At 39.4% G+C, this 131322-nt stretch overlaps 1 protein-coding gene across 1 annotated transcript; it reads right to left on the bottom strand.

Moving 5' to 3' along the window:
- Positions 1 to 26452: 26452 nt before the first annotated feature.
- On the bottom strand, positions 26453 to 105546 carry NCLN (nicalin). Its single transcript, XM_053702865.1, has 15 exons — positions 105070 to 105546; positions 104119 to 104309; positions 102104 to 102248; positions 100288 to 100382; positions 98511 to 98591; positions 93944 to 94047; positions 92935 to 93023; positions 92443 to 92582; positions 91736 to 91914; positions 79892 to 79979; positions 69197 to 69235; positions 67636 to 67799; positions 33538 to 33591; positions 27293 to 27371; positions 26453 to 26945 (listed from the first exon to the last, which is right to left on the bottom strand). The coding sequence occupies exons 1-15, from the start codon at positions 105245 to 105247 to the stop codon at positions 26886 to 26888; spliced, it is 1686 nt and encodes a 561-aa protein (XP_053558840.1). The 5' UTR covers positions 105248 to 105546; the 3' UTR covers positions 26453 to 26885.
- Positions 105547 to 131322: the final 25776 nt, after the last annotated feature.

The raw sequence follows: 131322 nt of genomic DNA, 5'->3' as shown, positions 1-131322 counted from the left end.
CATGTAGAAGTTAAATGCAAATAGTACCACAGAATATTCCCTTGTTTCATAAGTAATGATGGTTAGTTTGACAAATTAATGTACAAAGATGAGGTTATTTAGGGCCTACAAAAGTTATATTGGCCACTGTTTTCTATGTATGTTTATACCTTTGTTGATGTTGTCTTACTGCATTTACCTCCTCAGTCATAGGTTGGGGGGGGGGGCTGTGGGTCTGTTGCTGGCTCCACCCCCTCTCTCATTTCATCTCACCTCACTCCATCTCATTTTCTTCCGCTTCATCTTCACCATCTCGTCCCATTTACTCTTGTCCCATTTTACTCTATTCCGCTGCATTCATTCCATTACATCCCATATCACTTTACCCCATTACTTCCTAACTCTCATTTCATCTCACTTCACTCCATCTCATTTCATCCCATTACATCTTATCTTCTTCCGCTTCATCTTCACCGTCTCATCTCATTTACTCTTGCCCCATTTTACTCTACTCCACTGCACTCATTCCATTACATCCCATATCACCTTACCCCATTACTCCCTAACTCACCAAAACAAAACCTCATTTGCGGTTAGGGGACTTTAGAGCCCTCCGCATATATCCGGCGGAGTCGGGTGATCTCTGCCATCTCGGGGTGACAGGGCATTTATATATCCTCTTTTATACAGACTTTCCTCCCTAAAACTCCCATCTTACCTCCTTTGTTTCTTCCCCCTTTTTTTTTTTCTTCTCCCTCTCTTCTCTCGTACTACCGCACCCCCTATATTTACGAGACATGATACTCTGCACTCTGAACACCAGAGGTCTTAACTCACCAACTAAACAGAGTTTATTACTCAAATTTCTGAAATGCTACCGCATTGATATAGCTCTCCTACAGGAGACCCACTGGACGGAAGATATAGCCGCCAGATTTAGATCTCTACATTACCCAATTAACATCTCTTCCACATTTTATAAGAAGGCAAGGGGGGTGACGATACTGATAGGGGAGCAAGTGGCTTATGAACCTATATACACAGAGTGTGATGGGCAGGGAGGTATGTGATCTGCGTGTGTCGCCTAGATTGTGTTTTGTATACGCTGGTGGCTATATACGCACCCAACACTAATCAGGCCAATTTCCTTAAGAGGCTCCTCCGGAAAGTAGATAAGGTGAAGCAGGGCCACATCCTCTTTGCAGGGGACTTCAATATGATTTGGGACCCCAAGAAAGATAGGAGGGGGAATACTAAACAGATCGGAGACAGGAATAGGGACTTCACTTCTCAAAAATTTAGGGATCTGACTGCCCAGAATGATCTCTATGATGTCTGGAGGGCCTTACACCCTGACGCCTGCGACCATACCTTTTACTCAACTCCTTACTCATCTTTCTCCAGGCTAGACTACCTCTTCTGTGATCCTTGGGCTCTGCAGAAGGTCCGAAGTTCTGTCATAATGCCATGCACATTGTCTGACCATGATGCGGTGATGGTTACCTTAGACACAAGAGGTGCCTATGAGGGGCCTAAGAGATGGCGTATGCCTGACCACTTATTTCAAGATGTTGCTATGCATGAATGGTCCAGAGAAACTACGGATTTTTTGAAGATCAATAACAACGGGGAAACATCGGTGCCTATAGTCTGGCTGGCACTGAAAGCTTATATGAGAGGACTCCTCATAAAAAAAGAATCTCAAAATAGAAAACAGAGAACAGAGTCCCTGGCACAGCTATACTGCAAGCTAGGGGTACTCAGGAAGAGGGCTGAGACCAGCGCCTCCTTCCCAGAGGTAGCTAAGTGGCAAGATGTAAAGGCACAAATCCAAAACATGGAATTGGATCAAACACAAAAATATCTTAAATATTTGAAGCAGAAATTTTATCACAGTGGCAACAAGGCTGATCGCTTACTAGCGAATAAACTTCGCCAAAAAAAACATTACTAAATAGAATAACCTATATACAAACAGGGGAGGGGAGATGCTATTTGCCTAGGGCCATAGGTGAAGCCTTTGTTGAGTACTACAGTAGACTGTACCAGATATCCTCAAGAGAAGATATAGCAAGCTTTTCGCATAGTCTCAATCTACCTAAAGGTCCCCAAAGAAGCTGAAGATTCTTTATCAGCCCCTATCGCCATCACTGAAGTGATACAGGCAATAAAGGGATTAAAATTACATAAGGCCCCGGGACCGGATGGCTTTTCCTCTATATTTTACAAAAAACTCTCCGGTGAAATTGGTCCCATCTTAGCATCAGTATTTAACTCAGCTCTCCAGACTGGGTACTTCCCTAGAGAATACCTAGAGGCGGAAATTGTGACCATACCTAAACCAGGTAAGGACCCGAGCAGATGCGAAAGCTATCGGCCCATATCCCTAATAAATGTGGATGTAAACTATATTAGAAAATTCTGGCCAATAGGCTGAGCAAAATACTCCCCTCTCTGGTCCACCTGGACCAGGTGGGGTTTGTTCGGGGCCGTCAGGGCTCGGACAATACGCACCGCCTGCTGAGTATCTTTACTGAATCCAAATCTTTGGGGCTCCCACTTGTTGCCTTGTCATTAGATGCAGAATAAGCTTTAGACAGGGTGCGGTGGGAGTACATGGAGGAGGTTCTGAGTGCCTTTGGGTTTTCAGCTCATCTTGTCAGGGCCATTATGGCACTGTATTCCGGCCCTTCAGCCAGAATTAGATGAAAGGGATTTTGCTCTGACTCTTTTGAGATTAGAAATGGGACCAGACAAGGGTGCCCACTGTCCCCGTTGATCTTCGTACTGTCTATTGAGCCTCTGGCAACCATGATTAGACGAGCAAATGAAGTGCAGGGGCTGCTGATTCATGACACTATGCAGAAGCTCGCTCTGTTTGCCGATGATCTCACTCTGTTCATCACAGAACCTGAGACCTCATTACCGGCGGTTTTTGAATGTCTACGGAAGTTTGGTGAGATGTCATACTATAGGCTCAACTATACAAATTCAGAGACTTTGGCGTTAAATCTTCCCTCGGCACAGCTCTCCTGGTTTAAAGAGATTTACCCATTTGCTTGGTCCACAACGGAGTTGAAACATTTAGGGATTATTCTTTCCCCAGACCCGAAAACGGTAATTCGGGCAAACTATGATCCTCTGCTAAAAGAATTTGAAACTCTTACTGCAAAGTGGGCTAAGTACGAGATATCTTGGATTGGGAGAATCCAATCGGTAAAGATGTCGCTCCTACACAAGGTCACGTACCTCTTTCGATGTATCCCGTTGATAGTCCCGAATTATATCCTCAACCGCTTCCAATCAGTGATAAACAAATTTATCTGGCAGGGTAAGCCTTCGCGGATAGCTATGCACCAGCTACAGAGGCCTATTCTACATGGAGGGTTGGCGGCTCCCAACATCTGTAAGTAGTATAAGGCGGCCATGCTCTCCCATGTGACAGCATGGGGGGTCCCGCCTGAAGAAACCAGATGGGGACAGCTTGAGCAGGCTGTGCTCCCTTCGAGTCTATTGCTTGAAGACCTTATATGGGTCCCCCAACATACAGACGTACTTGTGGGAATTGACAACCCTATTATTAAAGCAGGCATTAAAATTTGGAGGGAGCTTCGAGGCTTGGTTCGAGTTGCTCCACATCCATCTCCTGTGCATTCAGTTAGAGCGTTACTGTCCTGTCTACCGGAGTCACATTCGCAGATGTGGTCTGGTTGGGGTATTAAGCACGTTCGGGACCTATATATGCCGCGGGGCTTGGCGATCCAGGCTCCGGATCTGCCAAACAGACATTCCCAAAAAATTCCACTTTGAATATTTCAGGCTCATCTCTTTGATGGTATCCTGGAAGTTCCAAAAGGGCAAATCTAGAGAATTGACCCAATGGGAAAAGAGGTGGCTCATGGGCAAACCCCTCCGAAAGGCTATGACCATACATTACCAACTCCTATTAGACTCAGAAGGATTTGCGAAAACATTCCGCATCATGGAATGGGAGAGAGATATGAGGAGGGAGCATATGGAATTGGAGTGGCAACAGGGTGTTCCGTACACTAGAGCAGCAATACATTGCGTCACAATGTATGAGCTATATATAAAACTAGTCCTGCGCTGGCATAGAGTACCAGACAGCTTGCATAAGATGTTCCCGCAGACTTCAGATAGATGCTGGAGGGGATGTGGCCTTAGGCGTTCCCATTTTCATATCTGGTGGAGCTGTACAAGGATACAGGAGATATGGAAGCAGGTGGAGACATTGTTAGATCAATTAGGCTTACTACACAGACTGACACCAGACATTGCCCTATTTAATTTAGGATTGGGGAAGCTGGCTCAACCTGAGTGGATGCTGTGTGTTGTTATTCTTCTGGCCACGAAATTAGCAATTGCAAGATGCTGGTTGGGGAAATCACAGGTCTCACTCAATATGATACATAGTATTATTGAATATATCTGCTCTATGGAGGAGTTCTCTGAGATCAATGGGCAAAGTAGGCTTACATGGACAAGTTTGGGCACTCTGGGAGACTGGGAGGAAGTAAAAAGATATTTGAGGTGCACTCACCCTTTGTGATGGGGTACCAGGGAAAGCATAGGAGGGGCCACTTGTACCTGCAGAAGGGAGCCGGCCCTTAGTCCCTCTCCTTGACTCTCCCCCCCCCCTCTTTTTTTTTTTTCTCTTTCTCTTCTTTTCCCTGGGACGCCCTGTCGCCTCGATAAACCTAACCCTTTTCGACATCAAATCAAGTGTATAAATTGACCTGGAGTTGGTCAGCTCATAAAGTTAAATCATCATACCTCACACCAGATGAAGCTTGAGGAGGTGACGAATCCCAGGTGATACTCAAGTAGACTCTTAGTTAAATTCTTTTGGTATATGTCATTTCTTCTAGATTACGGGTTGTTGAACTGAGCATAGACAGAGATAAGCCTGCATATATTAAAATCCAGATTTTGACTATAGGCTTGCGACTTAAAGTTCTGATGCAACTCATGTTTACTGTCTATTGAAAATGTAACTATGTAAACTGAGGTATTACTCATGGCTAAACATTATCCTCCCTGGATTTGACTCATGCGGACTATAACATTCTAAGGGCATGCTTGTTATATGGGATGTTTATAACTCGATGCATGTCATATGGGCATGTTGCCATGATATTCTTAAGTAAATGTATTTTTTTTTGTATGTTATATTACCTCAATAAAAAAATATTTAAATTTTTTTTTTTTTTACCAAATCAAGAAAACATACGCCAGGCAACACTCTACACCACAGCAGAATTACCTAGTTGCCCTACCTGTCCTGCAACCCACAGCAAACTGAGAAAAAAAACAATCCTGTTTACAATCCGGATTTCCAGAGAAGCAAAAACAGCAAGAAGCCTTCTAAACAGCAGAGCTATCTGAAATATGAGCACCTCACTCTTACAGGAAGTGAAAAAAAAAGTGCCAAAAAAAACCTGACATCACAGAATCAGAACCTCCCTAAAAGGGGCGGTTCTACAGCTGACAAACCTTTTTTTATTTTTTTTAAAAAACAACTTTCTTGAAAAACAGGCTTAAAAACAAACAATAAAACCAACCAAAAAAGAAAATTTATGCTTACCTGATAAATTGATTTCTTCTATGGTAAGACGAGTCCACGGATTCATCCTTTACTTGTGGGATATTATCCTCCTGCTAACAGGAAATGGCAAAAAGCACCACAGCAGAGCTGTCTATATAGCTCCTCCCTTAGCTCAACTCCCCCAGTCATTCGACCGAAGGTACAGGAGAAAAAGGAGAAACTACAAGGTGCAGAGGTGACTGAAGTTTAAATAAAAAATATATAATCTGTCTTAAAATGACAGGGCGGGCCGTGGACTCGTCTTACCATAGAAGAAATCAATTTACCAGGTAAGCATAAATTTACTTTTCTTCTATAAAAGGTAAGACGAGTCCACGGATTCATCCTTTACTTGTGGGATACAATACCAAAGCTACAGGACACGGATGAACGGGAGGGACAAGACAGATGGTTAAACAGAAGGCACCACTGCTTGAAGAACTTTTCTCCCAAAAATAGCCTCCGAAGAAGCAAAGGTATCAAATTTATAAAATTTGGAAAAGGTATGAAGCGAAGACCAAGTCCCAGCCTTACAAATCTGTTCAACAGAAGCATCATTTTTAAAAGCCCATGTGGAAGTCACCACTCTAGTAGAGTGAGCTGTAATCCTTTCAGGAGGCTGCTGTCCAGCAGTCTCGTATGCCAAACAGATGATGCTTTTCAGCCAAAAGGCAAGAGAGGTAGCCGTAGCTTTTTGACCTCTACGTTTTCCAGAATAGACAACAAACAAAAGAAGATGTTTGACGGAAATCCTTGGTCGCTTGCAAGTAAAACTTTAAAGCATGAACCACGTCCAAGTTGTGCAATAGACTCACCTTCTTAGAGGAAGGATTAGGACACAGATAAGGAACAACAATTTCCTGATTAATATTCTTATTAGTAACAACCTTAGGAAGGAATCCAGGTTTGGTACGCAAAACCACCTTATCAGCATGGAAAAGAAGCTAAGGCGAGTCACATTGTAATGCAGATAGTTCAGAAACTCTTCGAGCCGAAGAGATAGCAACTAAAAACAGAACTTTCCAAGATAGAAGCTTAATATCTATGGAATGCATAGGTTCAAACGGAACCCCTTGAAGAACTTTAAGAACTAAATTCAAACTCCATGGCGAAGCAACAGGTTTAAACACAGGCTTTAATCTAACTAAAGCCTGACAGAACGATTGAACGTCTGGAACATCTGCCACACGTTTGTGCAGTAGAATTGATAAAGCAGATCTGTCCCTTTAAGGAACTAGCTGTTAACGACTTCTCCAATCCTTCTTGGAGAAAGGACAAAATCCTAGGAATCCTGATCCTACTTCATGAGTAGCCTTTGGATTCACAACAATAAAGATATTTAAGTCATATCTTATGATAAATTGTCCTGGTGACAGGCTTACGAGCCTGAATCAAGGTATCGATGACTGACTCAGAGAACCCCCGCTTGGATAAGATCAAGCATTCAATCTCCAAGCAGTCAGTCGCAGAGAAACTAGATTTGGATGCTGGAACGGACCTTGAATCAGAAGGTCCTGTCTCAGTGGCAGAGTCCATGGTGGAAGAGATGACATGTCCACCAGGTCTGCATACCAAGTCTTGCATGGCCACGCAGGTGCTATCAAAATCACTGAAGCTCTCTCCTGTTTGATTCTGGCAATCAAACGAGGAAGTAGAGGAAATGGTGGAAACACATAAGCCAGGTTGAACGACCAGGGTACTGCTAGAGCATCTATCAGTACTGCTTGAGGATCCCTTGACCTGGACCCGTAACGAGGAAGTTTGGCATTCTGACGAGACGCCATCAGATCCAATTCTGGTGTGCCCCATTGCTGAATCAAATGTGCAAACACCTCCGAATGGAGTTCCCACTCCCCCAGATGAAAAGTCTGACGACTTAGAAAATCCGCTTCCCAGTTCTCCACTCCTGGGATAGATTGCCGATAGATGGCAAGAGTGAGTCTCTGCCCATCAAATTATTTTGGTAACCTCTAACATCGCTAGAGAACTCTTTGTTCCCCCCTGATGATTGATATATGCTACAGTCATGATATTGTCCAACTGGAATCTTATGAATCTGGCCAATGCCAGCTGAGGCCACGCCTCTCGATCTCAGTTCTAGAATATTTATTGGGAGGAGAGCCTCCTCCTGAGTCCACAAACCCTGTGGTTTCAGGGAATTCCAGACTGCACTCCAGCCCAATAGGCTGGCGTCCATCGTCACTATGACCCACGCTGGCCTGTGGACAGATGATCCTGTGACAACCACCAAAGAAGAGGGTCTCTGGTCTCTTGGTCCACATTTATCTGTGGAGATAAATCTGCATAATCCCAATTCCACTGTTTGAGCATGCAAAGTTGTAGTGGTCTGAGATGCAAGCGAGCAAACGGAACTATGTCCATTGCCGCTAACATTAAGCCGATTACCTCCATACACTGAGCCACTGACGGCCAAGGAATGGAATGAAGAGCCCGGCCTATGGATAAAATTTTTGATTTCCTGACCTCCGTCAGAAAATTTTTCATGTCCACCGAATCTATCAGAGTTCCCAGGAATGGAACTCTTGTGAGAGGGATAAGTGAACTCTTTTTTTACTTTCACCTTCCACCCGTGAGATCTTATAAAAGCCAACACGATGTCCGTGTGTGACTTGGCTAGTTGGTAAGTTGACGCCTGGATTAAGATATCGTCCAGATAAGGCGCCACCGCTATGCCCCGCGGCCTTAGAACCGCCAGAAGGGACCCTAGCACTTTTGTGAAAATTCTGGGAGCCGTGGCCAACCCGAAGGGAAGAGCCACAAGCTGGTAATGCTTGTCCAGAAAGGCAAACCTGAGGAACTGGTGATGATCTTTGTGGATAGGAATGTGTAGATACGCATCCTTTAAGTCCCCGGTGGTCATATATTGACCCTCCTGGATCATCGGCAAAATAGTCCGAATGGACGGCGTCTGATATGGCAAACCTTTTCTTAAAAGTAGGAGGGGGAGCGAACGGAATACCTGGTCTATCCCACTCCTTAGTAACAATTTCCGAAATCCTCTTAGGGACCGGAAAAACATCAGTGTAGGCAGGAACCTCTAGGAATCTGTCCATTTTACACAATTTCTCTGGAACTACAATAGGGTCACAATCATCCAGAGTCGCTAAAAACTCCCTGAGCAATAAGCAGAGGTGTTCTAGTTTAAATTTAAAAGCCGTCATATCTGAATCTGTCTGAGGGAACATATTTCCTGAATCAGAAATTTCTCCCTCAGCCAGCAAATCCCTCACTTCAGAACATTGTGAGGGTACATCGGATATGGCTAATAAAGCGTCAGAGGGCTCAGCGTTAGTTCTTACACCAGACCTACTGCGCTTCCCCTGCAACCCAGGCAGCTTAGATAAAACCTCTGTGAGGGTAGTATTCTTAACTGCAGCCATATCTGGCAGGGTGAAAGAATTAGACGCACTAGAAGTACTTGGCGTCGCTTGTGCGGGCGTTAATGGTTGTGACACTTGGGGAGAATTATATGGTAAACCCCGATTCTCTTCTGACTGAGAATCAGCCTGCGACATACTTTTAGTAGCTAAAATATGTTCTTTACAATGTATTGACCTTTCAGTGCATGAGGGACACATTCTAAGTGGAGGTTCCACAATGGCTTCTAAACATATTAAACATGGACTTTCCTCAATGTCAGACAAGTTGAACAGGCTAGTAATGACTACAAACAAGCATGAAAACACTTTATTTAGTGAAAAAAATAACAATCTTAAAAAACGGTACTGAGCCTTTAAAAGAAAAAAAGCATACCACGTTCTGCAAAACAGCCTAAACATGCACCAAATTTTTCAAAATTTTGAATGCAGATACCATATAAATAGTTAAGATTGCCCCACAAGGAATTTTAACATTTAACACCTTAATTTGCAAACCGGATTGAAAATGGGCCCAGATCCGGAAAAAACACCCCCCTACCTGCCCTTAGGGATAGCAAATGTGGGGTAAAAGCTTCGATTTGGCCCAAAACATACACCAGGGCCCTCAGGAGTTAGAGCTTGCTGAGAAAAACCAACTGCGCATCTGAGGCGTGAAAATAGGCCCCGCCCATCTCACACGATGTCTCCACAGCCTCAAAGAACTGCACCAGAGCGGTTATAACTAGCCATGTGGGTTCTGAGACCCAAAAGTTAAGCCATGTGTGCCCTCAATAAAGTTGCCCAAAAAGTTATTGCCACAAAACGTTAAAGCACTCCCAAATCATAAAAACGTTTGCCCACAAACATTTACAACTCAGTGTCAACCATATTTGTAATTGGCCCCATATGCAAGCTAAGTAATGCCCTTCTTTTAATTCTAGGATTACTGCTTACCCTTACCCTCCTGGGTATGTCAGCCCTTCTGAAATACACAGTCTCTCCAGAAATATATGACTGAACATACCTCACTGCTGCATAGCACACTGAAGTTTCCTGTACTCCTCAGCCTCTGTGGAAACAGTAATGGACCTTAGTTACAAATGCTAAGATCATCATCCTCCAGGCAGCAGTCTTCATCCATCTGCTGCCTGAGAGTAAATAGTACACACTGGTACTATTTAAAACAACAAACTCTTGCTTGAAGAAATTAAAAACTAATATTTTATCACCTCTTTCACTTTACCCTTCCTAGTACTTAGAGTAGGCAAAGAGAATGACTGGGGGCGGAGCTAAGGGAGGAGCTATATAGACAGCTCTGCTGTGGTGCTCTTTGCCACTTCCTGTTATCAGGAGGATAATATCCCACAAGTAAAGGATGAATCCGTGGACTCGTCTTACCTTTATAGAAGAAAAAGTACATAATCTGTTACTAAAAATGGATACTCACTGAGCCATCAATAAAATAACTCCTCACACTAACAGTGCCTGCAAAAACTGCCATAAAAACCCGCAGCCTGACAGGAATAATAAAAAACGTCCCTGCAGCGTTTCAGCTGAATAAGTGCCAAATTTTTCCCTGCTACATAGAAAAATAAAACTGGCACTTACCTCAATATTTATCTGTCCGGCAGCAGGACAGCTCACCTAGTTTGAGAGGATGCCATCCCTCACATGGACCTGTGGAAATACAGAAAGACTGAGTAAACTTACTCAGGCTATCTAATTAGGGCAGCAAAATGTTTTGGGAAAATGAAAGTTTCCAATTGCTTAAAAACCACCATTGCCCTACTGACTGACATGAGATAAGACTAAACCCTTTAGAAAGATCAGAGCAAACCTACTCTGCTTTAAAAAAAAAAAAAATCTTGATTGTAGATCAGACACCAAAACTTCACCTCCTCCTTGCACCGCAGGCAAAGAGAATGACTGGAGGTTATGGGTAAGGGAAGTGACATATATAGCAGCTTTGCTGTGGTGCTCTTTGCCTCCTCCTGCTGGCCAGGAGTGATATTCCTACTAGTAATTGATGATTCCGTGGACTCACCATATCTTAGGAAAGAAAAGTGGGGTTGTCAGCAGTTACCAGTATTTCCCATATAAAGGGCTAGTGCAATGACCTGTATCCAAAATACTCACAAGGTCATTGGTGCAGGAGAAAATTAAAATTGAAATAAAATTCAAAAGATTTGCAAGCTAATCCCCCCAAAAAATTAAATTGGATTAGGGACACTCAACATAGCAATATCATATATACCATGTCTAAATACACTGTAAAAAGGGGGAGAGAGAAAGTTAAGAATTTATTGGAACAGACAAAAAGGCAGCTAATTTTTAATATTGAATACAGGCAATTCTATTCCTATCATAGTGCAATATGGACAAAAAAAGAAAATATATTAATAAATTGAGAGCTCTCCAAAATTAAAAAAAAATAATAAATAAATAAATGTCCCAGAATCCTGTTAAAGCACAGTTAACTATGATAGTGACTTTCCAGCACTAACGTTGAGGAATATGTCCCGTTATTAATACCAAGTTGCAGATAAAAAGTAGATGGTCAGTGTGTCAGGGTATAAATCAAACAATAGATGCCCTTTACTATAGCAAATATGCTCAACTGTAGAGCTTCGGGCCATCAAGACTGTAAAGATAATTATCGTAGCAGTCCCACAAATCAGCAAATGCCTTCATGGATATTATATGAATACAGCTTTTGTACACAATTCATCCTCCATAGCTGCGGTCCGGGGGAGTCCAACTGTCGCGGTGTCACACCTCTTAGGTACAACTGTTTGTTGAAAGTTTGCTCTGTGTATTTCAACCTAGTATGTTAGTCTCTCCCACTAGTTCCTATAATGGCAATACAAGTTGAAGTTGTGGAAACGCCTCCTGATACCACCTTCAAATGCTTCCGTAGCAATAATGTCTGCCTGGGCTGCTCCAGCTAACACTTCAGTCAGCTACACGCGTTTCACCCCTAAGGCTTTGGGGCTTCTTCAGGCTCCAAAATAATCACGTCTAAGGATATTCCACATTTCTTTTAAAGCATAACGACAGAAAAAAACTCCTCCCACCTTGAAGCCTTTGAATCATTTTAGTGTCCGGGGTAAAATGGTAACTAATATGTAACAACTGCAATCGTTACTATTACATGGTTAAAAAAAAAACATAATTTATGTAAGAACTTACCTGATAAATTCATTTCTTTCATATTAGCAAGAATCCATGAGCTAGTGACGTATGGGATATACATTCCTACCAGGAGGGGCAAAGTTTCCCAAACCTCAAAATGCCTATAAATACACCCCTCACCACACCCACAAATCAGTTTAACGAATAGCCAAGAAGTGGGGTGATAAGACAAAAGTGCGAAAGCATAAAAAATAAGGAATTGGAATAATTATGCTTTATACAAAAAAATCATAACCACCACAAAAAAAGGGTGGGCCTCATGGACTCTTGCTAATATGAAAGAAATTAATTTATCAGGTAAGTTCTTACATAAATTATGTTTTCTTTCATGTAATTAGCAAGAGTCCATGAGCTAGTGACGTATGGGATAATAAATACCCAAGATGTGGAACTTCCACGCAAGAGTCACTAGAGAGGGAGGGATAAAATAAAGACAGCCAATTCCGCTGAAAAAATAATCCACAACCCAAAATAAAGTTTTAATCTTATAATGAAAAAAACTGAAATTATAAGCAGAAGAATCAAACTGAAACCGCTGCCTGAAGTACTTTTCTACCAAAAACTGCTTCAGAAGAAGAAAACACATCAAAATGGTAGAATTTAGTAAAAGTATGCAAAGAAGACCAAGTGGCTGCTTTACAAATCTGATCAACCGAAGCTTCATTCCTAAACGCCCAGGAAGTAGAAACTGACCTAGTAGAATGAGCTGTAATCCTTTGAGGCAGAGTTTTACCCGACTCTACATAAGCATGATGAATCAAAGATTTTTAACCAAGATGCCAAAGAAATGGCAGAGGCCTTCTGACCTTTCCTGGAACCGGAAAAGATAACAAATAGACTAGAAGTCTTTCGGAAACCTTTAGTAGCTTCAACATAATATTTCAAAGCTCTAACTACATCCAAAGAATGCAACGATCTTTCCTTAGAATTCTTAGGATTAGGACATAATGAAGGAACCACAATTTCTCTACTAATGTTGTTAGAATTCACAACCTTAGGTAAAAATTTAAATGAAGTTCGCAACACCGCCTTATCCTGATGAAAAATCAGAAAAGGAGATTCACAAGAAAGAGCAGATAACTCTGAAACTCTTCTAGCAGAAGAGATTGCCAAAAGGAACAGGACTTTCCAAGAAAGTAATTTAATGTCCAGAGAATGCATAGGTTCAAACGGAGGAGCTTGTAAAACCCCCAGAACCAAATTCAAACTCCAAGGAGGAGAGATTGACTTAATGACAGGTTTGATACGAACCAAAGCCTGAACAAAACAATGAATATCAGGAAGATTAGCAATCTTTCTGTGAAACAACACAGAAAGAGCAGAAATTTGAACTTTCAAAGAACTTGCAGACAAACCTTTATCCAGACCATCCTGAAGAAATTTTAAAATTCTAGGAATTCTAAAAGAATGCCAGGAAAAATGATGAGAAGAGCACCAAGAGATGTAAGTCTTCCAGACTCGATAATATATCTTCCTAGATACAGTTTTACGAGCCTGTAACATAGTATTAATTACGGAGTCAGAGAAACCTCTATGACTGAGAATCAAGCGTTCAATCTCCATACGTTCAAATTTAAGGATTTGAGATCATGATGGAAAAAAGGACCTTGCGATAGAAGGTCTGGTCTTAACGGAAGAGTCCATGGTTGACAAGTAGCCATCTGAACAAGATCCGCATACCAAAACCTGTGAGGCCATGCTGGAGCCACCAGCAGAACAAACGAACGCTCCTTTAGAATCTTGGAAATCACTCTTGGAAGAAGAACTAGAGGCGGAAAGATATAGGCAGCATGATACTTCCAACGAAGAGACAATGCATCCACTGCTTCCGCCTGAGGATCCCTGGATCTGGACAGATACCTGGGAAGCTTCTTGTTTAGATGAGAAGCCATCAGATCTATTTCTGGAAGTCCCCAGAATTGAACAATCTGAAGAAATACTTCTGGGTGAAGAGACCATTCGCCCGGATGTAATGTTTGGCGACTGAGATAATCCGCTTCCCAATTGTCTATACCTGGGATGTGAACCGCAGAAATTAGACAGGAGCTGGATTCCGCCCATACAAGTATTCGAGATACTTCTTTCATAGCCAGAGGACTGTGAGTCCCTCCTTGATGAATGACATATGCCACGGTTGTGACATTGTCTGTTTGAAAACAAATGAACGACTTTCTCTTTAGAAGAGGCCACGACTGAAGAGCTCTGAAAATCGCACAGAGTTCCAAAATGTTGATTGGTAATCTCGCCTCCTGAGATTCCCAAACCCTCTGTGCTGTCAGAGACCCCCATACAGCTCCTCAACCTGTCAGACTTGCATCTGTTGAGATCACAGTCCAGGTTGGAGGAAAAAAAGAAGCCCCCTGAACTAAACGATGGTGGTCTGTCCACCACGTCAGAGAGTGTCGTACATTCGGTTTTAAAGATATTAATTGTGATATCTTTGTATAATCCCTGCACCACTGGTTCAGCATACAGAGCTGAAGAGGTCGCATGTGAAAACGAGCAAAGGGGATCGCGTCCAATGCAGCAGTCATAAGACCTAGAATTTCCATGCATAAGGCAACCGAAGGGAATGATTGAGACTGAAGGTTTCGACAAGCTGAAACCAATTTCAGACGTCTCTTGTCCGTTAACGACAGAGTCATGGACACTGAATCTATCTGGAAACCTAAAAAGGTTACCCTTGTCTGAGGAATCAACTAACTCTTTGGTAAATTGATCCTCCAACCATGTTCTTGAAGAAACGATACAAGTCGATTTGTATGAGATTCTGCTAAATGTGAAGACTGAGCAAGTACCAAGATATCATCCAAATAAGGAAATACCACTATACCCTGTTCTCTGATTACAGATAGTAGGGCACCGAGAACCTTTGAAAAAATCCTTGGAGCTGTTGCTAGGCCTAACGGCAGAGCCACAAACTGGTAATGCTTGTCTAGAAAAGAGAATCTCAGAAACTGAAAGTGATCTGGATGAATCGGAATATGCAGATATGCATCCTGTAAATCTATTGTGGACATATAATGCCCTTGCTGAACAAAAGGCAGAAAAGTCCTTATAGTTACCATCTTGAATGTTGGTATTCTTACATAACGATTCAATATCTTTAAATCCAGTACTGGTCTGAAGGAATTCTCCTTCTTTGGTACAATGAATAGATTTGAGTAGAACCCCAGACCTTGTTCCAGAACTGGAACAGGCACAATTACTCCAGCCAACTCTAGATCTGAAACACATTTCAGAAACGCTTGAGCCTTCACTGGATTTATTGGAACACGAGAAAGAAAAAATCTTCTTGCAGGAGGCCTTATCTTGAAACCTATTCTGTACCCTTGAGAAACAATGTTCTGAATCCAAAGACTGTGAATCGAATTGATCCAAATTTCTTTGAAAAATCGTAATCTGCCCCCTACCAGCTGCGCTGGAATGAGGGCCGCACCTTCATGTGGACTTGGGAGCTGACTTTGGCTTTCTAAAAGGCTTGGATTTATTCCAGACTGGAGATGGTTTCCAAACTGATACCGTTCCTGTTGGGGAAGGATCAGGCTTTTGTTCCTTATTGTGACGAAAGGAACGAAAACGATTAGCAGCCCTATATTTACCTTTGGATTTTTTATCCTGTGGTAAAAAAGTTCCTTTCCCCCCAGTAACAGTTGAAATAATAGAATCCAACTGTGAACCAAACAATTTATTACCTTGGAAAGAAAGGGAAAGCAAAGTTGACTTAGAAGACATATCAGCATTCCAAGTTTTAAGCCATAAAGCTCTTCTAGCTAAAATAGCTAAAGACATATACCTGACATCAACCATAATGATGTCAAAGATGGCATCACAAATAAAGTTATTAGCATGTTGAAGAAGATTAACAATGCTATGAGTATTATGATCTGTTACTTGTTGTGCTAAAGCCTCCAACCAGAAAGTTGAAGCTGCAGCAACATCCGCCAAAGATATAGCAGGCCTAAGAAGATTACCTGAACATAAATAAGCTTTTCTTAGAAAGGATTCAATTTTCCTATCTAAAGGATCCTTAAAGGAAGCACTATCTGCCGTAGGAATAGTAGTACGTTTAGCAAGAGTAGAGTTAGCCCCATCAACCTTAGGGATTTTGTCCCAAAACTCTAATCTGTCAGATGGCACAGGATATAATTTCTTAAACCTTTTAGAAGGAGCAAATGAATTACCCAGATTATTCCATTCCCTGGAAATTACTTCAGAAATAGCATCAGGGACGGGAAAAACCTCCGGAATAACTATAGGAGGTTTAAAAACCGTATTTAAACGTTTAGATTTAGTATCAAGAGGACCAGAATCCTCTATTTCTAATGCAATTATGACTTCTTTAAGTAAAGAACGAATAAATTCCATTTTAAATAAATATGAAGATTTATCAGTGTCAATCTCTGAAACAGAATCCTCTGAACCAGACAAATCATCATCAGAAACAGAATCAGAAAGATGTTGTTCATTTAAAAATTCATCTGGAAAATGAGAAGTTTTAAAAGACCTTTTACATTTACTGGAAGGAGGAATAACAGACATAGCCTTCCTAATAGATTTAGAAACAAAATCTCTTATATTAACAGAAACACCCTGAGTATTAGATGTTGACTGAACAGCAACAGGTAATGGAACATTACTAAAGGAAATATTATCTGCATTAGCAAGTTTATCATGACATTCATCACAAACAACAGCCAGAGGGACAGTTACCACAAGTTTACAGCAAATACACTTAACTTTGGTAGATCCAGCATCAGGCAGCGATTTTCCAGAAGTAGCTTCTGATTCAGGGTCAATCTGAGACATCTTGCAATATGTAATAGAAAAAACAACATATAAAGCAAAATTTATCAAATTCCTTAAATGACAGTTTCAGGAATGGGAAAAAATGCCAATGAACAAGCTTCTAGCAACCAGAAGCAAATAAACAACTAGACTTAAATAATGTGGAGACAATAATGACGTCCATATTTTTTAGCGCCAAAAAAAGACGCCCACATTATTTGGCGCCTAAATGCTTTGGCGCCAAAAATGACGCCACATCCGGTGACGCCGACATTTTTGGCGCGAAAAAACTTCAAAAACATGACGCAACTTCCGGCGACAAGTATGACGCCGGAAATGACAAAGAAAATTTTTGCGCCAAAAAAGTCTGCGCCAAGAATGACGCAATAAAATGAAGCATTTTCAGCCCCCGCGAGCCTAACAGCCCACAGGGAAAAAAGTCAATTTTTAAGGTAAGAAAAAATGTTTTAATTCATATGCATTATCCCAATAATGAAACTAACTGTCTGAAAAAAAAGGAATATTGAACATCCTGAATCAAGGCAAATAAATGTTTAAACACATATATTTAGAACTTTATATAAAAGTGCCCAACCATAGCTTAGAGTGTCACAAAAAATAAGGCTTACTTACCCCAGGACACTCATCTACATGTAGTAGAAAGCCAAACCAGTACTGAAACGAGAATCAGTAGAGGTAATGGTACATAAGAGTATATCGTCGATCTGAAAAGGGAGGTAAGAGATGAATCTCTACGACCGATAACAGAGAACCTATGAAATAGATTCCGTAGAAGGGACCATTGAATTCAAATAGGCAATACTCTCTTCACATCCCTCTGACATTCACTGCACACTGAGAGGAAAACCGGGCTCCAGCCTGCTGCGAAGCGCATATCAACGTAGAATCTAGCACAAACTTACTTCACCACCTCCACGGGAGGCAAAGTTTGTAAAACTGATTTGTGGGTGTGGTGAGGGTTGTATTTATAGGCATTTTGAGGTTTGGGAAACTTTGCCCCTCCTGGTAGGAATGTATATCCCATACGTCACTAGCTCATGGACTCTTGCTAATTACATGAAAGAAAGTTACATATTGTGCATAAATTGAAACAATTCAATACTTATAATTGCAATACTGTAATAACTCCTCTCCGAAACAGTGAAAATACTAGAAACCTTCATGTTATGAATTAAATATCTAATTTTTTTTTTTTTATATATATAGTACAATAATGGAATTCTAATAACATCCATTTAATCGAGGTCTATATTATCTTTTCATTAAATATGGCGGATTAGGTACTAATACTCATGTACAATTAAACATAAGAATAGTAGTGACAATAATAAGAGGGTAGTCGAAATTATGACAAATACCCCTTAAATTCTTTTCTATTTTTGTAGGGACCTTGATATGAACCTCACCCTATCAGTATAATAATAATTAGCTCAGGAAAAAAAAAAAAAAAAAAAAATTATATATATATATATTTACACATGAAATACACTTTGTCTCTTTGCTACATACTCCTTAAGAGCACCCTGGCAGCTGCAGGACGGTAGTGAAAGTGCATATACCCTTTGAACTTCTGCATATAAACATACATTTTATATATATATATATATATATATATATATATATATATATATATATATATATATATACATATACACACACACACACACACACATACATACATAGGTGGCCCTCGGGTTACAACGGTTCAATTTGCATTTCAGAATAACAACCTTTTTTTTCAGTCATGTGACTGCTATTGAAAAGCATTGAGAAGCAGTGCATTGATTAAAATAGCCAGTAGGTGGAGCCGTCTGCTTGTGTTGCAGCAAAGATATGCAAGCCAAGCAAGCTGAAATTAATCAGTTTAACCAGACCTGAGCTGAGCTATCGAGGAGCTTGCAAAGGAACAAGATCTTTCCGTCTATAAATCAGTACAGATTGGAATGCATAGAAAGAACGGTTTGCAGAAAAATGCAAGTAAAGTCTGTGGTGTGTGATTATTTTATTAGGTGTATAATGCCGTTTAGCAAATGTTTTTGTTAATTTAACTTAGTTTAATTATATATTCTGTGTTGTGTGATTATTTTATTAGGTTTATAATGCTGTTTAGCATTTAAGTCTTCATTTCAAAGCTTTAAAAATAATGTATTAGGTGTTACTTATGCCAATTTTGAGAGGGGCCTAGAACCTAACTCCCTCACTTCCCATTGACTTACACTGACCCCTAAATGTGTTACTATTATGTTTAAGGAAAAACTGTCTTGCAACACTAGTAGTGTCTTATAGATAAATACAGATATCCACAGCGCTGAAAAAAGACCTATGGCTCCTTAACAGGATGGGCCCCTAGCTGCCCACGAAGTGTGGAATATGTGGAATAATTGTCTGAAGGAGCGCCAACAAGGCAAGGTCTACTCTTAAGATAGATAATAGATGTGCTTAAAAAAGGTTAAAACAGTGGTATTTTAATAAACAGTTTAGTCTTGAAAAAGGCCCTGCAGTGGGCCGAAACGCGTTGGAAGATATATGGTGAGCTCTATTTCAATTACTTGTGATTTTATTTAAAACAATACTGTGCTATGTCATTTTCTTTCAATTACAGGATTTGAAGATTCGCACTATTTTTCACTTTGTTTTTTCTATCGTTATTTTTATTCTATTTTTGTTTGATCATCACCCAATACATTTGGAAGTTTTTTTTGGTAACACAACATTTGTTTAACACTTTGGATTTCTTCACACCATTTGTTTTTGGATGTATTTTGGAAGTTTTTTTGGATTTTGATTTTATACAGTAACACTTTTTTTTATCTATTTTTTGATACATAATTTTTGGATATTTTTTGGATACTATAGTTTCTCATCCTCTAACACCATTGGAGAACTTTTCACAGGATTATATCACTTGCACTTTGGACACCTAGCCACAGGAGGGCTGTGAACATTATAGTTTATCACATATATTATATTTGGACGTATTTTCTTTAATCATCTTTACTTGTATGTATATTTCTGTATAGTAATATTGCCATTTAGATCGATTCTAAGCACAGACTATCTATTGTACACTGTTTTAGCGCAGATCTTAATTTTGAGATATACATGTTTTTTTATTTTATATAGTTATGGATCCATGCAGTAGATTGTAGTCAAGATGTTTTATATCCCCTATCTCGAATTGTTTTAATTTATGTTATTAAAATACCACTGTTTTAACCTTTTTTAAGCACATCTATTATCTATCTTAAGAGTAGACCTTGCCTTGTTGGCGCTCCTTCAGACAATTATTCCACACTACTAGTGTCGATCATCTTGTTTTTTTATATTTTCTTTTATGTTCTTTAATTCTCTCTTTTAACTCTCTGTAGGTTTTAACTACATAACAGGGACAGCTACAGTAAACTAAGTACACTACTCCTTCACTCAAACAATTTATGTCCCTGAACATACCATTTTTCCCCATATTTATCAATGAATTTATTTCCAATTGTCATATTAGCACATACTGAATATTTTGAACATTTAAAATTCCCATTAATACGTTTATATTGGGATAACCAATTACTACTTTTATTAGGTGAAAAGTGGCTTTTAACTAGTTTGTCTTTCAATTTAGGTGCTTTCCTTGCTGTCATTTGTGGGACTTCACCCACATATTTAGCTATTGAAGAATCCAAAATTAAAACATGCCAATGTCTTAAGAGGATTGTTCTTATTTTTGCCCAACAATCATAAATGCTTATGAACCTAACTAGTTCCTCTCTTTGTATATCCTTACTTTTCTATAACATTTCCTGCCTATTCAAGTATCTTGCTTTGTTATAAGCCTTTTTGAGGCAGTTTTGGGAATATCCTCTTTCCTTAAATCTCCGTTTTAGATCACTGACCTCTGATTTAAAAGGTTCAAGTCTAGTACAATTGTGCCTATGTCTAAGGTATTTACCTTGTGGTATGTTTTGAAGTAAATGAACAGGGTGGTGACTATATGCTCTTAGCAGGATATTTCCTGCTGTTTGTTTCCTATTGGTCGCGGTAACTATAGACTGATCTTCATTTCTGATAATTAAATCCAAAAAACAAAATTTCCGTTTTACTGTATATATAGGCAAATTTTAAGTTATAATGTTAATATTCAAAGAATTCATAAAGTGGATCAATTGTTCTTCTGTACCTTCCCATAGCATCAATGCATCATCTATAAAACATCCATAATCTGTTGGCGCTCTACAAATAACCGATAATAAATAATATATAGTCCTTATATATACCATCGCAGATAGTTTCATTTTCCCAGTAGCCTAGGTACAGGCATACGTACGTTGGAGCACAGCACGTACCCATGGCTGTACCTAGGATTTGCTCATAAATTTTCTGATTGAAAACAAAATAGTTATGTCTCAGCAAAAATTCCAGAAGGGAGATAACAAATTTTGTGTGTTCATTGTATTGGTGGCCTCTTTGTTCTAAAAAATATTTACAAGTTTCAACTCCTCTGTCGTGGAATTGATGAGTATAATCCTTCAACATCAATTGCTACCATCAAAGTGTTTTCATGAACAGAGAGTCCCTCAAGTTTTTTGAGAATATCTAGAGAATCTTTAACAAAGGACAGTAAGATGTCAAGAAAGTGTCTAAGGCAGTAATCAACACATTCAGAGATTTTTTCAGTAAGGGAGCCTATCCCAGATATTATGGGTCTCCCTGGTGGAGGTAATTTACCCTTATGGAGTTTTGGAATAGTATAAAAAGTGGGTATTATTGGAAATTTAACTCTCAGGAATTTGAATTCCCATTTATGAATTATGCCTTGTTGTAGTGCTTCTCCCAAGATTATTTCTAACTGCTCAGCATATAGTTAAGTGGAATCACCTTTTAGGCATTTATAGTGTACTTTGCCTAGGACTTGTTTCATACACTCCTGTCAATTGTCTTTTGTATTTAAAATAACAACATTTCCTCCCTTATCCGAGGGCTTTATGGCGATATTCTTATTTGCCTGTAGTTCTTAAAGTGCTGAGTGTTTATCTGTTAAATTTTTGTTGGGTTGTACATCTACTTCAAGTTATATGCGATGAAAAAGCGCTAGTAATAGTTCCTAAAAAAAGGTTAGTAAGCTAAAGGGGATCTATAAGGGTGGACCAAATTGGGTTAGACAAGTGTTTATTTAAACAAAAAGTTAAGATTAAAAATGACCTTCTATATCAAGATTAAAAAAAATATATAAAATATAATACAGATGCGGACGGAGAATACAGATACGGATGGAGATACAATAGATTGAAAATCTATTCAGGCTAGAACTGTATACCCTATATCTGTGAAATACAATATATATACAGAATGTGGCTATATATCCTATAACGATCCCTTGGGGGAGGGAAGTAACACAGGGTCCTTATAAGACCAAAATGGTTACATATGGTAGCATATATATGTCCTGAAATGAGATCACTGAGTGGAAGTGATGATACAAGTTAAAAGGTGGTTAAAAGTCAAATATAAAGTTAATACCAAAATATCCAAATGAAAAATCCAGGTGGTGGAAGAAAAAATAAGAAAATACAGACTAATTTGCCAATGTCCCAATAGGTGTACACCTAGTAAATTGAAAATTAAACTAAGAAAAGTGAAAAAATAGTAATAAAATAATGTATGAAAAAATATATTTAAGTATCCAATCTTAGTGTTGAAAAAAAAATTCTTTTGGTGATTGTCCTAAAACAGTAGTTATCCAGATTACGATTATCCTCAAAATCCTTATTAGTGTTGATCCTCAAATATGTGATAGTAGATCTTCTAAACACAACATGACGATCTCCTATAAAAAATAAAACAAATAGTGCAATAACGCCATTAATTTCATAGATAAGTAGTATGCTTACCAGTAAAGATGAACCTGAGCCGTTATATCAGTGTATGTCTGTCTACGCGTTTCGGTTCTAAACAGAACCTCTCTCAAGACTCCATGTACATCTACTTCCATTTCCAGGATGTCTTTTTCCAATAATTTTACTAAATTGTGTACAGTAGGTACTGTTGAGAGTGAAGGCATATGGGTTGATTTATTTTTGAGTGCTCTGAATCCTATATGTGATAGACTCTGCTGCTTTTGGGTACTGCTCTCTGATGACAAATCCTCCAGACTATATAAAGCTTGACGATTACATATGCCAAGTATACTATCAATCAATTTAAATTTTCAAATGTTTTCTTTAATCTTAATTTTCTTGCAAATAAATTTAAATCTTTAACCACTGTAAATTGATCACTTTGTTTGTTGGAGCAAATGATAATCCTTTACCAAAAACTTGGATTTGGTAGTCTGAAAGATTTGCATCAGAGAGATTTACCACTTTTTTTAGGTTTTCATTAAGTTTTCTGCTTCTATTTCAATTGATTCCTGAGTAGGTATTTTTTGCTTTCTTGTGTAGTTTGTTTTATGTTTTTTACCCCCCTCCTGTTTCTTTTATCTCCTGTTGTCTCTGGCCTAAATGTATTTATTATTTTGGAGCCGGAAGAAGCCCCAAAGCCTTAGGGGTGAAACACGGGTAGTTGGCTGAAGTGTTTGCTGGAGCAGCCCAGTCAGACGTTATTTCTACAGAAGCATTTGGAGGTGGTGTCAGGAGGCGCTTACACAACTTCAACTTGTATTGCCGTTATAGGAACCAGTGGGAGAGATGAACACACTAGGTTGAAATAAACCAAGCAAACTTTCAACAAACAGGAGGTGTGGCACAGCGACAGTGGGACTCCCCCAGACCGCAAGTATTACAGCTATGGCGGATGAATTGTGCACAAAAGCGGTATTCATATGGTATCCATGAAGGTATTTGCTGATTTGTGGGACTGCTACGATAATTATATTTACAGCCTTGATGGCCCGAAGCTCTACAGTTGAGCATATTTGCTATAGTGAAGGGCATCTATTGTATGATTTATACCCCGACCATCTACTTTTTATCTGCAACTTGGTATTGTTGAAACTTAACAGGACATCATTCTCAAAGTTCCGGGAAGTCACTATCAGTTTCCTGTGCCATTAACAGGATTCTGGGACATTATTATTTATTTATTTGGTTTTTCAATTTTTGAGAGCTCTCAATTTATTAAAGACACTGAACCCAAATTTTTGCTTTTTAGATAGAGCATGAATTTTTAAGCAACTTTCTAATTTACTCCTATTATCAAATGTTCTTTATTCTCTTGGTATCTTTATTTGAAATGCAAGAATGTAAGTTTAGATGCCGGCCCATTTTTGGTGAACAACCTAGGTTGTCCTTGCTGATTGGTGGATAAATTCATCCACTAACCAAAAACTGCTGTCCAGAGTTCTGAAACAAGAAAAAAGCTTAGATGCCTTCTTTTTCATATAAAGATAGCAAGAGAACGAAGAAAAATTGATAATAGGAGTAAATTAGAAAGTTGCATGCTCTATCTGAATCCCGAAAGAAATTTTTTGGGTTCAGTGTCCCTTTAATATACTTTCTTTTTTTTGTCCATAGTGCACTATGATAGGAATAGAATTGCCTGTATTCAATGTTAAAAATTAGCTGCCTTTTTGTCTGTTCCAATACATACTTAACTTTCTCTCTCCCCCTCCTTATTGCAGTGTATTTAGACATGGTATATATGATATTGCTATGTTGAGTGTCCCTAGCCCTGAGGGAATTAATCCAATTAATTTTTGGGGGGATCAGTTAGTGCTGGATAGGATTAGCTTGTAAATCTTTTTCTTTATAATGTATTATCTCTTATTGTGTATATACAGTGGATATAAAAAGTCTACACACCCCTGTTAAAATGGCAGGTTTCTGTGATGTAAAAAAATGAGACAAAGATAAATCGTTTCAGAACTTTTTCCACCTTTAATGTGACCTATAAACTATGAAACTCAATTGAAAAACAAACTGAAATCTTGTAGGTAAAGGGAAGTAAGAATAAAATAATATGGTTGCATAAGTGTGCACACCCTTAAACAAATACTTTGTTGAAGCAGCTTTTGATTTTATTACAGCACTCAGTCTTTTGGGGTATGAGGCTATCAGCATGGCACATCTTGACTTAGCAAGATTTGGCCATTCTTCTTTGAAAAAACACTCCAAATCTGTCAAATTGCGAGGGCATCTCCTGTGCACAGCCCTCTTCAGATCACCCCACAGATTTTCAATTGGATTCAGGTCTGGGCTCTGGCTGTGCCATTCCAAAACTTTAATCTTCTTCTGGTGAAGCCATTCCTTTGTTGATTTGGATGTATGCTTTGGGTCGTTGTCATGCTGGAAGATGAAGTTCCTCTTCATGTTCAGCTTTCTAGCAGAAGCCTGAAGGTTTTGTGCCAATATTGACTGGTATTTGGAACTGGTCATAATTCCCTCTACCTTGAATAAGGCCCCAGTTCCAGCTGAAGAAAAGCAGCCCCAAAGCATGATGCTGCCTTTACCATGTTTCACTGTGGGTATGGTGTTCTTTTGGTGATATGCAGTGTTGTTTCTGCGCCAAACATATCTTTTGGAATTATTGCCAAAAGGTTCAACCTTGGTTTCATCAGACCATAACACTTTTTCTCACATGCTTTTGGGACACTTCAGATGTGTTTTTGCTAAATTTAGCTGGGCTTGGATGTTTTCTTCGTAAGAAAAGGCTTCCGTCTTGCCGTCTACCCCAAACATATGAAGCATACGGAAGATTGTTACCACACAGCCAGTACTTGCCAGATACTCCTGCAGCTCCTTTGGTGTGGGAGGCTACCAAGAGGCATATAGCAACATTAGTTTTCTTCTCGTCTTTTCATCAATTTTGAAGGGACATCCAGTTCTTGGTAATATTGTTGTGCCATATGTTCTCCACTTGATAAAGACTGTCTTCACTGTGTTCCATGATATATCTAATGCCTTGGAAATTCTGTAGTACCCTTCTCCTGACTGATACCTTTTAACAATGAGATCCCTCTGATGCTTTGGAAGCTCTCTGCGGACCATGGCTTTTGTGTAGGATGCGACTAAGGAAATGTCAGGAAAGACCTACTAGAACAGCTGAACTTTATTCGGGGTTAATCAGAGGCACTTTAAATTATGGCAGGTGTGTGATGACTCTTATTTAATATGGTTTTGAATGTGATTGCTTAATTCTAAACACAGCTACATCTCCAGTTATAAGTTTTTTGTTTACTTCCCTCCACCTTAAATATTTCAGTTTGTAGTTCATAGGTCACATTAAAAGGTGGAAAAAGTTCTGAAATGATTTATCTTTGTCTAATTTTTTTACATCACAGAAACCTGACATTTTAACAGGGGTGTGTAGACTTTTTATAGTGTGTGTGTGTGTATATATATATATATATATATATATATATATATATATATATATATATATATTTCTATCTATATATCTTGCACTATATCTCTCTCTCTATATCTATCTATATCTATATATCTCAGCACTTAATTTTGACAAAAACAACAAACCATTCAGAATAAAATAACACCAGAGCTTTAATTTAATTGGTTTTATTTCTTAATCCCTGGTATTAATTAAATAACATTATTTAGGGAGGGGGCAAGTGTGGTTATCAGTGCATGATATAAAACAAAAATATAAAAGGCAAAAGGTAGGAATTCCTGGCATTATAAATACTCAAACCCCATCCTTCCATCCTGAGTACCTGTAGAGAGGGGTTGTCCTCAAAAGGGGAAAGCACCAAAAGCAGCAGCTATGGAACATTAGTACCCCCTGCTCTCCAATGGTTATTAGTAGTAAGATTCTTGATTCTGTTGAGTTCCATGCAAGGAATGGAGGGAAGTAAATCCAGTGATTCAAAGTCCCCTCCTAAAGAAATCTGGTGTGATAAAGAACCCCATTCTGCCTGCAATATGAGGAGATACAAGCCCCCTGTGAAAGAGGTCAGTTCAAAGAGAATGGTGTCCTCACTGTTGTTTGGGTTTCCATGAAACTTTCTGCACAAGTTTGTAAAGGATTCCAAAGTTCTAAAAGAGGATGAGGGGAAAAAAAAAAAAAAAAAAAAGTTAAAAATCATATAAATCTGACCCTTAGGGGCTTGGAATACCTAGTAATACATTATAAAGAGGTACACTGAACGAGTGAGCATGCATCCAGTTTGCTTGTTTGGAGTGATTGACAGGTGGAATTGCCCATCGAAGCTCTTGAGCAATCAAATTCTGCCAAGAGGAGCTGCATCACAAGTGGATATTGTAGGAGTGCAGGCTCTCTGCTTGTTAACTTGTTTTCTCTTTAGTATTGAAAACTAAATGAATAAAAAATATATATCTAAAGTGGCGTTCACTTATTAGGTTTCCTGTATATCGGTACTTACTTGTACGGCAAAGTAGGATAGACCGAGGTAAGCTGCAATACACAGAGCTAAGAGTAGATCAAATATAGCTGGTTTCACTCTGCAATATATAAGAAGATGGAACACTTTTATAATCAGCTACCTATAAAAACATAATTTATGCTTACCTGATAAATTTATTTCTCTTGTAGTGTATCCAGTCCACAGATCATCCATTACTTGTGGGATATTCTCCTTCCCAACAGGAAGTTGCAAGAGGATCACCCACAGCAGAGCTGCTATATAGCTCCTCTCCTCACTGCCATATCCAGTCATTCGACCGAAACAAGCCGAGAAAGGAGAAACCATAGGGTGCAGTGGTGACTGTAGTTTAATTAAAATTTAGACCTGCCTGAAAAGGACAGGGCGGGCCGTGGACTGGATACACTACAAGAGAAATAAATTTATCAGGTAAGCATAAATTATGTTTTCTCTTGTTAAGTGTATCCAGTCCACGGATCATCAATTACTTGTGGGATACCAATACCAAAGCTAAAGTACACGGATGATGGGAGGGACAAGGCAGGAACTTAAACGGAAGGAACCACTGCCTGTAGAACCTCTCTCCCAAAAACAGCCTCTGAAGAAGCAAAAGTATCAAATTTGTAAAATTTGGAAAAAGTATGAAGCGAAGACCAAGTTGCAGCCTTGCAAATCTGTTCAACAGAGGCCTCATTTTTAAAGGCCCAGGTGGAAGCCACAGCTCTAGTAGAATGAGCTTTAATCCTTTCAGGAGGCTGCTGTCCAGCAGTCTCATAGGCTAAACGGATTATACTCCGAAGCCAAAAAGAAAGAGAGGTTGCCGAGGCCTTCTGACCTCTCCTCTGTCCAGAGTAAACAAACAGGTTAGATGTTTGGCGAAAATCTTTAGTAGCCTGTAAGTAAAACTTCAAGGCACTGACTACGTCTAGATTATGCAAAAGACGTTCCTTCTTTGAAGGATTAGGACATAATGATGGAACAACAATTTCTTGATTGCTATTCTTGTTAGAAACCACCTTAGGTAAAAACCCAGGTTTTGTACGCAGAACAACTTTATCTGAATGAAAGATCAGATAAGGAGAATCACAATGTAAGGCAGATAACTCCGAGACTCTTCAAGCCGAGGAAATAGCCATCAGAAAAAGAACTTTCCATGAAAGAAGTTTGATATCAATAGAATGAAGGGGTTCAAATGGAACCCCTTGAAGAACTTTAAGAACCAAGTTTAAGCTCCATGGAGGAGCAACAGGTTTAAACACAGGCTTAATTCTAACTAAAGCCTGACAAAATGCCTGAACGTCTGGAACTTCTGCCAGACGCTTGTGTAAAAGAATAGACATAGCAGAAATCTGTCCCTTTAAAGAACTAGCTGATAATCCTTTGTCCAAACCCTCTTGGAGGAAGGACAATATCCTAGGAATCCTAACCCTACTCCATGAGTAATTCTTGGATTCACACCAATGAAGATATTTACGCCATATCTTGTGGTAAATTTTCCTGGTGACAGGCTTTCGTGCCTGTATTAAGGTATCAATTACTGACTCGGAGAACCCACGCTTTGATAGGATCAAGCGTGCAATCTCCATGCAGTCAGTCTCAGAGAAAGTAGATTCGGATGATTGAAAGGACCTTGTATTAGAAGGTCTTGTCTCAGAGGCAGAGTCCATGGTGGAAAGGATGACATGTCCACTAGGTCTGCATACCAGATCCTGCGTGACCACGCAGGCGCTATCAATATCACCGATGCTCTTTCCTGTTTGATTTTGGCAATCAGACGAGGGAGCAGAGGAAACGGTGGAAACACATAAGCCAGGTTGAAGAACCAAGGCGCTGCTAGAGCATCTATCAGTGCCGCTTCTGGGTCCCTGGACCTGGATCCGTAACAAGGAAGCTTGGCGTTCTGGCGAGATGCCATGAGATCCAATTCTGGTTTGCCCCAACGGAGAACCAATTGAGCAAACACCTCCGGATGGAGTTACCACTCCCCGGGATGAAAAGTCAGACGACTTAGAAAATCCGCCTCCCAGTTCTCTACACCTGGGATATGGATCGCTGACAGGTGGCAAGAGTGAGTCTCTGCCCAGCGAATTATCTTGGAGACTTCTGACATCGCTAGGGAACTCCTGGTTCCCCCTTGATGGTTGATGTAAGCCACAGTCGTGATGTTGTCCGACTGAAATCTGATGAACCTCAGTGTTGCTAGCTGAGGCCAAACCAGAAGAGCATTGAATATTGCTCTTAACTCCAGAATATTTATTGGGAGAAGTTTCTCCTCCTGAGTCCATGAGCCCTGAGCCTTCAGGGAGTTCCAGACTGCACCCCAAACTAGAAGGCTGGCATCTGTTGTTACAATTGTCCAATCTGGTGTGCGAAAGGTCATACCCTTGGACAGATGGGCCCGAGATAACCACCAGAGAAGAGAATCTCTGGTTTCCTGATCCAGATTTAGTAGAGGGGACAAATCTGTGTAATCCCCATTCCACTGACCGAGCATGCATAAATGCAGCGGTCTGAGATGCAAGCGCGCAAATGGCACTATGTCCATCGCCGCTACCATTAAGCCGATTACTTTCATGCACTGAGCCACCATGGGGCGCGGAATTAAGTGAAGAACACGGCAAGCATTTAGAAGTTTTGATAACCTGGACTCCGTCAGGTAAATTTTCATTTCTACAGAATCTATTAGAGTCCCTAGGAAGGAAACCCTTGTGAGAGGAGATAGAGAACTCTTTTCTTCGTTCACTTTCCACCCATGCAACCTCAGGAATGCCAGAACTATCTCTGTATGAGATTTGGCAATTTGAAAGCTTGACGCCTGTATCAGGATGTCGTCCAGGTAAGGAGCCACCGCTATGCCTTGCAGTCTTAGGACCGCCAGAAGTGAGCCCAGAACCTTTGTAAAAATTCTTGGGGCTGTAGCCAACCCGAATGGAAGAGCTACAAATTGGTAATGCCCGTCTAGAAAGGCAAACCTCAGGAACTGATGATTCTTGTGAATCGGAATGTGAAGGTAGGCATCCTTTAAGTCCACTGTGGTCATGTACTGACCCTCTTGGATCATGGGTAAAATGGTTTGAATAGTTTCCATCTTGAATGACGGAACTCTGAGGAATTTGTTTAGGATCTTTAAATCCAAAATTGGTCTGAAGGTTCCCTCTTTTTTGGGAACCACAAACAGATTTGAATAAAACCCCTGTCCTTGTTCCGTCCGCCGAACTGGATGGATCACTACCATTACAAAGATCTTGTACGCAGCTTAGGAATACCTCTTTCTTTATCTGGTTTGCAGATAATCTTGAAAGGTGAAATCTCCCTTGTGGAGGAGAAGCTTTGAAGTCCAGAAGATATCCCTGAGATATGATCTCCAACGCCCAGGGATCATGAACATCTCTTGCCCACGCCTGGGCGAGAGAGAGAGAGAGAGTCTGCCCCCTACTAGATCCGTTGTCTGATAGGGGGCCGCTCCTTCATGCTGTCTTAGAGGCAGCAGCAGGCTTTATGGCCTGCTTGCCCTTGTTCCAGGACTGGTTAGGTTTCCAGGCCTGCTTGGATTGAGCAAAAGTTCCCTCTTGTTTTGAAGCAGAGGAAGTTGATGCTGCACCTGCCTTGAAATTTCGAAAGGCACGAAAATTAGACTGTTTGGCCTTTGATTTGGCCCTGTCCTGAGGAAGGGTATGACCCTTACCTCCAGTAATGTCAGCAATAATTTCTTTCAAACCAGGCCCGAATAAGGTCTGCCCCTTGAAAGGAATGTTGAGTAATTTAGACATTGAAGTCAGATCAGCTGACCAGGATTTCAGCCATAGCGCCCTACGCGCCTGGGTGGCGAATCCGGAATTATTAGCCGTTAGTTTAGTCAAATGAACAATGGCATCAGAAACAAGAGTTAGCTAGCTTAAGAGTTCTAAGCTTGTCAACAATTTCAGTCAATGGAGCTGTATGGATGGCCTCTTCCAGGGCCTCAAACCAGAATGCCGCCACAGCAGTGACAGGCGCAATGCATGCAAGGGGCTGTAAAATAAAACATTGTTGAATAAACATTTTCTTAAGGTAACCCTCTAATTTTTTTATCCATTGGATCTGAAAAAGCACAACTGTCCTCAACCGGGATAGTGGTACGTTTTGCTAAAGTAGAAACTGCTCCCTCCACCTTAGGGACAGTCTGCCATAAGTCCCGTGTAGTGGCATCTATTGGAAACATTTTTCTAAATATAGGAGGTGGGGAAAAGGGCACACCGGGCCTATCCCACTCCTTATTAATTTCTGTAAGCCTTTTAGGTATTGGAAAAACATCAGTACTCACCGGCACTGCATAGTATTTATCCAGCCTACACAATTTCTCTGGCACTGCAATTGTGTCACAGTCATTCAGAGCAGCTAATACCTCCCCAAGCAATACACGGAGGTTCTCAAGCTTAAATTTAAAATTAGAAATCTCTGAATCAGGTCTCCCCGATTCAGAGACGTCACCCACAGACTGAAGCTCTCCGTCCTCAGGTTCTGCATATTGTGACGCAGTATCAGACATGGCTCTTACAGCATCTATGCGCTCTGTATCTCGTCTAACCCCAGAGCTATCGCGCTTGCCTCTCAATTCAGGCAATCTGGATAATACCTCTGACAGGGTATTATTCATGATTGCAGCCATGTCCTGCAAAGTAATCGCTATGGGCGTCCCTGATGTACTTGGCGCCATATTAGCGTGCGTCCCTTGACCGGGAGGCGAAGGGTCCGACACGCGGGGAGAGTTAGTCGGCATAACTTCCCCCTCGACAGACCCCTCTGGTGACAATTCTTTTATAGATAAAGACTGATCTTTACTGTTTAAGGTGAAATCAATACATTTAGTACACATTCTCCTATGGGGCTCCACCATGGCTTTTAAACATAATGAACAAGTATCCTCTGTTTCAGACATGTTTGTACAGACTAGCAATGAGACTAGCAAGCTTGGAAAACACTTTAAAGCAAGTTAACAAGCAATATAAAAAACGTTACTGTGCCTTTAAGAGAAACAAATTTTGACAAAATTTGAAATAACAGTGAAAAAAAGGCAGTTACATACACTGTAAAAATTTTTTTAGTGTAACAAGTCAGCAGAGCATTGCACCCACTTGCAAATGGATGATTAACCCCTTAATAACAAAAACAGAATAATAAATGACAAAAACGTTTTTTAAACAGTCACAACAACTGCCACAGTCTACTGTGATTGTTACCCTCCTCAAACACGACTTTGAAGCCTTTTGAGCCCTTCAGAGATGTCCTGTATCATGCAGAGGGAAGCGGAATGTCTGTCAGTATTTTTATCTGCACAGAAAAGCACTAAAAAAGGCCCCTCCTACTCATATTACAACAGTGGAAAGCTCCAGGAAACTGTTTCTAGGCAAAAATCAAGCCAGCCATGTGGAAAAAAACTAGGCCCCAATAAGTTTTGTCACCAAACATATATAAAAAAGATTAACATGCCAGAAAACGTTTTATATTACACTTTTATAAGAGTATGTATCTCTGTTAATAAGCCTGATACCAGTCGCTATCACTGCATTTAAGGCTTAACTTACATTAATCCGGTATCAGCAGCATTTTTCTAGCAAATTCCATCCCTAGAAATATGTTAACTGCACATACCTTATTGCAGGAAAACCTGCACGCCATTCCCCCTCTGAATTTACCTCACTGCTCAGAATATGTGAGAACGGCAGTGGATCTTAGTTACTTCTGCTAAGATCATAGAAATCACAGGCAGATTCTTCTTCTAATTCTGCCTGAGATGAAACAGTACACTCCGGTACCATTTAAAAATAACAAACATTTGATTGAAGTTAAAAAACTAACTATAATACACCACTCCTCTTACTACGTCCATCTTTGTTGAGAGTTGCAAGAGAATGACTGGGTATGGCAGTGAGGGGAGGAGCTATATAGCAGCTCTGCTGTGGGTGATCCTCTTGCAACTTCCTGTTGGGAAGGAGAATATCCCACAAGTAATGGATGATCCGTGGACTGGATACACTTAACAAGAGAAATATGAATTAAGTGAGCTGTCTGTGCTCTTCACAATCCTTCCTAATAGTAAGGACCCAGTACTGCAATCTATATGCACGGTCAGATAAATATACTTTTAAATTATGAAAAATTGGTGCATGCACATTATATATTGTAGGAGAAATCTGATTTGTTAAGTCTTCTAAATGATTAAACACAAAATTGTACTGAGCAGGTTTCCCCAAATGATAACTCACCTGTATGCATTCATTGTCTGTTTTAATTGGTCATAAAACACAAAATCAGGGTCTCTGGAAAGCAGAAACAGAAGAGAAGGAAGAGATTGAGAAAGAGCCAACATGAAAGGACTATTTTAATAATGAACAAGGCGAATACAGATAGAAACAGAGCTGCTTGACCCCAAAGGCTTATTAGAAACATTACTGCATGGATCCTCTAGTCAATTTATGGTTTCATTGCTATATTTGCTAGGCCTTGAGCATTCCCTTTAAATCAACATTGTCAGGCTTATATTTCTAAGTGTTAAAACTGAATTTCAGAGGTTTCAATTAAGACGGTTTACCTTGTAAGCACAGGGAAGAAAAGTAACATATGAATTGTTTCTTATCTTGGTTTTTATATTCAGATAGTTACAAAAAAAAGTAATTGCATATGTTTCAGTGACTCTTATTGTATTGTCTTTTCATACACAGAGTGACTCTTCTCCAGCTCCCATATTCATTGATTTTTTTGTAGGCTACCGATTTTGAAAAAGGATAGCTGTTGTTAACGAGTTGTGGAATTTGTGAGACTTCATAATTTAAATTTGTTTAGACACCTATAAGCAAGTGCTACCCAGTGTACTGAACCAAAAATAGGCCGGCTCCTAAGCTTTACATTTCTGCTTTTTCAAATAAAGATACCAAGAGAACAAAGAAAAAAATAGGAGGAAATTTGAAAGTTGCTTAAAAAAATGCATTCTCTAACTTCAAGAAAGAAAAAAAATTGGGTTCAGTATCCCTTTAAATTTTGACTTTCATGTCCCTTTAAGATCACATGGAGGATGTAACTTTTTTTTACATTAAAATAACTAATTTTTATACCTATTGATTGCTGCAGTGTGTTGGAACTTAAGAGTAAAAGTGTATTATTATTATTATTATAATAAAGCCTTGGTTAAAGTATAAACAAAGCAATTTAGCACTAAAAACAATATGACATATGGGAATAGTTAAAGGGACAGTTTACTCAAAAATTTTCTCCCCTTTAATTTGTTCCCAATGATCCACTTTAACTGCTGGAGTGTATTAAATTGTTTACAAGTAGCTCCTTTACCCTTATATTGGCATTTGAAATGGTTAATTTAGCATGTGGTATCCCCACCTATTCTGAAAGTTTGTGGCCGCGCGTACCAGCTATAGATAAGCTTTGTAAACACAGCCAGCAAAAGAAATTACACTCCCAGTGTGATAAAGCAGAGATAAGGTAATAACATGTTGATTTTCCATTGTTCTTTCAAAGTATTGGTATTTGTTTTAAGGACAGATATAAGATAAAGAAGCAGGTATATGTGTACAATGTGATACAGTAATGAGATCTGATTATACCTACAAGCTCAACCTATTTTATTAGGCTGTGGCTTCAAAACACAAAATCAGAGCTTTAATATACAGAAATAAACCTTAAAAACTAATTTTCATACATTTTTTTACTCTGCAGTTGGTAAAAAAAAAGCAATTGTAAACACATTAAGGGAAAAACTATTTTACAGTATACTGTCCCTTTAAAGACTAGAGGGATGCCTATTTTCATTATTCATTGGTGAAACAAATGCTGAAAATGTTTCAGATTTAGAGTAAAAGTGCCACACACAAATATCTGTGCAAATACAGATGTGTGTGTTGGACTTTTACTCTAATAAATCTGGTGCTGAAATGAGCTGAATGCTACAGACCATAGCCATTTTTGTTATTGGTTACACTAATGAATGATGAAAACCAAATTTATGCTTTCCTGATAAATTGATTTATTTCATTATGGTAGGAGTCCACATTCATACATTTAAAAAATGAAACTAATTTTAACATTTTGTTTCGAATTTTGAATACTTTCATAACTATCTATAAAATTTAATATTATATTAAAAATTTTCTAATTTGAATATTGCATAATTCAAATTGAATAGATATGTTTGTAACAGTATTTCTAATTCTCTATTAAAAAGTAATTAGAATTATGCAATATTCGAAATAGAAAAATTTGAATCAATATAGGTTTCTATTATGTAGCAATTTACTAAATTCCCAACCACATTAACTATTAAACTTCAATTTTTTGTTAAACCAAATCTTACATTTACAATTTCGAACATGGATATTCAATCTAATTATGAACATTTGAAAATGAAAGTAATATTCGAAAACTGGAAATAACATTCAATTACCAAATGTTAATGGATTTTTGTTCATAACAGACTATCCAAAACAAATGTCCACAGGACCATTAGTCCTATCAAGCAAAATGCACTTTCAACACATTAGCCCATCCCTATCCACAAGCCACTCATGGGAACTAATACCCAAAGCTGTGAAGTAATTTGGGCGGAATCAATTTTTGGAAGGCAGGCACCTAATTTCCAGACACTACAGATTTTATTCCATTTCACTTCAAATCTTAACAAGTAAAATCTAAGCAAGGTTAACCAAATAATCAACAGATATTAAAAACAGAATCTTGTCCTAAAAACATGGATCCATGCGCATGATGAAACCAACATAAGTTAAACTTCTATGCTCAAATTATGAACAGTATGGGAATTAATAATACAGACTTCTATACAAATAAAAAGGTAAAATGTCAGGTTAAAAATGTAAATAATCCGGACCTCTGTGCAAGAGGTTGAAGCAGCTTCAAAAGGTATACAAACAGCTGTGATAGAGGGCTATAACTGATGCTAATAATTCTCCTTGGCTAGATTCAGCAATATGCCACTCCTATTTTGTCCCCAATTTTGTGCTCACTGTGTGATATTTGGAGTGACAATCTAGTGTCCAGATATGTTCCTTGAAGTAAATATATTCCTTGATGTAAATAGTTGTAGAAAAAAAGAATAAAAATGAAAACGATGCAAATAGCAAGTAAATAGAATTTTTTAGGGTAAAGATACAACAAATTATATATCTCATAATTTGAGCATAGAAGTTTAACTTATGTTAGTTTCATTATGTGCATGGATCCATGTTTTTAGGACAAGATTCTGTTTTTAATATCTGTTGATTATTTGGTTAACCTTGCTTAGATTTTACTTGTTAAAATTTGAAGTGAAATTGAATAAAATTTGTAACGTTTAAGGACAACCACTCTATACCATCCATACATTTTCCATTTCACAGCTAGGTGTCATTTTTTCCAGAGCATACAGGGCACACTACACGCAGGCGCTAGGTTTCTACATAAAAATATTTTCCAGACACTACTGCCTGAAGGACTTTCCTGCCAAAAGCTGCTTTAGAAGAAGCAAAATCAAAGTGGTAAAATTAGTAAAAGGTATGCAAGGATTACCATGTTGCTGCCTTGCAAGTTTGTTCTATAAAAGTCTCATTTTGAAAGCCCAGGAAGTGGAAACTGAAATAGGCAAATGGGTTGTAATGCATTTGGGGGAGACTTTCCCACCTCCAAGTAGGCCTTAAGAATCAAAAGCTGTAGACAAGAAGCTAAAGTAATGGTCGTGGCCCTTTAGAACATAGAACAAGAAAAGAATAAACAAATTAAAGGATTGACTAAAAATACTTTGTAGCTTTTAAAGAAGAATATTAATGCTCTCACTACACCTAAATTATGTAGGAGCCTTTCTTTAGACTTTTGTGGAATATGACAAAGAGGAAATACAATTATCTGATAGATGTTATCAAAAAAAAAAAAAAGAGACCACTTTAGGAAAAATTTCAAATATAGCCCTTAAAACCACCTTAACCACCTCTGGAAGAAAAAAAATATATAAGGAGGCTCGAAAGAAAGAGCAGAAACTCTTCTTTAAGATATTACTGAATGTCTAAAACTATGCATAGGGAAAAAAAAAAAAAAAAAGACCTGTCAGTCAAACTCTTGGAACCAAATTAGGTTCCAAGAAAGAGAAATTGAATTAAACTTGGGTCTTATTCTGACTAAAGCTCTGAATATCAGGAAGTTAAGCAATTTTCCACAAAAAAAAAAAAAAAAAAAAAAAATCAGAGCTGGAATCTAGCCTTTTAAAGAGCTAGTAGATAATACTTTAAAGCCCTCTTGCAAAACTAGAAGAATTCTAGGAATTCTAAAGGAATGCCAACTAAAACCTTGTTTTTCACACCAGAAACCAAAAAAAAAAAAAAAAAAAAAAGCTTTCCAAGTCTGTCCACTGGCCCGTACCCGTATGTATCTTTACACACTCATCGCAGTATGCAATGCCCGCCCCTTCATTCGCGCGAAGGAAGGGGCTGTCAATCACAGGGTGCAATCTCTATGATTTTCTCTCGCCACCTCAGAGGGGGCGTGGGGTGTAAGAAGCAGCAGTCTAATGACCGCTGCTTCTTACGTTGTGGGAAGCAGGCTCGCATATGCGAACCTGCCCTGCTAGGGCTCCGGAGCAGCTCTCGCTGCTTCGTACATGGAGCCCTAAGCCTTCAAAGTTCAGAGGCTTGAGGTCTTGGAGAGTTAGGCAACCTTGAGAAAGGAAGTTGTGTCTTTGTGGAAGAGATTGCAGAGGACAACTGGATATCTGGACCAAATCTGCGAACCAAGTTTTGCGTGGCCAAGCTGGAGCAATCACAATTACTGATGAGAGCTCAAGTCTGATCAGAACCATCACCCTTTGCAGCAGAAGAGTTGGAGGACAAAAGAATGCAAGACAAAAATGACCAATGAGCTGCTAGAGCATCTGCAAAGTCCACCTGTGGATCCCTGGATCTTAAAAAATGAATGGGAAGTTTGATGTTTAAACGAGAAGTCAAGATGTCTATATCTGGTACACACAGATCTACAATCTGATTGAAAACTTTCAGATGAAGAGATCATTCTCCAGGATGAAGGGATTGGAGATATCTAGGATATGAACTGGAGAAATAGTACAGGTATTATTTTCTGACCAAGTTAAAATTTGAGAAACTTCCTTCATCACTAGGAAACAAAGTTCCCACTTGGTGAGTGATATAGGGCACTGCTGTGACATTACCTGATTGAAAACGCAAATAAGTCTCTTCTTAGAAACTAGCACTGGAGAGCCCAGAAAAGAATCTGGTTTGGGGGGCTGCATCTTTATGCTGACTTAGTAGAGGAATAAAGGCTTTTTGATCGATTGGCCTTGTTCCAATTGGGGTTAGGCTTCCAGGAAGATCTGGAAGAATCCTGTTTCTGTGAAGAGGACCTAGATTGGCGAAAGGAACAAAACAAAGTGAATAGTAGCTCTGTTCTTTCCCTTAGACTTGTCCTGAGGGGAAAAAAAAAGCTCTTTTACCTCTAAGTCACAGCATGGTAACTAGACCAGGCCCAAACAAAATTCTTCCTTGAAAAGGGAAGAGATAAAACGGTCTAGGACTTTGAAACCATGTCAGGTGATTAAGACTTGAGGTATAAATCTCTTCTGGTCAAACCTGATAAGGCCTAGATTCTAATTATGTCAACGATAGCATTACAGATAAAAGCATTTGTCAACCTTAGAAGTGAAACAACTTTAAAAATGTTCATCTAAAGAACCTTCTGAAATCTGAGCAGAAAAATTGCCAAACCAAAAACAGTAGAGGACACTGCAACACACGCTATACAGATAGCTGGTTTAAACATATTAGCTGCTTGTAGAAAAGATCTTCTGTGAAGAGACTCTAGTTTCAATCCCTAGGGTCTTTATCTAAATGCACTAGTATCTCTTTAGAGTATAGTACATCATTTAAAATAGAGATCACACCATCCACCTTAGGAATAGTTTCTCAAATCTCTATACTAGAAGCTGGAAAGGGAAACATCTCTTTCAATGCTAAGGAAGGATTAAAAGGAATTTTTAAGAGAAAGTTACAAACTCCTCTAAAGGTGCACTAGTTTGGTAAGCTCTCTACAAATGGATATTCCCCTAAATATATCTGAATAAGAAATAATAAAAAAAAAATAGAACGTGCGCTTTGTAGATTAAACAAAAAAACAAACAATTAAATATTTAAAAACGTTCTATGCTTATAAAGAAGTAAAAATATATATTAATACCACATTTGAATAACTAGTCATATGTCTTAAGTAGACTTAAAATGTATAATTAAAAGACACAATTTAAAAAAGTAGGCCAAATACAGACAAAAACCACCACAGATACAAAGGAATACATATAGTAAGAGACACAATATAATATGCAAAGAGTAACTCTAACAGTAAAGTAAGTTCGAGATCTAGGGGGAAATAGACAGATAAAATAGAGACCATATTTAGTGAATTATACACTAAATTTAAAAATCATAAATAGATTTGATTTTTAGCCTGGCGGAAACCTTAAAGATACTAAACCCAAATTTTTTCTTTCATGATTCAGATAGAGCATGCAATTTTAAAGCAACTTTCTAATTGACTCCTATTATACATCTTTCTTCATTCTCTGGCTATCTTTATTATTATTTAATTATTATTCTTTATTTATAAACAGATTCTGCAGCGCTTTATTTAAAAAGCAGGAATGTAAAGCTTACGAGCCAGCCCATTTTAGGTTTAGCACCCTGGATAGCGCTGGCTTATTGGTAGATACATTTAGCAAACCAATAAGCAAGCACAACCCAGGTTCTGAACCAAAAACAGGTCGGATCAAAGCTTTACATTCCTGATCATTAAAAAATGGCAAGAGAACAAAGAAAAATGAATAGGAGTAAATTAGAAAGTTGCTTAAAATTGCATGTTCTATCTGAATCATAAAATTAAAAAAAATTGGGTTCAGTGTCCATTTAACTACCACGCTGCCATATAAAAATCTGCCTGCTGAAAAGTGTTTTAAATAAAGCAGCACGATTCAGAATCACAGAGAGGAATTTCTACTGCGTAATAGAACCCGGCATATGCTATGAATCTGGGGAGCGTGCTGACAGAAAAGTGTGTGCAATGAAAGCATTGTATAAAATAAATTAGACAGTGTTAAAATGAAAATACATTCTTTATTAAACACACAAGGAGTGCGCTGACAGAAAGGGGCGTGCAGTGAAAGCGTTGTATAAAATAAATTAGCGGAGAACGTTAAAATGAAAAATACATTCTTTAAAGTACACATAACAATAAAAAACTGAATTAGTGGGTAAAAAAAAACCCCAATAAAAAGGGACCCTATTTGCTTATATAGTTTCCATACATGACATCTAGACAGAGTGAAAAGTCTATTGTGTAAGTGGTAATGTCTGCAACATTAAATGCCCCTTGGCTAGGATAGAACATAACAAATGTACCTGCTAATAGCCTGTGGACTTTGTAAGCGCATATGTGTTCCAACTTACTGGACAACCACCCACTCCACTGTGCATGCCCATTGCAGAAATTACTGCTTACAGGAGATTGCTGTAATGTGCTCAGCACTGGATGGGCTGAGGATCTATGTAAGGGACCTGTCCCCGCGACTCCTGTAGCAGACTGTTACTAACTCCTTCACTGGGAGTAATTGTGTCACTGCCCAATACTCCAATCTCTCCTGGATCTCAGTAGCAGCTTTCTGAAGGGGAAAATGTCCGAGTACCCCTCTCAACAAAGAATCTGGAGCAGCTCAATTCTTCAACTTCCTCCTGTGAGGCTAAGATTAAGACTGGCATAGCAGAGGTGAGAAGGATTAAAGGGACATAAACAGAATTTATATCTTACCTGATAAATTCCTTTCTCCTACGGTGTGTCCGGTCCACGGCTTCATCCTTACTTGTGAGAATATTCTCTTCCCTAACAGGAAATGGCAAAGAGGCACACAGCAAAAGCTGTCCATATAGTCCCTCCTCTGGCTCCGCCCCCCAGTCATTCGACCGACGGTTAGGAGAAAAAAGAAACCATAGGGTGCCGTGGTGACTGTAGCGTTAGAGATAAAAAAAATTATACCTGACAAAAAGCCAGGGCGGGCCGTGGACCGGACACACCGTAGGAGAAAGGAATTTATCAGGTAAGATATAAATTCTGTTTTCTCCTACATTGGTGTGTCCGGTCCACGGCTTCATCCTTACTTGTGGGAACCAATACCAAAGCTTTAGGACACGGATGAAGGAAGGGAACAAGTCAGGTAACCTAAACGGAAGGCACCACGGCTTGCAAAACCACTCTCCCAAAAACAGCCTCCGAAGAAGCAAAAGTATTGAATTTGTAAAATTTGGTAAAAGTGTGCAGTGAAGACCAAGTCGCTGCCTTACAGATCTGATCAACAGAAGCCTCGTTCTTGAAGGCCCATGTGGAAGCCACAGCCCTAGTAGAGTGAGCTGTAATTCGTTCAGGAGGCTGCCGTCCGGCAGTCTCATAAGCCAATCGGATGATGCTTTTCAGCCAAAAGGAAAGAGGTAGCAGTAGCTTTCTGCCCTCTCCTCTTACCAGAATAAACGACAAACAAGGATGATGTCTGTCTGAAATCATTTGTTGCTTCTAAATAGAATTTGAAAGCACGGACCACATCTAGGTTGTGTAACAAACGTTCCTTCTTCGAAACTGGATTCTGACACAGAGAAGGAACAACTATTTCCTGGTTAATATTCCTGTTGGAAACCACTTTTGAAAGAAAACCAGGCTTGGTACGTAAAACTACCTTATCTGTATGGAATACCAGATAGGGTGAAGTACACTGCAAAGCAGACAATTCAGAAACTCTTCTAGCAGAAGAAATAGCAACCAAAAACAGAACTTTCCAAGATAGTAACTTAATATCTATGGAATGTAAAGGTTCAAACGGAACCCCTTGAAGAAGAACTGAAAGAACTAAGTTTAGACTCCATGGAGGAGTCATAGGTCTGTAGACAGGCTTGATTCTGACTAACGCCTGTACAAACACCTGCACATCTGGCAAGGCTGCCAGTCGTTTGTGCAACAAAACAGACAGAGCAGATATCAGTCCCTTTAAAGAACTAGCCGACAAACCCTTATCCAAACCCTCTTGGAGAAAGGAAAGTATTCTAGGAATTTTGATTTTACTCCAGGAAAATCCCTTGGATTCGCACCAACGGATATATTTTAGCCATATCTTATGGTAAATTTTCCTAGTCACCGGTTTCCATGGTGGAACCGCTGACATATTCACCAGGTCTGCATACCAAGTCCTGCATGGCCATGCAGGAGCTATTAGAATCACTGAGGCCTTCTCCTGCTTGATCCTGGCTACAAGCCTGGGAAAGAGAGGGAACGGTGGAAACACATAAGCCAGATTGAACGACCAGGGCGCCACCAATACATCCACTAGTGTCGCCTTTGGATCCCTGGATCTGGACCCGTAGCGAGGAACCTTGGAGTTCTGACGGGACGCCATCAGATCCATATCTGGAGTGCCCCATAGTTGGGTTAACTGGGCAAAGACCTCCGGGTGAAGTTCCCACTCCCCCGGATGGAAAGTCTGACGACTCACATAATCCGCCTCCCAGTTGTCTACTCCTGGGATGTGAATTGCAGATAGATGGCAGGAGTGATCCTCCGCCCATTTGATGATCTTGGATACCTCTCTCATCGCCAAGGAACTCTTTGTTCCCCCCTGATGATTGATGTACGCTACAGTCGTCATGTTGTCCGACTGAAATTTTATAAACCTGGCCTTCGCTAGTTGAGGCCAAGCCAGGAGCGCATTGAATATCGCTCTCGGTTCCAAAATGTTTATCGGGAGAAGAGACTCTTCCCGAGACCATAGATCCTGAGCTTTCAGAGAGTCCCAGACCGCGCCCCAGCCCAAGAGGCTGGCGTCGGTCATGACAATGACCCACTCTGGTCTGCGGAAACTCATTCCCTGAGACAGGTGATCTTGAGTCAACCACCAAAGGAGTGAGTCTCTGGTTACCTGGTCTACTTGAATTTGGGGAGACAAATCTGCATAATCCCCATTCCACTGTTTGAGCATGCACAGCTGCAATGGTCTTAAATGAATTCGAGCAAAAGGAACCACGTCCATTGCTGCAACCATTAGTCCTATAACTTCCATGCACTGAGCTATGGAAGGCTGAGGAATAGAATGAAGAACTCAACAAGCTTTTAGAAGTTTTAACTTTCTGACCTCTGTCAGAAAAATCTTCATTTCCACAGAATCTATTATTGTTCCCAGAAAGGGAACCCTTGTGGACGGGGACAGGGAACTTTTTTCTATGTTCACCTTCCACCCGTGAGATCTTAGAAAGGCTAAAACAATGTCTGTATGAGCCCTTGCTTTGGAAAGGGACAACGCTTGGATTAGAATGTTGTCCAGGTAAGGTGCTACTGCAATGCCCCTCGGCCTTAGAACCGCTAGAAGGGACCCTAGCACCTTTGTGAAAATTCTGGGAGCAGTGGCTAAACCGAATGGAAGAGCCACGAACTGGTAATGTTTGTCCAGAAAGGCGAACCTTAGGAGCTGATGATGATCTTTGTGGATCGGAATATGCAGGTACGCATCCTTTAAGTCCAAGGTAGTCATATATTGACCCTCCTGGATTGTTGGTAAGATCGTTCGAATGGTTTCCATTTTGAATGATGGAACTCTGAGGAATTTTGTTTAGTATTTTTAAATCCAGAATTGGCCTGAAAGTTCCCTCTTTTTTGGGAACTACAAACAGGTTTGAGTAAAACCCCAGACCTTGTTCCGCTGTTGGAACTGGGTGTATCACTCCCATCTTTAATAGGTCTCCTACGCAATGTAAGAATGCCTGTCTCTTTATCTGGTCTGAAGATAAGCGAGACATGTGGAACCTTCCCCTTGGAGGGAGTTCTTTGAACTCTAGAAGATACCCCTGAGAGACAATTTGGATGTTTGAATGGACCTTGCACTAGAAGATCCTGCCTCAAAGGTAGCATCTTTATAAAATTTACACCCCAGTGTCTTAATGCTTTGAAAGTATTGAACAGCAAATATGAAGTTTCTAGACCCTTAAATAAGCAAACCGGAGCTAATTGTTCAATTTAACCGGTTTTAACACACTACAGTCCCTGCCACAGCTTTGCTGCGGCTTTTACCTTCCTTAGGGGTTATTCACCACAGAAATAAGCCTTCCGAAGTCTGTTTCTTAGCCACAGGACCCTCTCACATGAAGCTGCATGCACTGCCTTTGGAAGAAACTGCGCAACTGAGGCGCGAAAATGAGGCCTCCTCCCTCTGCATACCAGAGTGAAGGGGCCTTTCTGACTAGATTAGGCGTCTAAACCAATGCCAGGCATAATTAAAACGTTCCCAAAAGTGTTTCTAAGTTCATAAAAACACTCCAAATGACATAAAAATATGATATAAGCAAATCGATTTAGCCCAATAGTGTCAACCAGTATAGAGCCCAATATATAAGCCTTTAATCTGTTACTCAGTCTAAGAAAATGGCTTACCGGTCCCATGAGGGAAAAACTGACAGTCTTCTAGCATTACTATGTGTTAGAAAAGAGACTGGTCATACCTGAAGCGGATAAGTCTGCAAACTGTTACCCCCAACTGAAGTTCTCTGGTTTCAACAGTCCTGCGTGGTAACAGCAATGGATTCTAGTTACTGGTGCTAAAATCATACTCCTCTTAACAGAACTCTTCATCACTTTCTGTTGTAGAGTAAAAAGTACAAACCGGCACTATTTTAAAATAAACTCTTGATAGAAGAAATAAAACTACAACTAACACCACATACTCTCTACCATCCCAGTGGAGATGCTACTTGTTCAGAGCAGGCAAAGAGAATGACTAGGGGGCGGAGCCAGAGGAGGGACTATATGGACAGCTTTTGCTGTGTGCCTCTTTGCCATTTCCTGTTAGGGAAGAGAATATTCCCACAAGTAAGGATGAAGCCGTGGACCGGACACACCAATGTAGGAGAAACCCAATTTTTTTTTTATTTCGTGATTCAGAAATATAATACCATTTTAAACAACTTTTCAATTTACTTATATTATCAAATTTTCTTTGTTATCCTTTGTTGAAAAGCAGGAATAAGAGCTCAGGAGTGTGCACGTGTCTGCGGCACTATATGGCAGCAGTTTTGCAACGTTATATATTAGCAAGAGCACTAGATGGCAGCACTATTTCCTGTCATGTAGTGCCCCAGGCATGTACACGCTACCTACCTAGGCAACTCTTGAACAAAGATCATCATCAATACAAAGCAAATTTGATAACAGAAGTAAATTAGAAACAATTAAGTTTGTATTCTCTTTCTGAATAATGAACAATTTTTGGTTTCATGTCCCTTTAAAGGACATGGCCAGGAGATGAATCCCACAAGTAAGGGCTCGTGGAGTCTGACCACCTTAAAAGTGCATGAAACCCAAAATTTTTCTCTTTCATGATTCAGATAGAGAATAAAATTTTAAAAAACTTTCTAATTTACTTTCGTTATCTAATCTGTTTCAATCTCTTGGTATCATTTGTTGAAGGAGCAGCAATGCACTACTAGTTTCTAACTGAACAAATGGGTGAGCCAATCAAATTCAATATATATATGCAGTCACCAATCAATAGCTAGAACCTAGGTTCTCTGCTGCTCATGAACTTGCCTAGATAAACCTTTCAGCAAATGATAACAAGATAAGGGAGCAAACTAAATAATAGAAGTAAATGGCAAAGTTGTTTAGAATTGTATTCTCCATCTGAATCATGAAATAATTTTTTTGGGTTTCATGTCCCTTTAATGAAAGAAAATATGCACATCCCAAATGCAGACTACTCAGACACATTCCGAGCAGTTAAAGTAGTTGCTCACTGACCAGTAAACAGTGCAATTAAATTGCCCGAAAGCTCCAGAATAAGCATACTGTTAGATGATTTAGTGATCACTGCCTCAGCAAGAAAATCAAATGCCTGCGTAAATATTATGGGAACTAAAAATAACAGAATTTATATCTTACCTGATAAATTCCTTTCTCCTACGGTGTGTCCGGTCCACGGCTTCATCCTTACTTGTGGGAATATTCTCTTCCCTAACAGGAAATGGCAAAGAGGCACACAGCAAAAGCTGTCCATATAGCCCCTCCTCTGGCTCCGCCCCCCAGTCATTCGACCAACAGTTAGGAGAAAAAGGAGAAACCATAGGGTGCCGTGGTGACTGTAGTGTATTAGAAAAAAAATTTTTTAAGCCCGACAAAAAAGCCAGGGCGGGCCGTGGACCGGACACACCGTAGGAGAAAGGAATTTATCAGGTAAGATATAAATTCTGTTTTCTCCTACATAGGTGTGTCCGGTCCACGGCTTCATCCTTACTTGTGGGAACCAATACCAAAGCTTTAGGACACGGATGAAGGGAGGGAACAAGTCAGGTAACCTAAACGGAAGGCACCACGGCTTGCAAAACCACTCTCCCAAAAACAGCCTCCGAAGAAGCAAAAGTATCAAATTTGTAAAATTTTGTAAAAGTGTGCAGTGAAGACCAAGTTGCTGCCTTACAGATCCGATCAACAGAAGCCTCGTTCTTGAAGGCCCATGTGGAAGCCACAGCCCTAGTAGAGTGAGCTGTAATTCGTTCAGGAGGCTGCCGTCCGGCAGTCTCATAAGCCAATCGGATGATGCTTTTCAGCCAAAAGGAAAGAGGTAGCAGTAGCTTTCTGCCCTCTCCTCTTACCAGAATAAACGACAAACAAGGATGATGTTTGTCTGAAATCCTTTGTTGCTTCTAAATAGAATTTTAAAGCACGGACCACATCTAGGTTGTGTAACAAATGTTCCTTCTTTGAAACTGGATTCGGACAGAGAAGGAACAACTATTTCCTGGTTAATATTCCTGTTGGAAACCACTTTTGGAAGAAAACCAGGCTTGGTACGTAAAACTACCTTATCTGTATGAAACACCAGATAGGGAGAAGTACACTGCAAAGCAGACAATTCAGAAACTCTTCTAGCAGAAGAAATAGCAACCAAAAACAGAACTTTCCAAGATAGTAACTTAATATCTATGGAATGTAAAGGTTCAAACGGAACCCCCTGAAGAACTGAAAGAACTAAGTTTAGACTCCATGGAGGAGTCATAGGTCTATAGACAGGCTTGATACTAACTAACGCCTGTACAAACCCCTGTACATCTGGCACAGCTGCCAGTCATTTGTGCAACAAAACCAACAGAGCAGATATCTGTCCTTTTAAAGAGCTAGCTGAAAAACCTTTATCCAAACCCTCTTGGAGAAAGGAAAGTATTCTCGGAATTTTAATTTTACTCCAAGAAAATCCTTTGGAATCGCACCAATGGATATATTTTTGCCATATCTTATGGTAAATTTTCCTAGTCACCGGTTTTCTGGCTTGAACCAGAGTATCTATAACCGAATCTGAAAACCCACTTAGATAGAATCAAGCGTTCAATTTCCAAGCAGTCAGTTGCAGAGAGACTAGATTTGGATGTCTGAATGGACCTTGTACTAGAAGATCCTGCCTCAAAAGGTAGCTTCCATGGTGTAACCGCTGACATATTCACCAGGTCTGCATACCAAGTCCTGCGTGGCCATGCAGGAGCTATTAGAATCACCGAGGCCTTCTCCTGTTTGATCCTGGCTACTAGCCTGGGAAGGAGAGGAAACTGTGGAAACACATAAGCCAGATTGAACGACCAGGGCGCCACTAATGCATCCACCAGTGCCGCCTTGGGATTTCTGGACCTGGACCCGTAGCGAGGAACCTTGGAGTTCTGACGAGACGCCATCAGATCCATATCCGGAATGCCCCATAGTTGGGTTAACTGGGCAAAGACCTCCGGGTGAAGTTCCCACTCCCCCGGATGGAAAGTCTGACGACTCACATAATCCGCTTCCCAGTTGTCTACTCCTGGGATGTGAATTGCAGATAGATGGCAGAAGTGATCCTCCGCCCATTTAATGATCTTGAGACCTCTCTCATCGCTAAGGAACTCTTTGTTCCCCCCTGATGATTGATGTACGCTACAGTCGTCATGTTGTCCGACTGAAATCTTATGAACCTGGCCTTCGCTAGTTGAGGCCAAGCCAGGAGCGCATTGAATATCGCTCTCAGTTCCAAAATGTTGATCGGGAGAAGAGAGACTCTTCCCGAGACCATAGACCCTGAGCTTTCAGAGAGTCCCAGACCGCGGCCCAGCCCAAGAGGCTGGCGTCGGTCGTAACAATGACCCACTCCGGTCTGCGGAAACTCATTCCCTGGGACAGGTGATCCTGAGTCAACCACCAGAGGAGCGAATCCCTGGTTACCTGGTCTACTTGAATTTGGGGAGACAAGTCTGCATAATCCCCATTCCACTGTTTGAGCATGCACAGTTGCAAAGGTCTTAAATGAATTCGAGCAAAAGGAACCACGTCCATTGCTGCAACCATTAGTCCTATTACTTACATGCACTGAGCTATGGAGGGCTGAGGAATAGAATGAAGAACTCGACAAGCGTTTAGAAGCTTTAACTTTCTGACCTCTGTCAGGAAAATCTTCATTTCCACAGAATCTATTATTGTTCCCAGAAAGGGAACCCTTCTGGACGGGGACAGGGAACTCTTTTCTATGTTCACCTTCCACCCGTGAGACCTGAGAAAGGCCAAAACAATGTCTGTATGAGCCCTTGCTTTGGAAAGAGACGACGCTTGGATTAGAATGTCCTCTAGATAAGGTGCCACAGCAATGCCCCTCGGCCTTAGGACCGCTAGAAGGGACCCTAGCACCTTTGTGAAAATTCTGGGAGCGGTGGCTAAACCGAAAGGAAGAGCCACGAACTGGTAATGTTTGTCCAGAAAGGCGAACCTCAGGAACGGATGAGTTTTGTGGATAGGGACATGCAGATATGCATCCTTTAAGTCCACAGTAGTCAAATATTGACACTCCTGGATTGTTGGCAAAATCGTCCGAATGGTTTCCATTTTGAAAGATGGAACTCTGAGGAACTTGTTTAATATCTTTAAATCCAGAATTGGCCTGAAAGTTCCCTCTTTTTTGGGAACTACAAACAGGTTCGAATAAAAACCCTAGACCATGTTCCGCTGTTGGAACTGGGTTTATCACTCCCATCTTTAATAGGTCTCCTACGCAATGTAAGAATGCCTGTTTCTTTATCTGGTCTGAAGATAAGCGAGACATGTGGAACCTTCCCCTTGGCGGAAGTTCCTTGAACTCTAGAAGATATCCCTGGGAGACTATTTCTAGTGCCCAGGGGTCCGGAACATCTCTTGCCCAAGCCTGAGCAAAGAGAGATAATCTGCCCCCTACTAGATCCGGTCCCGGATCAGGGGCTACTCCTTCATGCTGTCTTAGTAGCAGCAGCAGGCTTCTTGGCCTGTTTATCCTTGTTCCAGCCCTGCACAGGTTTCCATGCAGGATTGGGCTGGGCAGCGTTACCCTCTTGTCTAGAGGCTGCAGAGTTAGAAGCCTGTCCGTTCCTGAAATTGCGAAACGAACGAAAATTAGACTTGTTCTTAGCCTTGAAAGGCCTATCCTGTGGGAGGGTGTGGCCCTTTCCCCCAGTGATGTCTGAAATAATCTCCTTCAATTCCAGCCCAAAAAGGGTCTTACCTTTGAAAGGAATATTAAGTAATTTAGTCTTCGACGACACATCTGCCGACCAGGATTTAAGCCAAAGCGCCCTGCGCGCCACTATAGAAAAACCTGAGTTCTTCGCCGCTAATTTCGTTATTTGAAAAGCGGCATCCAATATAAAGGAATTAGCCAACTTAAGTGCGTGAACTTTGTCCATGACTTCATCATATGAAGTCTCCCTCTGGAGCGAGCTTTCTAATTCTTCGAACCAAAAGGACGCCGCTGAGGTGACAGTAATAATGTACGCAATTGGTTGAAGAAGGAATCCTTGCTGAACAAAAAATCTTTTTAAGCAATCCTTCCAATTTTTTATCCATAGGATCTTTGAAAGCGCAGCTGTCCTCTATAGGAATAGTTGTGCGCTTAGCTAACGTTGAAACTGCCCCCTCTACCTTAGGGACCGTCTGCCAAGCGTCCCTTCTGGGGTCTACAATGGGGAACATTTTCTTAAATATAGGGGGTGGGACAAAAGGTATACCCGGCTTCTCCCACTCCTTATTCACTATGTCCGCTACCCTCTTGGGTATTGGAAAGGCGTCATTGTGCACTGGGATCTCTAAGAATTTGTCCAATTTGCACAACTTCTCTGGGATTACCAAAGAATCACAATCATCAAGAGTAGCTAGTACCTCCTTAAGCAGGGTGCGGAGATGTTCTAGCTTAAATTTAAATGCTACAATATCAGGTTCTGCCTGTTGAGAAACTTTTCCTGAGTCAGAAAATTCTCCCTCAGACAGCCCTTCCCTCACTGCCAATCCTGATTGATGTGAGGGTAAAACAGGTAAGGTATCGTCAGCGTCTACTTGTTCATCTTTTTCTGTATTTAAAACTGAACAATCACGCTTTCTCTGAAATGCTGGCAGGTTGGATAAAAACAGAATTTATGTTTACCTGATAAATTTCTTTCTCCAACGGTGTGTCCGGTCCACGGCGTCATCCTTACTTGTGGGATATTCTCTTCCCCAACAGGAAATGGCAAAGAGCCCAGCAAAGCTGGTCACATGATCCCTCCTAGGCTCCGCCTACCCCAGTCATTCGACCGACGTTAAGGAGGAATATTTGCATAGGAGAAACCATATGGTACCGTGGTGACTGTAGTTAAAGAAAATAAAATATCAGACCTGATTAAAAAAACCAGGGCGGGCCGTGGACCGGACACACCGTTGGAGAAAGAAATTTATCAGGTAAACATAAATTCTGTTTTCTCCAACATAGGTGTGTCCGGTCCACGGCGTCATCCTTACTTGTGGGAACCAATACCAAAGCTTTAGGACACGGATGAAGGGAGGGAGCAAATCAGGTCACCTAAATGGAAGGCACCACGGCTTGCAAAACCTTTCTCCCAAAAATAGCCTCAGAAGAAGCAAAAGTATCAAACTTGTAAAATTTGGTAAAAGTGTGCAGTGAAGACCAAGTCGCTGCCCTACATATCTGATCAACAGAAGCCTCGTTCTTGAAGGCCCGTGTGGAAGCCACAGCCCTAGTGGAATGAGCTGTGATTCTTTCGGGAGGCTGCCGTCCGGCAGTCTCGTAAGCCAATCTGATGATGCTTTTAATCCAAAAAGAGAGAGAGGTAGAAGTTGCTTTTTGACCTCTCCTTTTACCTGAATAAACAACAAACAAGGAAGATGTTTGTCTAAAATCCTTTGTAGCATCTAAATAGAATTTTAGAGCGCGAACAACATCCAAATTGTGCAACAAACGTTCCTTCTTTGAAACTGGTTTTGGACACAGAGAAGGTACGATAATCTCCTGGTTAATGTTTTTGTTAGAAACAACTTTTGGAAGAAAACCAGGTTTAGTACGTAAAACCACCTTATCTGCATGGAACACCAGATAAGGAGGAGAACACTGCAGAGCAGATAATTCTGAGACTCTTCTAGCAGAAGAAATCGCAACTAAAAACAAAACTTTCCAAGATAATAACTTAATATCAACGGAAAGTAAGGGTTCAAATGGAACCCCCTGAAGAACTGAAAGAACTAAATTGAGACTCCAAGGGGGAGTCAAAGGTTTGTAAACAGGCTTGATTCTAACCAGAGCCTGAACAAAGGCTTGAACATCTGGCACAGCTGCCAGCTTTTTGTGAAGTAATACCGACAAGGCAGAAATCTGTCCCTTCAGGGAACTTGCAGATAATCCTTTTTCCAATCCTTCTTGAAGGAAGGATAGAATCCTAGGAATCTTAACCTTGTCCCAAGGGAATCCTTTAGATTCACACCAACAGATATATTTTTTCCAAATTTTGTGGTAAATCTTTCTAGTCACAGGCTTTCTGGCCTGAACAAGAGTATCGATAACAGAATCTGAGAATCCTCGCTTCGATAAAATCAAGCGTTCAATCTCCAAGCAGTCAGCTGGAGTGAAACCAGATTCGGATGTTCGAACGGACCCTGAACAAGAAGGTCTCGTCTCAAAGGTAGCTTCCAAGGTGGAGCCGATGACATATTCACCAGATCTGCATACCAAGTCCTGCGTGGCCACGCAGGAGCTATCAAGATCACCGACGCCCTCTCCTGCTTGATCCTGGCTATCAGCCTGGGGATGAGAGGAAATGGCGGGAACACATAAGCTAGTTTGAAGGTCCAAGGTGCTACTAGTGCATCCACTAGAGCCGCCTTGGGATCCCTGGATCTGGCCCCGTAGCAAGGAACTTTGAAGTTCTGACGAGAGGCCATCAGATCCATGTCTGGAATGCCCCACAGGTGAGTGACTTGGGCAAAGATTTCCGGATGGAGTTCCCACTCCCCCGGATGCAATGTCTGCCGACTCAGAAAATCCGCTTCCCAATTTTCCACTCCTGGGATGTGGATAGCAGACAGGTGGCAGGAGTGAGACTCCGCCCACAGAATAATTTTGGTTACTTCTTCCATCGCTAGGGAACTCCTTGTTCCCCCCTGATGGTTGATGTACGCAACAGTCGTCATGTTGTCTGATTGAAACCGTATGAACCTGGTCCTCGCAAGCTGGGGCCAGGCCTGGAGAGCATTGAATATCGCTCTCAGTTCCAGAATATTTATCGGTAGAAGAGATTCTTCCCGAGACCAAAGACCCTGAGCTTTCAGGGATCCCCAGACCGCGCCCCAGCCTATCAGACTGGCGTCGGTCGTGACAATGACCCACTCTGGTCTGTGGAACATCATCCCTTGAGACAGATTGTCCAGGGACAGCCACCAACGGAGTGAGTCTCTGGTCCTCTGATTTACTTGTATCTTCGGAGACAAGTCTGTATAGTCCCCATTCCACTGACTGAGCATGCACAGTTGTAATGGTCTTAGATGAATGCGCGCAAAAGGAACTATGTCCATCGCCGCCACCATCAACCCGATCACTTCCATGCACTGAGCTATGGAAGGAAGAGGAACGGAATGAAGTATCCGACAAGAGTCCAGAAGCTTTGTTTTTCTGGCCTCTGTTAGAAAGATCCTCATTTCTAAGGAGTCTATAATTGTTCCCAAGAAGGGAACCCTTGTTGACGGGGATAGAGAACTCTTTTCCACGTTCACTTTCCAGCCGTGAGATCTGAGAAAGGCCAGGACAATGTCCGTGTGAGCCTTTGCTTGAGGAAGGGACGACGCTTGAATCAGAATGTCGTCCAGGTAAGGTACTACTGCAATGCCCCTTGGTCTTAGCACCGCTAGAAGGGACCCTAGTACCTTTGTGAAAATCCTTGGAGCAGTGGCTAATCCGAAAGGAAGCGCCACGAACTGGTAATGTTTGTCCAGGAATGCAAACCTTAGGAACCGATGATGTTCCTTGTGGATAGGAATATGTAGATACGCATCCTTTAAATCCACCGTGGTCATGAATTGACCTTCCTGGATGGAAGGAAGGATAGTTCGAATGGTTTCCATCTTGAACGATGGGACCTTGAGAAATTTGTTTAAGATCTTGAGATCTAGGATTGGTCTGAACGTTCCCTCTTTTTTGGGAACTATGAACAGATTGGAGTAGAACCCCATCCCCTGTTCTCTTAATGGAACAGGATGAATCACTCCCATTTTTAACAGGTCTTCTACACAATGTAAGAACGCCTGTCTTTTTATGTGGTCTGAAGACAACTGCGACCTGTGGAACCTCCCCCTTGGGGGAAGTCCCTTGAATTCCAGAAGCTAACCCTGGGAGACTATTTCTAGCGCCCAAGGATCCAGAACATCTCTTGCCCAAGCCTGAGCAAAGAGAGAGAGTCTGCCCCCCACCAGATCCGGTCCCGGATCGGGGGCCAATATTTCATGCTGTCTTGGTAGCAGTGGCAGGTTTCTTGGCCTGCTTTCCCTTGTTCCAGCCTTGCATTGGTCTCCAAGCTGGCTTGGCCTGAGAAGTATTACCCTCTTGCTTAGAGGACGTAGCACCTTGGGCTGGTCCGTTTTTACGAAAGGGACGAAAATTAGGTCTATTTTTTGCCTTGAAAGGCCGATCCTGAGGAAGGGCGTGGCCCTTACCCCCAGTGATATCAGAGATAATCTCTTTCAAGTCAGGACCAAACAACGTTTTCCCCTTGAAAGGAATGTTTAGTAGCTTGTTCTTGGAAGACGCATCAGCCGACCAAGATTTCAACCAAAGCGCTCTGCGCGCCACAATAGCAAACCCAGAGTTCTTAGCCGCTAACTTAGCCAATTGCAAAGAGGCGTCTAGAGTGAAAGAATTAGCCAATTTGAGAGCATTGATTCTGTCCATAATCTCCTCATAAGGAGGAGAGTCACTATCGAGCACCTTAAGCAGTTCATCAAACCAGAAATATGCGGCAGTAGTGACAGGGACAATGCATGAAATGGGTTGTAGAAGGTAACCCTGCTGAACAAACATCTTTTTAAGCAAACCTTCTAATTTTTTATCCATAGGATCTTTGAAAGCACAACTATCCTCTATGGGAATAGTGGTGCGTTTGTTTAAAGTAGAAACCGCTCCCTCGACCTTGGGGACTGACTGCCATAAGTCCTTTCTGGGGTCGACCATAGGAAACAATTTTTTAAATATGGGGGGAGGGACGAAAGGAATACCGGGCCTTTCCCATTCTTTATTAACAATGTCCGCCACCCGCTTGGGTATAGGAAAAGCTTCTGGGAGCCCCGGCACCTCTAGGAACTTGTCCATTTTACATAGTTTTTCTGGGATGACTAAATTTTCACAATCATCCAGAGTGGATAATACCTCCTTAAGCAAAATGCGGAGATGTTCCAATTTAAATTTAAATGTAATCACATCAGATTCAGCCTGTTGAGAAATGTTCCCTAAATCAGTAATTTCTCCCTCAGACAAAACCTCCCTGGCCCCCTCAGATTGGGTTAGGGGCCCTTCAGAGATATTAATATCAGCGTCGTCATGCTCTTCAGTAACTAAAACAGAGCAGCCACGCTTACGCTGACAAGGGTTCATTTTGGCTAAAATGTTTTTGACAGAATTATCCATTACAGCCGTTAATTGTTGCATAGTAAGGAGTATTGGCGCGCTAGATGTACTAGGGGCCTCCTGAGTGGGCAAGACTCGTGTAGACGAAGGAGGGAATGATGCAGTACCATGCTTACTCCCCTCACTTGAGGAATCATCTTGGGCATCATTGTCATTATCACATAAATCACATTTATTTAAATGAATAGGAATTCTGGCTTCCCCACATTCAGAACACAGTCTATCTGGTAGTTCAGACATGTTAAACAGGCATAAACTTGATCAGAAAGTACAAAAAACGTTTTAAAATAAAACCGTTACTGTCACTTTAAATTTTAAACTGAACACACTTTATTACTGCAATTGCGAAAAAACATGAAGGAATTGTTCAAAATTCACCAAATTTTCACCACAGCGTCTTAAAGCTTTGAAAATATTGCACACCAATTTTGGAAGCTTTAACCCTTAAAATAACGGAACCGGAGCCGTTTTAAGCTTTAAACCCCTTTACAGTCCCTGGTATCTGCTTTGCTGAGACCCAACCAAACCCAAAGGGGAATACGATACCAAATGACGCCTTCAGAAGTCTTTTATAAGTATCAGAGCTCCTCTCACATGCGACTGCATGCCATGCCTCTCAAAAACAAGTGCGCAACACCGGCGCGAAAATGAGACTCTGCCTATGCTTTGGGAAAGCCCCTAAAGAATAAGGTGTCTAAAACAGTGCCTGCCGATATTATTATATCAAAATACCCAGATAAAATGATTCCTCAAGGCTAAATATGTGTTAATAATCAATCGATTTAGCCCAGAAAAAGTCTACAGTTTAAATAAGCCCTTGTGAAGCCCTTATTTACAATCGTAATAAACATGGCTTACCGGATCCCATAGGGAAAATGACAGCTTCCAGCATTACATCGTCTTGTTAGAATGTGTCATACCTCAAGCAGTAAGAGACTGCACACTGTTCCCCCAACTGAAGTTAATTGCTCTCAACAGTCCTGTGTGGAACAGCCATGGATTTTAGTTACGGTTGCTAAAATCATTTTCCTCATACAAACAGAATTCTTCATCTCTTTTCTGTTTCTGAGTAAATAGTACGTACCAGCACTATTTGAAAATAACAAACTCTTGATTGAATAATGAAAAACTACAGTTAAACACTAAAAAACTCTAAGCCATCTCCGTGGAGATGTTGCCTGTACAACGGCAAAGAGAATGACTGGGGTAGGCGGAGCCTAGGAGGGATCATGTGACCAGCTTTGCTGGGCTCTTTGCCATTTCCTGTTGGGGAAGAGAATATCCCACAAGTAAGGATGACGCCGTGGACCGGACACACCTATGTTGGAGAAAGATTTGCTATAGAATTATCCACTACTGCTGTTAATTGTTGCATAGTAACAAGCATTGGCGCGCTAGATGTACTAGGTATCGCCTGCGCGGGCAAAACTGGTGTAGACACAGAAGGAGAGGATGAAGAACTATCCCCACTACCTTCATTAGAAGAATCATCTTGGGCAATTTTATTAAATGTGACAGTATTGTCCTTACTTTGTTTGGACGCCATGGCACAATTATCACATACATTTAAAGGGGGGACCACCTTGGCCTCCATACACACAGAATATAAGCGATCTGATGGCACAGACATGTAAGGCAGGCTATTAATGCAATAAAAACGTTTTTAAACAAAACCGTTACTGTCTCTTTAAATAATAAAAATGACACACTTTATTTCTGAATGTTCAAAAAACTATGAAGGCAATATCCGATCTTTATCAAATTTATACCCCAGTGTCTTAATGCTTTGAAAGTATTGCACACCAAATATGAAGTCTCTAGACCCTTAAATGAGCTAATTGTTCAATTTAACTGGTTTTACACACTACAGTCCCAGCCACAGACTTTGCTGCAGCTTTTACCTTCCTTAGGGGTTATTCACCACAGAAATAAGCCTTCCGGAGTCTGTTTCTTAGCCACAGGACCCTCTCACATGAAGCTGCATGCACTGCCTTTGGAATTAACTGCGCAACCGAGGCGCGAAAATGAGGCCTCCTCCCTCTGCATACTAGAGTGAAGGGGCCTTCCTGACTAGATTAGGTGTCTAAACCAATGCCAGGTATAATTATAACATTCCCAAAAGTGAATTAACGTTCATAAAACACTTCAAATGCCATAAAAATGTGATATAAATCAATCGATTTGGCCCACAACAGTGTCTACCAGTATAAAGCCCAAAATGTAAGCCTGTAATCTGTTACTCAGTCTAAGAAAATGGCTTACCGGTCCCCTGAGGGAACAACTGACAGTCTTCTAGCATTATCATGTGTTGTTAGAAAGAGACTGGTCATACCCGGAGCAGATGAGTCTGCAAACTGTTACCCCCAACTGAAGTTCTCTGGTTTCAACAGTCCTGCGTGGTAACAGCAATGGATTCTAGTTACTTGTGCTAAAATCATACTCCTCTTTAACAGAAATCTTCATCACTTTCTGTTGTAGGGTAAATAGTACAAACCGGCACTATTTTAAAATAAACTCTTGATAGAAGAAATAAAAACTACAACTAAACACCACAAACTCTTTACCATCCCCGTGGAGATGCTACTTGTTCAGAGCGGCAAAGAGAATGACTAGGGGGCGGAGCCAGAGGAGGGGCTATATGGACAGCTTTTGCTGTGTGCCTCTTTGCCATTTCCTGTTAGGGAAGAGAATATTCCCACAAGTAAGGATGAAGCCGTGGACCGGACACACCTATGTAGGAGAAATTACTTTTTTTTTTTTTTAACTGGAATATTTAATTGCCTTTTCTGCATAATACATTCTTCCTGTTATGTTTCAGTCAATCAAGGGCAATATCAGTTAACCATAAAACATTATTTAACGGTGGAAGACTAAGGAATTTATCCTGTACAATGGTTCTTTAATCAGATTAACAAAGGGGATAAATTCTGACAAATGATAGCCAAATAATAGCATAAGGAGGCGTGGCATTTCCTCCCCATTGATAGATACCACGTTGTGGGAGGACCTTACAGCGTTCTTCTCAACTTACTGCTTTAGCTTGAATAGGGAGGAGACGTATTGCTTCTCCATTGGCTGTTGCCATGGGGTAAGAATAAAAGGTAATATTTGTTATTGACTTAACTGCATTTAAAAAAAAAAAAAAAAAACAGACAGGAAAACTAGTAATTCTTGATAATTTTACCTTTAAAAAAAATTAAAAATATTAAAATTAAGAGATTTGGATTTCAGAATAAGTTTGGATTTTTCGAAATCCAGATTTGGGGTTTTGTTTCTATATATATTTTTTTGTGTTTTTTAATACTGCCAAGACCTCACATGGGTGTCGCCAATTAGTAACGTATGATTTTCGTGTCTAAGTAGCAGGTTTGTTTTTAGAATGCATATGAATGATGAAACAACTCTTGCAGATGAGAAATGCGTCACTGTGCAACAATGCATTTGACCGAATATATATATATAAGCTTTATTGAATTTTTCATGAGTATTATACAGAAGAAAATCAAGATACATCTTTAATAAATATATTAACATAATGCATTATCACTCCTCCTTTAAGCATGTGAGGATCCAGCCTGCTATTTGAGCACCTTATTTATGGTGCATCAAAACTGAGTGCATATATTTTTCACTACCATTATATTTTCCAAAAAGACTGTACTTGGCCATGTAGCGTCCCCGTTTTTGTTTATTTGTTTTAGATTGTTTGTGGAACAAGAGCCATATTACACCTCAGTGAGCAGCCTGGGCCTAGTTCAGATGTTCTGATATACATTCATTTCATCTATAAAATTTCTGCAAGGTTAGGTTTTTAGACTTGTTCAGGTATTGGTTTTGAATTTCAACACACATATGTATTGTCATTTATTTGGTTGCGTTTGTTATAAGGGCATCCCCATTATACTAGTTTTATTTCTAATGGTATATAACGAAATCACAATATTCTGATACAACCATAAAACTAATCTTAAGTTATTTTTGAAAACCACCAGCAAAAATTTGTCTTTATGTAGAAAAAACAAAAACAAAAAACACATGATTTTAATTGAGTCCTAATGGTTTATGATTTAAATCAAATCCACCTTGCTTTTGGATGGTGACTGCTTGCTGATAAGGTTGTGGTGTCTGGAGTTTCCGGTTCCGGTGGGAGGAGCTAGGGCAGCACGAGGAACGCTGAGTGCTGCTGCGAAGAGCTCGCGTTACACCTACCCCTGCTTCTAGCCCGTTGCTGCAGGCCACCTGCCTGCCTAGGGCCTTTGCGCTAGACTACTGGTGCACAGCTTGGAGACCTGGAACAAGCCGACTGGCTCGGTCGCTGGAGCCCGACACGTAATACCGGTGTCCCTGCTAAATTGCTGCTTGCCTGGAGGTCCGTCGCAAGAACTAGCCCCGGTGGCTATACAGAAAGTTTTCGCTGGACGTAAGCGCATTATGGGAGGCTGACAAGCTGAGCAGTATTTCTTTCTGGAGGAACCAGAAGAGTAAAAGCTTGCACAAACCCCCTGGCTACTGGCGATACAGCACTGGAGGAAGTTTTAAGAAACTACATGGCAAAGACCGAAGTAACAAACAGAGGAAATGCTTGGGGAAACCTGTAGAGCTGAAATAACACGGTTTGCCAATTTCTTGTGTTAGTTGATCTACAGACTGTAAGTAGAGATTTTGGTATTTATAACGGATTGATCGACAAACTGTAAACAGTGATTTTGGTACTTATAATTCAGGTTGTTGTCTGGAAAAAGCCCTCAGAACTCTCAGAGTTATGTTGTAACATAGATCCTTAACTAAAAGGTTACTGCACACAAGTAACCGCTCCCTAAACTAAATCCAAGGGAAGGGGAAAGCAGATATCAAGGGTAAGGAGAAAGAAAAAGGAATAACAAGAGAGGAAAAATCCTATATTGATTCTCATATCATCCCTCGCTGGGACCTTTAGCTTTGTCACCGCTGTATAAGTCAGAGGTTACAGGTTTTCATCTTTTTTCTGGTTGAAATTCTGACACAGCAGGTTATAAAGCCTACACACTCCCAAACCACGCTAGCAAGCTGCGCCTTGGATCATTAATTTTGAGGGGTTTAAAAAGGGGCGAATGTTATATATCCACAAGAAAAGCACCCCAATATAATACCCTACAAGCAAACAAGAGTTGGACTTTTAAGGACATGTCTTATGAATATATCTCTCATAATTGAAAAAATGCCAAATTACTGAAAAGTGCATTCAATGTATCTGAACTATTTCTATAGTAACAGGTATATGGTTAAATAGAGGATATGTGATTTAACTACAAAAATATTGTGAATTGCCTTTCAGTTAAATTTTTCTGTTCAGCCTGATATAATGCAACACTGCTATCTGTTATATCCTCTGATAATACTTTAAGTAATTTAGACCTCATTCTAACTGTCTTAAGAGTTAAAGAAGGAGTTGCTTGATAAACTCTTGCTATCTGTAGATAACGCATGCTGATTACATAGTAGCACTGTTTAGTATCATTGCTTTTGATATACCTCTAACTAAACAGAGGATATGTGATTTTGCCATAAAGACAGAGAATTGTCTTTTTGTTAAATTTCTCTGTTTAGCCTGATATATTGTAACACTGCTATATGTTGTATGAAAGTATCCTCTGGTAATATATTAAGTAAATTAGACTTTATTCTAACTGTTTTAAGAGCTAAAGAAGGAGTTGTTTGATAAATTTTCGCTCTCTGCTGATTATACAGTAGCATTGTTTAGTATCATTGCCTCTGATACACCTTTAATTTGGTTCTATCTGTATCGCCTGGGAATCACCATACAGTATACTGGAAGGCTAACCAGGGTTAAATAAGGCGAAGCAAATGGGTAACAGAGGTGCTAATATAAGATTTAAACATAAGCTACGTACACAACCGCACATACATGCCTGATTTACAGAATGTGTTTATGTTAACTATATAACAGTAGTATCCTTCCAAAAAAGGAGCAGGAGAGGGAGGGGAAGGAGAAGGAGGGGAGAAAGAAAAAAAGAAAAGAAAAAAAAACTCATATACTAGTACATTTAAGTTTGGTCTGTTGGGCGACATGATTGGTTAGGAAGATACACGCTTCACCCTTTTTTTTTCCCTCCCTGTCATTAAGGACACTTGCATGATCACACTTGCACTGGGCAGAGACTAAATAGTATCACCACATTTAATACACTTGTTCACGCTACTACCGGAATTTATGGGGTTATGCCCGCCCCTTTTTGCACTTTCCTTCTTAGATTAAAAGCACATGGATAAATTTATCACGAATTTTAAAGCTAACTCGCCAATCATGCCCCCCAAACAAAAAGACAAAAAACCACGTACATCTGATGTGCATTCAGATACTGTAAATGAGCCAATACTACATAAACTTGATACCCAACCATTAGTCACTCAGATGTCGGATCTGTTTTTGCCACAATTTCAGTTGTTAAAAACCCAAATGACTGACAATGTCAGAATTCAAACAATTTTCTAATCGACTCACAGAAGTTGAAAATAGGGTATCGGCAAATGAGGACATAATACATAAGCAGGATCAAAATATAGATGTAAACACTAAAACCTTGAAAGTGCTGCAAGCAAAAATATATGAGTTAGAAGATCGCTCGAGGCGAAATAACCTTAAAATAATTGGCCTCCCCGACAATGGGGATTATTTAGATTTAATGCATTTTTCAAGTACAACTCTCCCCATGGCTGTCGGTATCTTACACAAAGATATACCAATACCAGTAGAAAGGGCACATAGGCTGGGGCCAATAAGGGATGCTATAAATGACAAGAATTATAACAGACCAGTAATGGTTAAATATCTCAACTACCAGGATAAGATGAATATCTTAAAACTTTATAGAAAGATGGATAATTTATATATTGGCCAAAGTAAAGTTTTAATATTTCAAGACTATTCTAGTGAGACTGCCTCTAAAAGGAAAGATTTAGCTCCATATTGCACTAAGCTGATTAATGCTGGTTTCAAGGCCAGACTTGTCTATCCAGCTAAAGTTATAATAGAGGAACAAGACGGTAAATGTATCCTCAACAATACGCTAGAAGCTAGGGAATTTTGTAAAAATAAGAAAGTTATCGGGTAAGATTTCCAGATAACGATATGTTAAATAAGAAGCATACTCGAGTATTATGTGTTTTTTTACTTTCAAATTGTGTGTTAGCCGACTGAGGATAAAATTGTTGATGTGTTTTGAGATGTCTATACTAGTAATTTGCCTGCAGTTCATGGATTTGAAGGCTGTTTTCTGTCTCTTTCCTTTTTTTTTTTTTTTTTTCTCTCATTCTCATGTTGCCTCTCTCCTTGCTCTATTCGAACTTGGTATATCTTATGAATTGTTAACCCCATCCCTGACATTCTAGTACAATGATAGATAAATTAAAATGTCTTTCTTGGAACGTTGGTGGAGTAACATCCCCTAGTAAAAGGAAAATAATTATCAAACAACTTGCTAGATACAAACCAGATATTGTTTGGTTACAGGAGACGCATTTAAAAAAAGCAGAGATGGAGAAGTTTAAATGTAAATGGATAGGAAAAGTTATTTCTTCAGATTGTGCCAGGAGAAGGAAAGGGGTCGCTTTTCTTATTAACAAAAATTTACAATATAATATTCAGAATATCCAAATTGACACTCATGACAGGTGGTTAATTTTACATATCGAGATAGCTGGGGTTCGATATGTATTGGGTAATATATATATGGGCCTAATAATGTAGACCAGGTTTTTTGGGACGATATCATCAAATTATCACCTAACTTAGATCAGAAAATTATAGTGGCTGGCGATTTCAATCTAACACCTATGTCTTCCCTCGATAGATTCACACCCAAGCAGTACACTCCCCCGCCCCAAAAAACTCGCCTATTTCGCCAGATCTGTAAAAATCTTAAACTTCATGATATTTGGCGTATTCAACACCCTGATACTAAACTATACACCTGCGAATCCAAATCTCATAGATCCTTCTCACGGATTGATTTTTTTTTAATCTCTAGTCCTCTTCTCAAAGTCAGAAGTAAGGCCCAGATAAATGATGTTGTAATTACTGACCATGCTATAATCTCATTTGAAATGGAACTTCGTCCTCTTCTGGCAGAAGAAACTAATAATTTCTATTTTCCAAAACATCTAATAAACAACATCTCGTTTCAACATTGGATACGTCACAAATGGCAAGAATATAGTTCTGATAATTATTTATATTTAGATAAACCAGAAATTTTTTGGGAAGCCGCAAAGGCATTCTTCCGGGGACAGATTAAAGCTTATATGGTCATCGCCAAAAAGAAATATTTTGCACGTGAACTGCAGTTGTCAAACACAGTCATGAATGCTTACAGAAAATACGTAAATACGCCATTAAATTTTTTTTGGGACAAATATAAGTTAGCTAGGCAAGACAGGGATCTCTTTCTAAAATCCAAATTAACCATGGAAGAAATGAGAATGAATGCCCTTTACACGGGACATCATGGTAAATCTGCAAAATATCTTGCCAGACTTGACAAGGTTAGGAAAAAGAATAATACGATTGAGCAGTTAGCAGTGGGTAATAAGAATTATACAACGCTGGCGGATATTAAAAATGTGTTTTTTGATTACTATCAAAAGATTTACGCTGCTAAAATAATTGATCCAGAGGACAGTGTGAGGTTTTGGAATAATGTTTCATGTCCAGTAGTCTCTCCTGATCAGATTGAAGTATTGAATCTTCCCATAACAACTCTGGAAGTTACAAAAGCTTTAGAGGAAGGTAAACTAGGCAAGGCCCCTGGCCCAGACCAACTACCCGCTGAGTTTTATAGATTGCTTAAAGATGAGATTGTGTCTATCCTTACCCTGCTGTTTAATGAGTATTATGCCAAAAAAAAAAGCTATGTCCAGATTCTTCTCAGCGTCAATCATCACTCTGATACTTAAAAAGAATAAAGACCCATCAGACCCTGCTTCATACAGACCGATCTCTCTATTAAATGTAGATTATAAACTGCTCACAACGATTATTGCTAATAGACTTAAAAATGTACTTCGGGAAATTATCCATCCAGATCAGACAGGCTTTATGATGGGTAGATCTCCCACAAAAAATATCCGCAGAACATATATGATTCTTGAACACTTATGGAATAAGTTACATAGAGACAAAGTAACTTGTAAACAGGATTTTGCTATGGTGATGATTGACGCTGAGAAGGCTTTCGATTCTATCATCTGGCAACATCTCCACAATTCTTTGTTTAATTTTGGTTTCTCTGGAAACATAACTCATTTTGTTAAAGCCATCTACAATTTTCCTATTTCCACTATTCTGGTCAATGGTAGTCAAACCCCGTTTCTTAAACTAGAAAAAGGGACACGACAGGGCTGCCCCCTTTCCCCCCTTCTTTTTAATATTGCCATAGAACCTATGGCAATATATCTACGCAAAGAAATCTCAGGTATAAAATTAGGTTCCCAAATCTGTGCTCTCTCACTATATGCTGACGACCTATTACTCTATCTCAAAAACACTAAAAGAAATATCCCTAAAGCGCTTGAAATCCTAGAACAGTTTAGTCTAATCTCAGGCTATAAAGTCAATACTCTTAAATCAGAGATACTATGGGTATATAAACATAAGGAGAGCTTCAAGTAACATAATTTCAGAGAAGTTGAAAGTTTTAGATATTTAGGGATCCAATTGCATAGAGACCCTGAGCTATGGTATAAATTCAACTATACAGCTTTTTTTTCTAATATCACACATAGAATACACCGTTGGACTCTATTTCCACTTTCACTAACTGCCAAGATAATGCTTATTAAATCTATCCTTTTTCCCAGTTATTATATATAATGAATAATTTGCCGCTATTTATTCTTGATAAAGATATTAAGTTCTCTAACCGAGCGTGTGCGGATCTTATCTGGAACAAAGGTAGACATATGCTCTCTATTAGAAAGCTCTCTCAAGCTAAGGAAATTGGAGGCCTTGCATTCCCAGATATTAAGACATACAACATAGCCATATTGGCACGATTTGGAGTAGATTGTTAAATAATCGGCGGAAAGTAACCAAACAGTAAAGTGGAGGAGGAGCTCATAAAGCCTTTCTCCCTTATAGCGGCTTTACACTGCCCGCATAGACGACTCCCTGAAAAAATTAATACATTAGCTAGTATTTTTAATAAAAGTAACCCTCAGTTTACGCCGGGGTTAGGTTCCAGAAGGAATGGTTGTAAATCGAAACCGTTGTAAATTGAAAGCCAGTTTATAATGTCAGTCAATGGGAAATGAGGGAGATAGGTTCCAAGCCCCTCTCAAATTTGTCATAAGTAACACCTAATACATTATTTTTAAATCTGTGAAATGAAGACTTTAAATGCTAGACAGCATTATAAACCTAATAAAATAATCACACAACACAAAATATATAATTAAACTAAGTTTAAATGAACAAAAACATTTGCTAAACAGCATTATAAACCTAATAAAATCATCACACAACACAGACTTCACTTGCATTTTTTCTGCAAACAGTTCTTTCTATGCATTCCAATCTGGACTTAGTTATAGACAGGAATATCTTATTCCTTTGAAATCTGCTCGATAGCTCAGGTCTGGTTAAACTGATTCATTTCATCTTGCTTGGCTTTGCTGCAACACAAGGAGACAGCTCCACCTACTGGCTATTTTAATAAATGCACTGCTTCTCAATGCTTTTCAGCAGTCACATGACTGGGAAAAAAAGGTTGTTATTCTGAAACGGTGAAAATTGAACCGTTGTAAAACAAGGGCCACCTGTACTGTTAAAGCGTGTCAACAAATCTGTTCCCGGTTAAAGATCAACTTTCATGTATCTAGTTTTCTTCCCATTAGAGGTAATCCGGAGTTTCAGCCAGGATTCCAATATACAATATATAATAGTTGGGCTAGTAAGGGCCTAATTTCAATAGCACAATTATTAGATGATGGATTAGGGGTGCGCACCTTCGAGAATATTGCCATACAGTATAATCTTTCGAACAAATCCTTTTATGCATATTTACAGATTCGCCACTTTATACAGGAAAAGCTGCAGATGGGTCCATGGCCAGGGAAATACGAAAGAGTTGGTGATTATATCAACTCTTATAGTCAGGGGAAGCACTCAATCTCGCTATTATACAAAATATTGCTCGCAAAACAAGGCCAGCTAATCATGGAACAATGCTCAGCACACTGGGCTAAACACTTTGATGAAATAGACGATGAAACAATCAGTAAAAGCATAAAATGGGTGAGCGACGCGCTCCTTCCCTTCTCCTGGAAGGAATCTCATCTAAAACTGCATAATAACGCATACATTTCACCCAAAAGACTTGCCCGCTGGTCATTACAACAGCAAGGACATTGTTATAAATGTCAATTCCCTTCAGCAAATCTATTTCACTGTTTCTGGTACTGTCCAAAAATAAATAAGCTATGGCGCAAAGTAAATTACTGGTTAAATAAGAACACACAGGAGCCCTTTTCTTTTGATCTAAAAATTTTTTTTTTATGGTTTCAGATTCAGCATCCCATAACCTTAGTAATACCATTACTCTAATAGTTAGGAATCTAATCCTGAAAAATTGGAAAAATAATAAAAACCCCCCTTTTAGCCTATTCCTTCAAGTGGTTAAAGCACAGATTATGTTTGAGCAATATAATATTTCCAGTACAAGTGAGAAGCAAATACAACGATTTTTTAACAAATGGTTGAAAGTAATAAAAACCTACACGCTTCCCACACAATATATACTTACCAAAGCATTTCAGAGATCTGTATATTTTGAAGGTCTAATTTTACGCAACATATTTCCTGTATCATGGTATTAATAACCCTCTGTAGAGGGTAGGGGGATGGGGAGAGGGGGACGATGGAGTAGAGAGCTTATATAATATATATTTTATTTTTTTTCCTTCTTCCTTCCTTTTTTCTTTTTCTTTCTGCACTTTAAGTTTTATATATGGGAAAAGTACGTCAGCAAGATATTGAGAACGTGTAAACATACAGATGCTTGTTATACTTGTCAAGATATGTATAATCATTTGTATTTATTGTTTATATCTCCCTTAAGCATGTATTTTGTTTTTTATTGCTGACTTGAAAATAAATGATTAAAAAAAAAAAAAAAATCCACCTTGCTTCAGACCTTGAGAAACAGGACAAACATTTTACCAACTATTTGTCAGAATAAAAGGTTTACAAAAACCAAACAGCAAACAAAAAATCCCACAAAACCAACCAAAAAAAAACAAACACTTCTCTTTCACTCACCGCTTGTCGGCTTTTGCATGATACAGTTTAACATCTTTCAGGTATCGGCTCATGTAGTATTCCAGAGTACTGAGTAAACTGCTGTCTTTATCCACAAGTTGGGCTGCTCGGGGCTGACTGGTTAGCCACTGCATGACTGAATCCAACTGCTGCTCTTGCACCTGCTGCAGAGATAGGAAAGCCACAAACTAGAGGACAATCTCACTCTGGCTTAGAGAAACAGCACCTTATGAATACATCCGGACTTGTATAACTGAATGTTGTTTGGGACATTTGTAAAACTGTACTTCATATCTCAACACTTAAATGGACATAGCACAGACAATTAGAGCTACCATATTCTTCAAGATTCTGAACTTCCGGCTATACTTTTTTTTTTATGAGATTAGAGTCCAAACTGCATAAAAAACTTAGATAATATAATAAAACTGGGCGGCCCAAATCCAAGGCTTTAAGTTGCTATGGCAACTAGGAAAATTATGCCTGGAAATGCCCTATGGCCATACTGCCCGCCCTTTAATTAAGAAGTTGGCTGTTACAGATTTAGACAAATTTGGGGTCTATTTTGTGGGAGTTCATGAGATTTTCTATTACAGAATTAGAATAGCACAAATAGTGTTTCAATTACTTGGCTGCCAGTAACATAATGCAGTCAAGCTTTAATCAATATAAAGCCAAAGGACAATAGAGATGTAACCACTGTTTGCCAAGAATACTACATGCAATCACGGTTGCATAAGACACAAGCAGCAGTGACTTAGCCAGATTAAGTAAGGGGTTAAATCAAATACAGGTGGCCCTCTGTTTACAACGGTTCAATTTGCACCGTTTCAGAATAACAACCTTTTTTTCCAGTCTGGAATTAATCAGTTTAACCAGACCTGAGCTATCGAGCAGATTTCAAAGGAACAAGATCTTCCTGTCTATAAATCAGTCCAGATTGGAATGCATAGAAAGAACTGTTTGAAGAAAAAAAGTGAAGTCTGTGTTGTGTGATTTTTTATTTTTTTTTTAGGTTTATAATGCTGTTTAACAAATGTTTTTGTTCATTTAACTTAGTTTAATTATATATTCTGTGTTTCGATTTACAACCATTCCTTCTGGAACCTAGCCCCGGCGTAAACTGAGGGCTACCTGTATACTAATATCAATTACTAAACCTTAGTTAATGCTCACCAGAAAATAGTTCGGCCAGCCCACAAACTATAGGCATGCCAAAGATCCCTAAATACAACAGGCAGCCTGCCAGGAAACATGGACAAAACTAAGATTGGGTGTATACTATAGAGAGTGCTTTTTACATAGGTTAGAGGAGTCTGGTTCCACCCATCATGTTTTTGGGCCCCAAGTCATTTTCTGGTGAGCCCTGTAAATCCTATGTACTTAGATATACATACATGCTGTACATTTCCTCTACATTTAAACTATACAGATCCAACAGCAACATAACATTAGGTTTATACAGAAGCTATCCATCACCCTTTGGCTTCATGTGTAGACTGGCACCAATAAGTCCAGCTACAATAGTGATCATCCCTGACTAATTGAATGTTACACTTACCATTTGCTGTGTGAAGATCTGCATGTCAGAAGGAGCAGCCTGTAAAAGACATAGATCCATAAAAGAAGGTGACATTTAAACACTTAAATTCCTCTTAAAATGAGTAAAAAATAAGCTCTCTGTAGCTTTTCACTTTTCATTTTGCTCTCTTCCTACAATTTATCACTGAAAATAGTTTGTCACTGCTTACTTTACCAAGTAAGGCTGGAGACCTTGCAACATACACAGTAATTGCTTGATCAGCATATCTGCTTTAACTGTCCACAGAGCATATCAAGGGGTGCATCCCTGGACTGCAAAACAAATGTTTTGCTAACAAAATGACAGTTCTAAATGCTTTTAACACATTTGCAAGTAGATCTTTTGCAATGTGGTGCTCTGCGGCTTACATAAAAAGTATAATAATTAATGTATATACTAAAAAATTACTTTCATGTCCCTTTAATTTGAAAAGGGGAAATGTTAATAGTGGGATACATCTTCCTTTACTACCAGAAGGAAGACGAGAGGTCAAAAAACAGATTAAAGAGTGATGGTGAAAATACTTCCAAAGCAAATAAAGATCTGCAATTTTGTGTGTTTTAAAAGGAATTATAATCACATTAAAAAAGGGACAGTTAAATCCAAAATTTGTATTGTTTAAAAAGATAATCCCTTTATTACCCATTCCCCAGTTTTGAACAGCAAACATGGTTATATTCATTTTTAACCTCTGATTACTTTGTATCCAAACCTCTTTTAATGAAAGTTTAATTTTGACTTGACTGTCCCTTAAATCCCCCTGCAAGAAATGTAATTAACCCTTTCGTGACAGTGTAAAAGTGTCTACATCGGAACACCTGTTCCGATGTAGACAAATTGAAACTACGCGATCGTGCATACGATCGCGAGATTTCAATTATTGGATCGCATCTGGGGGGCGTCCCTACAACGCTAGGAACGCCCTCCAGACCGCGATCAAGTCCTTGAAGCGCAGAAGGCTTCAGGACAGCCGTTTGATATGACGTTCTATTCCGTCATAACGGCTTTAAAGCCCAGTGTAAATATGACGGAATAGAACGGCATAACGGCGTTAAAAGGTTAAAAAAAAAAAAAAAAAACGCTTTTCCTATTTAAAACAAACAAAAAATTACAGATGTCTGTTTTCTGCTTATTGCATAGGAGGTCCACACAAAATCCTTTGAAGGGCCCAGAAGGGCTTCCCAAACTAGGGCCCAAGGGCCACATCTATGGAGGAAGCAGTTGACAACTTCCCTGTGCATTGAAACCTCAAACTGTTTCAAATACTGTTCCAAGCATATTTTTTCAACATACATGCTTACAAAAACTGGAAAGCTTTCATTATTTAAAGGGACACTCAAGTCAAAATGAAATTTTAATGATTCAGCTAGAGCATGCAATTTTAAACAACTTTCCAATTTAATTCCATTAACAAAATGTGCACAGTCTTTGTATATTTAACATTGTGTTACCAGCTCCTAATGAACATGTGCAAGAATTCAAAGAATATAGGTATATGCATTTGTGATTGGCTGATGGCTGTCACATGATACAGGGGGAGTGGAAATAGGCATAACTTTGCAATTTAATTTAAGAAAATCTACTACTCATTTGAAGTTCAGACTAAGTGCTACTGCATCGTCTTCTTATCATGCATTTGTTGATTATGCAAATCTACTGTATTGACTGGTCCTTTAAAGGGACAGTCTAGTATAAATTAAACTTTCATTATTCAGTTAGGACTTTTAATTTTAATTGACTTTCCAATTTACTTTTATCGTCAAATTTGCTTTTTTCTCATGGTATTCTTAGTTTAAACTAAACATAGGTAGGATCATATGCTAATTTCTAAGCTATCACATGCTTTTTAAATCTTTTTTCAACACAAAGAGACAGAAAGTACCATATAGATAACACTGATCAGGCACAGTGGGTTATTTAAGATTTAGCACAAAACAATGCTAACTGCAAGACAATAGATAAACAGTCACAGTCATGTGATCAGGGGGCTGGAAGAAGGTTCCTAGATATAAGGTAATCACAGAGGTAAAAAGTGTATTAATATCACAGTGTTGGCTATGCAAAACTAGGGAATGGCTAATAAAGGGATTATCTATCTTTAAAAAAAAATAACAATTCTATGGTAGACTGTCCCTTTAAAAGCAGTTTTTAAAAGGGAGAATAAAATTCTGTAACGCATATTAAAGAGGCACAAATAAACATATTCAAATATTTATAAAAATCATAAATCCCAGCCACTGAGTCTTAGAATCAAGAAGTTTTTTATTCTTCAACAAAAGATATGATCAAAGTGATCTTTCACACTATGCAATTATAACAAACATCGAGGAAACATCTGATATAGGTTCACTCAGATCCACACATACCCCATCCACCAAACACATCCGTGTCTAACCCTCAGCACAAATTATAAAACAAAAAACATCAGAAAATCAAAATAGTATCCAAAGTGAAAACTTCACTACCACTCCCAGGGAGTGAAACTCGACACCACCAACTAAGGACTGTATTAAAGTTAGAACCATTGAGAGTGTCCGCTAGATCCGTAACTCTATAATATTATATGAACCAAGAGTGTCTCGTAATGTTGCGGATACTCCTTAAACAAGAATGTCTCATTTATGTTACGAATATTCCAACTGTAACAATGCGTGATCACTTGAAAAGCATAAGCAAAAATCTTGTTGCCAATATACGAAGGCAGTCACAAGAAACATGACATGTTACAGTATTTGTAATCCATAATGGTTACATTCCACAGTTTACTTTTATCCAAGCTGCGAGTATCTCATACCCTCATGGCAGCTTGTGGCCTTTGATGTGTTGGAAACAGAGAAAGTGCATAAACAGCAGTGTTACCTCCTTCAGCGTATGTGTGCTTTTCTAGGTAATACCGTGAGGCTCTCTATCTTCAGTGTGGTTATTGGGACCCTCCAATATAGAATTCTAGTCTCACCTCACAATTTTCTGTGGCGTCTACTCGTTCCGACGCGCGTTTCGGGACTCCGCCCCTTTGTCAAGGAATTTATAGGTAATGGTGGGGAGGTGCAATTTAAACAAAATCGTATGTATCCCTATTGGCTAATCGCATACACACCTCCACTCTGACATCATGCTATACACATGCATTTTTGTTATCATTGCTTAGTTAGAAGACGAATGTATCTAAGACTCACAAATAGCTATTGATTACAGCCAAATGAACGTAAACAACGTTGAACAATCTCCGCATTGTTAATATCGCAATAGTACTCCAATGCACGACACGTTCTAAGATAAAACTCGCATATCCCACCGAATATATAATCAAAACAACTGCACGGTAAATGCTTAAACAAAATTTTTTATATATACAAACGTTCACAACAATTTTCAATTTCAGCTCTGTAACAGCTATCCTAAATCGTAACTTAATGGATAAGCTTCCTGTCACTAGTATTCTGCACACTGAATGCCAGTCAGAGCTGACTTGTATTTAATATTAAATGTGGTGGCTCAGCATCGGGGATCCCTATACCGGATACCCTAATAAAGAATAAATTAACTTTGAAAAATTAAAGCTAGAACTGAGCTGAAATATATCTTCCACACAGAAAAACGTATCGTATGGGTCTCAAAAGAATTCTTTCTTACCTTGTTAAATATTACTTCTCACAATCATATTTTATTTGACAAATGAGTCACACAGAAGAAACTCCTCCCTATATAGTCAATCATATTTTCAGGATAGATCGTGGATTGCCAGCTACTTCTATACATAGGGAACTGGACATTATGTATAGTATTTGATTGTCACAAGACCATATCGAACCTATCCTACGTCTCGTCATGAATCAGAAACGTGTTCATTGTTAGGTCTTGGCATCCAAGGTCGCAGTTTTTTAATCCATTCCTGCCTCTCTTCCATTATTCATCTCTTAAAGAAGAACACATTCTATTGGTACCTACAGGACTGTGAGAAAGCAATTCACCACTTAGAGACTGAGAGCATTATGGCTCAAATAAAATTTCCCCAGGAAATGTCTCTATTAAGGCCTTTGGGGACCATGGTATCTAATTGTCTGATCCATTGTGCTTCTTTGCGAAATAATATTTTTTGTCTGTCCCCTCCTCTACGTAAGGGGGGGACTCCATCAATGACTTGAAACCGTAACTGACTCTTATTGTGTGCCAATCGAGTAAAATGATGGGCCACAGGTGCATCTTTGTCATCCTTGCCTATGGCTGCTTTATGTTGACGTATCCTATCACGGACAGTCTGCGTGGTCTCTCCTACATATGCCAGGCCACATGGGCACTTAATGACGTATATGACATATTTAGAATTGCAGGAGAACCTACCATTAATTGGAATCCTTTTGCCTGAAAGCAGATGGGTGATATGATCCCCTTGTAACATGGAATGACAAAGAGCACAATTCATGCAGGAAAAGGAGCCTTTCTTAGTGACTGTAATAGGTTTTCTCATGGTACCCCAATCAGCCCGTATAAGTTCATCTTTCAAGTTTTTATTTCTCCTAAAAGAGAATAGTGGAGTCTCATTGAAGATCTTACCCACATGTATATCCTCTCTTAACAAGTGCCAGTGTTGTAATATTATCCTTTTGAAGACTTTACTATGTGACCCAAAATGGCTCACAAAGGGCACCGAAAAATTTTTGGCTTCACGAGTGGTCTTACTCAGTAGGCTAGCCCTATCAATATTCAATACTTTATTCATGTTCTCTTCCAGAATTTGCATTGGATAACCTCTATCTAAGAATTTTTTAGACATTTCATCCAATCTCTGTAGGCAAATTACTGGATCATCCACAATCCTTTTGGTCCGCAGAAGCTGGCCTAATGGAAGGTTTTTAATCAGAGAGGGGGGATGGAAACTTTCATACCGTAAGGTATTATTCCTATCCGTTTCTTTAGAGAATAAATCACTTCTGAGTTTGTGATCTACAAATCGATATCATGGTGTCTAAAAAGCTTACTTCAGACTTGCTTGCTTCTATGGTAAACTTTAAAGATTCATGTGCCGAATTGAGTTTTGATACAAATTGTGTCAGACCATCGTCACTGCCAGTCCAAATAAAGAAGATATCATCTATGTAACGATACCAGCCCAAAATGGACTTCTTGTAACCTTCATCCCTGTAGACCACATCCTCCTCGAACTTCCCTACAAAGAGGTTCGCATAAGTAGGTGCTACATTTGAGCCCATCGCTGTGCCTTGTTTTTGGACATAGAATGTATCCTCAAATAGGAAACATTTTTCATAAAGAATGATCTTAAAGAGGTCTTTAATGAGCCTTCTTTCACTCGGGGAATATAGGTTGTCCTTGTCTAAAAAATAGAATATTCCCTCGATTCCTAACTCATGAGGGATCGAAGTATATAGGCTGGCTATGTCCATTGTTACAAGCTGGCTATTCGCAGGAACTACCAGCGATGATATTTTGCACAAAAAGTCAGTCGTATCCTGTAGATACGAACTTAAATAACCTAATAAAGGTCTCATGAGTTGATCCAAAAATACTGCAATCGGTTGGAACATTGAATCAGTGCCTGCGACAATGGGTCGACCCGGAGGGTCAAGGAGTCTTTTATGTATCTTGGGTAATACATAAAATACCGGTATAATCGGATGTTCTTTAATCAGGAATTTCGCCTGTTTCTTTGTAATAATGTCAGAGGCTAAAGATTCCTCAACTATCTTACTGATTTTGCTTTTTACCCTCAATGTGGGGTCAGCCGTCAATTTAGCATAATTCTCTGTATCTTGTAATTGTCGGAGGACCTCCTCATATTTATTTTTATGCATGATAACAAGGGCACCGCCCTTGTCGGCTGGCTTAAGGATCAAATCCTCATTTTTCTGAATTGGACACCGGAGACACTACATATCAGATCTCAACCCGACAGAATCGGAGGGAACAGAGAGTCTAGTAGTGAATATATCAGGGATTGAGATCAGTGAGGCAATTTTAGGGGTATTACAAAAGGGATTATCTTTTGTCCCAACTACTACCCCAGACTTTTTTGAACTAGAATGTGACCTCCATCGTTTCTTTAGGAATCTCAGATTAAAGAGCTTTTTTGCGAATTAAGAGGAAATAAACAAAGCTGAGTCTACCAGCCCATTTCAATTTCATGTACGAAATATTAAACCTAAGAGCACTTTCAATCCTCCACATACTAATGCTTCAGTTGAAGCATATATTACTTTAATCAAAAAGGATTTTGAAAAATTCAAAAGAAATTTTCGTACAAAAATTAAGTCTAATATTTCTAGACAAGAGAAGTTAGCACTTGAATCAATTCAGAAAAATGAGGATTTGATCCTTAAGCCAGCCGACAAGGGCGGTGCCCTTGTTATCATGCATAAAAATAAATATAAGGAGGAGGTCCTCCGACAATTACAAGATACAGAGAATTATGCTAAATTGACGGCTGACCCCACATTGAGGGTAAAAAGCAAAATCAGTAAGATAGTTGAGGAATCTTTAGCCTCTGACATTATTACAAAGAAACAGGCGAAATTCCTGATTAAAGAACATCCGATTATACCGGTATTTTATGTATTACCCAAGATACATAAAAGACTCCTTGACCCTCCGGGTCGACCCATTGTCGCAGGCACTGATTCAATGTTCCAACCGATTGCAGTATTTTTGGATCAACTCATCAGACCTTTATTAGGTTATTTAAGTTCGTATCTACAGGATACGACTGACTTTTTGTGCAAAATATCATCGCTGGTAGTTCCTGCGAATAGCCAGCTTGTAACAATGGACATAGCCAGCCTATATACTTCGATCCCTCATGAGTTAGGAATCGAGGGAATATTCTATTTTTAGACAAGGACAACCTATATTCCCCGAGTGAAAGAAGGCTCATTAAAGACCTCTTTAAGATCATTCTTTATGAAAAAATTTTCCTATTTGAGGATACATTCTCTGTCCAAAAACAAGGCACAGCGATGGGCTCAAATGTAGCACCTACTTATGCGAACCTCTTTGTAGGGAAGTTCGAGGAGGATGTGGTCTACAGGGATGAAGGTTACAAGAAGTCCATTTTGGGCTGGTATCGTTACATAGATGATATCTTCTTTATTTGGACTGGCAGCGACGATGGTCTGACACAATTTGTATCAAAACTCAATTCGGCACATGAATCTTTAAAGTTTACCATAGAAGCAAGCAAGTCTGAAGTAAGCTTTTTAGACACCATGATATCGATTGTAGATCACAAACTCAGAAGTGATTTATTCTCTAAAGAAACGGATAGGAATAATACCTTACGGTATGAAAGTTTCCATCCCCCCTCTCTGATTAAAAACCTTCCATTAGGCCAGCTTCTGCGGACCAAAAGGATTGTGGATGATCCAGTAATTTGCCTACAGAGATTGGATGAAATGTCTAAAAAATTCTTAGATATAGAGGTTATCCAATGCAAATTCTGGAAGAGAACATGAATAAAGTATTGAATATTGATAGGGCTAGCCTACTGAGTAAGACCACTCGTGAAGCCAAAAAAATTTCGGTGCCCTTTGTGAGCCATTTTGGGTCACATAGTAAAGTCTTCAAAAGGATAATATTACAACACTGGCACTTGTTAAGAGAGGATATACATGTGGGTAAGATCTTCAATGAGACTCCACTATTCTCTTTTAGGAGAAATAAAAACTTGAAAGATGAACTTATACGGGTTGATTGGGGTACCATGAGAAAACCTATTACAGTCACTAAGAAAGGCTCCTTTTCCTGCATGAATTGTGCTCTTTGTCATTCCATGTTACAAGGGGGATCATATCACCCATCCGCTTTCAGGCAAAAGGATTCCAATTAATGGTAGGTTCTCCTGCAATTCTAAATATGTCATATACGTCATTAAGTGCCCATGTGGCCTGGCATATGTAGGAGAGACCACGCAGACTGTCCGTGATAGGATACGTCAACATAAAGCAGCCATAGGCAAGGATGACGAAGATGCACCTGTGGCCCATCATTTTACTTGATTGGCACACAATAAGAGTCAGTTACGGTTTCAAGTCATTGATGGAGTCCCCCCCTTACGTAGAGGAGGGGACAGACAAAAAATATTATTTCGCAAAGAAGCACAATGGATCAGACAATTAGATACCATGGTCCCCAAAGGCCTTAATAGAGACATTTCCTGGGGAAATTTTATTTGAGCCATAATGCTCTCAGTCTCTAAGTGGTGAATTGCTTTCTCACAGTCCTGTAGGTACCAATAGAATGTGTTCTTCTTTAAGAGATGAATAATGGAAGAGAGGCAGGAATGGATTAAAAAACTGCGACCTTGGATGCCAAGACCTAACAATGAACACGTTTCTGATTCATGACGAGATGTAGGATAGGTTCGATATGGTCTTGTGACAATCAAATACTATACATAATGTCCAGTTCCCTATGTATAGAAGTAGCTGGCAATCCACGATCTATCCTGAAAATATGATTGACTATATAGGGAGGAGTTTCTTCTGTGTGACTCATTTGTCAAATAAAATATGATTGTGAGAAGTAATATTTAACAAGGTAAGAAAGAATTCTTTTGAGACCCATACGATACGTTTTTCTGTGTGGAAGATATATTTCAGCTCAGTTCTAGCTTTAATTTTTCAAAGTTAATTTATTCTTTATTAGGGTATCCGGTATAGGGATCCCCGATGCTGAGCCACCACATTTAATATTAAATACAAGTCAGCTCTGACTGGCATTCAGTGTGCAGAATACTAGTGACAGGAAGCTTATCCATTAAGTTACGATTTAGGATAGCTGTTACAGAGCTGAAATTGAAAATTGTTGTGAACGTTTGTATATATAAAAAATTTTGTTTAAGCATTTACCGTGCAGTTGTTTTGATTATATATTCGGTGGGATATGCGAGTTTTATCTTAGAACGTGTCGTGCATTGGAGTACTATTGAGATATTAACAATGCGGAGATTGTTCAACGTTGTTTACGTTCATTTGGCTGTAATCAATAGCTATTTGTGAGTCTTAGATACATTCGTCTTCTAACTAAGCAATGATAACAAAAATGCATGTGTATAGCATGATGTCAGAGTGGAGGTGTGTATGCGATTAGCCAATAGGGATACATACGATTTTGTTTAAATTGCACCTCCCCACCATTACCTATAAATTCCTTGACAAAGGGGCGGAGTCCCGAAACGCGCGTCGGAACGAGTAGACGCCACCGCAGAGACCTGTCTATCCTGCAGTCTGAGCCATAGAAAATTGTGAGGTGAGACTAGAATTCTATATTGGAGGGTCCCAATAACCACACTGAAGATAGAGAGCCTCACGGTATTACCTAGAAAAGCACACATACGCTGAAGGAGGTAACACTGCTGTTTATGCACTTTCTCTGTTTCCAACACATCAAAGGCCACAAGCTGCCATGAGGGTACGAGATACTCGCAGCTTGGATAAAAGTAAACTGTGGAATGTAACCATTATGGATTACAAATACTGTAACATGTCATGTTTCTTGTGACTGCCTTCGTATATTGGCAACAAGATTTTTGCTTATGCTTTTCAAGTGATCACGCATTGTTACAGTTGGAATATTCGTAACATAAATGAGACATTCTTGTTTAAGGAGTATCCGCAACATTACGAGACACTCTTGGTTCATATAATATTATAGAGTTACGGATCTAGCGGACACTCTCAATGGTTCTAACTTTAATACAGTCCTTAGTTGGTGGTGTCGAGTTTCACTCCCTGGGAGTGGTAGTGAAGTTTTCACTTTGGATACTATTTTGATTTTCTGATGTTTTTTGTTTTATAATTTGTGCTGAGGGTTAGACACGGATGTGTTTGGTGGATGGGGTATGTGTGGATCTGAGTGAACCTATATCAGATGTTTCCTCGATGTTTGTTATAATTGCATAGTGTGAAAGATCACTTTGATCATATCTTTTGTTGAAGAATAAAAAACTTCTTGATTCTAAGACTCAGTGGCTGGGATTTATGATTTTTATTATTATTATATAGTCTGTGACCGGACTTTATCCCGTGCCTGAGCATATTTTCTAGAAAGGGTGGTGCGGTCACATTATATCTTATATATTCAAATATTTGTTACAATGAGTAAAGTCAATATAATGCACTTTAAACTGATCTAGAAACAAAGGTTTGTGCACAACTTACATCCCTAAGAACAGATTGTTAAACGGCTAATAAAGGACAACTCTCAAAGATCAAAATTTTTTTCAGGATATGAACATTCGATTTAAGAAAAGGCAATGCATTTTAAAATAAAAAAGCGTCAACATACTTATAACATTTACTGCCAACTGTCACTGTCCTAATGATATAGAAAGTTCTCTGAATTAACATTATTAGTAGTGCATTGTGGCCTTTTCCAGAAAAATAGTTAAAATGTAAAGCTTTAATTAGGTTAACGGTCTATAAGTCGGCAAAATATATTTTTTATATTAACTAGTTTTGTTTGTATTCACTTTATTTAGATAACAGTAAGTCAGTTTTGTATTTTAATTACAGACATTTTGTGGAAATTGGTTTCCTTCAGGTTACAATGTTTAAACTTTCTACATTTTTCGTTTACATTAAACGACAGAATAATCAGTAGAATATTTGGAGCTTGCATTTAATTAAGCTTCAACACTTGCTTTTAAGAGATAAAAAGACCTACCTTCTCAGTCAAGTTATAAATGACACGAGTCAGCGCCTCTGCAAGAATGCGTGTGTTACGGGCCAACACCTGAGTATCCACCTTCCACCTACAGAGTAAATATATTGTTTAAATAAAAACACTTTAATGGAAAGGGAGTATAAATGCTGAAAAAAACATTTTATAACATAACTTCTCATGTTTTAAAGGGACAGTCCACTTGAAAATGTCTATGGTTTAAAAAGAATCCCTTTATTACCCATTCCCCAGTCTTGCATAGCCAATACAGTTATATTAATACACATTTTACCTCTGTGATTAAGTTGTATCCAAGACTTTGCAGTCTGCCCCCTTTTCTCAGTGCTTTTTATAAACTGTGCAAAGCTGGGGAATGGGTAATAAAAAAGGTGTTATCTATCTTTTTAACCCCTTAACGACTGACGACGTGCAGGGTACGTCCTCTAAAAAATGTCAGTTAACGACCAAGGACGTACCCTGCACGTCCTCAGTTTGGAAAGCAGCTGGAAGCGATCCTGCTCGCTTCCAGCTGCTTTCCAGTTATTGCAGTGATGCCTCGACATCGAGGCATCCTGCAATAACACTTTCTGGCCATCCGATGCAGAGAGAGCCACTCTGTGGCCCTCTCTGCACCGGACATCGATGGCCGGTATCGTTGGTGGGTGGGAGCCGGGTGGGCGGCCATCGGTGATCTCTGTAAGGTTGAGGGGGCGGGATCGGAGCTTTCGGGGGCGTGCACGGGGCGGGAGCGGGTGGGAACAGCTACACTACAGAAAAAGTTAGGAGTAAAAGTGTAATAAAAAATTAAATAAACATTTTTTTAAAAAAGCATCTAAGCGATCTGGAAGGGTGGGGGGTTGGTATTGGGGGGGGGAAGCTACACTACAGAAAAGGGAAAAAAAATTTTTAATAAAAAAACATATTTTCACTAAAATGGGTACTGGCAGACAGCTGCCAGTACCCAAGATGGCGCACATTAAGTCAGAGGGGGAGGGTTAGAGAGCTGTTGGGTGGGGGATCAGTGAGGTTGGGGGCTAAGGGGGATCCTACACAGAAGCATATGTAAATATGCTAAAAAAAAAATGCACAAAAAAGCCCAAATTTTCCTTTTATTTTAGTACTGGCAGAGTTTCTGCCAGTACTTAAAATGGCGGGACATTTGTGGGGTAGGGGAGGGAAGAGAGATGTTTGGGAGGGATCAGGGGGTCTGATGTTTCAGGTGGGAGGCTGATCTCTACACTAAAATTAACCCTGCAAGCTCCCTACAAGCTACCTAATTAACCCCTTCACTGCTAGCCATAATACACGTGTGATGCGCAGCGCCATTTAGCAGCATTCTAATTACCAAAAAGCAACGCCAAAGTCATATATGTCTGCTATTTCTAAACAAAGGGGATCCCAGAGAAGCATTTACAACCATTTGTGCCATAATTGCACAAGCTGTTTGTAAATGATTTCAGTGAGAAACCTAAAATTGTGAAAAACGTAACGTTTTTTTTAATTTGATCGCATTTGGCGGTGAAATGGTGGCATGAAATATACCAAAATGGGCCTAGATCAATACTTGGGGTTGTCTACTACACTAAAGCTAAAAATACCCCAAAAAGCTCCTTACATGCTCCCTAATTAACCCCTTCACTGCTGGGCATAATACACGTGTGGTGCGCAGTGGCATTTAGCGGCCTTCTAATTACCAAAAAGCAATGCCCAAAGCCATATATGTCTGCTATTTCTGAACAAAGGGGATCCCAGAGAAGAATTTACAACCATTTATGCCATAATTGCACAAGCAGTTTGTAAATCATTTCAGTGAGAAACTGAAAGTTTGTGAAAAAATTTGTGAAAAAGTGAACGATTTTTTGTATTTGATCGCATTTGGCGGTGAAATGGTGGCATGAAATATACCAAAATGGGCCTAGATCAATACTTTGGGATGTCTTCTAAAAAAATATATATATATGTCAATGGATATTCAGGGATTCCTGAAAGATATCAGTGTCCCAATGTAACTAGCGCTAATTTTGAAAAAAAAAATGGTTTGAAAATAGCAAAGTGCTACTTGTAATTATGGCCCTATAAGTTACAAAAAAAGCAAAGAAGATGTAAACATTGGGTATTTCTAAACTCAGGACAAAATTTAGAAACTATTTAGCATGGGTGTTTTTTGGTGGTTGTAGATATGTAACAGATTTTGGGGTTCAAAGTTAGAAAAAGTGTTTTTTTCCATTTTTCCTCATATTTTATAAAATTTTTTATAGTAAATGATAAGATATGATGAAAATAATGGTATTTTTAGAAAGTCCATTTAATGGCGAGAAAAACGGTATATAATATGTGTGGGTACAGTAAATGAGTAAGAGGAAAATTTCAGCTAAACACAAACACCGCAGAAATGTAAAAATAGCCTTGGTCCCAAACGGACAGAAAATGGAAAAGTGCTCTGGTCACTAAGGGGTTAAACAATAAAAAAAAAAAAAAATATCAAAGTAGACTGTCCCTTTAGAGAGACAAAAAAAAAAAAACATCTTAAAGGGATACTAAACCCATTTTTTTTATTTCATGATTCAGATAGAGCATGAGATTTTAAGCACCTTTCTAATTTACTCCTATTATCAATTTTTCTTTGTTCTCATGCTATCTTGATTTGAAAAAGCAGTACTGTAAGCATTAGAGCCAGACCATTTTTTGTTCAGCACATGGGTAGCACTTGCTGATTTGTGGCTAAATGTAGCAAACCAATCAGCAGCTCTACCAAGGTGCTGAACTAAAAAATGGGCCGGCTCCTAACCTTTTATTACTGCTTTTTCAAATCAAGATAACATTTGAACAAAGAAAAATTGATAATAGGAGTAAAATAGAAAGTTGCTTAAAATTGCATGCTCTATCTGAATCATGAAAGAAAAAATGTGGGGTTAGTATCCCTTTAAGATTTTAATAGAAAATGTTTAATTATGCATAGTAAAAACAAAAAATAAATAAATGTAATATACTTTCATTATTTAGTTTGCCCCCTTCTTTACATAGTTTAACGTTCAAATTTGTGGGTTTTCCGCTTCTAAGAATTGGAAGTGAACACTGCAGACTTAAAATACCAAACCCTAACGAATCTCAGCAGAAGTTATAAAATATTGAACTGCAAATCAATATAGGGTTTCCTAACAAATCTTTTTCATTGCAATAACAAGATAAGGCAAGTTAAGGCACTTTATCATTGTTAAAACCACTTTTGCTTTCTGAAATTTTTTTTTATGTTCTGAAAAGATGTATTATGTCATAGACCCGACTATATCTTTTCTCTATGGCCCAACACTAGAGGTTAAGTCACCATGGCATAAAAAAATTGGAACTAGGCATGGGAGATTTGCATTCCGCATTCGTTTGCAAAATGAAAGCTGAATATGACCGCAGGCAGTGGCATTTGGCTCTTTCGGAGCCAGATATATTAGTGAGAAAGTGCAACACAGATCTGGATTTGCACTTTCACACTGATATATCCCGCTCTGAAAAGAGCCAAATGCTACGGACTAATGCTATATACACAAATGGTCTCCCATGACTAATTGAAACTATACATGAGTACATTGCCTCTAGTCTGTCTTGCTTGGGTGCTATATCAAACTCCATTTGCTGGATACCCACATACACCAGCTATAAGATGTAATGCAAAGTAATCTGTGTGCACCTCTCTCCTTCCTAGTTACGGCCCTGCAGGTATAACAAACAATGTCCATCAATGAAAGCATTGAGACAACTTGGTGACATTGAAACTTATACAGTTCTATCCAAAAATCCAACAACTCAATACACCAGGGAATTATCACATCTTTTGGATGAGGTGGTGGAGGAGGGTCTCATGGATCAGGAAACAGCCAATCATTGTCTGGTTGCTGATCCGGTGACACCCATCTTCCACCACCTCCCTAAAGTTCATAAAAGTTTGTCAAACATAAAGGGGAGACCAATAGTGGCGGGCATTGGGTCCTTATTAGAGCCACTATCCAAGTGGGTAGATGATTTTTTACAGCCAATGGTTCTACTATTGCCCAGCTATATTCAAGATACTTCACATGCGCTGCAACCTTTGGAGTCTGTGGTTTGGAGGGAGGAGTACAGCTGGCTGACAGTTGATGTGTACTCCTCCATCCCCCACACTCATGGTTTAAATGCTATCAGGTTTTTTTCTGAATTTATTCATTGACTTACCTTTGGAGTCCAGAAATTTGATTGTTAGGATTGTGAAATTTTTACTTGAGCATAATTTTTTCATGTTCCAGGGGCGCTACTACCTCCAGAGACGTGGCACTGCAATGGGGGCAAAGTTTGCCCCCACCTATGCCAACCTGTTCATGGGTTGGTGGGAGACTGGGCCACATCTATGGAGGTAGTAACCGCCCCCTCAGTTCACATTGTAAAGTATGCTAGATTCATTGACAACCTGCTGATTGTATTGTTGTCTGACTCACAGGCTGCTAATGATTTTGTTGCCACATTGAACAATAATAAGGTTGGACTTCAGTTTACCCATGAATGGCAGAAAAACACCATCAATTTTCTGGACATCTCTCTCACAGGAGATGCCAAAGGAGGTAAGGTTATCTCTGCTCTCTATCGAAAACCGATCACAATAGCCTTATACACGCTCGCAGTTGCCATACGCAACATGCATTTAAAGGAATTGCAAAAAGTCAATTCCTACGAGCTAAACGAAATTGCACATATGAAGAAACTTTTCATTCAGAAAGCAGAGACCTTAAATCACGAATGTTAAAGAGAGGCTAGTCAAGTTATTGATAAGGCATTTTTTGAAACCAAGGATACAGATAGGGTTACTGCATTAGAAAAACAAGAGATCTCCCAGTAACTCAAAACACAAACTTAAATTCATTACATCATATTCTAACCAATATGAAGTAGTGTGTCGCATTATCAAAAGAAATTTACCAATACTAATGGGGGACAAACACTTAAAGGAAACAATTGAACAAGGATGTATGTTTGTCGCAAAAAGGAATGCAACATTGGGCAATATAGTTGCCCCAAGTATGTTAAGAACTGAAATAAATTCTGGGTCATCATGGATGAGGCACAATTGAACTTTTAAAAGCGGGAGAAAAGCATGTACTTCATGCGATCATATTAATATTTCTTCCACATTTAAGTCCCATGTCACGGGAGAAGAATTTACAACCAGAAGTTGTGTAAATTGCAAAAGTACATTTATTATTTACATAATAGAGTGCACAAACTGCAAAAAACAGTACACAGGTAGGACTACCAGAGAAGTAGGCAAACGCATTAGAGAACATTTGTACTATATCAAATAAACGCACATGCTCGGCCCTGTCCACACATTTTATTGATTTTCACCATCAAGACGTTACGTTCTTTAGGTGGCAGGTCATAGGGCAGGTAAAAACACCACCAAGGGGTGGAGATAAGCTATCAATATTATGTAAACAAGAGACATATTGGATTTTTAAAATTAAGTGCCTCTTGCCGCACGGGTATAACTCAGAGTATGACATTATTAACTATTGGCAGAAATAATAATTGTGGTGGTTTTTTCATCTCCATAGTTTCCTTACTCCTCAATATATTTATTTGATAGTGAACTAGCATTGATGTGTGAGCTAGGTGAGAATATAATTATGCCATTTGGTATTGTTATTAGAAAGAGTGAATACAAAAAAATAATAATCCATATTATAGAGGACATAGACTTACACTTTATCTTAATGAACGTTTTAAGAGTGTTATTAGTAGTCCAACTATATGGTTTATTCTTAGGAATTGACTAGATAGACATATCCCATTGCTCCACTCAGTCTGATACATATTTAAATTACAGCCATCTATATCAATAATTCCCTGAATCTATTAATAAGGACAAAAACTTAAGAATATTAGAGTAAAAAAGCAAATTCATATAATTTGAACAGAAATACTATGTATATGTATTTATTTGATCTATGCTCTTAATCTGGTGCTTAGATGGGCTGGAAATATGAACCATGCTCACACATGGTTGTATACATACATATATTATGTTATATGACATTTATATCTTGTTCCTCATTAAGGTATTGTACCATAAAATTTCCTGCAAAATGTACTAATAATTATAGGTTTAATTTATCATTTCATAATTTTATTTTTTATTTACAACATTGCTTTACTATTGTTCTATTATTTATATTGACTATGTCCCATATATCCACCTTTTTGTAAATCCAATGTACCTATGTATTTAACACATTGAAATTGTATGCACATATACACAATATTTGAGTAAGTGATTATAGGGTTAAGTTTTAGGACAATTGTTTTTAACCAATGAACATGGATTGTTTGGCATAAAAGGGTGCACCCCCTAACAGGTGCTATTCTATGATTACAGTCAATATGACCAAAACCGGTCAGATTTACTTTGCCTAAACCTACCCCATGTAGTTGTATGTTACATGCATACATTTTTTAAGGAATAAAGTGATACTATTTTTCTAAATGCTTCATTTTTGGACTTTTTTTTTTTTTTTTTTACATAGTGTATTATTATAACTGTTGGTTATGCAAAACTTGGGTATTGGTAATTAAGGGATTATCTATCTTTTAAAACATAATAAATTCTGGTGTTGACTATCCCTTTAACTTACTTCTCTTACCAGCATACGGTATTTCAATACCAGAGGGATCTGTTATCTATATGAAGGATAGAAACCTTCAAATATATGAAGGGACCCTTAACACCGTCTTCTAATAATCCCCAAAACCTACTTTTTCTTATTAATAAAAATAAAATCACTGCCGTCTATTTTATCTGTTCCTCTTACCCTAAACTTTTGAAAGAGATTGTTTTGAAATACAGCATTGATCCAGTGCTTGATTTCCTATGTAAGCTGCCATATTTTAGTGTACGTTACAGGGGCACAGTAGTCACATGGTCATGATGCAGTCACGTGACACATACACAATATTGTCTGTTACATATATAGTACTAAGAGGAATTGCATCTGCCTGCAGCGTGTGAGCAGCAGTGTCTGAAAGCACATATTTATCAGTCAGGGTATACATATATTAAATTTACCAGTCTATATGTATATAATACACATTATGCAGCAGGATTTAAATAAAATGCTTAAAAAGTAGGGTACTTCAGTTTTTAACTTCTCCCACAGTTTTTTTTTCCAAACTGCCCACAAGTTTTCTGCTAGCTGTTTTCTGTGCACGGCTAAGTTCAGGCAATATTATTTATTGTCAATTACTGACATGCTTCGGGAGGGGGGGAGGAAGCTCTCACAGCACTGCATATACTTCGTTCAAAAGAAGTTTTCTGCTTTTTATCACCTTTCTTCCTGTTAAAGGGCCATAATACCCAAATGTTTAAACACTTGAAAGTGATGCAGCATAGCTGTAAAAAGCTGAATAAAAAATATCACCTGAACATCTCTATGTAAAAAAGAAAGATATTTTACCTCAAAAGTTCCTCAGTAGCCACATCCCATTGTAAAGGATTTCTAAGCAGCATATTAGTATGTCTGTCCTGGGACAACTGAAAGGATGAGCCTCGTGCACTCTCATATTTCACCAATCAGGTAAAGGAAGCTTACTATGAAATCTCATGAGAGTTAAGTCAAATCTCATGAGATCACAGTAAGAGTTCATGACCTCAGCACTGCTGATGCCGATTCTTCATTTTTTTTAATTTATTTTTTTTACCTGCAGCTGGGAACAGCCGAGTATAACTTTTTACACAGAACTTACTCTGCTGAGCTGAGGAGATTGTGAGGTAAAATATATTCCTTTTTTACATAGAGATGCTCAGGTGATATTTTCCTGTCAGCTTTTTACAGTTATACTGCATCAGTTTCAAGTGATTTAGCATATGAGTATTATGTCCTTTTAATATAAATCACTAAGGGCTGACACCCAAGCTTAGTGATCGTTTAGCAAGGATCGTATCTATTATTTATCTGAGGGTGTAGTAGGAGCAGATCACACTGCTAAATAAGTTTTAAAAACAGAAGCACCCTACTTATAAGCATTTTATTTCAATCCTGCTGCATAATGTGCACTATATACATAGACTGGTAAATTAAATATATGTATACCCTGACTGAGAAATAAATATGTTCCTTTAGACACTGCTGCTCACACGCTGCAGGCAGATGGGATTCCTCTAAGTAGTACTATATATGTAACGGACAATATGTTGTGTGTGTGTGTCACATGACTATCATGACCATGTGACTACTGTGCCCCTGTAACGTACGTTACAACATGGCAGCTTACATAGGAGAATTAATCCCTGGAACCATGCTGTATTTCAAAATTCCACTTACCCTAAGCTCCTTCAACAGCTTGGGGTAAGTGGAAGAGATAAGAGACAGCAGTGATACTTTATTTTTATTATTAGAAAAAAGTAGGTTTCAGCAATTTTCATCAGGTTTAATGTCCCTTTAAGTGGAAGCTGAGAGCATTTGCAAACAAAACAAAAAACCACACAAGGGATTACAATCTTAAAGGGATACTAAACTCAATTTTTTTTCTTTAAATGATTCAGATAGAGCATGACATTTTAAGCAACTTTCTAATTTACTCCTATTAATTTTCTTCGTTCTCTTGCTATCTTTATTTAAAAATCAGGAATGTAAAGCTTAGGAGACAGTTCATTTTTGGTTCAGAACCTGGGTTACGTTTGCTTATTGGTGGCTAAATGTAACCCTATCCAGGTACAGCTCCCACAGTGCACGCAAACTGAAGTGCATGATACGGCTTGTCAAGAATACAATATCACTTATTTGTGAATGTAGACCACGTCTAACAGGGTAGAAGAAAACCTAAATTCCAAGATGGCGGCAGTGTGAAGATGCAGAACATCACTAACCAACACTTTGGAAGGGTTACAATAAGAATAACTTTGAAGAGAGCTGCAAGCACAGGAGGAAAAGCAAGGGGATGATGAGCAACTATGCTACTGTACTTGTACTCAGCCGTTTAATGTCCATTTAAAGCAAATCTAAATACAGATTCTAAATTCATAACTAATACTTATTTAACTTTCTATAACATCAATAAGTGAGAAAAGGAGGAATCATTTTTACTATCAGATCCACAGTCTTAAAAGGAATAGTCTAGTCAAAGTTAAACTTTCATGATACAGATAGAGCATGCAATTTTAAGCAACTTTCTAATTTACTCTTATCAATTTTTCTTTGTTCTCTTGGTATCTTTATTTGAATGTAAGCTAAGGAGCCTGCCCATTTTGGGTTCAGCACCTGTTGATTGGTGGCTACATTTAGACACCAATCAGAAATCGCTACCTAGGTGCTGAACCAAAAATGGGCCGGCCCCTATGCTTACATTCCTGCTTTTTCAAATAAAGATAAAGAAAAATTGCTAATAGAAGTAAATTGGAAAGTTTGCTTAAAATTGCATGCTCTGACTCAAAGTTTCATTTTAATTTTGACTAGACTATTCCTTTAACGACATGCTAGAAATAGTATGCCAATGCTGAGACTAAAAATGACAAACAGAAAGAGAAGCAATCTGCCAGGAACAAACAGCTCAGTAGCTTGTTCTATGATCAACTTACCACCTGGGAGTAGCTTCTTTTAGCCCTATTGTGCTATTCACAGAGGAGAAATTTCCTGAAGTATATCAGTCTGATCACCTAACAAGGTCAGTCCACCCCAAAAATACCAGGTAATTCTCTTCTGAAAAATGAAACCAGCAACCTAGACTGCTCCTAGGTGGTAACTCGCCATAGAGCAAGCTAATGTTCTAGTAGAGTGCTTCTCTTTCTGTATGCAGTCAAAATTTAATTTCATGATTAAGATATATGGCTAACCTGATGATTCAGAACTACATTTTCCATGATACTCAACTAGTCTGCAGAGTGCCTAAGTATCATGGGAAATGTAGTTTCAAAACATCTAGGGTTTCAAGGTTAGCCATTACTAAGATAGACCATACAAGCGTGTATTACAGTAGGGGTTTGCACTGTGTTCATGAGGTGCCAATCAAGATGCTTGGCCAGTATGCTCTGTTCAGTCCATGGACCATATTTACCAATAAGAGCGTGTGTTACAATAGGTTTTTTGTTTGTTTGTTTTTTTAAATGCAGAAAAGTATAGTTGGGATGTACATCCCCAGCATACGAAATACATTTTATGTTCCTTAAAAGTGCCATTGTACTGTAAAATGGTTTTGCCTTTAAATTTGTTTCCAATGACTTGTTACAGTAGCTATCGGGTATGCAATGCATGAGAAATAGGTCATTAGTATTTATTTTTATATATGAAATATCTGTTTTACTGACTGAAGCCTCAATTGTTCTCAAGAAAATATCCATATAGAAGGGCTGGGTCTGAAGAAATAACAGACCTCCTAATCTCATCTCTCTTTATACATGGCCTACTTATTTTAGCCCTGTCTATACACAATGGCCAACACTTGAAGAGAGCAATTGTAAAGGAACATTTTATTTATCACTTTCACTTCCCACTGAGAACATAACTGCTGCCTTTTGTATATAAATTTTCAGTGTAGGTGGTCTATTCAACAGTCAAAAATATCTATTTTAAATAACAAAATTAAGGCAAAAGAACAAGGTATAAACAATATAATACACTCCGTCATGTGAAACAGATCGGGAATGCTTACAAGCAGAGAAAAAAAAATAAAAAAAAAATGACTGTACAATGTCCCTTTAAGCATCCCTATAAAATACAGTATATATATATATATATATATATATATATATATATATATATATATATATATATATATATATATATATATATATATATATATATATATATATATATATATATATATATATATATATATATATATATATATATCAAATCCAGAACAATTATGCTAAAACTGGAACAGGGTTGGACAGCCACATATAGGTACATCTAAGCAAAAAAGTGAATGATCAAATGATCTGACAGATTTGCCTGCTTCTCAAGGGAGTTAAATCTGGTTAACCAGAAATGGTGAACCTGAATGTAAACACACAGTCTTTATTCCCCTGGCAGTGACCCTAGGCGATACATAACAAGAACACCAGTGGGCTGCAAGGCGCACTTGATGGGAGTAAGGGAGTGAATAGACAGTTGCAGTGGCAAGCGTATATCATACAACAGCTAACAGCAAGCTAACATTCTAGAGCACTGATTATCAAACCTGTCCTCAGACCTCCCTAACAGGCCAGATTTTCAGGATTACCTTGGGTGAGAGCTGGTAAAATAACCATGTTTATCAGCTGATTATTTTATCTGTGCTGCAGTTTAGATATCCTCAAAATGTGACCTGTTAGAGAGGCTTGAAAACCAGTGTAATAGTGCGAGTCAGGACTCCCACAAGGGGATATCTGTATAAAAATCCAGTTTGAAAAAACATTTCAAACAAAGAAATGAAATTGCATGAAAAAAGGGGATTATAAAAGCTTTAAAATTTTACTCCCCTAAAAATATTAAAAAAAAAAAAAAAAAAAAAAAAGTATCAAAAGAATATGTATTTTGTAACCCAGAGCCGGGAATAAGAAGTCAACCACTGGCAGAGTTTGGGCTGTGCCAAGCAATCCTGGGGCATTGTCTGGGCAGGATGGATGGTGTTTAGGTAGTACACAGTTTACAGTTGAGGTGGAAGGATATAGTTATACATTTGGGGCAAGCTTACAAATTGTAGGACGACGGAGTTCCAGAAATACACAAACAAGAAATGATAATCAACATCCATGTGGTCAAAGCTTCAACAACAAATTAAATTGGGATGCCCAGGCAGCAACAGGAGAAGCCAGGAAAAAAGAAAAAAAAGACAAACATAAATTTGACTTACCTGAGGTCTAAAACACTGCTGCGGTGATTACTGCGATGGCCATTCAAATGAGAGACTGTGAAAGCCGGCAAGCGGCGCATTGCAAATCTTTCATGTTCCCATGCCAGAGTGTCCTCAGCCAGATTGATCTTTTTATGGACCATAGAGAATTTTACTTCTGGGAATTGACTGGAGATAACCTAGAAAGAGAGCCCCCACAAAAAAAAAAAATAAATCTGCGTCACCGTCTTATAAACAATTGATATAAAAGTAAAAGACAACACAATCTAATAGTAACCAATATTAAATATTTTAATTAGGCTAATTCAGACTTCCAAAAAACAGTTAAGGACACAGAATTGCTTGTTATATACATGAAAGGCCAGAATATAAAAATGATAAAAAGGGACATAACAGTAAAAACTGAAACATACACACGTGCATTTATTCCAAACCCAAAAATGTTACTTTGCGATTTAGACAGAGCATACGATTTAAAAAAAACAAAAAACAAACACACGCTGCAATGTAAAGTTTAATGAATGAAAGTGCCACTGTTTTTAACAGCATTTTTAAAAACCGGCATTTAATCATTCAACTTTAAATGTCCCTATAAGTATATTCTGCAAAGAATAATTAAGAGCAATACAAAATAATTTATTTTCAGGAGGAGGACTACTAGTATCAAATGTATTTAAAAAAACAAAAAACATACAATTGTATCTTACCATTTCTAACTCTTTGAGAAAGATGTGCTGCAGGGTCCCCTCCTTGGGTGGTTTGGAGACATGGAGATGCATGTCCTCTCCTCTTCCCAAGGTATCAAGGCACAAAACAAAGGCCACGTTATCCTGCAAGAGGCTGGAATCTAAACACAGATGTGGAATATGGTCACTGTTTTGCCATTTTTAACCCCTCGCTTGTTGCTGCTGCTAACGTTTCACCACGTTTAAACGGACATTAAAAAGAAAAAAGCACATTAATATTGTTTGCATATAAGTGTATGGGTGTTTCACTCCTCTAAAGGGGATAAACACAGTTAAAGCCAGACCCAGTGCAGCAATGACCTATACTACTGGCATATGTGTGTAGCCACCAATCAGCAGCTAGCTACCAGTAGTGTGCAGTAAATCTCATAACAGAAGTAATCTTAAAATGCCATGCTCTATGAGAAGTTTGAAAATTTAAATTTTGATTTTCATATCCCAGGAAATTTGTACCTGTGTGATCAAGATGATCCTCTAGCCACCTCTTGGTCCCTTGGTAATTAAACTTTCCACCTCCTGATGCAAAGAACAACAGGTTAAACCTGGGAATTAAAGAAATAAAATGTAAAGCGCTTGAGACTAACGTTACTTCTTATTTTAGACAAACTGTATGCAATAGATCTAGGTGGCATTGGTGCCCTCCTTAAATAGCATTATGCAAATAATATCAGTAATATACTGTAAGGAGTCTAACAATATATACTTCTTATTGTTTAAAATATATATATATATTATTACGCCCTAATTTGTAAAAGCATGTGATTTTAAAACGAGAGACCTGGTAAATTTGTGTATTTATCCTCTGCAAAGTAACGCTGGGGGGAAGCAGAGAACTGCTAGTCCTGAGCCAATCCAGCAGTGCTAGTCGCACGACCCAACTGTGCGACTAGTGCTACCGATTGTGTCATAGTCAGTTTTCCATTCAGCTCCAGGGCATCACTTTAATTATGCACTGGGAGTTAAACACATACAATTACAGGGTCGCTAGCTTTAAAATTACATGCTCAAACATGTATTTTGTTTTTGCTATAATGGCAGTTAAATTCTAGAAAAGTGTTTTGAATAATTTAAACAACAAAAAAAAAATAATTTAAATGACAAGTAGGTTGGTAAAACTGTGTTTACATGGTTATTGTGTGTGCAGGGCTAAATGTCTGAAGGAATGTAAGGGAAAAAAAAAAATATTGGTCCGGACATATTACATTAGAAAATAGGAAGAGCAACCTCTAATGCTGGAATTAAATGACTGAACTGTCTTATTACCAAATGCAAGACATCAGCAGTACACACCCGCTTTGCACTAAACTCGATTTAAAATACTGATCTCAATCTCTCCATATACTTGTCTGCTGTACAAATATTACAAATCAAGATGCACATATACATTCAAACAGGTTTGGGAACATAAATAAGAGGGTGAGGCCTAACATTTTTACTGCAGTGAAGGGATTGATCCACTTACCCAGCATGTGTGCGCTTGTAGGTATAAAGTCGTGAGAAAAGACGCGCCAGTTCCAAAAGAATGGCAACCCCACTGCCATTAGAATCTGCCCCATATGACAGCCACTGAATAGAGAAACGAGAGAGGTAGAATTATACAACTGCTAATGTGACAGCAATATTCTCCATGTATTAAAACAAAATAGAGAAAAAGGACAAACTGGTATTTGTCTACTTTAGAATTACTAGACGGAACTGGACCTGAGCAAAGACTAAATTGTATTCATGGAACAAATGTAGCATTAATTCTTATATACAGCACAGTAAACCTTAACCCCTTAAGGACAAGACCATTTTTCAATTGTCTTACCATTAAGAACCAGGGCTATTTTTACATTTCTGCGGTGTTTGTATGAAGCTGTAATTTTCCTCTTACTCATTTACTGTACCCACATATTATATACTGTTTTTCTCGCCATTAAATGGACTTTCTAAAGATACCATTATTTTCATCTTATCTTATAATTTCCTTTAAATTTTTTTTTTTTATAAAATTATGAAAAAATATGGAAAAAACACTTTTTCTAACCTTGACCCCCAAAATCGGTTACACATCTACAACCAACAAAAAACACCCATGCTAAATAGTTTCTAAATTTGTCCTGAGTTTAGAAATACCCAATGCTTACATATTCTTTGCAAGTTATAGGGCAATAAATAAAAGTAGCACTTTGCGGTTTCCAATTTTTTTTTTCAAAATTGATAGTTTCATTGCAACACTGATATCTGTCAGGAATCCCTAAATATCCTTTGACATGTTTATAATTTTTTTTTAGTAGACAACCCAAAGTATTGATCTAGGCCCATTTTGGTATATTTCATGCCACCATTTCACAGCCAAATGCGATCAAATAAAAAAAAAAGTTCACTTTTTCACAAACTTTAGGTTTCACACTGAAACTATTTACAATTATGGCACAAATAGTTGTGAATGCTTCTCTGGGATCCCCTTTATTCAGAAATAGACATATATGGCTTTGGCATTGCTTTTTGGTAATTAGAAGGCTGCTAAATGCCGCTGTGCACCACACTTTTATTATGCCCAGCAGTGAAGGGGTTAATTAGGTAGCTTGTAGGGTTAATTTTAGCTTTAATGTAGAGATCAGCCTCCCACCTGACACATCCCACCCCCTGATCCCTCCGTGACCCCTCTCAAACAGCTCTCTTCCCTCCCCCACAATTGTCCCCGCCATCTTAAGTACTGGCAGACAGTCTGTCAGTACTAAAATAAGCCTTTTTTAAAATAAAAAATAAAAAAAAAAATAAAAAAAAAAAAAACACCTCACACATATTCTGCTGTGTAGGATCCCTCCTTAGCCCCCAACCTCCCTGATCCCCAAACAGCTCTCTAACCGTCCCCCTCATTGTCCGCCATCCAGTTTGCATAGAATTTTTTTTTATGTAGTGTAGCTTCCCCCCTTAATAACCAACCCCCCTCCCAGATCCCTTAAATAGAAAATCTCACCCCTCCTCTCTCCCTCCTTTCCTTTACACTGTTCCATAGTGTAGGGCTCCCAACCGCCCCTGTCCCATGGGAGATAACGCGCTTGATCCCGCCCCCCTCTGTCGTCATTCCGCCAGCGATGGCCACCCATCCGCCTCCCTGCAGCAGCTCCCACCCACCAACGATCGCATCATCGCTGGCCGATGCAGAGAGGGCCACAGAGTGTCTCTCTGCAACAGTGTTTTTTTTGTTGTTTTTTTTTTTTTTTTTTTAAAAAAAAAAAAAAAAAAAAAAAAAAAAAAAAAAAAAGGTATTTCAGTGATGCCTCAATATTGAGGCATCACAGCAATAACTTGAAAGTGGCTGGAAGCGATCAGGATCGCTTCCAGCCGCTTTAAACCACTAACGACGTACAGGGTACGCTTTGGTCTTTAAAGACCAGTTTGTGTCTGACGTGTCGTTAAGAGGTTAAATATTACTGTATAATGCATTAAAACACTGCAGTAATATTGAATGCCTCTGCCAGGCTCATCTTCCTTAAACGTCGCTCTTCATCTGCTGCACCTCTCTGCCAATTTCTTCACTGGCTTCCTCTTGCCTCTAGGATTAAACACAACATTCTGACTCTGACATACAAGGCCCTCAACTACACTGCTACCCCCTTTATCTCAGACCTTGTCTCTAGATACTCTCCCATCCCCTTTGCTCTGCTCATGACCTCCTACTCTCCTCCTCATCACACTCCCGTTTACAGGACTTCTCCAGACTGGCTCTCATCTTGTGGAACTCTCTGCCTCGCTCCACAAGAATCTCCCCTAGTTTTGAAAGCTTCAAGCGCTCCCTAAAGACTCTACTGTTCAGGGATGCATACAACCTACGCTAACCTTTCTTTATACCAGTTCCTCTCCTCCATTGCTATTCCCTGAACCCCCTTGGCATGTAAGCCTAAGAGTCCAGATGTTTGTAGATCACCTTCTTAAGAGCCGACTACAACAGTGCGACTCTTGGTAGGGCCCTCTACTAATTTGGTCCCTAGAATTGTTTTGTTGTACTATGCCTTTGATTATAGCGCTGCGGACTCTGTTGGCACTCTACAAATAACAGATAATATTTGAGTGAGCATATCCTGAGGCTGTTTTAGGTCTAATTTTGAAGATTTTAGAGATCCTCATCTCTCCTTCACAACCTATATTGAATCAACCACTTGATAATTCCCTCGAAGACACCTTTGCAATATTTCCCAAAACCTTTTTTCAATACAGAAAACAAAACATTAATTCTAGCTCATTTGCTAATCTGGCAGTGCAATAGAATTCATCTCTCTAAACATCCCAATTCATTTTCAATGCCAGGGCCAGAATGATCAATTCTTATTTCACATGTGCTTACGGATCTCCATTCATGGTACACAAACTCTCCCATTAAATATTTAAGTGTTATCAGAAAATCACATAGTTCAATGAAATGTACCAGTCAGCCCCTAAAATCTGCTATATATTGATTGCATAATTTCTGTACCAGCTTACACCTCTTTGTCCCATAATTAACTTAATCATATTCTTTTCTCAATCATATCATCATTCAAACCATCCCATCACCTTTGTATGTATCACCTAATTTATTCCTTAGACTGTAAGCTCAGACAATTAAATGTATCAGTGCGTTACGTTATATTCTGTTTTCATTATGCATTTCAAGTACGACCAATATATCACTGCATAATGTGTTGTTGTGCCATAAAATAATGTATAATAATCTTCATCTAACACATACGCACACACACACACTAGCCACTATTTTCCTTATTTTGGAATGGTATGTAATAAGACAATAACACACTTCCCTAGATTTTAAAAATATGGTTCGAATATATAAACAATATTACTTTATTGTACACCCTGTGGGCCCCCTCCCCATTTTAGCAAGCAGAGAGGCAAGATTTATGTATGGATTTTCTATATGAAGAGTTTAGTTGGAAATGCACCAATTTTACAGAATTGGCTTTATCTCCGCTTTACGCACATCTAGCATTAGACATTTCATATTCAGGTGATGTAAAAATGTAGCCAAAGACAAATTCAGAATACAGTTGGATAGCTACAATATCAGAGTGCAAGGGGAATGCAGTTGCATTCTGTTCATTAACAATGTTAATATTAAAACAGACTAATGTATAAAAAGAAAGAGGTTTGTAAATGTTCCCCTGTGGTCCCCTGGGTGATACAAAGACCAGTGTATTAAAAACAAAAACATTTATGGATGGATTTTAAATTAAAAATAGTAATGCCTGTATTCAGCTTGGCACTGTGAGACTAAATAAGTAGAGAAGGGGGAGGGAAAAAATAAAAAAAAAAAGAAGTTGTAAATAATTATATACCACTAAAATTACACTGACATGTTACAAAAACACAACAATAAAATGCTTATGTTAAATAAAATGTAAGTTTTAAACACATTTTTTCTTATGGATACCTTAAAGGGACACTGTACCCAAATTTTTTCTTCCGTGATTCAGATAGAGCATGACATTTTAAGCAACTTTCTAATTTACTCCTATTATCAAATTTTCTTCATTCTCTTGGTATCTTTATTTGAAATGCTTGAAAGTTTAGATGCCAGCCCATTTTTGGTGATCAACCTGGGTTGTTCTTGCTGATTGGTGGATAAACTCATCCACCAATAAAGAAAGTGCTGTCCAGAGTTCTGAATAAAAAAAAAAGCTTAGATGTCTTCTTTTTAAAATAAAGATAGCAAGAGAACAAAGAAAAATTAATAGGAATAAATTAGAAAGTGGCTTAAAATTGCATGCTCTATCTGAATCATGAAAGAAAAAAAGTTGGGTTCAGTGTCCCTTTAAGTTATTGCAGAGACCAAAAGATTTACCCAAATTTTAAAACATATTTGTTTTAGAAACGCCATCCACTTTTACCAAAATATTATTCTATATGGTTTCGTTGACCAACTGTCTTTAGCTTTCATTAAAAAAATAAAAAAAAATAAAAAAAAATAAAAAAATAAAAAAAAATAAAACCCCCACACAACAACAACATTTTAAGCAGGCAATTTGTTTCTACATTACACTTACAGGAGCCACTCCAAACGAGTCATAGTGAGCAACAATTGCAATTGTTGGAAGATCTTCGGCACCAAGGCCAGCTAGACGTCCCTGGAGAACAGGAAGAGAGACAGTGGGATGAATCCAGGAACTACATCTTTCTCAAAAAACGTAGGGGAGAAAGGGGTAAGAATCCCTACTAGTTTAAAACGCGCTTTCCACATGGGACACTGACAAGATGTGCAACTCACTCAACCTACACAGAAAACAGCTTCCTCAACAGACAGCCACTTTTGACGTACACCATTTTATTATAGGCCAGTCTTCTTCTGAATTAGAAGAAAGCACCTTCAGGTTTGGGGTTAAATAAATACCAGAAAATAAAAGTATTCTTGTTAGATACTGCATTTTAATGCTGTCAAAAGCAGAGCTCTTTCAAGTAAAAGCATGTAATAGTAAAAGTGATAAAAAGTGAGTAAGGCTAATAAAAAGTAATACAACTTTCTCTACTTGTGCTTAATATTTATGGTCTTTATATTAAAAAAAAAATAAAAAAATAAAAAATAGTATTTTATTATTGAATGAATGTGTTTGTATCTATGTTTAAATTAATTAAACAACAATCCAAAAGAAGGAACAGCACCACAATAATAATGCTTATGAAATATTTATTGGGACATCAAACAAACACACCACAACGTTTCGGTCCTAATAGACCTTAATCATGTGACATGATTAAGGTCTATTAGGACCGAAACGTTGTGGTGTGTTTGTTTGATGTCCCAATAAATATTTCATAAGCATTATTATTGTGGTGCTGTTCCTTCTTTTGGATTGTCGTTGGATTCAAGGTTTTGGCAGAACCTGGGAACGTGCACACTGATTATTGCAGTACCTATGCTGTGCCCTTTCTATTTCTACTGTAAATTAATTAAACAAACAGTTTTTATTATCAGTTATTTGTAGAGCTCTAAGAGATTCAGCAGAGCAAAATCTCAGTTAAAATCTCACTTAGTAGCTGCTATTCATTGTCATTTTTCAGGATATAGCAACTCACTTAGATAGAATTGACCCACTCATGTATTCTCTAACAGTTGAGTCCTGTTTGGGATTGAGCCTGACTTTACCAGTGTATTTAATCCTTTAGCAGAGGTTACATACAATAGTTCCATACAAGAATGTTCCAACAAACTAGAACCTTTTATTAAAAATGTTACGGTCATGTTACATTTGACATTTTGAGCCATCCTTTCATGACCAGCGAAAGTTAATAAAAATAAAAAAAAGAAGCTTTTAATGAACTAGAAGGTAAGCTTTCCAATACTTTTTTTTTTTAATATAGGAGGTTCAGTTTATAACTGAACATATTTACCAAAACACAACACAAACACTTGAGGGATACAATAGCCAGCAATAAAGACAACATTTCATAATTCACAATGAAATAGTGACTGCAGTGTTTTCAAGCCATAGAATGTTATGTAGGTTACAGTAAATGACCCAGTGGTAAAATTAAACTAATTTTCTGGCATTCTATAGTAAACTAAAAGAAATATAACATTTACTCTTTTTTTGGTTTTTATGTATAAGCACTTTTGTAGCTTGAGCTAAATCAGGACGGTTTGCTGCATTTTTTTTTTTTAGATTTAGTAAATGAAACACACTGATAGTAAGCCACATAAGTGCATTTATGTATTTAAGGTTCATGGTAGCAGTAGGGTTAATTGCAGTGATGAGGAGATGCATCCTGTTCTGAACTACATGGTTTATCTTGTATCACTAGTATGTGCAATAGCTGGAAACTCACCTCTATACTGGTCACCAGCCAGTCATTAACTGCTTTGCTTTGAGCACCACTCGTCACCATCTGAAATCCATTGGCAGTGGCTGTGTGGATAAGAACTGTATGGAGAAGCAAGGATAAAGTCAAGAACTAAGGAATTGCCTGAGCATGTACCCAATATATCAACAGGATGCTTTTATCACAGCAGTCATAACACCATTATGTCCCACACTTCTGACTCTATGCAGCGCTTCTCACCTATACTTTTTCTTATTTCATTCAAAGTATTTAACCATTCTTTTCATGCATATTGAAGGGACACTAAAGTCAAAATTAAACTTTCATGATTTGACAATTTACTTTTGTTAAATTGCACACAGCACACATATATGCGTCTGTGATGGGTTGATGGTTGTCACATGACATAGGATCGCTTCCAGCTGCTTTCAAGGTATTGCAATGATGCCTCGATATTAAGGCATCACTGCAATACCCCTTTTTTACCAACCGATGCAGAGAGCCACAATGGTGCTGATCAATGGTGGGTAGGAGCTGTAGCAGGAAGGCAGGTGGGCGGCCCATCGCTGGATCACTTCCGGGTCCTCTTCATCCAGTGCGCGCAAGTGGTTGGGAGCAGGGGGGGGGGGGGTTGCGTGCGCTAGTACATACCATTGTATTGCATGGGATAGAGTAAGAGGGAAAGGGGGGGTGATTAAATAAAGGGATCTGGGAGGCGGGTAGGCTATTGAAGGGGAGGCAGCTACACTACAGAAAATTGGCTTTTTTGACAAAAAATAAATTTAGAAAAACCAATTTTTTTGCAAACTGGGTACTGGCAGACAGCTGCCAGTACCAAAGATTGCTGCAAATAGGTAGTGGGGGGAGGGTTTGAGAGATGTTTGGGTGGGGATCCAATACTGTAGAATAATTAAAAAAATTGAAAGAAAAAACAATAAAAAACAAAGCCTTTTATTTTAGTACTGGCAGACTTTCTGACAGTACTTAAGATGGCGGTAACAATTGTGATGTGTGGGAGGGAAGAGAGCTGTTTGAGAGGGGTCAAGGAGGGATGTCAGGTGGGAGGCTGATCTCTACACTTAATCTAAAATTACCCCTACAAGCTACCTAATGGACACCTTCACTGCTGGGCATAATACAAGTGTGGTGCGCAGCAGCATTTAGCGGCCTTCTAAATTACCAAAAAGTAATGCCAAAGCCATAAATGTCTACTATTTCTGAACAAAGGGGATCCTAGAGAAGCATTTACAACCATTTGTGCCATAATTGCACAAGCTGTTTGTAAATGATTTCAGTGAGAAACCTAAAGTTTGTGAAAAAGTTAATTTTTTTTTTTTTTTTTTTTTTTTTTTTTTTTTTTATTTGATCGCATTTGGTGGTGAAATGGGCTTAGAAATTGGCATATGAACCTCCTAAGAGAACATAACAAAATTGGTGATAAAAGTAAATTGGAAAATTGTTTAAAATTACATTCTCTATCTGAATCATGAAAGTTTATTTTGGACTAGACTGTCCCTTTAAGGAGCACTATGTAAATATATAAAAAATATATATTTTTTACATTAAACATTTTATGTTGAAGCCATTTAAACTAACAAAGTGTATAAACTTGTCCAAAGACAGCTTGTCCATGAGATTGGAGCAGAGTGGCTGATCAAGAATATTTCAACAGCTCTATTGGTGGACTGAAACAAGTCCCAGAAGCACAAGAACAAAAATGATTATTTAAAATATTAAAATGCAGCAAATAAAAATGACTAATGTCCCTTTAAATTACTATTTCCTTTCAGTGAACAATTCATTACTGAACAAGCGCCCTTACCTTCAGCAGCAGATGAGGTACCCTGATTAGCAGATGCCACCAGTGTTTGCTCATATATGGAGAGGAGTTCTGCATCTTCCACTGCAAAATACACAGGAACCTGTGTCTCCATAGAAAGCATCTCAGGCTCAATATCCATGAATTGCTGTAAAGAAGAGAGGAGTGCAAGTGTTAAAGTACGAATAGAACCAACAACATGAAATATCAGGAAGCTCCTTGTCTTTCTTTGTCATATTATTAATAAAAAAAACTGCCACAAAGTCTAATATAAATCCTGCGGTTGTCTACAAGCTTGAAGCAGCTCATCAAGTTACAGTCTCATCTGTTTCTATATAAAATAAAAAAAATACATTCAGCAAAGTTCAAAAACTTTCACGCTTCATATCCTTATGCACTGATTCACACTTAAATGCAAATTCCTAATGAGAACTGTCATTCTAGTGAGACAAACGTCTAAGAGTAAAGCTAATGGCATAAGTACTCAGAACCTCTATACAAAATGCCTTCCCCTTAAAGGGACATGAAACACAAAAAAAATTATTTCATGATTCAGATAGAACATACATTTTGAACAACTTTTCAATTTACTTCTATTATTTAATTTGCTTCCTTCTTTTGTTATCCTTGAACATTTTATCTAGGTAAACTCAGGAGGAGCAAAGAACCTAGGTTCTAGTTGCTGATTGGTGGCTGCATATATAAAGTGATTGTCATTTGCTCACCCATGTGTTCAGTTAGAAACCAGTAGTGTATTGCTGCTCCTTCAACAAAGCATACCAAGATAATAAAACAAATTAAATAATAGAATAAAATTTTAAACAACTTTCTAATTTACTCTGTCTGAATCATGAAATATTTTTTGGGGGCTTCACGTCCCTTTAAGCAATAAAAATAAATTTACATGTTTTGTGCCACAATTTAGCTTTCGGTCACAAACTAAGACTGTATACAAAATGTGTTTACTATAGGGCCATACCAATGCAAAAAATTACGTGTTCTAATTTGTCAGAACATGTCATTTTTAAAAAAGGGACATGAAACAAAACCCAACATTTTTCCTTCAAGATTTGGATAAGGCATACAAATTTAAAGGGACACAAGTCAAAATAAACTTTTATGATTCAGAAAGAGCATGCGGTTTTAAGACAATTTCCAATTTACTTCCATTATCAAATTTTGCTCAGTCTTTTTATATTCACACTTTTTGGAGAACAAGATCCTACTGAGCATGTTCACAGGCTCACAGGGTATACGTATACTAATCTGAATGGCTGATGTCTGTCACATGATACAGGGGGCCGGAAAATGGAAGAACAAATAAATTTGTCCGAAAAAAAAAAAGTCTACTGCTTATTTGAAATTCAGAGTAAGTGCCATTGGGTATTGTCTTTTTATTATGTACTTGTTAATTATGTAAATTCTACTGCATTTAGTAGTCCTTAAAACAATATTCCAATTTACTTCTATATATAATTTGCTTAGTTCTCTTGGTATCATTTGTTGAAAACCAAACCTAGGTAGGCTCAGGAGCTGGGAGCTAGCTGCTGATTGGTGGCTGCACATATATGCCTCTTGCCATTGGCTTAATGATGTGTTCAGCTAGCTCTCAGTAGTGCATTGCTCCTCCAACAAAGAATACCAAGAGAATGAAGCATGCATGCCCCACGAGCTGGACGTCAAAGGGGGCACACAACGATTGGCGTATGCCAGATTCATCATCGATCTGCTAAAAAAAAACAGTTGATGCGGGTGGAGAATCGACGTTAGGTTTACCATAACGCAAAAGGTATTTTAAAAAATAAGCATCTTTGTAAACTTTAATGAATTAAAGTGCCCCTGTTTAAGATTATTATTTCATACTGGACTTTAATTTGTTAAAGTTTACAATCACTTTAAAGATGTTGAGGTGATATTTTCTTGTCATCTTTTAGTTACGCTGCATCACTTTCAAGTCAAGTTGCATATGGGTATTATGTCCCTTTAAAAAGGAGGTGAAAACACAGGCCCATTCTCACCTGGACAATTTCCTGAGGTAGAGCTGCCATATCTTGGGGAAGAATTATAACCACTGCACCGGCTGACTGTCGCAATGCCTTCTGGTATTGCTCAAAGGAGAAATCTGCTAAGCGCATGAGTACACAGCGTCGACTTAGTACATCCGCTTCCACTGTGCGAGCCTCCGTGTTTAACAGTGCATTACGGGATCCTGTACAGAACAAGGGACATTGAATAATGCAGTAAGTAGCAATATGTGTAATCAATTTCTAATAATTTATTTGAAACAAGGATTCACATTCATATATTACAAAGTTACATTATAAATATGCATATAAAATTAAATAAAATGCCAATAGCTTAAAGGTCATATAATAATACGTTAAAACGTGTAATTTTACAACTATCGACCCTGCTCTACAAAGCGAAGAAACACACAGTAGAAGTGCAGCTCAGGATGCCGTGCAGTGCTGTTGCCTTGCGGAACCCGCTGTTGATCCAATCTGCAGTGCAGCACTTCTACTGTGTGTTTAAGCCCTTTGTGGGGGTTAAAGAAGAGCACATCAGAGAAGGTAACCTAAGATACAACATTGCAGCTAGCATTGTTTTATACACAATAAAACTTTACACTTATTTTGTCACTATTTTACCAACTAATGAAACTTTAAAAAAAAAAATACATCTACGTGTTATTCTCAGACTAATCTTTTCTTTGAATGCATTAGTCTATCTAGCACTTATTAAGTGTTTAGTGTCTCTTTAATGCAGAATTCATTTTTGAAGTTAATACACAAACATCCCAATTACACCCACCCACACCCCATTACTATCTCTAGACGTCTGCTTTATTTACCCCCCTGGCCTGCAGTTTTGTTCCCGCAGTGGGCACAAACATGTCACTTGCACAGGTGAATAGTCAGTGCTGCCTAGTACAGATATCGCATTAAAACAAAGCAGAGGTAGTTACTGACCATAGCTCTGGCCTTGCAGGTCATATTGCTGCATACGGTACACGGTGAACTCATGGGCAGCGTCGGCCTGCAGCGGGGACACAAGAAGCAGCACAGCTGGGAGGAAGACGATGAATGTCAATGGGAGTGAGGCCTTCAGCATGTTATCGAACACTTCGCCGGCTTCTTCAAACATCATGCAGGTCAGAGTAACCGCTTAGCCGCGACAGAAAAACAGGGAGACGGAACACGTTCAAGCAAAGCCGGGGAATGACAAGACCTAAAAGCCTCCTCTAAACCATGGGCCCACAGGCGTGCAAAGGACACCTAAGCAAACGTCCTAAGGGCGAGCCTTAGACACCTATTGTGTAGGTCTTCCGGTACAGAGGGCACCAATAGGAAAAACTATGGATACCTAATGAAGGATATTGCAAACGCATACAAGTAACCAATCAAATGCTAGGTTGAAGGATGTTGTCACTATTTGAATAGTTGATTAAGCCTCGTTTATGTAACTCCTAAAATTACTGCCTACATGACTGAAGTTAGTGTGTCACAAAATCCGACTTAACACGCTACAAAATCACTTTGGTCACAAATTGCGTTGGAAGATACACAAGCGTGTGACAGCGCCCATGAGGGGTTCTGGGAATTGTAGTCTGAATGCTTACAAATAAATTGACACTTGCAAAGAATTGCGGTACTTCCCAAACCTGTTAGCATTAGCAAAATACATTTGCAAGATAGACCGGATATCTTTCGATAGTGTTATTCGTGCATAAATGGTTTTTATTTAGAGAAGACTTGGCTAAAATAAATATGACTCTAATTAAAATAACTCTGAGGTGCTATCTCCAGACATCCCAAGTCTCCCTGAAGTTCAGGGAGTCTCCCCGATTGTAATACCGGCTCCCTGATGCCAGCAAATGGAGTGCAATCTCCCTGAAACTCCAAGTACTATAATCCAATGTGGCCCAAATCTGGAAAAGTGTTTCTTTAAAGGGACAGTCTAGGCCAAAATAAACGTTCATGATTCAGATAGAGCATGTAATTTTAAACAATTTTCCAATTTACTTTTATCACCAATTTTGCTTTGTTCTCTTGGTATTCTTAGTTGAAAGCTTAACCTAGGAGGTTCATATGCTAATTTATGAGACCTTGAAGCCCACCTCTTTTGAGATTGCATATTAACAGTTTTTCACCACTAGAGGGTGTTAGTTCACGTATTTCATATAGATAACACTGCTCGTGCACGTGAAGTTATCTGGGAGCAGGCACTGATTGGCTAGACTGCAAGTCTGTCAAAAGAACTGAAAAAAGGGGCAGTTTGCAGAGGCTTAGATACAAGATAATCACAGAGGTTAAAAGTATATTAATATAACTGTGTTGGTTAAGCAAAACTGGGGAATGGGTAATACATGGATTATCTATCTTTAAAAACAATAACAATTCTGGTGTAGACTGTCCCTTTTAAGGAATGCCTTTAGTTGCTGGGACGTTATAGAACCCTCAAAGCATGCATCAGTAACCAAAAAGCCCCCACTGATTTTAATAAAATAAAACACAAATACTACCTTATTTACTGCACGTAATTAAACTTCATATTCTGAAATATTTGAGCATTCAACAAGCCTATGATCACTGGAAAATAGGTTTGTTGTATGTGGTTGTGCAATAAAGCTACTTTTTTTTTAATGTGACTTTAGTGGGAAGCTACTTTAATAATAAGTCTCTATCATATTTAGGGTTTCAAGGTGTCCAATAGAGAAGCCACCTCCCTGAAATGAGTTTTTGCAGGTTGGGATGTCTGTATCTCTCCTCCAAATAGGGTTGCCAGCTGTGCTCCATAAAAATACCGGACGACCTAGGTGACTGGACACAGGACGTAGCTGGGTTCACACAATGTCCCCTCAAAAGTTAAACCTTAGGCCCCACATATATTTTTCACCCCTTGGTTGCCAGTAACACATGTACGTATTAGTGATGTGACACCCTTGGCTGCAAGAAGTAAACACCCAGCAATGATTGAACACCCCCATGGTTGCCTGTAACACATATAATAGAAAATGCACAGTGTAACTTTTTTTTAGCCATATTTCTAATACATAAAGTCCTAGAACGCCCTTTTACAGGGGCCTTTAAGTGTCCAGTATTTTTGTACAGATTGTACTGGACAGCCTGCTAAAATACTGGACACCCTATTTGTATGGTTCAGATACTATAACTATACAGACATCCCAACCTGCAAAGACTAACTACTGCGCACATCATCACTAGGAATGCTCTTTACAATCAGTCCCATGGGCCATTCGATTCTTTCAGCTTGCTGGTCCTTGAGGAGAACGAGATCTCCAACCTTGATGTTAGGGTTCAGACGTTGCCATTTCCTGCGTCCTTGCAGAGTAGAGAGATACTCCATCTTCCAACGATTCCAGAAGCAGTTGGCAAGGTGCTGTACTCGCTTCCACTGATTGTAACACAGATTTCCTGTTTTAAAGTCTCCAGGGGGAACAGGAACAGACCCAAGCTTCTGGGTAAGAAGAGTAGCTGGAGAGAGGAGAGTTGGGGCCTCTGGATCTACAGACACTGGAACAAGTGGTCTTGAATTGATTATGGCAGATGGTTCTGCCAGGAAGGTGGTTAGAATCTCATGGGTGAGTCTTGTGGATTTCAAGTCCATAAGCATGGAGTCCAGTATTTTACGTGTGATACCTATCATTCTCTCCCAGGAGCCACCCATATAGGAAGAATGAGGAGGATTGAAAATCCATGTACAGCCCTTTTCAGTTAAAAGGTCTTGAATTGGCCTAGAGTTGAGATGTAGCTCTCGACAGGCTCCAACGAAATTAGTTCCACAGTCAGATCTTAATGTTTTGACTGGTCCTCTGATGGCAAGGAATCGCCTTAGAGCATTTATGAAACTTGAGGCATCCATATATTCTATTACTTCAATGTGTACTGCACGCACACTCATGCAAGTGAACAGCACTGCCCATCGTTTGCTATTTGCTTGGCCACCTCAAGTTCTGCGGGCTGTTACTATCCATGGTCCAAAGGCATCCAAACCAACAAGAGTGAAAGGTGGGTCAGTACTTAACCTGTCAGCTGGCAAATCTGACATTTGCTGTTGCTGATGTTTACCTCTTAGTTTACGGCACTGAACACAGCTATGCAGTGTAGCTGTAATCTGTCTTTTTGCTCCTATAATCCAAAATCCTGCAGCTCTTATGGCACCCTCTGTGAAGTGTCTACCTTGGTGCTTAACCCCTTCATGGTAGTGCCGTATGAGTAAAGTGGTGATATGATTGCGAGCGGGTATAATGAGAGGATTCTGTTCTTGGCCTCCCAACTTAGCCTTGTTTAATCGTCCTCCAACCCTTAACATGCCATCATCGTCAATGAATGGGTTCAGGTTAGGACAAGTGAGAAGAACATCGTTCAGAGATAAGCCTTGATGCTTGGCACTGGAGTTGAACACTACCCTGATTTGTTTTGGCTTACATGGATTATACACTCCGAAGAAAGGCAGGTACCAGCACTCATGGAGTCTTTGAAGTGGTGAAGCTGGCTCGGAATGATCATTGTCAAAGATTCTTTTCATAAAGGCAATTAAATGGTCCTTCATTTCAGGCCTGTTCTTTAGTGTTCGTTGAAGTGAGTTGAATCTGGATAACCCCTGTTCACGAATGTTTGGGAGTTTGACCCTTGCAGCACAAAAGGGCAATGGTGCAACCCAGTTGTTAGACGCGTCCTTGAAGAATTCTTTGTCCATTACTTTGAGGAATTCTCTGTCTTCAACTGACAAGGCTATTTTGTTATCATCACTTGTAGTACAAAACACTGTGGTGCCCAGATTGTCATCACAAAGTATAGGAGTAATATCAGGTATTTAGATGATGTCAGGAGGCTTCTCCCTTACTTCATGATGGAGAGAGCACTGTTTGAAGTGGGATGCACGTCCATTTTCTATTATGTAAGTTTTGAAGGAGTGTATCTCAGATGACATACTCATACTATTCAAGCATACATCCCCACTATCACCCAGCCTAGATCCAGTCTTTGTGCATAAGGGGCATCGTCGGGTCCATCGCACTGCTCGCGTACCTTATGTACTCCGAGAATGTCTCTTCCTAGCAGGACCAAGATTCCGCCATTCATGTCCATTGCCGGAATCTCATCAACAAGGTGCCTTAAATGAGGATGGGGATAGGCAGCCTCTGGAGTAGGAATATCTTCCCTTTCGTCTGGTATCTGGTCACACTCAACTAATGTTGGTAGGGGTATGCCTTTGTTTTCCTTTGATATGAGAAACCATGAATCCATTGGCCCTTCTGCCAAAGGCCTCTACACGACCAGAACAGGTTCTGAGAGTATACAGTGTTGCATGACCCTCTATGCCGAAGATCTCAAAGAATTTAGGCTTAACCAGGGATCTGTTGCTCTGTTCATCTATTATAGCATACTCCAAGTTTCTGGAGAATCTCCCTGCACTCTTGTAAAGTCTTTGCCCTAAGCCCACAACATTTCTTAAGAGGGTGAGGCTTCCTGAGAATAGGGCACTGACAATTAGGGTCTTTATCTCTCTCGCCCGAGTCACTCTGGTTTGCAGGAGAGGATACGGATGGTGAGATGTCTGTCCTTTTAACAGATATTGCTCTATCAAAGTCTCTTCGTTTAGCTGTCGTGTTATCATACCTTGATGATGTTGGGAAGGATGATGAAGCAGGCAAGTTGGGTTCGCAAAAGCTGAAGCTGGGATCGTTTCTCATCCAGGCTTGATCGCTGATGTACCTGCAAAAGTATGAGAATGGAGGAAAGGATATGTTATAGTCTCTTTTGTATCTTGAGCCCTGTTGTGCCCATTTCTCTTGCAGGTTATATGGCAGTTTAGACACCACTGGATTGACACCATGAGCAGTGTCCAGAAAGCTTAGTCCAGGTAGACGTGGGTCTGTCTTTGCCAACTCTAGCTCCATGAGGAGGTCACTTAGTTCTTGGAGCCTGCGATAGTCTTTGTTCCCTATTTTCGGGAAGTTTTGCAGTCTCTTGAACAGAGCGCTTTCTATGGCTTCAGAGCTACCATAGGCTTGCTCAAGTCTTGCCCATGCAGCAACAAGGCCTGCATCTGGGTGGTCAACATGTACTGTTCTCAGTCTTTTAACACAATCTGCAGATTCTGGCCCCAGCCACTTTATGATCAAATCAAGTTCCTCCTTGGTTGTAAGGTCGAGATCAGCGGTAGCAGCCTTGAAGGTTGATCTCCAGGCCCTGTAGCACTCTGGGCAGTCGTCAAACCTTGAGAGGCTTGTGTTAATGAGCTCACGGCATATCATGTATCTAGCGAAGTCAGTCAAGTCTGATCTCTCACTCTTTGGTGCCAAAGTAACTTGAGGAACCCCTTGGGTGTGAAAGTTCTTTGGTGAAGAAGGGTGAAGTTTACCAGGGTAAAATGATGTTGCAAGAGCATTCAACTGTGGTGTAGCCTCTAAGGCTTCTGCTGGCTGTGGCTTGAGCTGTGGCTTGTCACTGGAAGTCACCTTATTGTCAGCAGGAGGTGATGCGGTTTGCTGCTTAGATGCACTTGTGTTGTGGATTTGAAGAGGCTCAGGCATTTGGTGCTGAGAGGTCTCTGTGTTGAGATTAAGAATGATGGTGTTAGTAGGAGGCACATGAGATGACTCTGTATCGTTACAAATATTATGCTTTAGCACGTATTTAGTAGTGTGTTCAACTGGGTCTACCAGATCTGCTGGGATATGGCAATCTGAATTAGTACTTTCTCCCATTGCTTGTTCAAGGACTTTCAGCCTTGCTAGGGCTGCTGCTTCTTTCTTTTCCATTTGCAGAACCTCTATTTGGGAATCCACCTCTGCTTGCTAGGCAGCCATTTGTGCTTCCTGGGCAGCCCTTTGTGCTTTGCTTTGGGCTTCAATTTCTGCTTGCTGGGCAGCCATTTGTGCTTCCTGGGCAGCCCTTTGTGCTTTGCTTTGTGCTTCCATTTCTGCTTGCCTTCTGGTAAAGGAGCTTTGCATTTTTTTTTTCCCAAAAATATTTTTTTATTGTAAAGTAAACACGTTCACAATGACAACAGGTACAGTATGTTCGTATGCAATCATAGGGCCAACAATTTTTTTCCCTTTTTTACAGTAAATGCAACAAGCATGTCGATAAGGACAGTCAAATGAATACCATGCACATGAATAGAGTCTCCTAAATTAGGAGATCCTACAAGATGATCAAAAGTTATTGTCATAGCTTAAATGTAAAAACTAGTATAGCATAATACTCAAAAACATCAATGAAATATTATAATGGCTTCGAAAAGTCAGCCGGTATTGACCAGTCAGCATACCTCTCTTGACATCCTAGAGGATTCAATGTAGTGCGCGTCTCCAGGCGGGGCAAGCAGCCCCCAAAAAGGAGGAGTGAAAAAGGGGTAAAAAATGGGACGAGGAGGGTAGCAGGTCACATATCATGGGGAAGAAAGGGAGGAAGGATAGGAAGGGGGGGCGAGGACAGAAGATTGAGGATAGGAGGGAGGAGAGGAGGGTCTTTAGCTGAATGTCAGATTTAGGTTGGGTTAGAAGTCAAATCTTACTATAGGGGATGTCTAGGGGTCTCGGCGTGTCTGCATACTAGTCTACTATCTTCTTGGTAGACGAGCCAGGGTTCCCAGATCTGACAATAGGGCTCCTCTTTGTCCAAACTATAGTAAAAACTTTGTTCCATCTTGGCATATACCTGTATTATAGGGGTTACAGCTGTAATGTCTGGGGGTTGAGTCTGTTTCCACGCTCTTGCTATCGCCAGTTTCATGGCTGCAAGAACAAAGATTATCAATTTAGACAGGGGAGTCTGAGTATGTCGTGGCAATATGTGTAGGAGAGCTATCCCAGCCCAAGAGCAGAGCATAGGTCAGATATTTGATTCAATTTGGGCTGTAATTTTGGGCATTACCACCATATGTGGATGTCTGAGCCTCTTTGTCCACATTCTCTCCAGCACAGGGGGGATGCTGAAGGGAACATCTGTGAAAGTCTGGAAGGGGTATAATACCATCTCAAGAACAGTTTCATGTATGATTCTAAAGTGTCTGCACAATGTACAGTCTTTTTGGTTAAAGTCATAGCTGTATGTAAGTCCTTGTCTGCAATTGGTCTGGATAACTCTCCCTCCCAGGCTCTAAGTTGCCAAAGTCTGTCCTTTTTCGTGGATGACTGCAGTAAATTGTAGTGGAATGATATGAGCTTGGGAGTCTTGACGAAGCGAAGCTGCCAGAGTTTTTCCCAGGTGGTCAGGGGTCTGTTGAAAACTTTAGGATATCCCCAAGCTAGTAAGAAGGCATATAATCTGGAGTACTCAAAGGAGGCCCAAAGAGGGGGTCCTGAATGATAGAGCCTAAATTGCTCGGAATGAGCAGTATGCCCGAGGGGTATAGATGGGAAATCAATCTCAAGTCCCAATCACCCCATTGCAATACATGGGTATCAGGCAGGGCTGCAAGTAGAGCCGGAATAGAATGTACAGGGGATGGATGTGGGGCAACCTCAGATAAATATCTGAGATTTTGCCATGCTTTAAGATTTTCCCTAATAATTACATTTTTAATCCCTAGAGTATCCAACCGATAATCCGGGACCCAGGGTAGATCAGCCAGTCCTAACCCTATAGGAAGGTCAAAAGCCTCTATAGTTTTCCATCCCTGTGGTTCCCCTTTGTTTGCCCATGACGAGACATGGGAAAGTCTAGCAGCCTCGTAGTAGCTGCGAATGCTAGGCATAGATACACCTCCCTGCTCATATCGTTTCTGCAGTATTTTCGCTGCGATACGGGGCTTAGACTTGCCCCAGATATAGCTCTGACCAAGGGATTGAAGCTTATCAATTAGGCCGTTTGGGACATTAAGGGGGATACAACGAAAATAATAAAGAATTTTGGGTAAAATCGTCATTTTAAAGGATGCTTTGCGGCCTAGCCATGAAATCTCTCTAAAACTCCAGGAGGTGGTGAGTTCAGTAACTTCTTTAATAATAGCAGAATAGTTCAGGGAGATTGCTAGCTTTGGGTCAGGTCCAAGCTGTATTCCTAAATGACGGATGGTATTTTGCAACCACTGAAAGGAATATGACGTTCGTAAGACATCTAGTTCAAATGCAGGAATACAAATGGGCAAAGCCTCAGTCTTGAGGACATTGACCTTGTAATAGCTGTGAGCGCCAAATTCGGATATAAGGCCAAAAAGAGCAGGCAGTGAGCCTAGTGGGTTTGTTAAAAATACAGTCACGTCGTCAGCAAACAGGTCTATCTTTGCAACCTCTCCTCCGAACCGAACGCCCCGTATCATGGGGGAATTCCTAATGGCTTGGGCTAGGGGTTCTATAGCCAGAACAAAAATTAAAGGCGACAGGGGACACCCCTGTCTAGTACCGTTAGTGATATGAATTTCTGGGGAGGCAAATCCCAGACCCTTAACCACTGCAGAAGGAGAAGAATATAGGGCCCGAATTGCAGTGATTACCTCGCCTGGTATGCCAAACTGAGCAAGCGTGTACCACAGGTAGTCCCACCTGACCCTGTCAAATGCTTTTTCCGCATCAAGCGACAGGGTCAGCATGGGCTGTTTCAATCTGGAGGCCTCCGTGAGAATATCAAGTACTTTCCGAGTATTGTCTGGGCCTTCCCTGCCAAAAGTAAACCCGACCTGGTCAGAATATATTACCTTCGGGAGTAGGCTATTGAGGCGGTTAGCCCAAAGCTTGGCATATAACTTTACGTCTCCGTTAATCAATAAGATTGGCCTATAACTGGTACACTGGGAGGGATCTTTGTTCGGTTTAGGGATAGGGAGAATTATTGCCTGTAAGAATTCCTTTCTGAACAACCCTGACTCTCGCGCCTCTGAAAAAACCTTAAGGAGGATCTTATTTAGCTCCATCTTGAAGAGTTTGTAAAAGGCCGCCAGATACCCATCAGGGCCTGGAGCCTTATTATTTTGAGTATGTTTAATGGCTAGGTTAAGTTCGGTTAGTGAGAACAGGGCCCTAAGCGCCTCTTTGTCCTCCTCTGATAAAGTTGGCAAATTCAGGTTTTGTAGGAAGTCAACTATGTTTTGCACAGAGGATTCTCTGCCAGCCATAGAGGGCTGGAGATGGTAGAGTTCAGAGTAATAGGCCGCAAAGGTTTCTCCAATCTCTTTGGGCGAAGAGACTGATATATTCCCCCGCTTAAGTGACAGTATCCTAGCTGCCGCAGTTCTGCCTCGCAATTTATGCGCTAGAAGTGTTGAGGCCTTATTACCCTGGCAGTACATTAACTTTTTGAATCAAGCGTAGGACTCCCGAACTCTCTCTAATTCCCTGTCTGCTAGTTGAGCTCTGAGGTTTTTAATTTTGTCTGCTAGAGGCGTGGATGGGGAGTTTTTATTCTGTAGTTCTACAGCTCTCAATTCAGACATAAGAAGGCCTAATGTAGCATCAGCTTGGCGTCTAAGCATTGCCTGTTTCCTAATACAAATCCCCCTCACAAATGCTTTTAGTGTAGCCCATACAGTTTGAGATGACATATCAGGGGTTTCATTTATTCTCAGGAACTCCGTTATAGAATTTTGGAGGGAGGCCCTAAAAGTTTTATCCTGAAGCACCTTTTTTGGAAATTTCCAACTAGGTCTAGATGTTTTGGTTAAGTCAGTGGAGAGGATGAATGTGAGTATATCGTGGTCTGACCAAGAGCACACCCTAATATGAGAAGTTAAAACTCTGTCAAGTGACCACAAGTCTGTGAAAAAATGGTCCAGTCTAGAGTAGGAATTATGTGGTCTGGAAAAATAAGTGTAGTCTCTATCGTTGTGGTGGTATGCCCTCCAAATGTCATATAGGTTATGTTGGATTATGTGTTGATGAAATTTTATTGGCAGTATTCACTGTGTATGAATCCATTTTTTTCCCCTTTTGAACTTTCTTATCAACTAAGGGGTCCCAGACCATATTGAAGTCCCCACCTAAAACTATGGTCCCGACTTTATAGAGCTCAACTTTAGACAGTACCCCTTTCAGGAAACTAGATTGTGATTGGTTCGGGACATAGATATTGGCCAATGTGAATAAGATACCGTTTAGTTTACAGGTAAGCAGTAGGAACCTCCCTTGATTGTCTTTCTCGTGTATAAGTTCGAAGTGTATAGATTTATGTATAGCATTCCCTACACCTCTAGACTTCTCACTGTGAGAGGCGATAAAAACTACAGGGTAATCGGGAGTTCTGTATGGTTTCTGGGATGATGCTAGCCAGTGAGTTTCTTATAAAAATATAACCTGTATCTTTAGAGCCTTCATAGAGTTAGTAAGCATGCTCCTTTTTGCTTGTGAGTTAAGTCCCTTTGCATTTAGGGTTGCAAAGGAGATATTATTGGTTGTCTCCATTGTGGAGTTACAAAAAAAAAAAGGAAGGGGGGTGGGAAGAGGAAAGGAAGAGGAGAGGGGTTTAGTAATTTAACTTACCCCGCCTGGACCCGCGCACCGAAATATGACTCCCAGTCATATGTGATATATTACCCGTATTTGCTAGTTTCTCTTTCTCCACTTATCACCACATCCATCAGCCACTTCGGCCTTTCATTAGGCACTTTGCACTCACCCTATTCTATTGACTTCCCCTTTGGCCAGCTAGGAGGCCCTTTGTCCAAAGCTAGAGGTACCAGACCCTGGTGCTTAGTCTGAATTTAATTGTCAAACTATCTTTCACCTAGCTCAGACTTGTCCAGACTGATTCACCTCTGTTGTTAAAATGGACTCTCTGAGGACACTCAGACAAGAAATAGATCTAGACCTCCCTAATATTAGCAATGATGTGGAAGAGGAGGATTGTATAGATGCACAAACCTTATTTAAAGAACTTGAAAAACTGCTAATAGCAGAAGTTAAATATAAGGCAGATATCTCGTTCTTAAAGAAATGTTTAGAATTAAACATTATACCAAAAGGTCTATTGGTAAATAAAGAATGTGCATTCCCATATAAGATCCCAAGTTCTCACTGAGGTGGACAGAAGCTCTTATACAAGCTTTTAGAACACTATTGAATATAATTATAGAATACAGAGAATAAATGATTAAACATACAGTTCATGATATTAGAGAAGATGAAGAAATACTAACAAACTTACGCCTAGATTTAGAGTTTGGCGTTAGCCGTCAAAAGCAGCGTTAAGGGGTCCTAACGCTGCTTTTTACCGCCCGCTGGTATTTAGAGTCAGCCAGGAAAGGGTCTACCGCTCACTTCCCTACCGCGATTCCAGGCTACCGCAGATCCCCTTACGCCAATAGCGTATCCTATCTTTTCAATGGGATCTGCCTAACGCTGGTATTTAGAGTCTTGGGAGAAGTGAGCGGTAGAGCCTCTACCGACAAGACTCCTAACGCCAAAAAAAGTCAGTAGTTAAGAGCTTTATGGGCTAACGCCGGAATATAAAGCTCTTAACTACTGTGCTCTAAAGTACACTAACACCCATAAACTACATATGTACCCCTAAACCGAGGCCCCCCCCACATCGCCGCCACTCTAATAACATTTTTTAACCCCTAATCTGCCGACCGGACACCGCCGCCACCTACATTATACCTATGAACCCCTAATCTGCTGCCCCTAACATCGCCGACCCCTATATTATATTTATTAAACCCTAATCTGCCCCCCCAACGTCGCCACTACCTAACTACACTTATTAACCCCTAATCTGCCGACCAGACCTCGCCGCTACTATAATAAATGTATTAACCCCTAAACCGCCGCACTCCCGCCTTGCAAACACTAGAATAAATAGTATTAACCCCTAATCTGCCTCCCTAACATCGCCGCCACCTACCTACAATTATTAACCCCTAATCTCCCGCCCGCACCGTCGCCGCTACTATAATAAATGTATTAACCCCTGGCTGTTCCGATCAGCCAATAGAATGCGAGTTCAATACGATTGGCTGATTGGATCAGCCAATCGGATTGAACTTCAATCTGATTGGCTGATTGCATCAGCCAATCAGATTTTTTTTCTACCTTAATTCCGGAATTGAAGGGACGCCATCTTGGATGACGTCCCTTAAAGGAACCTTCATTCGTCGTTAGTCCGTCGGGGAAGGAGGATGTTCCGCATCGGCGGGATGAAGATGGATCCGGAAGAAAGAAGATAGAAGATGCCGCTGGGAAGAAGACATCGCCCGGATGGAAGACCTCTTCTTTGCCGCTTGGATCAAGACTTCGCCCAGATGGAGGACCTTTTCTTTGCCGTTTGGATCAAGACTTCTACCGGATGGAGGACATCTTCTTGCTCTGCTTGGATGAAGAATTTGGCTCGGCTGGGTGAAGATGGCTCAAGGTAGGGAGATCTTCAGGGGGTTAGTGATAGGTTTTTTAAGGGGGGTTTGGGTGGGTTAGAGTAGGGGTATGTGGGTGGTGGGTTTTAATGTTGGGGGGGTATTGTATTTTTATTTTCAGGCAAAAGAGCTGATTACTTTGGGGCAATTCCCAGCAAAAAACCCTTTTAAAGGCTGGTAAAAGAGCTGGTTACTTTGGTAGTTTAGAATAGGGTAGGGATTTTTTTATTTTATTAGGGGGCTTAGATTAGGTGTAATTAGTTTAAACTGCTTGTAATTCTTTTTTATTTTTTGTAATTTAGTGTTTGTTTTTTTGTATTATAGAATAGTTTATTTTATTGTATTTTATTTTAGGTAATTGTAGGTAATTTATTTAATTAATTTAATGATAGTGTAGTGTTAGGTTTAATTGTAACTTAGGTTAGGATTTATTTTACAGGTAATTTTGTATTTATTTTAACTAGGTAGCTATTAAATAGTTATTAACTATTTAATAGCTATTGTACCTAGTTAAAATAAATACAAAGTTGCCTGTAAAATAAATATAAATCCTAAAATAGCTACAATGTAATTATTAATTATATTGTAGCTATATTAGGGTTTATTTGATAGTTTGATAGGTAAGTATTTAGTTTTAAATAGGAATAATTTAGTTAATTTTAGGAATATTATTTGTTTAATTTAAATTATATTTATGTTAGGGGGTGTTAGGGTTAGGGTTAGAGTTAGGTTTAGGGGTTAATACATTTATTATAGTAGCTGCGACGGTGCAGGCGGGAGATTAGGGGTTAATAAGTGTAGGTAAGGTAGCGGCGACGTTGGGGGTAGCAGATTAGCGGTTAATAAATATAATATAGGGGTCAGCGGTGTTAGGGGCAGCAGATGAGGGGTTCATAGGGATAATGTAGGTTGCGGCTGTGTACGGAGCGGCAGATTAGGGGTTAATAGTATAATGCAGGTGTTAGCGATAGTGGGGGCGGCAGATTAGAGGTTAATAAGTGTAAGGTTAGGGGTGTTTAGACTCGGGGTACATGTTAGGGTGTTAGGTGCAGACTTAGAAAGTGTTTCCCCATAGGAAACAATTGGGCTGCGTTAGGAGCTGAACGCTGCTTTTTTGCAGGTGTTAGGTTTTTTTTCAGCCCAAAATGCCCCTTTGTTTCCTATACAGGGAGTGCAGAATTATTAGGCAAGTTGTATTTTTGAGGATTAATTTTATTATTGAACAACAACCATGTTCTCTATGAACCCAAAAACTCATTAATATCAAAGCTGAATAGTTTTGGAAGTAGTTTTTAGTTTGTTTTTAGTTATAGCTATTTTAGGGGGATATCTGTGTCTGCAGGTGACTATTACTGTGCATAATTATTAGGCAACTTAACAAAAAACAAATATATACCCATTTCAATTATTTATTTTTACCAGTGAAACCAATATAACATCTCAACATTCACAAATATACATTTCTGACATTCAAAAACAAAACAAAAACAAATCAGTGACCAATATAGCCACCTTTCTTTGCAAGGACACTCAAAAGCCTGCCATCCATGGATTCTGTCAGTGTTTTGATCTGTTCACCATCAACATTGCGTGCAGCAGCAACCACAGCCTCCCAGACACTGTTCAGAGAGGTGTACTGTTTTCCCTCCTTGTAAATCTCACATTAGATGATGGACCACAGGTTCTCAATGGGGTTCAGATCAGGTGAACAAGGAGGCCATGTCATTAGATTTTCTTCTTTTATACCCTTTCTTGCCAGCCACGCTGTGGAGTACTTGGACGCGTGTGATGGAGCATTGTCCTGCATGAAAATCATGTTTTTCTTGAAGGATGCAGACTTCTTCCTGTACCACTGCTTGAAGAAGGTGTCTTCCAGAAACTGGCAGTAGGACTGGGAGTTGAGCTTGACTCCATCCTCAACCCGAAAAGGCCCCACAAGCTCATCTTTGATGATACCAGCCCAAACCAGTACTCCACCTCCACCTTGCTGGCGTCTGAGTCGGACTGGAGCTCTCTGTCCTTTACCAATCCAGCCACGGGCCCATCCATCTGGCCCATCAAGACTCACTCTCATTTCATCAGTCCATAAAACCTTAAAAATCAGTCTTGAGATATTTCTTGGCCCAGTCTTGACGTTTCAGCTTGTGTGTCTTGTTCAGTGGTGGTCGTCTTTCAGCCTTTCTTACCTTGGCCATGTCTCTGAGTATTGCACACCTTGTGCTTTTGGGCACTCCAGTGATGTTGCAGCTCTGAAATATGGCCAAACTGGTGGCAAGTGGCATCTTGGCAGCTGCACGCTTGACTTTTCTCAGTTCATGGGCAGTTATTTTGCGCCTTGGTTTTTCCACACGCTTCTTGCGACCCTGTGTACTATTTTGAATGAAACGTTTGATTGTTCGATGATCACGCTTCAGAAGCTTTGCAATTTTAAGAGTGCTGCATCCCTCTGCAAGATATCTCACTATTTTTGACTTTTCTGAGCCTGTCAAGTCCTTCTTTTGACCCATTTTGCCAAAGGAAAGGAAGTTGCCTAATAATTATGCACACCTGATATAGGGTGTTGATGTCATTAGGCCACACCCCTTCTCATTACAGAGATGCACATCACCTAATATGCTTAATTGGTAGTAGGCTTTCGAGCCTATACAGCTTGGAGTAAGACAACATGCATAAAGAGGATGATGTGGTCAAAATACTCATTTGCCTAATAATTCTGCACTCCCTGTAGGGATATCGTGCACGAGCACGTTTTGCCAGCTTACCGCTACCGTAAGCAACGCTGGTATTGAGGGTTGAAGTGGAGCTAAGTTAGGCTCAACGCACCCTTTTTTGAGCCTAACGCAGCCCCTCAGACAACTCTAAATACCAGCGTTGTTGGAAGGGTGCGTTGGCAAAAAAAGCAGCGTTAGCTACGCAGGTTTTTACAGACAAAACTCTAAATCTAGCTGTTAGAAAGTTCAGGTACTGACATTACAGAGAGAAAGATCAACCTTACTAGAAGAGTGACGAAGGCCAGAGAAGATGTGATTTCTAAAAAGACTAAGAAATTAAAAAGGGAGATAGAAAAGAAAAACAATGATAACCTCATATCCCAAGAAAATGAAGCAACAGATCAAGAAGGAGAGACAAAAGTTGAGAGAAGAACTAATATAGAAAATATAGAAAACGTAGACGAAAACCCTATAGAATGGACAAAAGTGACACATAAAAGAAGGGACTACCACACATATCCAGAACATAGACAACACTATAAAAGACGTAATATGAAGACACAATTTACAAATAGGACATACTCCCAATATAGTCCAGTTAGAAACTATCGTCGAAGAGACAATTATAACTACACGTATCAAAACAAAACATGGGGTAAAAGAGAGAACCCTGATGATTACAATCATGGAAGTTGGAAATCACCTTATTATAGACAAAGACCCTACCATAGAGTTGATCATAGAACAAAAGAAAATGATACAAGAGAGAGAGCACCTGCATATAAAAACCAGCACAGAGAAAGAGAATATGGAGATAGATACCGCTACAACCGCGAATACTACCCTTGTGATAATTATGGAAGATATTATCATAAACATCAAAATAGAGGGCATGAAGATGACACATATTAAACGTCTTGGTATGGATATAGCAGAAATGACAGCTACCTAGAGAGAGAAACAGGTGGCACATTCCAATGGGAGGAGACACGACTAGAGGCCCGAGAAAGACGACCTCAAGAGCAAGGAAATTATAGAAGACAAAGAGAAAATAACAACAATATATCAAAATGGAAAGAACAAGCACAAAAAGAAAGAGAGAAAGACAAAACAGGACCTATGAGAGACCACGCAAAGACAGAGACACAGTTAACCAGTGGAGGCTCCTCCATATGTTCACAGCCGAACGTGAACCCCCAGCCCAAATGAAGGGGGGAAAAAAAACTTTGAATAAAATATAATTTTTCAAATAGGCCCCCTATTGGAAAAATTATATTTAATTTATAGCCCCCAAAAAATAAAAGTCAAAGTCTTTTTTTAAAAAAAAATTAAAAAAAAATATTTTTTTTTATTTAACCGCACGTGCGGTTAGCCTGATGCCTGTCATCATAGTGCACACACTAGATTTGCCTGCAGCCTGCTCCGCCTCCCAACCCATCCCTATACTGTCTTAATCGCACAGTTCAGCCTGTGCGATAGACAGTGGGAGTGAGCAAAGAGGTGGTGCTAACAGTCATCACTACAGTCACATGATGACGCTGCGGCTTGATGAGGCTCCACTAAACTTAGAACCCCATAGTGACTGAGCTGGGTGCCTGCCTGTATGAGTGTAATTATGTTTTTTTTTTAATTTAATAAATTTACTATGCAGCCATCCAGCCGGTATTTTTTTTTTGGCTGATCACATGTTCCATTCCAATAGTGAGTGTTACGCAGGCCCACCCTTTAGACAGGCAATTTGTGGGGCCCTGCACTCAGGAGAGCACAGACGTGCAGCAGTCCTGGTTGGGAAGTTGAACAGAGCCGAACTGCTATGGCTGCAGCTGGACTGGTGAGTCCCAATTTAAGGGGGGCGGTGCCACTGGTGAAGCTGTGATTGCCACTGAGTACTCTGCTCAATCAATCAGAGCAGTTTAAAGGAGAAACTCCTAGCATGCCTGCAGCTGCTTTTTGTGAGTATTTTGCCTTAGACAGAGAGGGAAAAAACATATATATACAGGTTGTTTTTGGGAGAAAAGGGAGTGCTTGTATTATTTACTCTAAAAGTAATCTTATATTTCTGCACTGTGTATAGGGTATATCATCTGCAATTAACTAAAATCATGACTTCCTATGCACGGTGCAAAAATATACAGACTACTTTCAGTGTAAATGCTACAAGCACTCCCTTTGCTCCCAACAGCTTGTAAGATCAAGTATGTAACACCCGGTGCCAGTGTGCATAAATCACAGACCAGTGAGAGTTACTTGCCTTGCCTATAAGTTTAGCTTGCCGTGTGTGTGTCTCTATTGTAACCTTTTACATCTCCCAGCAGTGTGCTCCACTTCCTCCCCTCTGCCCCAGTGTCTCACTGGGAGCTCATGCTTGAAGCTGGTTGTAAGGACATTGGAATAAAAGGTAGTTCTATTTTCTGCTATATCAAACAATGAACTTGCATCTGCTGAGTAAAGATATCTTCATCTTGTATTCTTTAGTTATTTTATGAGGTTATTTTTTTACCCTTTTTAGGTACTTTTGATACATGGTGCACACTGAACACTGACAAACTATAAGTGCACAGCTTGAAAAATCTGTTTTATTTAATGAATCCTGAGATTCTGAACATTATTAAATGTAAATGGTGAAATTGCATTTTAGATGAAATATCAAATACACAAAAAAGGAGGTGTTACTAATAAGTTATGTGGAAAAAAGAATCATTATGAGACTTATCTTTAAGTGCTGGAAGTTAAAGGGCCAGTAACCCACCAAATAATGTTATATAATTCTGCACATAGTGGTCTGTAAAAATAGTTTTTGTTGGTAAATATCTCTTCTTTGCTTTAGAAAGCTGGCGCTAGGCTAATGTTAAATATAAATCTGCACTATGTGCAGAATTATATAACATTATTTGGTGGGTTTACTGGCCCTTTAAAAGTCATGGAATGGGAGATGTTTTATGTTGTATGAGTTCTATTTGGGATATACACAGTTAGGTGCTATGACACCTTGACGATCCATCTGTTTCCGGTTTTGAAATATCTGGTTAAGCAGGCGCCCATACTATGCTAATTAGCATCAAACTCAGTATTTAAAGCTGCCAGCCACTAAGTAATGCCAGTCTTGATAAAGGCCGATATTGTGGCTGAAACACGTTGACCAGAGCTGGTAAGCATATTTTTATTATCCCCCTCTGTATCTGTACAATCTACACTATTGTTTTAAATGTACAGGTACATTCAGGAGGACATTGGACGATATAAAGAACACTAGGATCCATTTAGAGAATCCCCACGACCCACCTGAGGATCACTTCTATCAAATCACAAGTTGGTTTATCACTATTCATATTTATTGGAGTTTCTACCTTCACTATTGACTTTTTTTTCATATTGGAGTTCTAACACTGACTTAATCTAATGGAGTTTTTACACTGACTTATTTTAGTTTTGTTTTTTTTAAATAGTTTTTTTATTGAGGATTTTCGAACAATACAGCAGTAGGTAATAGTCACAAGAAATACAATTGTACACTAAAAAAAAAATACAAAATACAAGTATAGGATATATTGACATAGAAGATTGAAATACAAAGTGACATGAGCTTCTGAATCCTCAGTTTTATGATAATAAGAGCTTATTGGGGGACTACTGAGCAGACCACTTATGGGTCAAATGGTCATAGAGATGATACAAGCATGGTAGTCTCTAGGGGGGTCTCATCTGGCCTCTATGATGAATGTATATAGGGGAAGGGGGAATAGTCAGCGGGCAAAGAGCCGCTTTAAAATATATGGAAGTGAAAAAGGGGGGCGGAGCCAATTATATCAAAACGGTGATATATCTGAGATAATGGAGAAATTAGTTAGTGACTTACACAGAGGAGGGAATACATATGGCGTCATGTATGAGTGATATAAATTACAATAGTAGAGTGGATTTAAAGAGATCCACTTAAAACTTTTCTTGAGATAATAGCCACAGGAACCAATTAAAAGCGGCACTGAGGTATTATAGAATATAACAACAATAACAGGTTAACTGTACAATACATCTGCATCTTTTTATAAGTTAGTACTGTAGGTATAGTAAAATGTGATGTTAAGCCTATATCTAAGTTATCACATGAATATACTAAATAAAAATACTTTAATGGATATCTAAGTTTGGCATAATATTAGCTAGGAGCTGGTAGCATACTTGGGTATGATACAGAGGTATATAGCATAAAGGAGATAGTCTGAGAGAAATGTCCATGTCAGTTACTAGGGGGCGATTACTTTAAAATAGTGTTAATATAAGAGATCCTATAGGGAGTGAATAGGAAAATATTGTAAAAAGGTGATAGTATTAACAAGTAAACCTATGTCTTAAAGTTAACTAGAGATTAGATAAAAGCTGCCCACAAGGCCTGCATGTGTTAATAGTGAGGTTCCCCATAAGATATATTTACACAAGTCTCATGTAATATACGTATTGAGAGCACACGACATTAAAGTAGTGTGCTTAACCTCGAAGCGAGCTTCTATTCCTAGATAACATAACTAGTTGTGAAAGTGTAAAGCCCATAGTATACTGTAGGGCCTCAAATATGTAGTATGTCTTAGGAAGAGTGAGGTGAGAAGGTGATTGATTAATCTATCAAGTATATTTAACGCTAATAGAATGGTATAAAGGCTGCAAATTATGGTATCAAAGTACATATCATAGCCTCTAAGCAGCTATAGCAGTCGATGTGACACCTGATACAATAGCAGACAACCGCACCACTTGTGAAAGAATAACAGTGAGTCAAAGTTTCTCTAAATTTTAACATTAAGAGGACTGGTTATATTAGGCATGAATACATTTAAATTAGCCTGGCGAACATATATTTAGACTTATAAATAGCCATATGTTTCTCAAGTCTCCCTAAGGTAAAGGAAGTCGCAAAGTGCTAAAGGACATAACTGTAAACGAGGTGTTTAAACCCATCTTAAAGAAAACATAGCTGTATATCTAATATGAGGAGATTAAATGAGCAGGAGCTTTGAACCCAAGGGGCTTAGTATAAGAAAAATGTAATCTATCTAAAGATAGTATGTGGAACATGTAAGAGCAAGTGTTTTACCGGTCTTAACTTAAAGGTTACACAAGTACTCAAAGTGTCAACAGAGACATGCAATACCTTCAATAAGCTCAATACCAGTTTAATACACATGGATGTATACTATGACACCAGTATATCCTAATGTGATATAGGCCATTTGGATGTTATAAATCTGAAGGTACTATATATATATATAGCTGGCCTAACGTATATATATATGAAGTGTATTGTGAACCTGTGGGCCTACGAGATAGGAGGAAGGTCTAGTGTTGTTTAACACTAGGTGCCTCCGTTGTATAGTATGCCTAATAGTAACATTCAAATACACTAAAATAAACCTACTAGGGTAAATAACTTGTATGTGGGTGTTGTGTGCTGCAACAAAGATTAGCAGTTTGGATATGCACCTTCTGCTCTACATAAGCATATGCAGCTGTATAATGTGTGGAGCAGAAAATAAATACATAGCATAGTGAACAGAATAAAATCCTTTCAGGTTCTCAACTAATATGAAGGCCGTCCCAAGATGAAAGAGGGCATACAGAAAAAACTTTAACAAAGAGGGTTTGTGGATCGCTGATCCTCTAGGTCAGGCAAAATATATAGTAAACATTCTCTAGGTCCACGAGGTTAAATTGCCAACGGTGCGTAGATCTGCTATTTTTTAGGGCTGCAGTATATGAATGCAAACAGGTGTATAATATGTATTAATACTTTCCCCTTCTGGTGAACCGCAGCCGTCCCACAGTCTCTCCCAAGGTCTGTGTGAATAGATCAGGTGTGCTAGCTGGAGGCGCTGGTTCAGCTTGTATCAGTCGTTGGTATCTTCCTTTCCTTCCTTGGTTGTATAACTCTAGGTGCAAAATAGTGGTGCTGAAATATCAGACAATACACCATATAAAGGTGAATATCTACTCACAGTGTATATTGCAGGTTACCGGCTCCTTCCCAATATGAAAAGACAATATCACAGATTCAGTAAAAAAGTTTGTCTTTATTTGGCTCAACGCAAAAGCATTTCAACGGTCCCAGCCGTCTTTCTCAAGAGCAATAAAAGTGCTTTACAAACCAAAGCATACCTTTCCACTGCACAGGCGGCCTTTAAATACATGTCAGTTATGCTACCTGCTTCCCCATTGGAGTGTAAACCTGCTCTCCTCCAATGGGGAAGCAGGTAGCATAACTGACATGTATTTAAAGGCCGCCTGTGCAGTGGAAAGGTATGCTTTGGTTTGTAAAGCACTTTTATTGCTCTTGAGAAAGACGGCTGGGACCGTTGAAATGCTTTTGCGTTGAGCCAAATAAAGACAAACTTTTTTACTGAATCTGTGATATTGTCTTTTCATATTGGGAAGGAGCCGGTAACCTGCAATATACACTGTGAGTAGATATTCACCTTCGTATGGTGTATTGTCTGATATTTCAGCACCACTATTTTGCACCTAGAGTTATACAACCAAGGAAGGAAAGGAAGATACCAACGACTGATACAAGCTGAACCAGCGCCTCCAGCTAGCACACCTGATCTATTCACACAGACCTTGGGAGAGACTGTGGGACGGCTGCGGTTCACCAGAAGGGGAAAGTATTAATACATATTATACACCTGTTTGCATTCATATACTGCAGCCCTAAAAAATAGCAGATCTACGCACCGTTGGCAATTTAACCTCGTGGACCTAGAGAATGTTTACTATATATTTTGCCTGACCTAGAGGATCAGCGATCCACAAACCCTCTTTGTTAAAGTTTTTTCTGTATGCCCTCTTTCATCTTGGGACGGCCTTCATATTAGTTGAGAACCTGAAAGGATTTTATTCTGTTCACTATGCTATGTATTTATTTTCTGCTCCACACATTATACAGCTGCATATGCTTATGTAGAGCAGAAGGTGCATATCCAAACTGCTAATCTTTGTTGCAGCACACAACACCCACATACAAGTTATTTACCCTAGAGTTATACAACCGAGGAAGGAAAGGAAGATACCAACGACTGATGCAAGCTGAACCAGCGCCTCCAGCTAGCACACCTGCAGTATATGAAGTAGTTATTCTATTACCATGTAAGACATATATCTCCAAACATTAAAACTCTGATATACGGGTCAGCAGAGAGGCTAATAGTTATGGAGAGTCGATCAGACTTGGCCGAATAATGTTCGTGTGTAGGGAAACATGCGATTCAATTATTACAGCTATCTCTGCTTCAGCCAGGTATAAACACAAACTTAAGTTCCTGGGGCTCGGGAGAGGGGTCTGTGCAGATGTGCATGAGGTCTTTCTAACCCACTCCGTTTCTAGTGTCATCCTGGGAGCTGTGGAGGGTCTCTAGGTAATGCCCACTAATAGAGTGAATCGTCTAACAGAGAGAGCTATATGGGGCCTTCCATCTCTGGTACAGAGACCGTTCTGTCACCAAAGTTCCTTCCTGCATAGCGGTAAATATCTCGAGTGTCAGACGTATATGTCCCGCTAATTGCCAGCAATAGCCTTCCGAATCAACTGGGGTCTCGAGAATGTTAGATGCGGGAGTCGAGTTCAGGCTTAAGCAAGGTGGGATAATCAGCTGGGGATATTGGCCAGAGATGGTCTGAGTAGAACGTGCAGCTCTCAGTAGGTCGATAGCGTTGTGTGTCAGGACAGCTGTGCTTGGCTGCATCGGGTCATCGCCTGCAGTTTCAGAGAAAGTGCTAGTTAAGCTCTGTCTAGATTGCCGTTCCAGGGATAGTTTAGGAGACTGTTGGGTAGGCAATGAGTCTGCTGTTCGGCTTACCATGCGAGAGTCATAGCTGGGGAGGTCAGAGACGCCATCTTTGTTGCGCATCTCCGCTATGGTAGACCTCAAGCTGTAGAACTGACTGTCAGCTTTAACAATCAGACCCTCCAATAAAGATGCAAAGTATGTAGGAGACTCCTCCATCTTAAGGACAATGCAGGAAAAGTATATATAGGCTTCCAAAACGCCAAAAGTCAACGTTTAAACAATCGAACTTCAGGAGCTCTGCAATAGTATGTCTTGATGCTTTAGTAGTTGGCTCCGCACTTTTGGGTTTACACACACGTTGCACGAGCATTTTTTCATTTTGTCTTTGTTTTTATAACTGTCTTTTTTAAATTGTATGCTATTTTAAGTTGTATGTATTTTTGAATTTGAAATTGTCCAATCTGGTATTGTTGATTCACCAGGGGCCCTTTAACACATTTTGGCCAACAGCCACACCTTGGTCATATCGACATTTGCATTATATACAAGTCTGTACACTCATTGTAGCATCCACGTTTTTGCTCCAAAGTTCAAGTGAGATCCACTAACTGAGCACGCTACCCAATTGTTATTTGCTATGTGTTTTTATTCAACTGATTTTATTATTTATCGCTATATGTTTCATCATCGTTCATAACCCATTGGTTATTTACTGAACTGTATTTTATTGTGTGACTGCAATTAAAATATTTACAAAGACACATCTCTCTTGCCCGGCAAGCTCAAACCTTACAGTTAGCTATATTACCTGTACAGGTAGACCTCAGTTTACGCCGGGGTTAGGTTCCAAAAGGAATGGTTGTAAATTGAAACCGTTGTAAATTGAAACCCAGTTTATAATGTAAGTCAATGGGAAGTGAGGGAGTTAGGTTCCAGGCCCCTTTCAAAATTGTCATAAGTAACACTTCATACATTATTTTTAAAGCTTTGAAATGAAGACTTTTAATGCTAAACAGCATTATAAACCTGATAAAATAATCACACAACACAGAATATATAATTAAACTAAGTTAAATAAACAAAAACATATGCTAAACAGCATTATAAACCTAATAAAATAATCACACAACACAGACTTTGCTATTTTTCTGCAAACAGTTCTTTCTATGCATTCCAATCTGAATTGATTTATAGACAGGAAGATCTTGTTCCTTTGAAATCTGCTCGATAGCTAAGGTCTGGTTAAACTGATTAATTTCAGCTTGCTTGGCTTTGATTCAACACAAGCAGACAGCTCCACCTACTGGCTATTTTAACCAATGCACTGCTTCTCAATGCTTTCAATAGCAGTCACATGACTGGAAAACAAGGTTGTTATTCTGAAACGGTGCAAATTGAACCGTTTTAAACCGAGGGCCACCTGTATTTGCTAGTTTCTCTTTCTCCAATTATCACCACATCCATCAGCCACCTCGGCCTTGATAAAAATTAAAATGTTCTAATTCTTGAGAGCATTTATTGTTAAATGTTTGCAGTACTCTACAGGTTACATCCTATGGAACCTACTAAAGGGATATGAAACCCATTTTTGTTCTATCAGGATTCAGATAGAACATTACAGGCAATTTAAAACGTTTTCCCAATTTACTCCCATTATCATATCTGCTTAATTCCCTTGTTATATACTTTGCTGAAGTCACAAAACACATCAACATTTAAAAGTACAGTTTCGCTCATAATAACACTATATGATAAAAATATATTAAATAAAAATATTGCATTAAAAAGTTATAAGTTCTCAAAGATATGAGGTATCAGGTGTTATAAAAAAAAAAGACTGGAAAGGGCTTTAACATTGATATACACTGCTCAAAAAAATAAAGGGAACACTTAAACAACACAATGTATCTCCAAGTCAATCACACTTCTGTGAAATCAAACTGTCCACTTAGGAAGCAACACTGAGTGACAATCAATGTCACATGCTGTTGTGCAAATGGGATAGACAACAGGTGGAAATTATAGGCAATTAGCAAGACACCCCCAATAAAGGAGTAGTTCTGCAGGTGGTGACCACAGACCACTTCTCAGTTCCTATGCTTTCTGGCTGATGTTTTGGTCACTTTTGAATGCTGGTGGTGCTTTCACTCTAGTGGTAGCATGAGACGGAGTCTACAACCCACACAAGTGGCTCAGGTAGTGCAGCTCATCCAGGATGGCACATCAGTGCGAGCTGTGGCAAGAAGGATTGCTGTGTCTGTCAGCGTAGTGTCCAGAGCATGGAGGCGCTACCAGGAGACAGGCCAGTACATCAGGAGACGTGGAGGAGGCCATAGGAGGGCAACAACCCAGCAGCAGGACCGCTACCTCCGCCTTTGTGCAAGGAGGAACAGAAGGAGCACTGCCAGAGGCCTGCAAAATGACCTCAAGCAGGCCACAAATGTGCATGTGTCTGCTCAAACAGTCAGAAACAGACTCCATGAGGGGGGTATGAGGGCCCGACGTCCACAGGTGGGGGTTGTGCTTACAGCCCAACACCGTGCAAGACGTTTGGCATTTGCCAGAGAACACCAAGATTGGCAAATTCGCCACTGGCGCCCTGTGCTCTTCACAGATGAAAGCAGGGGCACACTGAGCACATTTGACAGACGTGACAGTCTGGAGACGCCGTGGAGAACGTTCTGCTGCCTGCAAAATCCTCCAGCATGGCCAGTTTGGCAGTGGGTCAGTAATGGTGTGGGGTGGCATTTCTTTGAGGGGCCGAACAGCCCTCCATGTGCTCTCCAGAGGTAGCCTGACTGCCATTAGGTATCAAGATGAGATCCTCAGACCCCTTGTGAGACCATATGCTGGTGCAGTTGGCCCTGGGTTCCTCCTAATGCAAGACAATGCTAGACCTCATGTGGTTGGAGTGTGTCAGCAGTTCCTGCAAGACGAAGGCATTGATGCTATGGACTGGCCCTCCCGTTCCCCAGACCTGAATCCAATTGAGCACATCTGGGACATCATGTCTCGCTCCATCCACCAACTTCACTTTGCACCACAGACTGTCCAGGAGTTGGTGGATGCTTTAGTCCAGGTCTGGGAGGAGATCCCTCAGGAGACCATCCGCCACCTCATCAGGAGCATGCACAGGCGTTGTAGGGAGGTCATACAGGCACGTGGAGGCCACACACACTACTGAGCCTCATTTTGACTTGTTTTAAGGACATTACATCAAAGTTGGATCTGCCTGTAGTGTGTTTTTCCACTTTAATTTTGAGTGTGACTCCAAATCCAGACCTCCATGGGTTGAAAATTTTGATTTCCATTTTTTAATTTTTGTGTGATTTTGTTGTCAGCACATTCAACTATGTAAAGAACAAAGTATTTAATTAGAATATTTTATTCATTCAGATCTAGGATGTGTTATTTTAGTGTTCCC

Source organism: Bombina bombina, chromosome 2, assembly GCF_027579735.1.
Source record: "Bombina bombina isolate aBomBom1 chromosome 2, aBomBom1.pri, whole genome shotgun sequence".
NCBI classification, from domain to species: domain Eukaryota; kingdom Metazoa; phylum Chordata; class Amphibia; order Anura; family Bombinatoridae; genus Bombina; species Bombina bombina.
The sequence above is the reverse complement of the archived record's forward strand: the minus strand, read 5'-3'. Positions and strand labels throughout refer to the sequence as shown.

Coding starts and splice junctions, on each gene's coding strand:
- NCLN (XM_053702865.1), bottom strand. CDS start 105,247: ATGATGTTTGAAGAAGCCGGCGAAGTGTTCGATAACATGCTGAAGGCC. Junction 100,383..102,103: donor TACCTCATCTGCTGCTGAAG/GTAAGGGCGCTT, acceptor TTCTCCATACAG/TTCTTATCCACACAGCCACT. Junction 91,915..92,442: donor TTCTCAAAGAGTTAGAAATG/GTAAGATACAAT, acceptor CTCTCTTTCTAG/GTTATCTCCAGTCAATTCCC.